This window comes from Marmota marmota, unplaced genomic scaffold, assembly GCF_001458135.2.
Source record: "Marmota marmota marmota unplaced genomic scaffold, marMar, whole genome shotgun sequence".
Taxonomy (NCBI): domain Eukaryota; kingdom Metazoa; phylum Chordata; class Mammalia; order Rodentia; family Sciuridae; genus Marmota; species Marmota marmota.
Window position 1 is genome coordinate 20,566,223 of NW_025999990.1, and position 128,577 is coordinate 20,694,799.

General features: G+C 37.2%; 1 protein-coding gene and 1 long non-coding RNA gene across 10 annotated transcripts; one reads left to right on the forward strand and one right to left on the reverse strand.

Moving 5' to 3' along the window:
* Window positions 1-8,982: 8,982 nt before the first annotated feature.
* On the reverse strand, window positions 8,983-39,400 carry LOC125617727. The gene is made up of 3 exons (XR_007348823.1): window positions 39,390-39,400; window positions 24,467-24,472; window positions 8,983-9,202 (listed from the first exon to the last, which is right to left on the reverse strand). It is a non-coding gene; the product is annotated as an uncharacterized LOC125617727 (long non-coding RNA).
* Window positions 9,303-92,809, forward strand: Pias2 (protein inhibitor of activated STAT 2). Of its 9 annotated transcripts, none has more exons than XM_048806267.1 (15): window positions 9,303-9,319; window positions 13,513-13,620; window positions 23,529-24,003; window positions 33,238-33,322; window positions 41,554-41,604; window positions 41,737-41,827; window positions 48,964-49,098; window positions 50,722-50,827; window positions 53,378-53,451; window positions 59,782-59,942; window positions 66,122-66,255; window positions 67,528-67,699; window positions 76,311-76,450; window positions 81,303-81,340; window positions 84,083-90,690. In XM_048806267.1, the coding sequence occupies exons 3-15, from the start codon at window positions 23,532-23,534 to the stop codon at window positions 84,263-84,265; spliced, it is 1,842 nt and encodes a 613-aa protein (XP_048662224.1). In that variant the 5' UTR covers window positions 9,303-9,319; window positions 13,513-13,620; window positions 23,529-23,531; the 3' UTR covers window positions 84,266-90,690. The 9 variants fall into 9 exon arrangements, 7 of the variants coding, with proteins under 7 accessions (XP_048662224.1, XP_048662226.1, XP_048662227.1 ...); XR_007348821.1 differs by lacking the exon at window positions 9,303-9,319 and adding an exon at window positions 78,360-78,532 and having other exon boundaries at window positions 13,190-13,620; window positions 88,914-90,690; XR_007348822.1 differs by lacking the exon at window positions 9,303-9,319 and adding an exon at window positions 91,611-92,809 and having other exon boundaries at window positions 13,191-13,620; window positions 88,914-88,995.
* Window positions 92,810-128,577: the final 35,768 nt, after the last annotated feature.

Below are 128,577 nucleotides of genomic sequence, written 5' to 3' on the forward strand. Positions count from 1 at the left end.
TTTTTTTTTTTTTTTTTTGGTCTCCGGAATTGAATCCAGGGGTGCTTAACCACTGAGCCATGTCCCCACCCCTTTTTACTTTAAGACAGGGTCTCACTAAGTTGCTGAACTTGTGATCTTCCTCCCTCAGTCTCTGAAGCCACTGGGATTACAGGTGTTTGCCACCAGGCCTAGCTTGTATTTGACTTTTATAGATGTTTTTGGTCAAAACTTAATATGAAGCAGAGAATTAACTTAATCTGTTTATGGCAGAAAGGGCAGTCAGTGCTTAGATCGTAGTAAATCCGGGAACTATCAAGTGGCGGAAACCAAAGACAATTTTTTTTTTTTCTTTTTGTGCCTCCCTTACTATCTTTTTCTCATTTGCTCTGTGGATTAACTTCAGATTCTTTTCCTGTACATCAGCTGTATTTGATCGAAGATGGTCCCTTTTTCAGTTCACATCAGGGTGAGCTAGTTAGGGACAAAGGGCAAATGCACTCCTGGGCCATGGCTCACAGCCTGACAGCCCTCTAACCTGAAGTCTCTCTAACTGCCTATACCAAATGTGCTTCATTTATCAATCCTGAAACAGTGCCAGGCATATCAATAATCAGGTCCTGACTTAACTCATAGGTTGCCCGCACAGGTCGAAGCACACCTAAAGCCCATGAACATATCTAAACTCCACCATTGCAAGCTAGCTCCTTTCTCTTGTTTCAGAGAGCCAATCTGTCACTTTCTCTTGTGAGCTATCACTTCTTTTCAAAGTGGTGGCCCCAGTGAGGGCTGTGCTTGTATATTTAAACTTCTGTGACTGAATTTTGTTTCTGTTATGAGTCAGAGTTCCCCAAGTTCAGCATCAAGGCAAACAACAGATTTGGGAGAGTTTTCAGAGAGAGGGAAGATTACTGGCTGAGAAGAGGCAGAAAATATTATCTACTCCTCTTTGTGATAGCTTCTCAGGCTAAACTGATGTAACTGTACTTAAAGATTAACTGTATCCCATCTTTCCCCACTGTAAACAGTGATGATGATGGCTTATATCCATTATGATATAATGCTTGGCTTTGGTTTAGGTACTTCATGTATACATTCTATTCTCACAATTCTATAAAGAAATTAGGCACAGAGAGATTAAATAATCTTACAAGCTCACAGGTTGGCCTGGAAATACTGGGATTTTTAACCTCAGTCATTTAGCTTTAGTGTCCTTTGCCCTTTAAAGCCCCTGTTATATTGTTTGTTTAGGTTCCTTTAGGTCTAGCTGGAAATCCTAGCCATCTTCTTGAAATATATGGATTAAATTAAATGATAATCACACACTTCTTATAGGACAGAAGGAAAGCTGACTAAAATACTTAGGAAGAGAAGGGGAAGAAGTATCTAGGACTCTCAAAATGATGGTCTCAGGTTCAGAATATTGTCTGATGGTCAGAGTGTAGATAGGTAATTTATAGAACCCGAAGAATTATGAGCAATAATTGTTTAGCTATCTTGTTGGCAGGAAATGGTCAGCTGATCTGGATGCCACATATCTGGATGCTGCTGATATTGCTGCTGGGAGTATTTTTGTTACCCTTCAGTGTCACTCCCTACAAATCAGTAAAGGACTGGAATAATTGGAACTCGTGCTGAATCTGTAGTGGAGGTTGGGAATTTGGGGAAAGTTTATTCAGTGTGTTTTAGTAGCTTTACTTTTTAGGCTTGGGAGGTTTATTTGATGAGACATTCCCTGTTTTTGAGATTGCTGTGTGAGCCAGTATTAGAGATATTGTCTGGTAACAGTAGAATATGGCAACCCTACACTGCCATTAAAGCTCAGTGTTCAGTAGAGTACCAGTCCACCTCTCTTCCTATTCTTCTGGGAGAGAGAATCTGAACTGCAGAGTTTGGATGATGATCCACTTCTGTTCTAATCTATAGCTAGGGGGTTAATAGTCATAGCATACAAACCTGACTTAGGAAATGATCCCGATGGGTTGAGGGAAAGAAGGAGGCAGTTCTCTGAGAAAAAAAGTTCTGGCATGTGAAATCAAAGATGATTATAATACTGTGTCATGTGTTAGAGATTTTCAAGGTGCCAGAGGAGCTGGATTGCAGTGGGATACTCTTGCTATGCTGGAGACTGAGGCAGGAAGATTTCAGTTCGAGGCTAACTTGGGCAATTTAGTGAGACCCTGTCTGAAAATTTTAAAAAGGGCTGTGAGTGTAACTCAGTGGTAGAACACATTCCAGCAAGTGTAAAGCACTGGATCCAATCCCCAGTACTGCAAAAAAAGAAAAAGAAAGAAAGAAAAAAAAAAAGTGCCAGAGAAAAAAATTCTTCAGTTCGCCAGCTACTTGTTTATAGCTCTTATGTTGTTAGGTCTTGAAGTGCAGGTTAGCTAGTTTGTGAATGGATGAGTTTGTGAATTATCTAGTTCTGCATTAATGTGGCACAAGATTTAATAGTCTGCATTTTGTCATTGCTGCCTTGCTTCCTCCCCTCAAAATAGTATAGAGGAGCCAAGCCCTGAAGTGGTGAAGAGGCAGAACAGTTGGGTTTTTGGAACCATATACCTCTTCAGCCAGAGCAACTTTTTTCTTTCTTTCTTTTTTTTTTTTTAGTTGTAGTTGGGCACAAATCTTTGTTTGTTTGTTTTTATGTGGTGCTGAGGATCGAACCAGGGCCTCACATGTGCTAGGCGAGTGCTCTACTGCTGAGCCATAACCCCAACCCCCAGAGAGAGCAACTTTTTTTCTTTACTTGTTTTTCTCCTCCTGTTGGCATAATTTCAATACTGTGGGTTACTGGTAGCAGTCATTCTTACAAAGGTCCTTGTATTTAACCTGGTCAATTCACTCTCCTTGCCTCTTTCTACTCAACATTGGGGAGGGGGATCTATTAGTGACTTTTTTTTTTCCCCTGAAAGGATCTGCTTATTATTTATCTTGTTCCTTTCACTGATTGAGAGCTTATTCTGTATGTGTGCTTTGGAAAATGAGTATAAAGATACATGCCAGAGTCTGAGTGTGTATTTGGGTTGATGAAAGAGCAAATGATTATGACTTTCTACATAGCTGTGGGCAAACCAGTTTACCAAAGGAGGTAAGTTTGCTGTTGTTCCATAATTTCAATATCAGAGTTGGGTCTTTTTGGTATTGGGGATTGAACCCAGGAGCAACTTTTATCACTGAGCAACATCCCCAGTTGTTTTTATTTTTTATTTTGAGACAGGGTCTCTGGTATTATACGTGTACCATGCCTACCTTGGTACTATATTTTATGAAATCGGACAATTGAGTAAAAATAATGAGTGAAATCAATTTGTATCATAATCCAAACTCTTCTGTATTAATGTTCATTTTGAATCCACTAGTAACATAGCTTTTTCCTAGACTTTCTGAAAAAATGTTTCAATACATATTTTTACAAATAAGATCTTTATGACTTTGCAGAAAGTAATATAAACCTACCATAAACATTCGGAGCACTCCATTTGGCTTTATATAGATCAGATTACTGATCTTGATTACATCAGATACCTTTTTTGTTATCAGCATCAAGAATTGATGATTATTAGAGCTGGCAATATAGATCAGTTGATAGAGTGCTTGCCTCACATGCACAAGGCCCTGAGTTCAATCCCTAGTACCACCACCAAAAAAAAAAAAAAGAATTGATGATTATCAATTGTGTGAACATGGACAAATCAAATGACTCTAATCTGGAAAAAAGATTTTATTTTTAATTCTTTTCCTCATCTGTGTATCTGTGTCTGTGCAGATAGTATGGAAAGAAATTCCTTTCCCATTAACTGTACTTCCTCTGTAACTGCTTTTAATTTTTTTTTTCCCTGATAAATTTCAAAAGTTAAAAAGTAGTATCTTTTCATATTCTGATTTTTTTAAAAATTCTAAGCACTTTTGAATAAGAAATTTAGGTCATTTTCCACCTGTCCTACCACTTTGATTTTTATTAGTTATATTTTTGTTTTTAATCTTTTTACTAGTTATTTCTAACTTTTTATAATAGTTTAATTATCTGTTTTTTAACCTATGAATTTGATAGCTCTTCAGTTTTCAGTCTTTCTGGGAAAGATATAACACCCATCCATTTCCTATCATTTCTTCTCCCTGTGTGCATCTTCCTACTCTGCTTTCTTGTGTCTACAGGAAGATTCTAGAACTTGGGTACTAATAATTGTCTTTTAAGTATGTATGTTGACATAAGTATTAGTCCCTATAGAACCAAGTACTGTGGATTCATAAAGGAATTTTACATCTATGCTATAAAGCTTGTGCTCTCAACAAGCTTGAGTGAGAGAGCTCACTGAAATTAAGTTTAAATTTAAAAAATTATTATTATAATGTGATATCATCTTGCAATCACTCCACCTTTCTTTGTAGACTTTCTGGCCTTTATTTTTAATTGGGAAGCTTGCTTTCCAAACCTCTTATGAGCCGTCATCCTGGGATTACTTTATATTGTACTCCTGGATAAAGAGTGTTCTCTTTTGGATCTTATGTCTTTTTATTACACATCTTCTTTATTTTACCAAAATGTAGTCTTGAGTAGTCGTTTCAGGAAGATAGGCTAAGTGATAAATTTCCTGAGTTCTTGAATGTTTGAAAATGGCTTGCCTTGGTTCCTCATTTAAGTCTTAGATACAGGATTAGTCATTGGGATACATTCTGAGAAACGCATCCATAGGTGGTTTCATCTTTGTGTAAACATTGTAGAATGTGCTTTAACAGTTTACTATATATCTAGGCTATATTGTGTTTATACATACATATGGAATACCTGGTTAATTTTAGGTCCTCGATGAACAGAACATGTGGTTAAATCAAGCACAGTAGAAAGTGCAGTCAAGAGAGGGAGAAGCAAGAGATGTGTATGGAGGGCTGCTGCTGGCATAATACAGTATATTGTTTGTGGTACTTTTTTTTTTTTAAATAAGTAGAAGTGTATCTAAAGTAGTGATTAAGAAGTATTTGTATAAAAGATGATGGGTTTATTATTTTTGACAAAAACACACATTTGGATCTTTACACTGTACTAGGTGGATTAAAACATCAGATGAAAAAGGTAAAAAAGACCCTGCAACTTTTATAAAATAATGGAAATATCTTCAGGTATTCTGAAAAATTTCAAGATTCAGAAGCACTTTAAAGCCTGATAAACTCAACTACAGTAAGATTTAGAACTTCTCATCATGATGAATAGTTAAGTACATAAACAGTAGTATGTAGTGCATACAATTGTATGTGCTATATACTTTTATACAGCTGATGGCCTGGTAGTGCAGTAGGTTTGTTTATACCAGCATCAACACAAACATGAATAATACATTGTACTGATTTGTTATGATGTTTTGAAGTCACCAGACAATGGGGGATTTTTCGTCCCCTTTGTAATCTTATGGGACCATTGTTGTATATGCAGTTCATTGTTGATTGTAGTGTTCTTATGTGGAGCATGACTGTATAATTGTATAATAACAGTTTCTCTCTCTTCAGACACTGAAAAACTTTGCTTCAGGAATTTAAAACACTCAGTGTTGTTAATGAGAGATCTTTTGCAGATCTGATGGTTATTCCTTTGTGGTGACCTCATTTACAATCTTTATGATGACTTCCTTTTTTTGGTGTTAATGCAGTGTCTAGTGGTGGGCCTGTTTTCACTCCTCCAGGAATGTTTTTCAGTTCTAAGAATCTTCAGTACTAGAGAATTACCTTATAATTTGATAATATTTCCCCTCTTTTTTTGTGTTTTTGGGAGATGTGTGCATGCGAGTGTGTTCTGAGGATTGAACCCAGGGCCGTGACACATGCTAAACTGGCACTCTACCACTGAGCTACACTCTCAGTCCTTCTGTGAGACTCCTGATAGGTGAATATTGGATAACTCAATATTGGAATGTTGATATTTTGTTTATATCCTGGGAGATTTCCTTGACTTTGAAGTTTTCTATGGAGTTTATTTCGATAATTATATTTTTTCTTTATAAGAGCTCTACCTTTTTTTTTGGCGTGTGTGTGTGTATGTGTGTGTGTGTGTGTGTGTTTTGTTTTAAGAAATGGCAACTCGTTTTGGATTTATGGGGAAAATACTTTGAATTTGTCTGAGGATGCTAATTTCTTCAAAAAGTTCTTAATTTTAATTGTAATAGTGGTTTATGTATTTAAGTATGACACTTTAATAATCAAATAGTTGGGAGGTGCCAAAGATTATAACAAGTAAGATGTAAGTAAAAGTACATATGTGTACTCATCACCCCTTAACAGTTATTACAGAAGTTATAGTAGGGTGCCCTTCTCTGATCACATCCACCATAACCATGCCTGCCTTCACTAATTTGAGGGTAGCCACTATGCTGAATTTCAGATCCATCATTCTTGTCTGGCTTTATGTTTTTTTGATACCAGGGATTCAACACAAAGGTGCTTAACCACTGAGCCACATCACCAGCCCTATTGCTGGACAGCAGGGGTCTAATATACAACTGAATACACAGCCTATTTCAATCCAGCATCATCCAGTCACAGCAATTATACACAGCTTAACTTAATTATCATCATCTTAACCATTCCTTCTGGCAAAAATGCCAGGCAGCATCCAGACTGTGGCTCTCAACATTTCCCCCATTCTGTTTAATTAAATAACAAGCATGTGGCTTAGGGACCCTGCCTGTCTTAGGTTGTCCAATACTACATATGGTCCTTACCCGTCATCGAATGAGCTGACCTCAAGGCGTCAGCCTCCTGTCTTAGGTTGGTACCATTGCAATTGGATCTTAACCATCATTGACTACTGGCCCAGCATACAGCCATACTTGTGGATAGGCCTTTGCACCAGTCGGGGGGTGGGTGAGGTTCTTTGCCTCACCTCTGTTGGCCCCCAAATTTTAGCTGAATGACCATCACAAGCAGAAGGGAGGAGGATACCACCGATGACACCATCAGCAAAAATACCCCGGCACTACCACAAGTTGCTGCACCAACAGATAGTTCACAATTATACAAGTGATACATAGTCCAGGCAAGTTCTGCAAGCAGTTCAAAGCAGAGGAATCCATCAATATGTCCATTTCCTCCCAAAGCAAATTGACTTCTTGATTGAGCGTCACTTGTTGAGTTACATTATTCATTGATGCATCAGTTTATACAGTTTGTTGTGATAGCTATCACAGAAGCTGTAGTTTGGTTTTATCTTTGTGTTCACCGGCACTGGGATGAAGATAGGAATTCTGGCAATGATGGCCAAAAAAAAGAAAAATTATGTAGCATACCAGCAGGCACTAAGAAAACAATTTTCTGAACAATTTACATTATCCTGAACAGAATTATTAAATATAATGAAAAGGAAAGGTGAAAGTAAACAAACAGATCTGTTAACCTCCTTTTTTGTTCACATTTTAAAACAATCCTCAACAGCTGTTACCCAATTTAAATTAGACCATTTAAATCACGTGAATAATAAAAAAAAATTGGATCCATTTTTTCATGAGCGCTCCTCATATATGATATATGGACATACGCACATACAGACATACAACACAAAACACAAGTGTGCACACATAATACAATACATACAACACATAACATAATAGTAAAGGCCTTGTAGCTTTTCACAGGTGAAATCTCCATTGCAATGTTTAAAAACTCCATAGTCAAAAAATAGAACTGATCAGAAAAACATTAACCTAGGTCTGTATGAGCTCAAAAAATAAAATAGAACTTTATGATGTGGGAAAGGGCAATAATAAAATAGATATTGAAAAAAGCATCCTGGTTTCATTAGCCTCCAGGTGTGGGAGAACCACTGTCGCAGATGTAAGGATAGCCAAATTGGAGTTCTGGATATCAGCTGTTATGGATTTGAGCCAAATCATCATCTTTTTGGTCTGTAGAAATCGCTTTAGTTAGTCTCTCTGGAATCCAAATCGGCTGCTGTTCTCCCTGTGGAAACACACAAACAGACCTCCGACTCCAGACAATCACTGGGTCAGGACCTTTCCATTGTCCAGTTAGAATATCCTTCCAAAGTACCTTGGGCTTATGTACATTTTTTGGACACATGTGCCTTTCCGCAGCACTAAGCACTGATGAATCCAAATTTAAAAAGTTTAGAGTAAAAAGGGTATATTTTAAGTTTATCTTCTCAATTCCCTCTTTTTGCTTTAATAAGTACATTTTAATAGTTTGATGAGTTCTTTCACCTATGCCTTGTCCCTGTGGATTGCATAGGATTCCTGTTATATGAGTAATGCTAAATGATGAACAAAATTGCTTAAAAGAGGTAGAAGTATAGCCAGGGCCATTATCTGTTTTTAACTGTTTTGGAACGTCCACAGTGGCAAAATTTTGTAAGCAATGAGCTGTAAAATCTTTATTTTTTTCTCTGGCATGAAGGGAGCCCATCAAAAATCCGGAAGAAGTATCAACTGTAACATGCAAATATTTTAATTTTCCAAATTCTGGCAAGTGTGTGACGTCCATCTGCCAAATACGGTTAGGTATCAGTCCTCTAGGATTGACTCCAAGACTAACTTGTGGTAAAAAGGTCACACAGTTTTGACATTGTTTTATTATTTGTCTAGCTTGTTCCTTAGTTATTTTAAAACGCTTTTTAAAAGTATTTGCATTGACATGGAAGGATTTATGAAAACTTGTAGCTTCTTCTAGCGTAGAAAAAATATGTATGTCATGTGTAGTTTTATCTGCTAAATCATTGCCCAAACTAAGGGCTCCAGGCAATCCTGTATGTGCCCTGATATGTCCTATAAAGAATGGATCTTGTCTGTCCCAGATTAGACTGACTTCAAACTTCTCTCTTCTACCTTTTTCTATTTTGAATGTCTGTATCCAATAGTTGTCTTAGCTTCTTGCATTTTCTATCTGAAAGACCTTTACTTGACATTTTCAACCATTTTCTATCTTGTTTCTATCTTCTCGTTTTCTTCTAAGGTTTGTACATTCACCCTTAGTTGCTTTTTTCCTCCTAGTTTTCTTTTGCTTCCTATTTTGTGGGTTTAAAATTCTTGTCTTCCTACATCTTCTCTATCTTTCTACATCTTCTCTATCTTTTCTTCACCTTCCTATACTTCTGTCTTCAAAGTTTCCCACTTCAAATTTCTAATCTTCTTTCTCCAAATTGCTTTTATCCTATTATCTTCCCATTTTCATGGGTTTTTTTTTTTTTTTTTTTTAAGTAATGCTTTTAAGATTAACTAGGCTTCGGATGATGCAATCTTTCCTCCACTGTGGCTGTGAAGGCATCTTAACCACCTTCAATTTAACCCGTTGAGTTCTCGTGGAGTTCCCGGAGAGTTCCAGCGGGGCCCGGTGGAGGGTGAGTCCTTGACTCCCTTGTAACACTTTATGCCTTCAAACAAATGCTTTTTTTAATATTATGCTCAGTTAAATTCTCACAGGGACAGTTGTTCTGAAATAGTCTAGTGAGTCACTGAGAAGAGACAGAAGCAGGAAAAGTCCTGTGGGTCTTATAGTTTTATTTACATCTATTATAGCTTTTTGTAAAGTTCTATAATTTTCAATTAAGCTGTTGCAAATATTTTTTTTAGATTTTATTTCTAGATACTTTAGAGTAAATCATAAATATTGTCTTTTTATAATTATATTTTCTACACTACTGGTGTTTAGAAGTACAACTGGACTTTGTATAACATCCTTGCTGCATTTCTAGTTGTGGTAAATTATCTATAGATTTTCTTTGGATTTTTCTATAGAGATAGTCCTATTTGTGAATAACGACATCTTTGTTTTTTCTGATTCTTGTGCTTTTTTTTTTTTTTTTTTTTTAATTCTTTTTCTTCTTGTCTTAATGTGCTGGCTAGGATCTTCAGTACAGTGTTGAATAGAAGCTGTGATGCAGGCATCCTGATCTTGGTCTTGATTTTAAAGGGAATACTTTAAAAGTTTCACAGTTAAGTATGATGCTTACTAAAGGTTTATTGTAGAGAATCTTTGTAGGCTGAAGATTTTGCTCCCTTGGTTTGCTAACTTTTTTTTCAATCACAAGCTTTTTCTTCATCTTTTGAGACTATTTTCTTCTATACTCTATTAATAGAGTGAAGTACATTGATTATTTATTTATTTATTTATTTATTGTGGTCATAGGGATTGAACCTAGGGCCTTGTGAGTGCAAGGCAAGCACTCTACCAACTGAGCTATATCCCCAGCCCAACATTGGTTAATTTTTTAACTTACTTAGACAAACCTTCTGTTTCAAATATAAATTAAATGCTGATCTGTTTCTTTTTTCATTATTGAATTAAATTTGAAGATGCTTAATTTAGGATTAGGATTTTTATTTCAAATAATAAGTAACACTTGCCTAGAATTTTTAAAACATATTTTCTCTTCTGGAAATGTTTATATGACATTAGAATGATGTATTTCTGAAATGTCTGATAGAACTTTCTTATAAAATTGTTAGTAATGCTGGGCTTTGGTGCAAGTGCCTGTAATCCATGACTTGGGAGGCTAAGGCAGGAGGATTACAAGTTCAAGGCCCGTCTCAGCAATTTAATGAGGCCTTAAGCAATTTAGTAAGACCCTGTCTCAAAATAAAATGGGTTGGGGATTAGCTCAGTGATAAAGCAACCCTGGGCCACAGTACCATGCCCCCTCCACCCCCCAATTGTTACTAGGCCTCCTGTGTGCCGTGTAAGCACTCTACCGCTGAGCTATTTTCCTAGCCTCTAGTGGTTTCTTTGAAAGATGCTTCTTAACTACTGATATAGTCGTTTTGATTATATTGTTTATATTTTCAATTTTCAAACCTGTTTTGGTAGGTTATAAGAATTTGTTCATTTCATACACATTCTTTTTTTTTAATGTTTATTTATTTATTTCTAAGTGGTGCTGAGGGTTGAACACAGTGCCTCACACATGGTAGGCAAGCACTCTGTTACTGAGCCACAACCCTAGCCCCTTCATATACATTCTTGAATTTATGGTATTAAGTTGTTAATCTCTAATTTTGTAGTACTGTGTAAGTAATATCCTCTTGATCTTTTTTTTTTAACGCCTTCTTATTTTAAGCTAAAACTTTGCAAATTTTGAAGACTTTGGAGAATAATTTGCTTTGATTATACTCTTTAGTGTATCCTTTTCCCATTTCATTGGTTTCTCTTTATTTTTTTATGATTCTTATTTTCTAATAAGTTGAATGCCTTTTATTAGCTTCAACATTTTAGTATAGACTGACTTTTTTTCTTTTTTTTTTTATGGTGCTGAGGATTGAACCCATGGCCTTGTGTGTGGAAGGGAAGCACTCTACCAACTGAGCTATATCCCCTTAGTATAGACTTTTAAGACCAAAGATGTTTTAATATTGCTTTTTCTGCATCACCCAAGTTTTGATGTGTAGTACTTTCCCTTGCACTTTTCTATTTTTTCCCTATGAATTCTTTTTTTTTTTTTAAAGAGAGAGTGAAAGAGGGAGAGAGAGAGAATTTTTTAATATTTATTTTTTAGTTATCGGCAGACACAGCATCTTTGTTTTGTATGTGGTGCTGAGGATCGAACCCGGGCCGCACGCATGCCAGGCGAGTGCGCTACCGCTTGAGCCACATCCCCAGCCCCCATGAATTCTTATTTAAAAAATTTAATTTCCAAGCATAGGGAGTTCCTCTAGTGAATTGTTATTGATTTATGCACACAGCATTGTGGCCAGGCAGCATGGTCTGTATGATACCATTTCTTTGAAATCTGTTGAGACGATGTGGTTAATTTTTACAATTTTTTTTTGTTTGTTTTTTTGATACCTGTATTGAACTCAGACACTCAACCACTGAGTTACATCCCCAGCCCATTTTTGTATTTTATTTAAAGACAGGGTCTCTCTGAGTTGCTTTTAGTGCCTTGCTAAGTTGCTGAGGCTGGCTTTGAACTCAGGCATGATCTTCCTGCCTCAGCCTCCTTAGTTGCTGGGATTATTGGCATGCTCCTCTGCGCCTGGCTAATTTATATAATTTTTGTCAGTATTTTAATTATGTTGCTAAAACCTTATGTCATTGTTTTTTAGAGTTATGTTCATTTTCTATTGTTTTACTCAGTTTTGTCTTATAGTTCTAGCAACAGATAAAAATGTTTTGTTATTAGAACATGAAAGTTTAAATCTATTCTATTTTCCTGCTGAATTGAAACATTTTTGTTGTTGTTGTTACTCGAGATTGGACCCAGGGTGCTTAACTGCTGAGCCACATCCCCAGCTCTTTTTAGTATTTTATTTGGAGATAGGGTCTGAGTTTCTTAGGGCCTTACTGAGTTGATGAGGCTGGCTTCGAATTCAGGATCCTACTGCCTCAGCCTCCCAAGCTGCTGGAATTATGAGTGTATGTGTCCCTATGCCCAGCCTGAAACTTTTACTCTGTATACTAAATATGTACCTAGGAATGGCTTTGATTTAAATACTGGTGTTATTAATTAATATATCTAGATTATATGTCTTTTGGGCAGTTAATTTTGTCTGATTTTGAAAATTCTCTCTCTGTACATTTGTGTTCTTTTATTTTGATCATATGTCTTGTGAATATCATGCTATTGAATTAAAAAAATTAACTGTCCAGATACTCTTGGTCTTTGTAACTTTAAATTACTTTATGAAGATAATTGTCAGTTCACTTACAGTTTCAAGAAATAGTAGAGGCATCCCATGTACTCTTTATCCAGTGTCCCTGGTTGGTGACATCTTGTAAAACTGCAGTACAGTGTTAAAAATCAGGATATTGGCACTGACAGGATGAAGATACTATTTTTTATCTGCTTAAGAATCCCTCATAGGGGCTGGGGATGTGGCTCAAGCAGTAGCGTGCTCGCCTGGCATGCGTGCGGCCCGGGTTCGATCCTCAGCACCACATACAAACAAAGATGTTGTGTCCGCTGAAAACTGAAAAATAAATATTTAAAAAAAAAAAAAAAAGAATCCCTCATAGTATATTTTAGCCACCCTCAACCCCTACTTTCTGGGAAACATGAATCAATCTGTTCACTTCGGTGATTTTTGTCTTTTCAAGAATGTTACATAGGCTGGGTATGGTGGCCCATGCCCCAGTGACTTGAGAGGCTGAGGCAGGAGGATCACGAGTTCAAAGCCAGCCTCAGCTGGCTAGGGATGTGGCTTACTGGTTAAGCGCCCTTGAGTTCAATACCTGGACCAAAACAAACAAAAAGAATGTTACATAAATTGAATCATATAGTATGTAGCCTTTTTGATTTCACTCTTTTCATTCAGCAGAATTCTCTGGAAATTCTTCTGGGCTGTTATGTGTAAAAGGTTGTCCCTTTTTATTGCTGAGTTGTATTCAGTGGTATGAATTTACTACTATCCATTTGTTGTTGAAAGACATCTGAGTTTATAGTTTTTTGCTTAGTTATCAATAAAAGTTTTGTTCATAGGGTATTCTAATTTTTTCTTAAACTTTAATTTCTTTGGGATAAATGCCTCCGAGTGCAATTACTGCATCTTCTGATTGTTTTATGTGTAGATTTTAAAGAAGTTGCTAAATGTTTTCCAGAGTTGCTGTACCATTTTCATCCCTACCAGCAATATATGGAGTGATCCAGTTTCTCTACATCCTTGCCAGCATTTGGTGTTATCACTGTTTTTCATTTTAGCCATTCTGGTAGGTATCTAAGTGATAACTTAGTGAGGTTTTAATTTGCATTTCCCTAAAGGCTAATGATGTTAAACATTTTTTATTGTGCATATTTGCCATTTGTATATCCCCATTGATGAAATGTCTCTGCATGTCTTTTGTCCTTTTATAATATTTTTAATTTTTTTTTCTGTTGTATTCTGAGAATATCAATATATTCTAGATACTAGTCTTTGTCAAGTATGTAGTTTGCAAATGTCTTCTGAGCCTCTTGACTGCCTTTTCATTCTTTTAAAGGGGTCTTTTGCAGAGTACAAGTTTTAATTTTGATACAGTCCAATATATCTTTTTTCCCTGTTATTAATCATAGTGTCAAGTCGAAGAACTCTTAGAATAGACCTACATCTTAAAGATTTCCCATTAAAATTTTTTTTGTAGTTTTATTTTTACTTTTGTCTGCAATCCACTTAGAGTTAATTTTTGTAGAAGTTAGGAGACTTAGATGGTAGTTTGTTTTAAATCTATAGATGTTGTTTTTAGTATCATTTGTTGAAAGCCATCTTTATACATTTGATACCTTTGTCAAAATTATTTAGGCATATCTGAGTAGTTCTATTTCTGGACTTTCTGTTTTGTTCCACTGAGCTATGTGTCTGTCTTTTCCTTAATATTACACAGCCTGATTACTGTAGTTAAGTTACAAAATAATACATGGGCTGGTCTCCCCACTGGGTCTTGGGGTTTAAGCCCAGCGCCTTGTGCCCCCTATCACTGAGCCACATCACTAGCACTTTTTTTTTTTTTTTTTTTTAATATTAGTTGTTGATGGACCTTGATTTGTATGTGGTGCTGAGAATTGAACCTAGTGCCTCACACATGCTAAGCAAGTGCTCTACCACCAAACCGTAACCTTTGCCCCTCACCAGTACTTTTTAAAATTTTGAGACAGGGTCTTGTCAAGTCTTTGGGGGCCTCACTAAGTTGCTGAGGTTGGTCTCAAACTTGTGGTCCTTCTGCCTCAGTCTCCTAAGTCACTGGGATTGCCAGTGTTCACCACCATACCTAATTCTTACTGGGGTTTGGATAGGTACTATGTTAAACCTGTGTATCAATTTGGGGAGGACTGATATCTTAACTGTGTTAACTAATCATGAAATTATGTTTTTGCTTTCCCACAGCCTCTTGATATTGTCTTGAAATTTTTCTTAAATAAATTTTTTGGGGGGTTTAGGGGGAGGTACCGGGGAATGAACTGAGGGCCACTTAACCAGTCCAAGATGAAGAATCCATGTTTTTGGTTCTTAGATTTCTTTCACCAGTGTTTTGTAGTTTTTAGCATACAAGTTCGATACATATTTGTTAGATTTTTACATTATGTATTTTATTTTCTTTGGAGTGATTGTAAATGGGGTTATGTTTTTAACTTGTTTTTTACTCATGTTCACTGTTTATAAAGATGTAATGATATGGTTGGTGTTTGTTTTGTGTTCTGTCACCTTGCTGAACTCACTTATTAGTTCTAGGAGTCATTTTGTAGATTTGATGGGATTTTCTACATAGGCAGTCATGCCATCTGTAAATAGTTTTACTTTTTTCCTTTCCAACTTGTTGGACCTTTTATTTCCTTTTCTTATTTTACTAGAAGTTTTAGCACTATATTGAATAAGTGCCTCATTCCCAACATTAATTATGGAGGGAAAGCAGTTAATTTCACCATTAACTGGTAGGAGAGCTAGGTTTGGGGTTTTTTGTATTGTTTTGTTTTTTGGGTTAATACTGTTGATGAAGTTGAGGAAGTTCCCTTCTACTTCTATTTTTCTGAGAGTTTTTGATAATGAGTAGTTGCTGAATTTGTCAACTGCTTTTTTTTTTTGCATTGATTGATTTGATCATAGAACTTCTCTTTTTTAGCTGTTAATATCATGTACTTTGTTGATTTCAAACAGTGAGCCAGTCTTTTCATCCCTGGCATAAACCCTTCTTGGTCACATGAATAATTCTTTTTAAACATTGCTGAATTTTATTTACTAATATTTTGTTAAGGGTTTAAGCATCTGTATTTATGAGGGATATTGATGAATAGTTTTATTTTTTTTGTACTGTTTTCTTGCTTTGGTCTTAGGGTAATACTAGATCCACAAAATGAATTTGGAAGTGTTCTTTAGCTCTTTTTTTGTATTATTTATAGATATTATGTAGAACTAGGGTTCATTTTTTCTTTGATAGAATTCGTACAATCACTTGGGGGTGGGAATTTCTCATAGGGGTTTTAAAATTGTGAATTAAATTTCCTTAATTACAAGTTAGAAGTGTATTTAAAAGATCTGTTTTAAAAACTGAGTGTTTTGGTAGTTTGTGTTTTTCAGGGAATTGGTTCATTTTATCTGTATTGTCCATTTAAATGGGTTTAGAGTTGTTCTTCATATTCCTGTATTATCTTTTTTTTAAATTTATTTTTTAGTTGTAGTTGGACACAATACCTTTATTTTACTTATTTATTTTTATGTGGTGCTGAGGATTGAGCCCAGCACCTCACATGTGCTAGGTGAGCGCTCTACCGCTAAGCCACGACCCCAGCCCCCTGTATTATCTTTTTTTTTTTTTTTTTAATGTTTTTTTTTTATTGTTTAGTTTTCGGCAGACACAACATCTTTGTTTGTATGTGGTGCTGAGGATCGAACCCGGGCCGCACGCATGCCAGGCGAGCACGCTACCGCTTGAGCCACATCCCCAGCCCCTGTATTATCTTTTTGATGTTTGCTTTTCTGTAGATATTCCTAATCTTGTTCTTTTATTAGACAGTCTATTTCTTTTGATTTGTTGGGGTTATTAACTTATATGCATTTACTTTTACTCATTCATTTTATTTTGTGCTGTCTTACTTTGTGTTTTGTCTTTGTTTTCACATGTATTGTTGTTTTTCTTTTCTTTCCTCATTGCCTTGCTTTTCCTGCTTTACTAGTGGTGAAATTATGTTTTTGCTTTCCCACAGCTTCTTGATGTTGTCTTGAAATTTCTCTTAATTTTTTTTTTTTTGTAGGGGGAGATACCGGGAAATGAACTCAGGGGGCACTTAGCCACATTCCCAGCCCTTTTTATATTTTATTTAGAATATGGGTCTTGCTAAGTGCTTAGGGCTCTTAAGTTGCTGAGGCTGGCTCTGAACTTGTGATCCTCCCAGCCTCTGAGATTACAGGCATGTACCACCACACCTCACTTCTCTTAAAATTTTGATGTATGTCAGTCTAAAATTTTCTTTTCTCACCTATAGAAACTGTTTACCACTCTACCAGTTTACATTGTTTCCTAGAATTTTCGTTCTAAACGCTCTCCCAGGTTTGTCATTTTCTTTGCTCTTCATGAACCTTTCCCCTTCTGTACCTGCCCTAATCTTCACTTCCCAGGGCCTTAGACATGCTTGGTAGATGCTTTCCTGCTGAGCTATATTTGCTTCCCCATCATTCTGTTATCTTAGTATGCATTTTTCTTGCTTATTCTGGTTCAGCAATGGTGGGCTTTTTGTTTTACCTGCTGTGTGTTAGGTGTACTTTTCTCCTGGGAACTTTTGCATCAGCTCCGTCCTGTGCTTTGGAATGTTTTTCCTCAGGTATTCCATGGGCATTTTGTTAACTCTCTATTTATTCAATTACCTTTTCACTGTGATCTTTTTCCTGTTAAATTGCAAATTCTTTCTCTTTTGCTTCCCCTGCTTTATTCATTCATCACCACTTGCTCTATTTTATAAATATGTATATATAAATAATTTTATATATATATAATTATTCTAAGTTTGGCCTGTTATGCTCTCCAACATTCATTGAAATTTTACTGATTTTGTTTTTGTACTGGGGATGAACCCAGAGGTGTTTTGCCATTGAGCTACATCTGCAGTCCATTTTATATTCTATTTTGAGATAGGGTGTCGATAAATTGTTTAGGGCCTGCTAAATTGCTGAGACTGGACTCGAATTTGCAATCCTCCTGCCTTAGCCTCCCAAGTCTCTGGGATTATAGGCATACACCACCATGCCTGGCAATAAAATTGATTTTAAAATAATGTGAAACTTCAGACAGTATTTAACAGAAGAATTTTGTTGGTTTAATGCTAATGATTCTAATTTTCAGTGGATTCTTTGTATTTCCAATGTAAAGAGTCCTATTGTTTGTAAATCTGAGTTTATAAACTTTTTATTGATTTGTTGTATTATTTTAGGATTTTTGGAATAATGTTGAGTGACAAAACAATGTACATTTTAAAGGCCTTGACTTTATGACAGTGTTTCTTTGGCAGGGAGGGATTGAACCAGGGGCACTTAACCACCGAGCCACATCCCCCAGCCCTTTTTAATTTTTTATTTTGAAGCAGTACCTTGCTAAATTGCTGAGACTGGCCTTGAACTCATAATCCTCCTGCCTGAGCCTAGAGTCTCTGGGATTATAGGCATTTGCCACCATGCCCAGCTAAATGTATCTTTTTTTTTTTCTTTTTTGTACCTGGGATTGAACCCTGGGACGCTTAACCACTGAGCCACTTCCCCAGTCCTTTTTGTATTTTATTTAGAGACAGGGTCTCACCAAGTTTCTTGGAGCCTTGCTAAATTGCTGAGGCTGGCTTTGAACTCGCGATCCTCCTGCCTCAGCCTCCCAAGCTGCAGGCATTACAGGCATGTGCCATCACACCCATCTTAATGTTTCATTTTTAATTGGATATTTGCTATTGATTGATACCATTTATCATGTTAACAGTTTCCTACTATAGCTGTTCGAGAGGTTTATTAGGAATGAATAAAATTTTATAAAATACCCTTCTAATATTTATCTAAATAATTCTGTGACTCTTTCTTGAATCAGTGCATCTTTTTGTTTGTTTCCCTAACATTGTCTAAGGATGATCAGTGAGCTTTTAAAAGTACTGTTATGAGCAAAGTTTATTATATATTTAATGTTTGAATCCAATGTAGTTATTGTTTTTTGTTGTTGTACTTGTTTGTTTTTGATGCATTTTTCAAATCTTGGGCTAGTGGGATCTCATTCTAGATGTTTTCTTTGTTCTGATGAGATCCCGGTAGTCTTGGATAAATTTCTTTTTTTCTGGTGTGATAAAATGGTTTAGGTTGATCTTGTATGCATTTCCTACCCCACATCTCTAATCCAGCATTTCCCCTAAGGAGCCTGGGTTCCTTTAATGGGAAATGCTACTTAAACCACAATCTTCCCACACCACTCACCACCTTTAAACAAACTGTCAATTTTTAAATTTAAGTCTAGACTACTTTGAGATTTATAGAAAAGCCTGGAATGTAGTACAGAGAGAGTCACTATATGACAGGTACCTAGTTTCCCCTGTTTAAGCAAACTTTTAATTATGGTTACATTCTTACATTTCCAGAGAGAATTCCTCATGTACTCAACACTGAACTTCAATAGTGATCAATTCCTCTTTTTTTCAATAGTGATCAATTCCTCTTTTTTTCATGTAGGTGTTTACCTACTTACTTTCTACAAATTAGTCAAAAGAAAATCTGATATTTTGTACTACTTGACTTTAAGGATAGGAATTTTACCCTGTCCAGCTTGCTCTTGCTAGGCAAGTTCTCTGCCACTGACCTAAACCCGCTGCTCTGGGTAGAGATCATCTAAACCAAGTACTTTACTCAATTTATGTTAAATTGTTCATATATTCCTCAGATATACTGTATTGGTATACTTCAGAAAACATTGTTAATGTGTTAATATTGGTTTATAAATTATACCATATTCATAAATGAAGGTGTTTATTGTTTTAATATTGTAATAGAATAAGCAGTAGTTGTGATTTATCACCTTCCCTCCCCCATATTATAGCAGTGAGTTAGTTAACTTTCCCTTGCTGTGATAAAATACGTGGGATAATCAGTTTATAAGGAGAAAATATTTATTTTGGTTCACAGTTTCTGAGGTTTCAGTCCATATTCACTTGGCCCCAATACTTTGGGCCCTTGGTTAGGCGGAACATTGTAGGGGGAGGGCACATTGTGGAACAGAGTTGTTTTATATATGGCAGACTGGGAGCTAAGAGAGGAAGGGGCCAGGGTTCCTTTATCCCCTTTGGGGGCCTGCTCCCAGTGACCTAATTTCTTTCTACTAAGTACCACCTCTTAAAGGTTTCATCACCTCTCACATGCTAGTGACCAGCCTCAATACATGGCCTGTGGGCGACATTTAAGATCCAAACCTAATAAGTGGACACTTTATGGTCTATTTTGGGAAATGAGAAAGAATAGTGCATTAGGTCCATTGTTTCATCAGGCTTTGCCTGAAATTTTGGTTGGATGAGGTAAACACCACTGCTGAAATTTTAATATCATCAGTTTGCATATTTTTGAAATTTGGTGTTCAATATTTTTCTCTTTGTCTTCTAACAAGTATTTTGTATTTTGACTCTTAGACTTTAATTCTGTTGGGCAGTTTAGGAAACAATTTCATAATTTTCTTGGAAACTGATAGAATTCATTCACTAAACTGCCTTGTTTGGTAGATGTGTTTGAATGTGTATCGCGGGGGCAGATACTACTACATCTTTTTGACTTGGATGGAGTAATTTATAGTTTTTATAGTTCTAGGAAATTGCTTTTGGCTATGGCTTTAAGTTGTTAGGACATAGTTGCATAAAGTTCTCTTAAAGAAATTTTCGTAGTATTTGTGATCTTTATGAGCCTTTTCTTATTTTGAAGTCTGCATTTGTTAGCTTTCCCTTTTGGGGGCCTGATTTTTTTTTTTTTAATAGACTGCATTTTGTTTTCTCGTTCATATTTTTTGCTTTATTTAATTCTTTACTTTTGTGGTTTGTTTTGTTGTTGGTTATTTGTTTTCTTGACTGTTATTTTTTTCTCTTTTTGGTACCTGGGATTGAACCCGGGGTGCTTAACCACTGAACCACATCCCCAGCCCTTTTAAAATACGTTATTTAGAGAAAGGCTCTCATTGAGTTGCTTAGGGCCTTGCTAAGTTGCTGAGACTGGCTTTGAACTTGTAATCCTCCTGCCTCCACCTCCGGGGCTGCCAGGTGTACACATGTTAAATCTTTATTGTATAGTAAAAGAAGCATTTAGGAGATGTTCTCCAAGGTTTATAGATTTTTGAAAAGTAGTATGTTCTTTATTGTTTCTTTTAATAACTGAATTTTGGTTTTGATTTTGTTACACTGGAAGCTACTGTAATCATTGTAACGTAGAGACTGATTTAAGGACCCTCAAGTAAAAGGGAACTTGATTATACGGAAAATATGATTTTATCAGTAATAAAAACCAAGAATTGGACCTCCTACACTCTCTGAAATGGCTAGTGATTAAAAATTGCCATATCATTTGATGACTTTTGCGTGGTCACTCATTTGACATGTTGACTATGTTAGTTTTGTCTTTATTTTTTCTTATATATAAAAATGTACTATTTTAACATAGCTAAAATATGTAATAATAATATGATTTTTTCAGTTTCCCTTGGTAGCCTCTCCGGCATCCATATTATACATCACTGCAGATGGGATATTTGCAAAATAGTTGTATTGATTTTACCACTGTTTCTAACTTATTTCAAACTGTTTTTTTTGTTTTCTATCTCATGTTTAAAGTTGAAGAGTAGTGTCAGGGAAATATTTTTATTCATTGATGACATGTAATTATTCTATTTTCCTGCTTAATGTGGGTTATTTTGTGTGTGAATATGCCTTCATGAATGTAATGTTTCAATTACATAATGTTCCAGTTGTAAGCATTTTTATAATTTTGTGTTTATCAAATATGGTAAAGAAACAGGGTTGATTATTATAAGTTTTAGTCTTAATTTACATTAGTTTTTTATTTAGAATTCAGATAATGTATCGTGTGTGTACACTGAGCTTCTTGCATGCTAAGCAGGCACAATGCCATTTTTTAAAAAAAAATTTTTTAAATATTTTTTAGTTTTTCGGCGGACACAACATCTTTGTTTGTATGTGGTGTTGAAGATCGAACCCGGGCCACATGCATAACAGGCGATCGCGCTACCGCTTGAGCCACATCCCAGCCCCAAGCACAATGCCATTGAACTACACCCCAGCCCTGTGTCTCATGCCATATTCCTCTGTAGAGTACATAGAAGTTGTTACTGAAGTATTGGAAATCATACTTTGAGAACATTTGAGAGATGGCAGAGTGGAGTAGAAAAAATTCACTTTAAAAAAAAAAATAGACTAAAGTTAATAGACATCAGAGATTAGTAGAGAATAGTAGCTGAAATCAGTTCTTGGTAGTACTTATAGCAGGTTAATTTCACCCCTCTATGGTTTTTAATGATCCTTCCTACTAAGCATACCCGTTCACTGGAGGAAGAATTTGAAGCTTGGTTCAGAGATTATGTAAGTGCTAAATAAAGGAGAGGAGGTTTTTATTGTTGCTTTAGTTAATTTGGTTGCAGTAGGGATTGAACCCAGGATCTTGCACGACAGGCAAGTATTCTACCACTCAGCTACATCCCCAGACCTTTTTATTTTTGAGACATGGTCTTGTTAAATAGCTAAATGGCCTTGACAAACTTGAGTTCCTTCTGCTTTAGCCTCCCAAGTAGCGAGGATTACAGGTATATGCTGTTGTAATTAAATGGAAATTGAAGACCAGAGAAATGAAATGTCTTTCCCAAGGTCCTGAGTCTTGGTGCCAGGGGTTGACCTACAGCTACTGACTTGCTGGACTGAAGTTTTCTATAGCGGTTCATTGACTCTCAAAACCATTATTTTTTATTGTGTTTTTGGCATTACTTTATCTTTGCAACATTTTGTAAATGCAGAGACTTTTCATCTGCTGTTCAGAATCATGTGACATTATAAATCTTTTCCTTTGTGTACGTAATCTCCAATTATTTGAGGGGATAAGACCCCAAGTTGTCCAGAAAACGAATACCAGGCTGCTTAGGTTTGAGCCTCACTGATTAGGATGCGTGGAGAAACCTCAAGTCACAGTAAGAAAAGGGTCTTCTGTGAGTAGGTTTCTGAAAGAATTTTGGTCAGCTCCAGGTCTTCCTCTCTCTCACTAGATGGTGGATGTGTGATTTTGGTAAATCTGACCCATGTGGTTTACCTTTAAATTCAGAATCAACTCAAAAATCACAATAGCAGAATTCATGAGGCAGCAGGTGGTTAAAAGTATTCATTAGATTTTGTTGAATAAATAGAAGGTGAGATGTAAAACAGGAACTGCCTTTATTTTATACCCCAAAATAAGTCAGTAGAGTGAGGTGGAGGGTAATCTTGTCCTTTAGTTGACTCTCCATTTTCAAAAGTATTTTTCTCATTTCAATATCCAGCTAGGATTTTTAATAATTTTGAAAGTTTGATTGCTAAATAAAATGGAAATGATTTTTAGCTTTAATATTTTAAAATATCAGTTTCTTATTATATTGTCTGTTCCCTAATATTTGAGTTGGGGTAAAATAAAAATTCATTGGGTTTTGGATCACAATTATATGACTTGATTTTATAAATTTACTAAGTAGCACCAGAAGTTACACATGTAACCACATCTAATTTTTTGCTAGGTTAATTAGTGATAACTTTGTAACAACACAAATATTAGGCTTACTTTTGTAAAAGAACATTTCCATTGGTTATAGAATTCATAATAAAGCAAATATGGATTTAATTAGTGCATAATCAAATAACGAAGAGGTTAATAGACACTAGTAGATTAGATTACCAGAATTAAGAGTTTAACAAGGTATAATTCAATGATGTAATTTGAGTCATTTTTATGGGAGATGGTTTTATGAATATTAGTGATTCTAAGTTGGTATGTGAAAAATGCTGATTACTAGCATGTGTCAATTGATAGAGGAAAAAATCAGATTTTATAGTATATTTTAGGTGGGGTTTTTATGTTTGGAGATGACTATTGGCTTATCTTTTTTCTCTTTCTTTTTAGAATATGGTTTCTAGTTTTAGGGTTTCTGAACTACAAGTGTTACTAGGCTTTGCTGGACGGAATAAAAGTGGACGCAAACATGACCTCCTAATGAGGGCGCTGCATTTATTGAAGAGTGGCTGCAGCCCTGCGGTTCAGATTAAAATCCGAGAATTGTATAGACGTCGATATCCTCGGACTCTTGAAGGACTTTCTGATTTATCCACAATCAAATCATCGGTTTTTAATTTGGATGGTAGCTCATCACCTGTAGAACCTGACTTGGCTGTGGCTGGAATCCACTCATTGCCTTCCACTTCAGTTACACCTCACTCACCGTCCTCTCCTGTTGGTTCTGTGCTGCTTCAAGATACTAAGCCCACATTTGAGATGCAGCAACCATCTCCTCCGATTCCTCCTGTCCATCCTGATGTGCAGTTAAAAAACCTGCCCTTTTATGATGTCCTTGATGTTCTCATCAAGCCCACAAGTTTAGGTAAGTGTCTTTCTGGACAAGAAAGTAAACAAAACAAGAGGCCTTCAACTATTAATTGGTGATTTGTTGTTAGTATTACAAAATTGAGACACTAATGTCAAATGTTTAAATGTATGGGTAAAAAAAATATGGTAACATCGTATGATTAAAAAAATATATGGTAACTATAACTGAAATCTGACATAACTATTATTTTAGTGTTCTTGTTTCTCAATTTTTTTAATTGTGATAAACTACATATAAAATCTACAGTCTTGACCATTTGTAAATGTACAGTTTAGTTGTATTAAGTACATTAGTAATCTTGTGCAGCTATCACCAGCAACCATATTCAGTACACTTCAGCTTGTAAAACATAAAACTGTACTCATTAAATAATAACTCACCATTCCTCTTTCCCCAGCTCTTGGCAGCCACCATTCTGCTTTTTTCTGTTTTGTGGGGGGTGGGGTGGGGATTGAACCAGAGCCTTATGCTTGCTAACTACATGCTTTACCAATAAGCTATACCCTGAACCCCAGCCATTCTACTTTATCTCTGATTTTGACTAGTCACTTTATATAAATGGACTCCTGCAATATTTGTCTTCCTGTAACTAGCTTATTTCAGTTAATGTGTCCTCTGGGGTCTTCCATGTTGTAGTGTATGTCAGAATTTTCTTCCTTTTTAAGGCTAATACTATAACTTTTATTTTGTATTTTTTTGATACAGAGAATTAAACCCAGGGGCACTTAACCACTGAGCCACATTCCTAGTCCCCAGTCCTTTTTTTGGTGGGTGGTGGGTACCAGGGATTGAACACGGGGGCACTCAACCACCGAGCCAAATCCCCAGCCCTATTTTATTTAGAGATGGCATCTCACTGAGTTGCGTCGCTTTTGCCATTGCTGAGGCTGGCTTTGAACTCGCGATCCTCCTGTCTCAGTTTCCCAAGCCCCTTTAAACTACTGTGCCTGGCTCCTATTTATTTTTTATTTTGAGACAGGTCTAAGTGGCCTAGGACTTCACTAAATTGCTGAGAGGTTGATCTCAAACTTGGTATCCTCCTGCTTCAGCCTCTAGATTATAGGGATTATAGGTGTACACTACCGCACCTGGCTATAGTACTATAACTTTTTAAATGCCCCACTTCATTACCTGCCACTCATTCTTACTGCTTTGAAACGACTACTTTAGTTGATGTTGTAATGTTCACTTCCATTACCACATTTTGCTTATCCACTAATGGATACTTCAGTTGCTTGTAATTTTGAACTATTGTGAATAATGCTTCTATGAATGTGAATTTATAAAAATAAAAATCTCTTTGAGACATTCCTTTAAATTGTCTGGTTATATACGCAAAAATAGAATTGCTGTATCACATGATAATTCTTTAATTTTTTGAGGAAATTGCCACACCATTTTACATAGCAGCTGCACCATTTTATATTCTACCACCAATGCACAGGGGTTTAGTCTACATCCTTGTTAACATTTCCTTTTCCTTTTTTTTTTTTTTTTTAAATAGTTGCCATCCTAAGCTGGCATCTTACATTTATTTGCATTTTTGTAATGATTATGATGTCAAGCTTCTTCATATGCTTATCTACCATTTGTAGTTTTTTGGAGAAATATCTTTTCAGGTCCTTTGCTCATTTTGAACTAGGTTGTTGTTTGTTTTTGAGTTTTAGGAGTTCTGTTTATATTCTGGATATATACAGATATCAGACATATGATTTGCAAATATTTTAACACATTCTGTGGATTACTGTTTTTTGTCTTTGATGCAAAATTTAAAACATTTTCATGATGTTCAATTCATCTACTTTTTATTTTGTTGCTTATGCCTTTGATGTCAGATCCAAGAAATCATTGCCAAATCTCATGTCTTGAAGATTTTGCCTTATGTTTTTCTCTGAAGTTTTATACCTTTAGGTTTTAATGGGCTGATTCATTTTGAGTTAATTTTTATATGTAACATTAGGTAAGGTCCACTTACTTTCTTTTGTGTGTGTATATTCAGTTTTCCCTCTCAATGAACTTGGCAGACTTGTCAAAATTTTTGACATAATGCAAAAAGCTTTATTTTTATTTATTTATTTTTTAGTTGTACCAGGTGTTAAACCCAGAGAGGCTTCATCACTGAGCTACATCCCCAACCCTTTTTATGTTTTTGTTTTTTTTTTTTTTAATTTTGAAATGTGCTCTCACTAAATTGCTCAGTCTGGCTTTGAACTTGTAATCTTTCTCACTCAGCCTCCCAAGTTGCTGGGATTACAGGAGTGTGCATCCAGGCTTGGCATCAGATGTTTTATTTCTGGGTTTTGTATTCCGTTGGTCCAGGTGTCTGTCTTCATGTCAATACTAAACTGTTTGTATTACTATAGCTTTACAGTAAGTTTTGAAATCATGAAGTGCTCTTTCAAGATTGCTTTGAGTATTCAGGGTTCCTTGATATGCTGAAAGCATTTTAGAACAGGTTTTTCTTTTTATGGAAAAATCTCACTGGGATTTTGAGATAGATTGCATTTGAATTGTGTTGGGTGGTATTGGAATCTTTATGATATTGTGTTCCAGTCCATGATTGTGGAGTGTGTTTTCATTTGTGTATATTACTTTTAGTTTCAGCATGGTTTGTGCTTTTTGTCATGTAAGTCTTTCACCTCTGTAGTATTATGAAGTATTTTTTCTAATGCAAATATAAATGGATTTTTTTCATAACTTTCCTTTCATATTGCTCATTGTTAGAATATAGCAGTGTAACTGATTTGTGTGTCGACTTTGTATATTGCTACTTTTCTGTATTTATTCTTGTAGCTTTTTAAAAATGTGTGTGGGTTTACTAAATAAAAGATAATATCAGTGAACAGAGATCATTTTGCTTCTTTCCAAATTGTATGCCTTTCATTTCTTTTTCTTGCCTAATTTCTCTGGCTAGAATTTCCTCATACATTCTTCTTATAGCTTAGGAGTCATTGTTCTGTGTAAATGAGAACAGATGTAGATCTCATGTCTGTGATTTTATGTTTTGATATGTTTACAAAAAACCAAGTTTCTGTTTAGTTTTAAACTGCTTTCCTAAAAAAAAAAATACCTTTTTCATAATTTTTCCCAAAGTAACACACGGAGTTTGACAGTCTAATGTCAATAACTGCTCAGAAAATTTGAGGAATTTTATCATAGTTCTGAAAGTTGCTACACATGACTAACAATTTTTCCAGCTTATTGACTTCTATGTTTCCAGAGCATAATTTTAGTGTATAATGAAATTATTTATGTAGTCATTGGACTTATTGATGACATAAACTGGGAAAAAGCATTTTATGATTAATTTGGAAGATTGTTTTCTATCCTGGGATAACTTTTTAGTTTTAAATCATTTGAAAACTTAAATATGTCAGTGTGCTTTTTCCCCTTTTAGTAGTAGTATACAGGGTTTCTTGGTAGTGGTTACAATAGAAGGTATTTCAGAAACATATATGATTGTCTGGAAAGAAGACTGGGGGATAAAAGATGCAGCAGTGTCTTTTCTCTGATAGCTGTAATGGTGTTCTAAGAGGTGAACTCTGGAAAGACCTCATGCTTTTCTTTCTTTATTTTTTGGCATTGTTCAGAAATAGAAATAGGAATTTAAAATAATTTCTTATATTTATTATAGAATTTCTCTTTAATTAACCTCACTAAGGTTAAAGGAAAGTAGTAGACTGTATAAATTTAATAAAACATGCATTTTGGGCATATAGATAACTTTTTTGTTTGGCTTATGTAAAACAATTGCTGGGGATATTTTGTGTTGAAGAGTGGCTAAGAATACTCTACATTTTGCTTATAGTTAAACTTAGGATGCAAGAAATGCACACACACAACCTCCTGCCCCCCCAAAACCAAAACCTGTATGTTTTTTTATAATTCCTACCCAGCATTATTTTCTTACCTTATCTTCCCTAAAGAGACATTGAAGGGATTCTCTTAATTATAGTATATCATTATGTCAGATTGATAAAAAAATGAGCAATTTTCTCTTAAGTTGGGTTTGGTGGTGCACACCTATGATCCCGGGTGCGTGGGAGGATCACCTGAACATGAGTTCCAGACCAGCCTGGGCAACATGGTGAGACCCTGTCTCAAGGGTTTAAAAAAATTATTATTTAGACTTTGAGGTAGACAGTTAAAATGTCAGTAAAATACCATGTGGTTTGTGTCATGGTTTGAATATGGGCAGCAAACACCACCCCCCCACCCCCTGTCCTTGGTAGTGTTCCTGTGCTGAAGGATTGTTCCTCAAGATGGTATTATGGACCTTTGGGAGCTGGGTCCTTAGGTCATAGTGGGTCATGCCCCAGAAAGGGGAGTCCAAGACTCATGCCATCCTCTTCCTGTTTTCTTTTCTGGCCATGAGGTGAGTACTTTACTCTCACTTCCAGTCTGCCCCACAACCCCCAGGCCCAAAACAACAGAGCCTATGATTTGTGGACTAAAGCCTTCAAAACTGTGAGCCAGGATAAATCTTTTTTCTTTGTAAGTTAATTATCAGGTATTTCATTATAATAACATGAAACGGATTCATAATTTGCCAAAGAAAAATTGAAAAATTTTCTAATGTTTCTAATGATAACATTTGATTGAATATTTTTAGTGGTGTTATAATTTCTGCAGCAGTTAACGTAAATTCAGAAGTTTTCTTAATTTTTAATAGTTTGGTTTTGTAGTTTTGAAAATACTTACGAAAATATTTAAACATTGGTATGAAATAACTTGTTGACATTTGGGAATGAGAATCAAGTCAAGAAAGATTCTCAGGTGCACGTTTCAAATCACATACTCCTTCTTTTGCAGTGCTGGTTGTTGATCCCAGGGCCTCCTGCAGAAAGTTTGTATTCTTGACATTCTCAGGCTGTACAGACTTGATTTATACACAGAGAATTAGTTCATTACTAGGATTTTGTTGTTTTGTGGTACCAGGAGTTGAGCGCAGGGCTCATGCATGCTACACAGGTGCTCTACATTGAGCCATATCCTCGACCCTTTTTATTTTTTATTGTTTTTTTGAGATGGGGTAAGCTAAGCTTCCCAGACGGGCCTCAAACTTACAATCCTCCTGCTTTAGGCTCTCAAGTTGCTGGAATTACAGACGTGCACTACTGTGCCATCTTTGTTTTTGTTATTGTTTTTGTATATCATTTAAGGTGCTGTGCTTATCAGGGGCCAACTTAGCCAACTTAGCAAGACCCTTTCATAAAAAAAATAAAATGGCAACAACAACAAAATACGAGTATATTCTCTTTAAGAATATACATTATTATATAGTTTTGCAGTTTGGAGTGATATATGTTCAAAATAGTAAAATTAAATAACCTGGCATTTAAAATGATGAATTGTGGTATCTAGAAAACATGGGTGTCTAGTATATTAAAGTTTTTTGTAGCCAGTTTTGCTATTAAGAAATGTTTAAGGGGCTGGGATTGTGGCTCATTGGCAGAGCGCTCGCTTAGCACATGCAAGGCGCTGGGTTCGATCCTCAGCACTACATAAAAATAAATAAATAAAATGAAGGTATTGTGTCCAACTACAACTAAAAAATGTATTTAAAAAAGAGAAATGTTTAATTTTCTAATCAAAAAGCAAACTAACAAAAATCTTCTGTTTTTCTCCCTTAAGTAGCTATTTCTCATTTGCTCTCAGAGGCAGTCTTTTTCTCTTCAATTTTAATTTTTAAAGATAATTTAATATGAATCCTTTTTAAAAGTTTAGGTATATATTATCTAGACAAAAGAACAGATTTAAAACCTGTTAAATTGGAAGAAAATGTTTAAGGGCTGCATGACGGGAAATATTGTTGTGGCTATATTAGGAAAATAAAAAAATCTATATTATGATAGGTTATTGAAAAAGGAAAGGACTTGAATAAGCTATATTTAATTCACATCCTTGAGTTATGATGGTTTTTCCCTCTGTGGGTTTTTTTTGTTTTGTTTTGGTTTGGGTACTGGGGATTGAACCCAGTGGTGCTTAACCACTGAGCTTCATCTCCAGCCCTTTTTTGTATTTTATTTATAAACAGGGTCTCTCTGGGTTGCTTAGGGCCTCTGTAAATTGCTGAGGCTGGCTTTGAACTTGCAATCCTCCTGAGCTTCAGCCTCAGAAGCTGCTGGGATCCCTCTGTTTTTAATTAAAAGCATTCAAGAAGTTCATTGGATTAAACAAAGAGGAATGAAGGGAAGGGACGGGGAATGAGAATAGGAAAGACAGTAGAATGAACTGGACATAATTTTCCTATGTTCGTATAGAAATATACAATCAGTATAACACGCCACATCACGTACAACCACAAGAATGGGAAGTTATACTCCATGTATGTACAATATGTTAAAATAACTGTACTGTTATAACTGTACTGTCATGTATATCTAAAAAGAACAAATTAAAAATGTGAGAAAAAAAATAAAACCATTCATGGGATCTTGCAGAATTGATTTTCCTGATCTCAAAGTTTAGAAAATAGAAAATAAATAGAATTGTATATCATGCATGCTCTACTTTATGTTCTGCTTTTCTTTCTCATGATCTGTATTACAATTACAATTCAGTTCATAGATTTACCTTATGGTAAGTTTAGCATGCTTTTGGCTGCTATTGTCATGAAATCTAAAAATTGTCAGCATCAATACAAATCAGGTTTTATTCACATGCACTATTTTTTGTTGTTGTAAATTCCTGGAGTCCAGTTATGATAGATGTATAGTGAAGAAATAGATCCATTTTTTTCATAGACCATGAGGTAATAATCTGGATTGAAAATTTGGTAGCAAAGAAATGATAGATAAAAAATAAGATAAAAATGATAGATAAAATGCATATTTTATTGAAAGGCACAATAAAGATAATGTCTGTTCTGATATAAACTACTCACATTAAGTTGAAGGTTAACAAGTTGTATGTGTCATATGCTGACTGAAAACATTATGATTTCAAATGTTAAGTTTCTTGATTTGTGGGAATTTTTCTGGGTAGGTTAACTGTAGCCATCCAGATGGGGCCTCAACTACCGGCATATATCATGGGGAATTCACTGAGGATGTTGTGCCCAGCTTTGCAGGTGTAGATACGTACTTATTTATTTATTTATTTATTTATTTATTTTTGCTATTGTTATATCTTTATGTCTATAATGCCATTACTTTTGCTTTAAATAGTTACAATATCTTTTTTAATTTTTAGAGGGGTTGAACTCCAGAGCACTCAACCGCTGAGCCACATCCCCAGTCCTATTTTGTGTTTTATTTAGAGACAGGGTCTCACTGAGTTGCCTAGTGCCTCCTTAGTCTCCTTTCTCAGCCTACCAAGCCGTTGGGATTACAGGGGTGCGCCACCGTGCCCAGCTAACAACAAATTCTTATAGCTTTTGTTTACCTTAAAAGTTATTTCACTCTGTTTTGGAAAGATGCTGAATTTTTGTTGTTTCCTTTTACCACTTTGTTTTAATTTTGGGGGAAACTGGGTATTAAACCCAGAGGGATCATCGAGCTACATTCCCAGCTCTTTTTATTTTTACTTTAAGATAAGGTCTTGCTAAATTACTTAGGGCCTCGCTCAGTTGCTCAGACTGGCCTTGAACTTGGGGATCCTCCGGCTTCAGCCTCCTGAGCTGTTGGGATTACAGACGTGTGCCACCACGCCAGGCTCTTTTCACCACTTTAGAGATGTCTTGTGTCTTGCATTCCTTCTGATGAGAAATAGCTGTTATTTGTAGAATGTTCTTGTTCTTTGCCTGTTTTTAAGATTTTATGGCCATTGATTTTTAGTAGTTTGATTTTTGTGATGTGACTAGGTAGTTTTGTTTGTATTATTTTGCTTGGGGTTTGATTTGAAATCAAGTCATTTTCCTCCTTCAAAATTATGAATTATTCTTTAATTCTCCAAGTGTTTTGTTTGTTGTTCAGTCTTCCATTTTTGCTTTCTAAATAATGCTTTATTTGTATGTAGATCTTTTGAGGTTTCTGGCTGGAGAGACTGGGTGCTCAGGCCATTAACTAAGATAGGAAATGCAGTGTATGCTCACTTGTAGTCTCAAAATAAGTTATTGAATTTCACAACTAAAAGAGGTCATTGGTCATCTTAGCCAAGAGTAAGAGTGAAAAGTTGGGATTCATAAAAGAAAGAAAGGATGAAGTAAGAATTTAAGAAATGAAGAGACTTAAAAGATTGTGCTTGTGTCTTTGTGTTTTATGCCCCATAATTGTGAGGTAGCCTAAAATTGTTTCATTTTTAGGCCTTCAACATAAATAGCATCCGTTTTTCCCCACTTTTTTTAAGAGTAATCTGAGAAAATACCAATCACTTTATGATGATATCTAGGGAGCATAATTGCTATAGCATATTGCTTATGCTTTGTCTCAGTTTATATTTTTCTTAGGTTAATATGACTTATAGTTAAGCCCTCTGACGTTGAATATTCAATTGGCATCTTACTTAGTCTCATGTTCTAGGAAAATTTTGGTCAGATATACACAAGGGGCTGTTTGCCCATTTTTAGGTTGTACTGTAATCAATACTTGTTGGGAAGCAGAAGACTTAAAATTTCTGTAATAGCTTTTTAAATTTGTTTTGTTTTAACGGGTACTAGAATATCAATGGATAATTCATCACTATTAATCTGTTACACAAATATGTCATGAATCCAACTAGTATGTATAATTATAATGTACCAGTAAAACATTAAAAAAATCTGTTGCAGAACTTTGTGAAGTCATAAATACACTTCAGCTTTTCATATTAGAATTAAGAAGAATGAATTCAGTAGGTAATTTGTAAGCAAATAATTAATACATAATTATTACATAACTTTGAAGTTGTGAGATTTAAATTTTTCAGAGATACTAAATATAAAGCACTAAATACAAAGCACAACAAAGAAATACAAAATACACTTAGATAGAGTTCCCCCAGGGGACAGTTTACTTCCTGAGATTTTTATTAGATGGTACTATTGGAAGGATGAAATGTAATCTTAAAGGATTTTGTTATTTTTAATAGTATATTACAATTTGTGTTTTAGAATAAAGATTAAGTGCTTAAAATAATTAAAACCAAGTTGAAGTGACTTCACTCAAAATTCTGAGATCAGTACAGTTTAGTAATTTCTTGGTCACTAAATTCTTGATTACTTATAATTTTCATTTCAAAATTTTGCAGGTTATTACAGGTGCTGACATCCTTTGATTTGTTATTGAAATATTCTTTCTTTTTCCCCAGTTCAAAGCAGTATTCAGCGATTTCAAGAGAAGTTTTTTATTTTTGCTCTGACACCTCAACAAGTTAGAGAGATATGCATATCAAGGTAAGAGGAATGCTTGAAGTATGTTTCTTCTTGAATGTTGTATATTGGTCTTTTAGGGCTGCCATAACAAAGGGCTGCACAGAGAGGTTGGCTTAAATAGCAGAAAATTGTTTCTCAAAATTCTGGAGGCTTCTGTTCAAGAGCAAGGTGTTGACAGGTTTGGTTTCTTCTAAGGCCTTTCATTTTAGCTTACCCATTTTGCTGTATCTCCTTACATGACCTTTTCTTTGTACCAGGTATATGCCTGGAGTCTTTTCCTTTTAACACCATCCCTGTTGGTTTAGGGACCCACCCTTAAGACTTCATTTAACCTTAATTGCCTCTTTTAAAAAATCTTGTCTTCAAATGCTCACATTGGTAGGGCTTCAGCATGACAATTTTGTGGGTATACTGTCCAGTTCATAACTGTTGGACTATTTCTCTTTTAAGCAAGGGGAGTATACTTTGAAAATTAGTCAAATATTTAATAAATACTCTATATTAGAAACAATTTTAGCTTTTGAATTGAAACCTCACTATCTTTTAAATTGTTTAAGTCACATTTGGCAAAACATGTTTTTCCTGTTTTGTCAGTGCTGGGAATCAGACACGGTGCCTTTTACATATAGGCAAGCATCTCACCACTGAACTACACCCCTAACTGCGCAGCAGTTTTTTAAATGAAAAATATTTTCCAAATATTAAACATAAAAATTTGTGATAAAAGCCCAAAGGTAGGATGACAATCAACTTCATAATATCAAACTGAAGCATTTTTTAAAGTAAAGTGAGCATAATTAATATTTATTTTTCAATAAGAACAAAAACCTTAAAGTTTAGAGCAAAGTAAGCTAAAAAAATACTGACCAAAAAATTACTTGAAATCTAAAAGCAATTAGAAAAGTACTGTTAACCCTTGCCTATTTTGGAAAATAGAATCTTAAAAGTACACATTTGTAAAGAGTAAATGAACTAAGAGATGTAAAAGGAAAGAGAAGGTAATTTGTAGGGTAAACTTTTCAAATTAAACATAATCATCTTGAAAACTGGAAGCCATGTGTAGCCATTCTTATTTGTAGCCATTGCTGAAGCAGAAGCGGCCAAAATGAAGTTCAACCCTTTGTTCAAAGGTGTCTTAATGCCTCTTCCCATGTTCATCGGATGATTATGTTCTTCCCTCCTTTCTGAGAGCTGAGGCAGAAGCACAAGCACAACTTTTGATCTATGTGCAATCAAAGGGATAATGAAGTTCAGGTTGTGTGAGGACACTGTAAAGGCTAGCAGATTGGCAAAGTAGTTAGGATTTATAGGAACAAACTTGTCATGTGCATTGAATGTGGCGATGGGAAAAGGCTAATGGCACAAGAGCTGTCCATGTGGGCATTCACCCCAGCATGGTCATTATCACCAGACTAAAACTGGACAAAGACCGCAAAAAGATCCTGAAATGGAAGGTCAAATCTTGCTAAATAGGAAAGGAAAAGGGCAAATATAAGGAAAAAACAGTTGAGAAGATACAGGAGAGAAGTCTAAAGTTATCTTTTACAATTTTCAAGCTGCTAAAATGAAAAAATATATATATAATTTTTTGGTGTTAATAATAACTTCTTTATATAAGGTGCTATAGTTTACTAACTTTGGGGGGAAAGTCTATATTTAACATAATTTTATAAGTTTTTTATAGCCGAATGTTGCCATCTTTAATCTGTAAGCTGCATATTAAGTCTCCCTAGGTGGTGGATTCAGATTTATGGACCTTAAACTCTTAAATATGGAGTATCTTGAAAATGGACTGTTGTTATGTAGAAGACTCTGGGACACAACTTTAGATTCTTTGACTAATTATATCATTTTTATTAAAATTATGTGTCTCAACAAAATTCTCAATGATTTTATAATCTGTCCCTGGAAAGTTTGAGGTCCCAAAGAGTAGTGCACACATAGAAAGGGTAACTTGTAGGGATCATAGGGGACATTTAATAAATCAACTAACAATAGACAAAAATCATTTTATATTATTAGTTCTTAATTTTGTTTTCTTTTGATAAGCTCTTACTTAGGAGCAGTGTTTGTTAAGTGTTCATTAGGTGTAAGATGTTTATATGACATGATCCTTTTCTACCAAGTTTAGTGCAAATTGTAAGAGGAAATCAGCTCATTTTCATAAAGTGTTTGATGCAAGGTGTCATATGAAAAGAACCTGTTTAGTAATGACAGATGAGCTGATTTATAGGAGGGAGAAGATAACTGTTACCTGTGGTAACAGTCTGGGAAAACTTGACTGAGATGTTGGTTGGCTTTGAATAAAGGAGATTAGAGTAAGAGATTTAGAGGTTCATACTTCAAGGTAAATTTTTTAAGCAAATGAGGTGAGGAACACTTGCAAACTGTGCTATTCTAAACGTGTGGGAGAATTTGCTTTAAGTACATAAATATGTAAGTAAACATATCACTTAAAACTCTAGCTGCTTCTGGAGAAAGGAACTAGATAGCTGGGAGCAGAATTATGGGGACTCTTTATATCTTTCTTGTATACATTTGGTGTTTGGATTATGTGAATATGTTAACTAATAAGAAATGAATGACTAATTTTGTTTTTTTTTAATACTTATTTTTTAGTTGTAGTTGGACACAATACCTTTATTTTATTTATTTATTCTTATGTGGTGGCTGAGGATCGAACCCAGGGCCTTGCGCGTGCTAGGTGAGCGCCCTACTGCCGAGTCACAACCTCAACCCATGAATGACTAATTTTAATTGTGTTCTGTAGATAGATGGTGGTGATAGTTGCCCGATGTGAATGTACTTACTGCCACAGACCTGCACTTTTTTTTTTTTTTTAATTTTTTAGTTGTTGTTGGACACAACACTTTTTATTTATTTATTTATATGTGATGCTGAGGTTTGAACCCAGGGCCTTGCTTGTGCTAGGCGAACACTCTGCCGCTGAGCCACAACCCCAGCCCACCAGACCTGCACTCTTAAGAATGATTATAATGGAAAAGTTATTTTTTTATTGTATATTTAACCCTAATATAAAATTTATTTTAAAAGTAGTGGCTGTTTAGAATCCCCCCTCAAAAAATAAAGACCACATGCATCACATGTAAATTACAAAGCCTAACCTTTTCAGAGCTACATAGTAAATTGGTAAAAATCCCCTTAGTGCTGCCTATAGTTTCAGGATTCTGAAGGCTGAGGCAGGAGGATTGCAAGTTCAAGGCCAGCCTCAGTAACTTAGTGAAACTGTCTCAAAATAGAAAAAATAAAGGCTTTGGGATGTAGCTCAGTGTTAAATTGCCCCCTGGGATAAATCTCCAGTTTCCAACCCCCACTGCAAAAAAAAATCCATATAATAAATGGAAGTGAAAGTTTGCTGCCTATTACCAAGCTTTAATAATTATCAATGTTTTGGCTGTCTATATCTGACTCCCTCCTTCCTTTTTTTCCTGAAGCATTTAAAGCAGATCACAGGCATTATATAATTTAATCCAAAAATATTTCAAGATTTAGCTCTAATTTTGAACATAATCACTGAAATTAATAATTCCTTAATACGGATAATACCCAGTCCATATTCATATTTGCTCAATTGTTTTAGTTTTCAAACAAGGTTCATATATTACTTTTGACTTTAATGTTGATAATATTAACTGTAGACTGCAGATTTTGCTAATTTTTCAACTAATGAACTCTGTTTCTAGATCTCATTTTAAATTACATTTAATTGTGATATCATCTTAATTTTTTTTTTTTTTAGAGAGAGAGAATTTTTTTAATGTTTATTTTTTTTTAGTTTTCGGCGGACACAACATCTTTGTTTGTATGTGGTGCTGAGGATCGAACCCAGGCCGCACGCATGCCAGGCGAGCGCGCTACCACTTGAGCCACATACCCAGCCCTTAATTTCTTTTTTTACTTAGTAAGTTTCTTAGTTTTTCCTTGCCCTTTTGACTTCTGATACTTTTGGAGAGTATTGGTCAGGCATTTTGTTGACTGCCCTCAGTTTCAGTATGTCTTTTATCTTGTTACTGCTGAAATTTTTGCATTTTTGATAATATCTCAAGTTATATTCCCTTCTTGGTGTATCATACCAGGGACTACATAATATTGATCTGTTTTATTTTTGGTGATACTAACTTTGGTTGTTTGGTTAAGGTACTGTGTACCAGATTTTTGCACTGTAGTTATTGAGTTTCTTATTAATAACTACCTTGGGGGAGATATTTTGAGAGTAGGCATATACTGTTGCTCCTCAGACTTTTGCTCTAGTTCATTAGTCATTTGTGAATCTTATCTTCAGCAAAATAGTCGTGTTTCAGTGATGATTTTCTATTGTCCTTATTCTTTTCTACATTGGAGCTTTTCTTTTGAGGAAAGAACTGTCCCTTCTCCCTTATTTATGTATGTAGGAATTCATATCAGTGTGGTTTCATAGGTGTTCCATGGATTTAACTCAGTGCCATAGGGATTTATATTGTGGTTCAATTGTTCTACCTTTGGCTGTTGGTAATTCTTTCAAATTGGTTTTAATGCCCTTTTAATGTTTCTCTCCCTCCTAGATCCACTTTTAAGCACCTTTATACTTTCTGACATCCAAGATACTCCAGGCTTATCTTCTGGTTTTGTGTTCCCCCTGGAATTGGGAATTGATCACTTCTCCACAGCCATGGTTCCCCTCATAGTTATAATTATAATTATCACAGTTTCTGCTTTTCAAACAACAACAACAAAAAAGTTTCATTTGCATGCTTGCTTCTTGTGGTAACATTTAACCATGCCTATCCCCATGGTTTTCAAACTTGCTGCATATTAGAGTCAACTGGGGAGCTTTAAGAAAATCCAATCCATGCCAGATACCCAGGATTCATCCCATATCAGTTAAATTAGAATCTCCTAGGATAGACAGTGGTTTTTGTGGTGCTGGAGATCAAACCCATACACATGCATACATACCGTATATGTGCTTTATTATTGAATTATACCTATATCCGAAAAACAGGGATCCTTAAAGCTCTCTAGGCGTTTCCTGTGAGCAAATTTGAAAACCACTGCTGTGTGTCTGACTCTTCCCGTTTGCCTGTAGAGATAATAAGGTCTAGTATAAAGATGTGAATATATTCAGGTTCAGCTAGCTTGCTTCCTTCCTTCCTTCCCTTCCTCCTCCTTGCCTGCCTCCTTCCTTGTCTCCCTCACTTCTTGCCTCCCTCCCTTTTTTCCCTCTTCCCCTCCTCCCTTTGTATTATATCATGTAAAGATCCATCAGTGAGTGGCCTCAGCTCTCTTCTTGACTTTAGGACTTCCATTTGGTACTACCACATTTCTAATCATTCTTCCTTAGGTCTTCCCATTGACTTTTCCTGCTCATTCTCAGAAATCAATTTGTGATTCTCTTCTTGATACTCTGTGTCAGTTTCTTTGTATGTGCTTTTGTTATTTTTATATTGGAAGTTGAAGATCACCGCTATCTCTCTCCAGTGTCCTTTCTCATTGAGCCTACTTTAATGACCCACAAGCACATCAAACACAGCACATCTAAAATTAAACTTGCCTACTTTTCAGACTTGCTTGTCTTTTGTTCCTTTATGCAGCACATATTTATTGACTTTCTGCTGTAGTCCAGATTGTACTCCATATATCAGTGACACAAACTTGAAAAATAAATTGGCTTCAAGGACATTTTTGTTTGATGTATTTCCTGCTGTAGTCCCCATTCATTGATAGCATTGGGATCTGTCAGGACACAAGGCCTCTTGGTATTATCACACTGTTCATAGACCATCTCCCATTACTTTGATAACACTGTATTGATTCTTCTCCATCACTTTCCAGAGTTATAACTTAACCATGGAACTCTACTTTTGAAGAAGCTAGTAGAATTTTTAGAGTAATACCAACTAGAAAGTGAATCTTGGCCCAATGCACTGGTCCATGCCTGTAATCCCTGATTTGGGAGCCTTATTCAGGAGGATCACAAGTTCAAAGCCAGCCTCAGCAATTTAGCACGGCCCTAGTGAGAGTCAGTCTCTCTCTCTCTCTCTCTCTCTCTCTCTCTCTCACACACACACACACACACACACACACACACACACGTCTGAGGGTAAAGCTCGGTGGTAAAGTATCATTGGGTTCAGTCTCCAGTAACAACAACAACAAAAAAAAGTGAATTTTGGCTTAACCACCTAGGTCTATATGCTGCTGGACTAGTGACTAAACCTCATTCATTCTTATGTATCCAATATGTAAAACTGGAGTAATCACCACCTCAATGGGTCTCTTGAAGAGGGGTGCTATAACTTGCTCTACTTCTCCTTATCCCAATGAGTAGCATCACCAACTATCCCATTGCACTATTCCAAAACCTGAGCACCCACCCAAAAATGCCTCTTCTCTCATTTACTTCCTGTGTTTAGTCAGGCTTTGAGGTCTACTGAATACTTTATGCTGAAGTATCTCTCAGCAGTATTTGTGTTTAAATAGCTTTCAAGTTCTCTTCTTTTACCTATACAATTGAAATGGTCTCCTAACTTTGGTTCCTAGCTGATCATGTGATCTTTCTAAAGCCTGTTCTGTTTTTTTCTCTTTGGTACTCAAAAACCTGGTAGTGCTGCTTCATCAAGTCCACACTTCATTGCCTGGCAGCTCTTTACATTTTGCTCTGCCCAACTTTTTTTTTTTTTTTTTTAAATCATCTTATCTCCCATTAGTTTTCTCTAGCAACTTATATTCTGAATAGGCTTTCTACTTTTCTAGGCTCATCTCCTGTCATTTCTCCTTTTTTCAGATTATGTTCCCCAACCTAACAAGATACTTAAGGCATTTCTAATTGATCCTCACTTTTCTATTGAGAATCACAACACAAGTGGGGTCACTAAATAGAAATAGGCAGAACCACTGTTGTACAAACCCTATTTGATTGGTCTTCTGATAACTGCCTTGAACTTTCAAGACAAAAATTAAGTTTCCACATTGCTATAGCACTTATCACACTTCTGTTTTGTTATGTGTGTGTATATATATATATATATATATATATATATATATATATGTATGTTACCTACTGTCATGAGTCTTTTAAGAGGTCAGTATTGTCTAGGATATGGGAATGTTTTGAAGAGACACTTGAGAACAGTGGAGCCTTTTAGTGGCAAGGAAGACAGTGGGAGGAGAGGAAACACTGGTACTCAGCTGCTCACACTTATTGAGCACAGCTCTTGTGTTAACATGTTTAATCATCACAAGTAGTTTTCTGTCTTTAACAAATACAGAAACCAAAACACAGAAAGGTTAAGTAATTGCCCAAGGTCCTTTAGCTCAGGACCATAAAGCTCATGCTGGTCATTGCTGTGCTTTACTGCCTTCCATCAAGGTAGAGAGTTGGAAACAATGAACAGACTATCTCAGTTAGAATAAAGTGAGGGTAAAATGTACTACTTTAGGTACTACTGTTAATGATCTTTTCTCTGACAAAGTGCAAGATTTAGGATAATGACTAAGGATACCTTGTTAACTACAAGGTGTATCCCCAGGTGATCTTGTTAAAATGCAGATTCAAATTCCATACATCTGGGATGGGGACAGAGAGTCTACATTTCTAACAAGCTCCTAAAGATACTAGTGCTACTTTGCTGTGGACTCCATTTTGAATGGCAAGGTTTAGAGAGTTCGGTGCCAGAGGTGTTTTATATAGAACTCTGTTTCTCATCTAGAAAGTGCAAGAGGTTATGTGTATTAATTTGAATACTAATTATGAAGTTGCTATTGTATAGAGAAGTTGATACTGCAAGCATTAGTTCTATATTAGAATAACTTGGGTAGCTGTAAAATGTAATGAGAGACAATACTCAAATCGTAAGAATATCTAGTGAATGGACTTTTATGTTAAACAAGCAAGATCTTCAAGTGATTAGAGTCTTAGAGTGGAGAACTGTTAAGTACAGATTAATTTGTTAATTTTTTTCAGAACCTAGCATATTTCTTTTCATGTTAACAAATTTGTTGTCTATTGAAGTAAATACTGTATTGTCAGAGTTCCTATGAATTGAAAATACCTTAAAATTGCTGAAAAGACATGACTAAAAGTCAAAGAGCGTTATCATCAGAGTGTTTTAATTAAGGTTTATACGGTTGGCAGGCTAGATTTCAAGTTTTAACAAGTAAGAATCAAAATGAATAATACTCCCCCCCCGTGATAGTGTTCCTGTGGAATCTTATTCTATATTCTTAACCTGTTCTATTTCTCTTTCCAACAGGGATTTTTTGCCAGGTGGTAGGAGAGATTATACAGTCCAAGTTCAGCTGAGGTGAGTTTGAAATTTTCTAACTATAAGTTTACACTTGTTACCTTTGTGTATGTGACCCTGAATTTTAAAACATATAAACATGTTTGGATTCATTATTTAAGAGAGGTTTCTTCTTTGTTTTTTTAAATGCAGACTTTGCCTGGCAGAGACAAGTTGTCCTCAAGAAGACAACTATCCCAATAGTCTATGTATAAAAGTAAATGGGAAGCTGTTTCCTTTGCCTGTAAGTTGCTTTTTATTCATAAGATTTTCATGTAAATTTAATGTAAACACTGACAAGGTCTAGAAACAGTGATAGCCACGTACCAATTAATAGTTAGTTCTAGCATCTAGATTAAATATTGCTTTGTCTTTGAGGGATCCATAGCTCCTTAGAGAAATAAATGACTCTTGGAGAGATGGAAAAAAAATGAGCCTGGAACTTGTTATTTTAGAATTTTAGGAAGCTCTGAAAGACTCTTGGGATCATATTAAACAACAGGACTTGGGCACTTAAATATATAGGACAGCGTGTTACGGTGGCTATATGGATTAGCTGAGACTAGCCAGTGGACGCGTGGTGGGATGCAGGGTCTTTTTGAGAGCGGCTAGCCCAAGAGGTATAGAGTTCCAAGCCTGGAACTTGATGTACACACCAGAGGGTTAGGGGAATGCAATGATATTTGACAACCTGTTGTTTAACAGGGAAGCAGCATATGGACTTAGCTGGAATATATACATTGTAAATGTATGCATCCTATTCCTGACCTAATAGATAGTTTTGGAATCTTCAAATCCTTAATCAAGTCTTAAAAATAATATTTAAATTGGTGAACTGTTTTGTATTTTGCACTGAGGCCTGAAGTATATTATTAATTTTGTCAGTTGTACAGAAGGCCAACAAAAGCATTAAAAAAAAAAAAAAAAAGTATGATCTCTTTGTTAAGTCCTACCAAGTGTTTGCTCTAACTGAAGTATTCTGAGAACAGACCCCCTCCCCCGCCCCATTTTGCTGAGGTGCCATTTCAACAGATCAGACACCATTGCAGCTCTTAAGGAATGAATGGGAAGCTGTTTAGCATTCCTGCTGAGCATGAGACTTGGCTCTGGAGTAAGTATATGAATAATACCTATGAGCAGCTAAGCCCTTGAAATTGAGCTCCCAACTTAAGATAGTCCATGGCTCAGGTTGACCCCAGTAGCTAAAGGAATCTGACTTTTCTTGTTAGGAATGTGTCTCATTCATAGACAGTGGATTTAGAAAACTTGAGAAATACTTGTTCCAGGAGTTTTACAGAGCTTGAAGACCACTGCATCACAAACTCTTTGTGAAGATGCCTGTGAGACTGAAATCAGTTGGGATAGTCCTATGGGGGTAAAAAGGGGGGAAACAGGATGAATAGATATGCTCAGGAACAATTGCTTACATGGTCTCGTATATGTTCAAAGCCAGGTTGGACGTGCCAGTGATGCTGTGTCTGAAATATGTGATGTTTTGTTTAAATTCTTTGGCATTGCTTTAGAAAATATGGAGGCTGCATATGTGTATACACACAAGCCCACAAAATTTCCAGATGGACTAGTCAGTAACATATATGAGGATGATAATCCTCATGGCTGAGATCTTCACCACTGTAGCTCTGAATTTGTCACTCTTACAGTCCTTTTGAGAGAGAGAAAATTGGGCAGCTGATTATTTCCTCTTTACATTGTTAGTTATTGCTGACTTCTGCCCCAAAGCACCAATTAACCCTTGAGTGCTTATCCTAGGTTATTTGTGAATACATTGACTACTATTTAAAGCACCCTTTGTCTGATGAATTTGGTACTTATCCTGGGAGTTAGGGGTACTTGTGAAGAAGAAGAAGAAATAAAGCAATGGGAGAAAGGCAGAGACATTTTTAAAATTTAAAGGGAGTGGGGAAGCCCTGCTTGACCCAGCTAGGGCCATGCCAAAGAAAATCCTGTTCCAGCCTTTTTCCTGAAAAGGCTTTTTGCCACAGACCCATGAACTCCCATGGAACAACTGACATAAATTCACATGCAATTGATGGAAAACGTCTTAAAATTACTTCTTAATCCACACATGCTATTCATTAAGGTAATGAAATTCATTAAGAACACGAAACAGGATTGTGAGGTTTATGAGAATTATGTGAATATGCTGCAGCCTCAAAAGAAGAAAGCTACAGGGAATGTATAGGAGTGACATTGAACTTTTGAGTCTCAGGGACCCTGTTCTAATTGTAAGAACCATGAGCAAGCCATAAAGAAGCTTAACATGTATGTAGTCCTTGCCCCTGACCCTGGTTTGTTAAATAACAGATCCCAGAGGGATAAGTTTGACATGGTCATGGAATTTCCCACAAGAGCGCCAAACATATTTGTCGTATGCTGAATCACCTTATTATAATGTCTAGTTATTATAAACCCATGGCATTTGGCCACTATATTACATATACACAGTAAATGGAATGGGAAATGTAATTTGGATAATACGAAGGAGAAGATTCTCTTGAATCTTCAGGGAAGAAGTATGCAGCTCATAGTGAGGCTTGCATGGTAATGGCCTGCATCTTGCAAAGATAAAAAGTTGCCTTAGACACTGCCCCCATCTTTGACTCCAAGGACTGCCGGTGTGCAGACTGAGAGCTAGATCAGAAGTCTATGTTTTTTGTTTTGTTTTGTTTTGTTGCAAGGTGGGGGCGGGCAGAAAAAGGCTTAGGGAGTTATTTTGAGTAGTTGACTTATTATTAGTTTTAAAGAGATTATAAGAAATTTCTATGAAACCTGTGGAACTGGAAGCTTGAATGGGAAAAGACTGACAGGGAGGAGTATTTCTTAGAGAGATTCCAAAGAATGGAGAAGATACGTGCTTTAACTCAGTTGGCAAAAATCTCCAGTTCCTCTTAGTGCAGTACTGACCTCCTTTTCCTAATAAATTCTGAGTTTATGGATTTCCCTCTTTCTGTTTTTTTTTTTTTTTTTTTTTTGTTGTTTTGTATCTGGGATTGAACCCAGGAACACTTAACTACTACTGAGTGACATCCCCAGCCCATTTTTATATTTTATTTAGAGACAGGGTCTCACTGAATTGCTTAGTGCCTTGCTAAGTTGCTGAGGCTGGCTTTGAATTCCCAATCCTCCTGCCTCAGCCTCCTGAGCTAGTGCGATTACAGGTGTGCACCACCATGCCCAGTTCTTTTCTTTGTTTTTGTGTATGAAATTTTCAGTAATAAAAAATGTCTTTGAGGGTCGTGGCTCAGTGGCAGAATGCTTGCCTAGCATGTGTGAGGCACTGGCTTCGATCCTTAGCACCACATACCAATAAAAAAATGAAAAAAATTTTTTAAATTAAAAAAAAAAATGTCTTTGAGGCAGCTGGGAAACTGGAATAGAAACAAGATATTAGATGATTTTTTGGAAACTTGTGAATTTTGTAAGGTTGCAATACTGTGTTTTTTTAAAGGTCTTCTTAGACACACTGATTAATAATATGAAAATTAACTGGTATGTCTAGAATTTGTGTTTACTCAAGGACAAAAATTATTGTGCATGTACATGGTGGGTGTGTTTTAGGGCAAGCTGGAATGAGGCTGGAGACAAAAGTAACAAGATTGAAAAATGTTAGTAATTATTGGAGCTGGTTAGTGGGTACCTATTGTTCTCTCTGCTTTTGTGTATGTTTGAAAATTTCCAAAATATAAACTAAATAAGCAAATAGATGTTGATAGTATTAAAATAATAGTGGTGATTAGAATTTAGGAGGTGATGATAAAGGAACAGCATTGTGGAGTTTGTCACAATTGTATGTAGGGCAGGATGTTGTCACAGCATGTAACATGAAAAGTTCTTTTAGTTTCTTTTCCTAAAGTGTGAGGCTGAGATCCACATAGTCTTCTACCAATGTTCTCTAACAGCCTTTATTGAGAAAACTTGTGGATTTGCTCTTCAGATCACCTGTGAAATGAACTTGATTTTATTTTTGCTTTAAACATGGAAAGTTGTTAAAAATTCGAGAAGGCTGAACATTAATATTTTACAAAGTTTCAACTATAATGGGGTCTTGTATGCTTGGATAGGTAGGAGGTTGCTATGGGCTAGAAGGGGAATACAGATTGATGACCCATAATTACTATTGAAATCAAACTTCTCAAATAGGTAGAGAATAGACTGAATATACTTTAGGCAATTAAGACTAGTTCCATACATAATTTTGAATTTGCTTAGCACTCGTTCTTAAATTCACTGTTGTTTGACCCACTGTTACTGTTCCATTCCGTGCTGTCAAGATGTGACTCAAAATTCCATTTTACAGACTTCACGTATAGCTAGGTCATGAGTTATTCTTATCATTTTGGCAGACCCTATGCCATTGTTTTTATTTGGCTGAAATACCAGTAGACAGAATTATCTTCTAGGCCCAAAATAGGCAAGACAAAAGTTTGCATTTATAATTGCCTAAATACTGATATTGATATTCCTTGTGTTTGTCTATTGTTAGAATTTTTACAAGAGGACTTTTTAAAATTTATTTTTTAAAATTCTGATTATTAGTTACACTTGACAGTAGATGTATTTTGACATATTGTAAGAGGACTTTTTTTTTTTTTTTTTTTTTTTGGTACTGGGGATTGAACTCAGGGGCACTCAACCACTGAGCCACATCCCCAGCCCTATTTTGTATTCTTTAGAGACAGGGTCTCACTGAGTTGCTTAGCGCCTCCCCGATGCTAAGACTGGCTTTAAACTCTCCATCCTCCTGTCTCAGTCTCCTGAGCCTATGGGATTACAGGCATGCACCGCTGTGCCTGGCTTGTAAGAGGACTTTTTAATAAGCTTTTTTCTGTTGTATTTCACATGAGCAAATTTAGATGTGTGCACCCCTCCTATACACGCACACTCACACTTAAGTTTTTTTCTTTGCCTTTTTACTCTGTTCCTCAGTTTTTGTTTTTGTTTAAGTACTGGGGATTGAACTTTGGGGCTCTTACCCACAGAGCAGCATCTCCAGCCCTTTTCATTGTTTAATTTTGAGGTAGGATCTTGGGAAGTTACTGAATCTGGCCTTGAACTTATAATCCTCCTACCTTAGCCTCTTGAGTCACTGTGATCACAGTTGTGAGCCACACTGTGCCCAACTACTCAATCAGTTTTAATGATTTTCAGAATTTTGTTGCAAGTTGTAGAGTAAGACTTAGCATGTAGATTCCTTCCCACTTAATAATTACTGTTCTTCCTCTTATGAGACAATGAGGAAGGATGTTCCTAAGTTGTAGTAGACAACTTGGATGTGTTCCTTAGTTCTGCTCTATAATACCACCAGTATAGAATTCCTTGTAAGGTATTTAATTCAATGTTGCTGAAATAACAAATGTTTTGTGGTTGCTGATGTGGCAGCTGTGACGTTTTTGTCGCTGCCTTTACTTTTACAACTTTGATAGTATTTCTCTAGTGTGATTGATTAGCTGCATGCCCTTAGCTTTTCAATCAACAGGTACTTTAAGGACATTTTATGAAGGAGAGTGAATTCTGGCTGTTGTCTGAAAACCTTTCATCACCATTCTCATAAGATTCATATTGTATTAGCATTGACTCATATAGTTAATGATATGATTGACTTGGAAGGAAATCTGAGGTGTTAGCAACATGAAAAACAGTATTAAGAATATCATTTGGAAAAACATACATTGATGACTTTGAAAATTGAGCAGGGGGGCTGGGCTTGTGGCTAAGTGGTAGAGCACTCGAGTAACATGGATGAGGCACTGGGTTCAATCCTCAGCATCACATACAAAATAAATAGCCGGATGTAGTGGCGTATGCCTATAATCCCAGAAGCTCAAGAGGCTGAGGCAGGAGGCTCGCAAGTTCAAAGCCAGCCTCAGCAACGGGGAGGTGCTAAGCAACTCAGTGAGACCCTGTCTCTAAACAAATACAAATTAAAATCCCTGGGGATGTGGCTCAGTGGTTGAGTACCCCTGAGTTCAATCCCCAGTACCATAAAAAGAAAGGTATCATGTCCATCTGCAACTAAAAAATATTAAAAAGAAATATGAATCAGAAGATTCATCTGTATCCTAAAATAATATTAGTCAATTAATTTTGCTTATATTTTCTTCTATGTGTACAAAAATAAGTGATACACTTAGTGTTTTTTCCTTCTCAATAGTAGATAATTAAATTACATGAAAGATATCAGACCATTAGTGAAATATAATGCCTGCTTTTCAATACACAGATGTTACTGAAGCTAAGAAATTTTGATTTTCTTTAATATGTATTTGAAAGTATATAACCTGAAAATTATAACCTTTGAATTCTTTTGGTAATTAAAAATTGAGTATGCTGTTAATCAAAAGTGATTATGTGGGGCTAGGGTTATGGATCAGTAGTAGAGCACTTCCCTAGCAAATGTGAGGCAGTGAGTTCGATCCTCAGCACCACATAGAAATAAATAAATAAACAAATAAAGGTTAAAAAAAGTGATTATGTTACCAGGCATGGTGGTGCATACCTGTATATCTAGCTACTCAGGAGGCTGAGGCAGGAGGATCACAAGTTTGAGGCCAGCCTCCAAAACTTAGACCCTATTTCAAAATTAAAAAGTTTTTTTCCAAATGATATTCTTATATGTGAACAAGAGCTATAGAGATAAAGCAGTCTCTTAATACTGTTTTTCATGTTGCTAACACCTCAGGGGATATAACTTAGTGATAGAGCACCCCTAGGTTCAGCTTCTATTGCCATTAAAACACAACAAAAATGAGTATGTTTACTATTTAAAAGAAAATCTAATGCCAACTGAAATAGTGATGAATTTTTTTCATTGGCTTGATGTTTTGTTTTTTTTTCTTCTTCCTTTTTTCTTCCGTTTTTGATTTTGTGGTGCTGGGGATTTAACCCAGGGCCTTATGTTTGCCATACTACTGATTTACATGTCCAGCCCTTTTTATTTTTGAGATGGGGTAAAGTCGCTCGCACAGGGCAACAACTTGATGATCTTCCTGCCTCAGCCTCTCAAGTAGCTGGGATCACAGGTGTGCACTTGACCTGATTTAAGTTTCCAAAGTTTGTTCTCCCTGTTTTCCACCCCAGCATGTTAAAATATTTTGAATGGGGTCTCCTAAGTGACTCATTTTGAAGAGATGGGATTTCATCTGTAAAATTTGGTTTCTTGTAAAGGGGAAGAAGATTCATAGCCAAAATGGCAAGATGTTAGCCTCTTTAATGTTAATGAGGAAACATTGATTTTTATTATTTCTTGTATTTTTCTAGATCATGTGATTGTAACTGAAATTAGACAGTATCCTGCATCTATTTTGGGTAAAATGTTTAATGTCTTACAGAGAATTTAAGATAAATTTCTTATGGTTACAGGGGTATGCACCACCACCGAAAAATGGGATTGAGCAGAAGCGCCCTGGGCGCCCCTTGAATATTACATCTTTAGTTAGGTTGTCTTCAGCTGTGCCAAACCAGATTTCTATTTCTTGGGCATCTGAAATTGGAAAGGTAAATATTCTCTTGTCCACTGGAAGTTGGTGTTTTTTGTTTTTTCTTAGGCTAAACTGGCTCCACCCCTTTTCAATTCAAGGGTTGTAAGTATAGTTATTTTGAAGGTTAATACCTTTAACTCTGAGGTTTCTTAAGTATCATGTCTGTTTTCTGGGTAAGAAATGTATATGTTTATATTCCTTAAGGTAATGATTTAAACACTGTGTGTGAGAGTGTGTGTGTGTGTGTGTAGTGTATCTTAAAAACCTGGAAGTTTTGGATGATTAGTATCTATGAAGAGGAGCAAAGGACAGAATGTTATCAGTCTTTGGAGGAAATAGTTGAATGTACTCATGTGATCAGAAATAATCTGTTCCTGCCTTTACATAAACAGCTAATAGTTCAGATAACACAACCATCTCTTACAAAGATGTTCACTTAAAATTATTTTCTCTATACCTTCAGGTTGATGAACCTGGCTTTTTGCTGATTTTGTCTCAAAATGAATTATATCAATAAGATACTGACTAATACAACAGGGAATATACATTTTAGATGCACTTGTTAACAAATAATGGAAAAAGATTTAATATCTGAGTATCAACTTTAGTTCCTGTTTCATGGAAATAAAGTGTAATATTTTGTTGTGGATGAAAAAGTCGAGGCATATGTTTATAGCAGGAATTTTATTTCACCACTAGAGTAGTTGCAAAACTGGAAATAACTTTAGGATTTTTGAATAAATTATTATTGACATTGAAGACTATAGATTTGCCATATAATGGGATTGATATTCCTTCTTTGTAGTTAAAATGATACAAGGACCTAAAATTTGCATAGTTTATTGAGTATGAGATATTTAAAAGAACACTAAATGTATTTAAAATATTTGGTTTGGCAACTATCAAAAGTATTTTTTTTTATTGTGGAATGAATGAATATATGTGTATGTGTTAAAATATTAAAGTAGAATTTTTTAATATTTGGTAAAATTATATGTCATCTTTCAAAGCTGTATAGATAATCGAGAAAGTTGCTTTGTGCCAGATTTATACTATTATTTTCTGGCCTCACCTTTTGAATTTCATTATTTTTTCATGTGTCTTTTGTAAATGACTGCTTTTCTCAGAAGAAAGCCAATACTAACTTTATCTGAAGGCTGTGCTCAAGGCCATTTGACCAGTGATTTCTCTTGTTAGAAATAAAACTTTGGAACTCTGGGTGTGAAGTGTTAATTCATACCACTATTCGATCTTTGCTTCTGCATTTTTAAATGAAAATATGAGAGCCTCATTATATAAGTAGATGAAAACAAAAGGATTCTAATTGTAAGTAATTATGGGAAGGTACATTTGCATAGTGGTCTCTGTAAACAGTTTTTAACCACTAAATTGAAGCTATTTACCATACTATACCAACCCATGGATATTATAAAATGATAAGAGAAATATATTTAGAATGAGTAAGCCATTATTTTCCCTCAAGTAGCCTTGTTGATTTTGCCCTCTTCCCAGTAACTGACTTTTTTTAGAAGTTATTTTGAATGTTATTTTTAGAAACTAGAGTTTCTTAGATAAGCATTTTATGTAAATAAAGAGAATATCATCTCTAGTCCGTAATACAGATTATCTTTCTTTGTAGAATTACTCCATGTCTGTGTATCTTGTACGACAGCTTACATCAGCCATGTTACTACAGAGATTAAAAATGAAAGGTATTAGAAACCCTGATCATTCCAGAGCACTAAGTAAGTAATGCTTGTGAAAGACCAAGCATATGAGATACTGTAATGTGATTAAAAACAATAAACTCACATATGCATCTATATTTATAATATTTGTGTATTTATTAGCTTATATATGGTAAATTGTATATATTACCTCATGGAAGAAATCAAACATGTTACCTCAGATATAATAATTTTCAGTTGTCAGATGAGATAGTTTTTTCCATATTTATTATTGGAACATAATAGTTGTACATAATAATGGGATTTGTTGTTACATATTCATACATGCACACAATATAACAATTTGGCCAGTATCACTCCCTATCACTTCCCTCTTCCCACCCATTCTCCCACACCCTAGTCCTTTTCCTCTACTCATCTCCCTCAGATTTTTATGAGAATCCCTGCCACCTTTTCGTTTTTTCTCTAACTTCCACATAGGAGAAAACATAATGACCCTTGACCTTCTGATTTTGACTTGTTTTGCATAGTACAATGGTCTCAAGTTCTATCCTTTTTCCTGTAAATGACATATTTCATTTTTCTTTGTGGCTGAATAAAACTTTGTTATGTGTATATACCACATTTTCTTTATGTGTCCATTCATAGATGGCCACCTAGGCTGGTTCCATAGTTTGACTGTTGTGACTTGTGCAGCTATAAACATGGGTAATCATGTATCACTATCGTGTGATGACTTTAATTCTTCAGGATAAACGCTGAGAAATGGTATAGCTGGGTCCTATGGTGGTTCCATTCTTAGCCTTTTGAGGAACTGGTGCTTTATAGTGGTTGTACCAATTTACAGTCCCACCAACAGTGTAAAGTCTTTCTTTTTCTCCACATCTTTCCAGCATTTATTATTATTTGTATTCTTGATGACTGCCATTCTGACTGGTGTAAGATTAAACCTCTGTAGTTTTTATTTGCATTTCCCTAATTACTAATGATGTTGAACATTTTTTCATACATTTGTTGGCCATTTGTATTTCTTTTGAGAAGTATCTACTCATTAGCCCATTTATTAATTGGGTTATTTGATTTTGAGGTTATTCTTTATATTTTCTAGCTGTTAATGCTCTCTCAGAAGAGTGGCAAGATTTTCTCTCATTCTGTAGGTTCTCTCTTCCTAATTGTTTCCTTTGCTATGCAGAAGATTTTTCATTGGGGTGTTTTATGTGCTAGGGGTTATTGAACTCGGGGGCACTCAACCACTGAACAACATCCCCAGACCTACTTTGTATTTTATTTAGAGACAGGGTCTCTCTGAGTTGCTTAGCACCTCAGCTTTTGCTGAGGCTGGCTTTGAACTTAAAAATCCTCCTCCCTCAGCCTTCTAAGCTGCAGGGATTATAGGAATGCACCGCCGTGTGTGGCTGTGCAGAAGTTTTTTAATTTAATGCCATCCCGTTTGTTAACTCTTAGCATTATTTCCTGAGCTTTACAGATCCTATTGAGAAAGTCATTGCTTATTCCTAAAAGCTGGCATGTTGACCCTACATTTTCTTCTAGAAGCTGCATAATTTCTGGTTTCTTAGGTCTTTGTTTCCTTTTGAGTTGACTTTTGTGTAGGGTGAGAGATAAGGGTCTGCATATGGATAACTAGTTTTCTGAGCATCATTTGTTTCTCCCAACCCCCACTGTATATTTTTGGCACTTTTGTCAAGGATCGGTTGACTGTAAATGGGTGTGTTTGTCTCTGTCTTTTATTCTGTACAATTGGGAGTCTGTGTCTGTTTTTATGCCAGTCCCATGCAGTTTTTGTTATTATAGCTCTGTAGAATAATTTGAAATAGGTATTGGGATGATTCCAGCATTGCTTTTTTGGCTTAGAGTTGCTTTGTTATTCTGGGTTTTATTCCAAATTTTAGAACTGTTTTTTCTAGTACTGTGAAGCATGTTATTGGTAGTTTGATGGGGATTGCATTGAATCTCTACACTGCTTTTGGTAGTAGGGCCAACTATTAACTCTGCCTATCAATGAACATGGGAGGTCTTTTCATCTTCTGAGGTCTATTTCAGTTTCTTTCTTCAGTGTTCTTTAGTTTTCATTGTAGAGGTTTTTCAACAAGAAGATATAAGACTGTTTATGTCTTTATAAATTTAGTAATTGTTAGAAATAATCAGCGTAGCTTAATACAAATTTGTTAGAAAGAAATTTTTAAAATTTGTTAGAAAAGCATTGACGCTCAGGGTACTGCTGCATTTGAGGTTCCTCTGCTAGTTGTTGTTTTGTTCTTAAGTCTTAAAAAACAACTTTCTATTTTGTAACTCTTCTTTACCATCAGTGTTAGTTTTAAAAAGAAATCTTAAAACCTCACTTAAACATTTGATCTAAAGTTTGCATGTTTGTAATTCTTTAACCTAATACCAGAAGTCTGGCTATATATTTAATACATTGATATTTAACATTTTGTGTTTCTTGACCTATTTGAAGTGTTTGGGAAATTATTAAAATAAAATATTTTTATATTTCAGCTCATTTTCACTATTATTTAGAAACTTTTCATTGTATTTCACTCTTCTTTTTCTTTTTCTTTCTTTCTTTTTTTTTTTTTTTTTTTTTAGTTAAAGAAAAACTTACTGCAGATCCAGATAGTGAAATTGCTACAACTAGTCTTCGGGTATCCTTAATGTGCCCTGTAAGTAAACTGGCAAATCATTCTAGGTAATTTTACTTTGTAGAAATGATTGATTTCCTTATAAAATAATTGTGGGAATGAATGATGTAATTTGACAGAAGTCTGAACTTCTGTTTTTTACCATTTGGAAATCTACATGATTAAGCATTATAATTCTTTGTAGTCTTCAGGTAGTGATAGAGGAAGAAATTTAAAGGCCATTGGATCAAAGAAGAAAGATAACATTAGACTCGGAATAATCTGTCATGGTTAATACTGTAGACAATCCATAGCTGCTAAAAAAACTTATAGTAGGGCTGGGACTCAGTGGCAGAGCATTTACATGTGAGGTATTACGCTTGATCCTTAGCACCGCCTAACAAAATAAGCAAAATAAAATAAAGGGATGGTATCTATCTAAAACTACAACAAACAACAAAAAACCATGTCGTAAAAGGTGGCTCCTTTTGTGAGAATACACGTGGTATTGAAAAAATACTAATAAAATAACAAGGGCCTAATAAATGCTAATTGATGATCTTGGATTATTAAGTTAGGATATCTTTGTAAGGTACTTTGAATTACATAATTTTGTGTATCCTCATGTAGAAATTTAGGTGAGAAATCACTCAACGATCCCGAGATCCTCCCATGAGTTTCCAACTGAACTAATTCAGCATGAAAGTGCTGAGGACTTGCCATGAGTTGTTGGAAAGTTAATACTAGTTTGAGAGATAAAACCAACTCCCGTGATAAAACATCAGATTGTATTTATCAGATATGAGGAGATGGGAAAGGACAGGGATGGTGGATGAAGGTTTCTCTATAAAGTTAGTGGAAGAAAAACCTTTCAATAAGATTTTAGGATAAAATTTATAGAATAAGGAATCTATAATGTAGTTTTGGGGACATTTGATGACTCCCCGCCATTGTGAGAAAAGTGTTTTGTTTTTTTTACTGGACATTAAGTTGTGTCAGAAGTGAGATCCTACTTGGTGCTTCTTATTTAACTGTTTTAGCAAGCCTATATTGAATAGTTTTCCTGACTTTGTGTGTGTGTGTGGTGGTGGGGAAATTGAACCCAAGGCCTCACACATGCTAAGCAAGCACTCTGCCACTGAGCTACATCCCCAACTCAGTTTCAGTGATTTTGTAGATGAGAAAACCAAGACAGATACAGGCTGGTCAACCCAAATCACACATTTAGTAGTAGAACAAAAATAAAAATTTTGAATGTTATTCTAGTTTTTTTTCCAATAACTGCTGCCAAATTGGGCTAAAATATACATGTCCTAATTATAAATGTACCTTCTGTTAACCTGGAAAATGATATTTGCAGTTATCTTCTTTCCTGAAATTTTATTATCATCATTAATTTAAAATAATTTCCTTTTATTGAAAAATGTAGAATTTAGTGAAATGGGGATTGATGAGAAATTGGTACCCTCTGTGGCTATCAAACTCAGAAGTTGTGTACTCCCAGCAAAGGAGGATGATACCTGAGGTAGTGGCAGAGGTTCTAGTGGACAGTGGCTTGGACCCTAACTTCCTCTTTTTATAAGCTTGACACAAGCTTCTGACATGGGTTTGAGAATCTCCACATTACCTTTTTGTTCCTTCTAATATTAAAATTAAAATTGATACCAGATTAAAACAAATGAAATTACTGTTTTTTGTTTAAAAATAGTTGCATTTTGACAGTTTTTTAAATGGTTTTTAATGACCCCACTATATTTAGCAGGCATTAATTGCAGACTCTCTAGGAGTTCAGTCATGGTATGGAGAGGAAACTCATATATAACCTATATGTTTTAGTGTATCAAGCTATTTTACCAGAAAGTAAGTACTGCTATACAGTTTCCCTAAGGAGTTCTAGTTCTACAGTGTTACAATGCTGTTTTCTCTAATAAGTCTTATTTTCTTAGAACCTTAACCCTCCTTTAAACAGACTGCCCATTCTACATAAAAACAACCAAAACACAATGGCAAACATACTGAAGGATTCTCAGACTTTTATTAATAGCAGAAGTAGTATATAAGAGTTGTTAGTATTCTTTTTATATAAAAATAGGGAGCAGTTCATTTTAAATATGTCAACTTTAATAAAGTTGACAATTTTAAGAAAATTAACTTTTCAATTATTTGAAGAAGTCAAATCATATAGCTGTTTGTTTATTTTTGTGGTGCTGGAGATTGAACACAAGCCTTCACTCATGGTAAGCATGTACTCTGACCTACACCCATGGCCCCATCCTGTGTTCATTAAATGTTTCCTTTTGGGCTGGGGATGTGGCTCAAATGGTAGCATGCTCGCCTGGCATGCGTGCGGCCCGGGTTCAATCCTCAGCACCACATACAAACAAAGATGTTGTGCCCGCCAAAAACTAAAAAATAAATATTAAAAATTCTTTCTCTCTCTAAAAAAAAAATAAAAAAAAAAATAAATAAATGTTTCCTTTTCTCTGTTTATAAGTGACAACAGGTCTATTTCTGAGCTACATTTCCTCAGAATTTATCTTTCTTGATGTTCTCAAGAGCTTTATAAGAGTAGATCGTACTCTTTAGACCATAGTGATATTAAAATAGATTGGGTAGTTAAACTGTAATATATGGTATAAATCAAAATCTAATGCAGATGTCTTGATAAGATTTAATGGGTAGTTAACTGACAGATGTTAGCAGATTAAAGTAGTTTTAGAAGAAGGAGCAGTTCTAGCATCAGTTAGAGAAAGCAGAATGGAGTCCCTGCCAGAATGGAGTCCCAGCCAGCAAACTATGGAAATAACATGGGATTTGGTACAGTAATGGGAAATAAAGAAGGAAAAAAAAGGTCTTAGTTACTCAGAAGGATAAAGAGTGAACCCTGGGTTTATTTGGGAAAACAGGAGAAAATGATAGCTCAGAGTGATGGAAGAAATGTTTGTTTTATTTCATAAGAAGCTTGTGAAATTATTTAGAGTAGATGTGAGTCTGGGAAATGGGAACAAGTCTCAAGACCTCTGTCCTAGGGACCTGCAGGAGGTAGTTTCACAGTATTATTGAAGAGGGATCTGATTGAGCATGTATAATTTTATTTGTGGAAATAATATGTGACGTTTATATGGGAGTTTTACCTTGTGATATCAGCTAGTGATTTTCAGTGTGTCCTGCAGAGTAGGTGTGCTGGGTCGCTGGGGGAAAAGAAAGATGGATTTGATTTTTTACCTCTTGAGATTTTTAAATTATAGAATTATTTAATTGGGACAGGAAGAGTAAAGAAATGAAAAAATTTAAATGGTCAAGGTCTACTATTTGATGTAATATTACTGATGGAATGTGATTTTTTTTCTAGATTTAGCTCTTGTGTTCATAATCATATGCATGTTAGAAAAAAAAATGTTTTATATATACTGTGCGGCTTGTCTTTTTTTTTTTTTTTTTTGGTGGTGGTGTTACTGGGGATTGAACCCAGGGCCTTGTACATGGAGGATAAGTACTCTACCGATTGAGCTATTTTAAAATTAATAGTATATCCTAAATACGTTAGTATGTATAGATCATTATAGGCATTTTGTTGAATGGTGTAGTGTAACTTATTCAACCTGTTCTAGTGACTATTTGCTTATTTTGATTCCTAAATATTTTATTTAAGAATTGATTGAAAATTCCTAAATAAAATATTTATGCTAATACTATTTAAATAATAAGTGATAACAAAAGGATGTCTACTAGGAATGCAGATATAGTTTGGGTTTAGAAAAATCTGTTAAAACTATTCATCTTATAATTGAAAGGAATTTTTTTTTATAAGCCCATGATCATCTCATAGAATGTCAGATAGTTAGTATCTATTCCTAATACATCAAAAGCTTAGCAAAATAGGAAAAATTGATGGTTAAACCCCCAAACATGTGTAATGTTATAAAGCTAGGGACATCTCAAGGCAGTGAGGAGCATTAGGATTTGTGTTGTAATATCAGCTGTGTCTCAGCAGGTAAGTTATTTTAGCTTCTTGAGCATCTGCATCTTCGACACAAATTAAAAATAGAGATGCCAACTTCTCTGGGTCATAGGATTATGAGGATTATAGGAGGTTTCTATAAAAACTCTTAGCATATTGTAAGATTCTAGGTAACTTAAGGAATAATCTGTTTTAAAAGAAGAAAAAATATGGAAGTATGTAGAGTAAGAGGAGAAGTTTCCTCAGGTTTTATTCTGTTTTCTTTTCTCAATGATGAGTTATAGTGTACTGCATGCTTGCTTAAACATTTAACTTCTAGGATTCCTTTTAGAATTCTAGTTAGATGAATAGCTAGAGGCAGTATAGCACAGTAACAAGGATGGCTTGTAATAAGCCCAGATCTTAGCTCTGCCTTATTTCTAACTTCATGTAATATTAAATTGATTCCTTGTGCCTTTGTTTTTTCTCATTATTAAAATGGGGAATGTTTTATATTTAAAGATGTAAAAGGTATGATTGTTTAAATGTAAAAGTGTGGATGCAGTGGCGCACACTTGTAAACAACTACACAGAAGCAGGAGAATTGCACGTTCAAGGCCAACCTAAGCAACTTAGATCCTCTCAAAATAAAACTGAAGGGAAGAAAGAAGCATTGGGGATGTAGCTCTGTGGTAGAGTTCCCTAGCATGTGTGAAGCCCTGGATTCAATCCCCAGTACATAAATAAATGATAGTAAATAAAAGTGTTATTGGAATTAGTGAAAAGTAACTTGCACATAGGCAAGTTCTGTAAGCATTAGTTATTGCCATGTTGATTTAGCTAATTGTTTCATTTTTAAATTACAAAATTTATGAACACTTAGACAATTATAGATGAAGTAGAAAGGAGGGAATATTCTAAAAATTCTACCACCCAAGCAGTATTAAGAATGTTCTGATTTTGTTTCTGAATTTTTTCAAACTTTGTAGTGCGTATAAAGAAAAAAAATATCTCTTTGCCACTTTCCAATTATTCATTCTACTGCCTGATAAGCAAATACTGAGCACTTACTATGAGGTAGTATTGTGCTTGGACAGTGAAATTACAATGGGCAACAGATGTAGACCCTGGCCTTGTGGGAGCTCTATAGTGGGAGAAACACTTTGAACCAAATTACCAGAGCTGACTAAAAATGGAGATACTTTTGGTAAAGAAAATATATGGGGAGATTAAGAGTTACATAGAAAAATATAATCTGATCTCATCTGAGTATTATGTATATGTTGGTGCAGTAAAGCTAAACCAATTGCAATAGCAGTTGAACAAAATGTAATTATAGAAAAGTACATTGAAAATCGACGAGATTATATAATAGTTAAACTTTCATAAAAAGTATGCTTAGCTTATATCAAACATACAAGGCTGATCTGTCTCATGTAAATAAATCCTACAAATATATGATCAACATTAATGATCAAATGAAAAATGAGGAAAGGTTTTATATGAATAAATAGTTATTAGAAACACAAGTGACTCTTAGAAGTAGAAGAGGAGGCTCTACAACGTCTTATAATTAACAGAAATGCAGTTCACAACTCTTTTGGAATATTTCTTATTTCATAAAAATCAAAGAATTACAAAACACTGTATTGGCAAGGTTACATGGAACCAACAACATTTATTGTGTGCATAAGTGAGTAGGTATCTCTGGAAGGTGGTTTGTCATTGGGACTGAGATCATACATGTTATCCCCCCCCCCCCCTTTTTTTTGGTTGTGCAGAGGATTGAACCCTGGGCCTTTGTGCATGTGAGGCAAGCACTCTATCAACTGAGCTGTATCCCCAGTCCTTTCCTTTCCCTTTGACCTCAAAATTTAATTCCTAGGTACTTAGCTTTTCTCACTACAAAGATTGGAAACAATTTAAGTGTCCATCACTAGTGTACTTATTAAATAAATTATGCCTTTGTGTAATGGTAGTTTTATATATACTGACTTGTGTATAATAGTCACCAAATTATGTGACAGGGTAAGTTGCAGAAGTGGGTGTAAAATATGCCACCATTTGTGGAAAAATACTTTCCTTAAATATCCACTTATTTTATGCATAGGACATCTATGAAAAAACATGTAAGAAATGGATACAGTGGTTTCTTTAAATAGGAAAACTGAGAACCAGTTGAAGTATTTTTTTCATTGTATCTTTTTCTACCAGTGCATTTATACGTAGCTTATTTTGAAAAAGTGAAATGGTTTTTCAAAAACCACAAAGCAGTTTGTGAAGTAAAAAAAAAAATAGTGATTTAATAGTAATAAATTTAGGTTTGTATTTTATTTTCATTTTGATGCTTCTTGAGACTTTTTTCTCTGTTCCCTTTGAGGTTTTGTCCTCTTTTTTGAACTACTTTCCATGTTGTATCCCCTGTCCTATAGTTAGGAAAAATGAGGCTGACAATCCCATGCCGTGCAGTGACTTGTACACATCTACAGTGCTTTGATGCTGCCCTTTATCTACAAATGAATGAGAAGAAGCCCACCTGGATTTGTCCTGTGTGTGATAAAAAAGCTGCCTATGAAAGTCTAATACTAGATGGGTAAGTATATGCCCTCCCATTTTAGAGGGTACTGGCGATTGAATTCAGGGGCACTCAGCCACTGAGCCATATCTCCAGCCCTATTTTGTATTTTTATTTAGAGTCAGAGTCTCACCAAGTTGCTTAGGACCTCACAATCTTGCTTCAGCCTCCCAAGCTGCTGGGATTATAGGTGTAAGCCATTGTGGCCTGGCTGGTACTCCCTTTTTTGGTGCTTAGGGATCCAACCTATGGCCTCTTGAATGCTATGCACAAGCTCTACCACTGATCTATATCCCCCAGCTCACTGTATCTCTTTTAATAGCTATTGGCTTTGGCTTCCTTTAGTATGGCCTTATAAATTCTACTCTAGCATAAAATTCAGATGTTTGTGCATTTTCTATTTTACATTTAATTACACATAGCTTCTTTTTAAGCAGGTTATTGGTGCTTTATGTTTTTTTGATTAATTTATTTGTTCTAGTTTGTTATACATGGCAGCAAAATGCATTTCAATTCATAGTACATATATACAGCACAATTTTTCATGTCTCTGGTTGTACACAAAGTAGACTCACACCATTTGTGTCTTCATACATGTTCTTAGGGTAATGATGTCCCTCTCATTCCACCATCTTTCCTAACCCCTAAGCCCCCTCTTTATGTTTTCCTTTTACAGGTTGAGTATCCACTAACTGAAATGCTTGAGACCAAAGCGTTTTACAGTTTAGAGTATTTCAGACTTTGGAATACTTGGATAGATTTTTCCAGTTGAGCACTCCTAATCTGAATATCCCAAATCAAAAATGCTCCAAAAACTGAAAGTTTTTGATTGTCCTTTTAGTCCTCAGAATAGTTTCAGAGTTTTGATCAGGGATGCCAAACCTGTAATATAATTTGTATTGGGGAAAGTAGGTATACAGTTTCCTTTTGTCTTTGCCTCCCAAGATCTTTTTATAAAAGCCTGTAGGTAAGAGGGAAATCTGCTTAGTGAAATCATTTTGTTTACCTAAAATCTCTTATAATAGCAATTAGGGTCTTTGAAATAAACCATAGAGTGGCAGGATAGATAGTCACAGAGGTGGTAGATTCATATTGGAATTCACACTCAGGTTATTCTGATTCTGGAGCCCAAATTCTAAACATTATTTCTTATATTGCATGTCAGAATATGGAAAATTATAGGAAATAATTTGAATAAGTGAGGTATTCTTTTTTTTTTTTTTGAATGACCTTTTAAAAAATTAATACATCATCTATGTACCACTATAAGATTTAGAAAATACAATTAATGAAGTTATTAAAATAACCAGTAATCTCATCCTGTGGTGTTGACTTTGTAATTTACATTGAAATAGTTAAATCCTACTTTACTTACATGATTTTCACTCAGTATATAGTGAAAACTTTTCAGAATGTTTTACTTTGGAGAATAATGGGGCACTTGTGAGAGAAAGTGATTTTCACCCTTCCCTCTAAACTTCCTTTTTGCTGGATATTATTGTGGTAATTTCAGCTTATTTTGAAAGAATTTAAAATAATAGCAAAGAAGTGGAAACAGTAGTGCAACCTCCAGTATCAGATTTGACCCAGATGCATCAGTTGTTAACCTTCTGCCGCAATTGTTTCTTCACATTCCATTCATATATATGTATGTATATACATTTTTGGTGTGTTGCATGAATGGGTACACACAGAAAGAATTATTACTATTTGTAGACTTGTTTTGAACCATCTGAGAGTTTTATGTTCCTGTCTTTTTGCACTTTAATATTTTAGGATATTATTTGTTTCTACTTTTCTGTTTTAAATTGCCTTGTGATATAATCATTTTGGAAGGTGACATTTTGTGTATGTTTATGGAGTTCTTAAGATTTCCAAAACAGAAATCTTGATTCAAAAAGTGAATGGCTTTAAGACAGCATTATTATGATGCCTCTCATAGTAAGCTGTTTACACTAGTAGTAAAATCATTTTAGTCTCTTGCCAGCAGGTATATCACCTACTTCTTAGTCCCTCTTATCAGTCTTACATATTAAATCTTATTTTTAAAATGCCTACCAATTTCCTGATTGAAAATCATGTCTCATTGTTTTGATTTCTACATCTTGTATTATTAGAATTATTAGATACCTATTTATTCCATATGTTGATCATTATAATATCTTTTGTGAATAACCTGCTAGGGTTTCCTTTCTTTTCTAGGACTGTTCATCTTTTTTTCTTACTGATTTGTAAGTGGTCATCATATAGTAAGAGTATTTCATTGTTTATATGTGCCAAATGTGTTTTCCTAGTCTGTTTACCTTTTAATTGTACTTATTATAATTATTTTTCATTTAGAAGTTTCACATTTTTGTTTCATCAAGGATGTTCCTTTTGAATTTCTGTCCTTAATGCATTTAAGAAGTCCTAGAGATTTTAAATAATCATTCACTTGTTTTTCATCAGATACATTTATGATTGATTTTCAATCATGCAGTTCTTCATTTTGTTGTGTATTCCTTCAAGAATTTATTAAGCATATTTGCCAAATACCTATTATCTGTAGATGTTGCATATTAAATGCTATGGAGACAAAGAACTGTACTGCGTCAGGAATATTGGAATGGGGAAGATGATATTTTTTTTTTCTTTATTTAGGTACTAGGGATTGAACTCAGGGACACTCAACTAGTGAGTCACATCCCCGGTCCTATTATTGTATTTTTATTTAAAAACAGGGTCTCACTGAATTGCTTAGTGCCTTACCATTGCTGAGGCTGGCTTTGAACTTGCAATACTCTTGCCTCAGCCTCCTGAGCCACTAGGATTACAGGCTTGTGCCACCGTGCCCAGCCGGGGAGAAACTTTTATGGTAGAGTGCAGTTTATGGTAGAGAGTAGGTGATGCTATTAGGGTTAAGTATCCTACCATCCTGCCACTCATTGTTAATAGTTTCGACATTTATTGAACAGCAGTTAGCTCTTCTTTGTACTTTTGTGGTAGTTACTACCAGCATCATCACTCCATTCTTATAGTTCAGTATGATTAAGGCAAATAAATGGCTCATGAAGGAGGCATTCTTTTCTCCCCCATTTATATCAGCTGTATTGAGGTATAAGAACTACATATATATAACATATACAGTTTGCTAAATTTTGACCTATATGTATGTAAACTCTTCACTCCAATTAAGATAATGAATATATCCATCACACTATATATCTTTGTGATCTTTCCCTTTTATTCAGTCCTCAGGCAGACATGATATGCTTTCTGTTTCTGTACAGTAGTTTCCTTTGTTCAGCTTCTTTTACTCAGCATACTTATTTGAAATTCATCCACTTTTCGTGTGTACCAACAGTTGATATTTGGGAAGGGTGGGTACCAGGAATTGAACCCAGAGGCACTTAACCACTGATCCACATCCCCAGTCCCTTTTTATATCTTATTTACAGGGAAGGTTTTGCTCTTTTGCTTAGGGCCTCACCAAGTTGCTAAGACTGGCCTAGAACTCAATCCTCTTACCTCAGCCTTTGGGATTACAAGCATGCACTACCACGCCCGACAACAGTTCACCTTTAGTACATAGTTCACTGAATTGCATTTCATTTGTAGTATAGGGATATCATAGTTTAACTTTTCACATGTTTTGGAATTGTTTCTGGTTTTGAATTATGGCAAATACAGCATCAGTGGATATTCATTCATTGTGTAGATGAATATTTTCATTTATCTTGGATAAATGCTTAGGAATGAAATACCTGGTTGCATTCTAGGCATATGTCTAAGAAACCGCTGAACTGTTTTCTAAAATGGTTGTCATATTTTATATTCTGATTAGCAGTATGTGAGAATTGTCGTTGATTTCACATTCTCACCAACATTGGTATGACTAATCTTTGATTTTTGCTATAGCCTGTAGCCATATATAGTGGTATCCCATTGTGAATTTAATTTGCATTTTCTATTGCTAGTTGTGTTGAGATCTATTTGTGTATGAATTCTCCATCTGACACTTTCCTTGAAGTGACTGTTTTAATTTTGCCTATTTTTTTAATTGATTGTTTTCATATTACTAAGTTTTGATGATTCTTTATAAATTCTGGATGCAAATCTGTTCGCAACTATTTTCTACCATTTTTTTCATCTTTTTAACCTGTTTTTTCAGTATCTATCAAATAGCAGAAGTTCTTAACTTCTAGGAAGGCCAATTTAACAAATTTTTCTTTTACGGATTGTACTTTTGATATCACATTTCCCTCTAACTGAAGGCCACAAAAATTTTGTCTAACGCTTTCTCAAGAATTTTTAAACTTATTTTTATATTTAGATCTATCTACATGAATTTAAGAAAAAGATCGAGGTTTATTATTACTACTTTTTGGTATATAGCCATATGATTGTTCTCCCATCATAGGTTTGTTTTTTTTTTTTTTTTTTAATTTAATTGTCTTCCCCAAAAATCAGTTGATCATATGTGTGTGAATCTATCTTGGACTCTGTTCTGTTGATTTATTTTTTTATATTTGCATTAGTACTACACTCTCTGGAAATTAGGTAGTATGAATTTTCCAACTTTTTTTTTTCCTGGAAAAAACATGGGATATTGATTTGTATTGTCCTGATCAACAATATTGAGGTTTCTGATACATGAACGTGATAGATTTATTTTTCAGTAATGTAGTTTTCAGTCTATCTTCTACATCTTTTATCAGATTTATCCCTAAATATTTTATATTGTTGACACAGGCTTCTGATTTTTTTAATTCTATTTATTCCTAATATTAGAAACATAATTGATTTCTTTATATTGCTTTCATATCTTGAACTCAATATTTCCAAGCACTTTATTGAAGTTTACATTGGATTTTCTTTCTTTCTTTATATTTATTCTTAAGTTTTAGGTGGATATACAATATCTTTATTTTGCATTTATGTGGTGCTGAGGATGGAACCCTGGGCCTCGTGCATGCTAGGCAAGCACTCTACCACTGAGCCACAAACCCAGCCCCTACATTGGATTTTCTACAAGACAGTTGTGCTTCTTACTTTTGTGTCTAGAATCTTCTTTGTGATAAGATTTTTAACTACAAATCTAAAATCTTTAATAGGCAGAGCTTCTGAGGTTACTATTTCTTGTTGAGTGAATTTAAATAAATCTGATAGAAGTTTGTGAGTTTTACTGATCTGTTCAGAAAATCAGCCTTTGGTTTCATTGATTGTTTTTTCTATTTTATTTATTTCATCTCTGTTTTTTATTTCCCTTTTGAAATATTTATTTTTGCTTAACTATAATTTTCAGTTTATCAAATAAAGTTTTTGGACTGAAACCATTTCTAAAAAGGGGGGTATAAGTGCTATTTTCTGTTTATTACTGCTGTAGCTATAATTCACAAATTTAATTGTATTTTCATTCTGTTCATAATACTTTACAATTTTTATTTTTATTTTTCATATCTTACAGAGCATTTAGTTTATAAATATTGAGAATTTTTCAGATATTTTTCTAATTCTGACTTCAATTTTATTTCCATTTTAGTCACAGAAAATAATGTATGCGTTGAATTATTTGAAATTTATTAAGACTTTATTGCCTTTCTTCCTCTTCTCACCTGTTTTCCTTTTTTCTTGATATTAAAGCTTATAAATTATTTTATTGTATAATAGCCTTTGTCTACTCATGTTTGTTTTATAAGCTGTATTTGAGGTTGTTCTTTAAGGCCACTTATAGCTAGGAGACTCTAGATGTCTATTTCTGTTTTAGTCACTGATATTTTAAATCATTGATATTTTAGATCATTAGGCAATACTCATTGCCTATTACACACCTAAAACTTGGCTCATGATTAGCTCAGTGGTAGAACATTTGCCTAGCAAGGATGAGGTTCTAGGTTGAATCCCCAGTAACATAAAAAAATAAATGAATTAATAAACAAATACTTAAAAAATAAGTAAATAATCAATCCTTGGAGGAAAAGGGCATAATAGTTGCTATGAAGTGTTAAGTATTGAAATATTAAAAAAAAAAGTCAGAAAACATTACTTTTTCTTGTTGAGTGAATTTAAATAAATCTGATAGAAGTTTGTGAGTTTTACTGATAAGATTTTTAACTATAAATCCAAAATCTTTAATAGGCAGAGCTTCTATTGTACACTATATACTTAATATTTGAACAGAGCCATTGACATGTATGTACTTCTTAATTGGTTTTCAGGCTTTTTATGGAAATTCTCAATGACTGTTCTGATGTGGATGAAATAAAATTCCAAGAAGATGGTTCTTGGTGTCCAATGAGACCGAAGAAAGAAGCTATGAAAGTTTCCAGCCAGCCATGTACAAAAATAGAAAGTATGTGCACAATGCCATCAGAGAGCAAAGCCAGGAGATTTATACAACATTATCTTTTTAATGAACCTTGACTGCTAGACCTAATTTTGGATTTCAGTTCACTAAGTTTTATCTTTTAATTTTTTTTAGTTGTACATGGACACAATACCTTTATTTTGTTAATTTATTTATATGCAGTGCTGAGGATCGAACCCAGTGCCTCATACATACCAGGCAAGCGTTCTACTACTGAGCTACAACCCAGCCCTAAGTTTTATCTTTTGATCATCTATCACATGTAATTTCTTATGAAATATGCAGAAGGTTTAATACCATCTTTTCATTGTGTAGTTTTCATATGCAAAATAAATAAGTCACTAATAATTTTAATAAATTATAAAATGTTACCTATAGAATGAAAAGTTAGAAAATGACATACAGTTTTTTAGAATTCTTTTGAGAGTTTCTGTAGGTAAAACCTCAGGTGGAATTCAGGGATTGCATCAGAGTTCAAAGAGAAGAAAAACTAAAGGAGTTCTACTAATATTAGTTATTTCCCTGTAGTTGGAAGAGTGCAATGGCCAAGGTTTCCCTTATCTTTGAGAAGAATGGGAGTGATTTAATTGATAGTTACTGCTGCTTTTTCCTTTATAAACTAACATTCATTTTTTACTAAACAGAGTTTAAAAATAATACTTTCATATTAAAATATGAGTTGATATATAATGTATTAGACTATCCTAATGGGCCAAAAGAACCTTGATGATTAATAGAGGATTCATAAGAAAATTTTAAATGTCTAAATCACTCGGACAAGTTTGGGATTTTTTTCTGTTTATCAAGTTGACGATTTTTATCAAGTTTTTGGCTCATGATGAGTCTATAAATTGTTTAGTATGAACGTGATTGTTTGAATGGAAATACCCGATTCTGACTTAACTGGGCCACGAATCTGTGAATATGCAACTGGTGAAACATATACTTTGAACAGTTTCCTAACCTCTGAGTCTCTCTGTACTATGACTGCTTACCTGGGAATACCACATGAGCAGTAGCAGGAGTCCAGTTACCTCTTTGACCTCTGTCAAAGAGTAATGCTCATGTTGCCTCTCCAGGTTAGCAGCTATTTCACAGATATCTGGAGTTAGGGAACTGAACTCCGTCAGTTGGATAGAGTATGTAGCTTCCCTGGCTGTGTGTTATCATCCTTTACTATATAGTTAAGACTGTCACGGATAGAGTTTGTGTTTTACCATTGATGTTTTTATTTTCCTTCTCTTTTTCTGCATCCAGCTTCAAGTGTACTCAGTAAGCCTTGTTCAGTGACTGTAGCCAGTGAGGCAAGCAAGAAGAAAGTGGATGTTATTGACCTAACAATAGAAAGCTCTTCTGATGAAGATGAAGAACCTCCTGCCAAAAGGAAATGCATCTTTATGTCAGAAACACAAAGCAGCCCAACCAAAGGGTTTGTTAATTTATAGTTCACTATTGTTCATTACCCTTGCCACTAATTGTTCTTAGGATAGATTTGTAAATATCTCTTTGGGAAGTTGCATAACCGTAGAAGGCAATTTTAATTTGCTTTTGTTTAGTTGAATTATTTTCAAGAAAATATATTGTTTATAGGAAAGCAAATTTTGTTGAAGAAAATATTCACATATCTGAGAAGTGAGACTGAGGTATTTATTTCATATATGATACCCTTTGTTATTTTATTGAAATTTTTTTACTACAAATTTTTTTCTCTAATTTTTTTTAATTGGTGCATTATAGTTATATGTAATGATGGCTTTTATTGTTACATATTCGTACATGCACACTTGGTATAACAATATAATTTATACAGTATCACTCCCCAGCACTTCCTCCTCCTTTCCCTCCCTCCTACCCAGTGGTCCCTTTTTTCCCCTTTCTTCTACTCATCTCTCTTTGATTTTCATAAGTTCACTGCTCCCCACTCCATGCTCATCTTTTTCTTTTTCCTCTTGACCTCCCACATATGATAAAATGTACAACCCATGACCTTCCCACTTTGGCTTTTTTCACTTAACATAATGGTTGTGAGTTCCATCCATTTTTCTACAAATGACTTATTTCATTTTTCTTTATGAAATAAGAAATAAAACTCCATTATGTGTATATACCACATTTGTTTTGTTTTGTTTTGTTTTTAATCTGGCCATTTGTTGATGGGCACCTAGACTGATACCATAGTTTGGCTGTTGTGACTTGTGCAGCTATAAACATGGGTAAGCATGTATTACCATAGTATGATGACTTTAATTCTCTAGGATAAGGGCTGAGGAGTGGTGTAGCTGGGTCCTGTGATGGTTCCATTTTTTGCCTTTTGAGGAACCTCCATATTGGTACTCCATAGCTATTGTACCAATATACAGCCCCAGCAACAGTTTAAAAGTGTTCCCTTTTGTCCATATCCTCTCCAGTATTCATTATTGTTTGTATTCTTGATGACCTGTCATTCTGACTGGTGTGAAATGAAGTCTCTACTGTAGTTTTGATTTGCATTTTCCTAATTGCTAATGATATTGAACATTTCCTCCTATATTTGTTGGCCATTTGTGTTTCTTTTTTTTTTTTTTGAGAAGTGTCGGTTTAGTTCATTTGCCTATTTATTAATTGGGTTATTTGATTTTTTTGTGTGTATAAATTTTTTTGAGTTTTTATATATTCTAGATAATAATGCTCTGTCAGAAGAATAGCAAGATTGTCTGCCTTTCTGTTGGTTCTGTCTTCACATTCCTAATTATTTCTTTAACTGTGCATAAGTTTTTTAACTTGATGCCATTCCACTTGTTAACTTATGACATTACTTCCTGAGCTTTAGGGGTTCTATTGAGAAAGTCATTTCTTAAATCTTTTTTGTGAGGAACCTTTTTTTCATGTCTCAGGCCATTGTGAGGAAGCCTGGTGTAATAGAGTGTGGAATTGGAAATCTTCTAAGAACAAATATCAATTCTGGCACTTGCTTCTTTGCTCTGTGGTTTTGGTTGAAATCCTTAAGTTGAGCCACCTTTTTCTGTTCTGTAAAATGGGATGAAATAATGCCTACTTTATGGGATTGATATCAGGTTACAATGAGATAATGAAAGAACTTAACTTTTGTTGTCAGGCACATAATAGTTACTCAATGAGAATTGATTCCCTTACCTTTTCTCCCACTCCAGGGTAAAATGAGAGCAAATAGTGCATTTTTTATGCACTTTCTGTGACTCATCTGGCAGAAACCATTCCAATTTGAAGGAAAAATGGTTCTGAGTGTTTAATGATAGATGCTTCTCAGAGATTTTGGAAGGTGTAATGGATTCTCTTCACCATTCCATCACACATTTTTTTCAAACTTGGAAGTGCTAATCTCATCATTGCTGGCTTCTCAGTCTGTTTATTTTTTTCTGATGGTTTTTTTACATGCCATAAAGTCCACTCATCCTAAGTATAGAATAGCACAATTAATTCCTTTTTATTAAATTCATACAGTTCTATAACCATCATCACAAGTCAGTTGCAGAATATTTCTAACACCCAAAAAACATCATATTCCTTTGCAGGTTATTCCTATACACACTCCAGAATTAGGTAACCATTTTTATCTCCTAATTTACCTGTTTTAGACTTTTTTTTTTATAAATGGAATTACACTCAGTACACTTTAACAGCATTCTTTTTTGTAACTTTTTAAAAACTTACATTCGGACTACTTTTTAAAGTTACTTTTAAGAACTAAACTTTTGTTCTTCCTTGTAAAATACTTATATTTTCAGATATGATTTATATATCTAAGGGCTTGTATTTTTAGAATGCTTTTTTTTAGTGGAATAGAAAAAGATGAAAGTAATTGATCTGGATTTCTTCTGCCATGCTGATCACTTATTGCTCCTTTGAGGGATTTTGTTTGGCAGTTCTATAATTTGAATGACAAAAAGTGAAAATATACTTTTGAAGTGTTTACTGAGGTGTAGAATCAGAAAAATGAATGCTTAGGTATGGTATTTCTACATATTATTTTCTCATGATATCATTTAGAATATGCTGGAAAGATGAGTTGCAGAAGCTGTTTAAGTTGGAGTTATTCCTTGAATGAATTCATAAATGCATATTTTTAAAGATATGCATTGATGCTGGCTCATGAGTTAATGTGGTTGTAGAGAGTTGCTGGTGGCATGCCACAAGGGTCTAATCCTTTGAGTATTCTGTACCACATTTTATCAGTACTCGATAGGGACATGACACTGGAGGAATGACATATACATTGGGTAACAAAATCTGAAGTGACCACAAAATGCAAAGGAATAAAGGTAGTTTATACCTGTGGTCAGCTACTATAGAGATAAATATTAAGACCCCTCATCTAAGTTGAAAAGAAGGTCATAACTAACTCTGGTTAGTGTAAGGTGAAAGTATATGATTAAATCAACATATGGCAGTTTAGTTTTAAGAATTTTGTATGAATTTCAGCTACCCAGCTCCTTCCATGAAATTAGCATAACCCTCAATACCCAAATTAGGTTATCATCACCATATAGAAGAATAGGTTCACATGGAAAGATAAGTGAAAATTCTGAACTTAATTTTAGGAAGTCTTATAATTATGCATTAAAATGACATCCATTATGACCAAGTAGAGCTTATTCTAGGAGTGCTTTAATATTAGGAAATAATAAAGTGAATTTTGTCATTAGGACAGCTATATAGTCTTAAGATGTCTGAAAGGTATTTAGTAAATGCTATTTTTTTTTTTAATGTCAGAATTCACTTAATGGTTTAAAGAACTTACTGCTTAAGCTGATTTGTTCTTTGTTCTTAGATGGCACTAATAAAAACAGTGTCCAGAATATGTACTATAGCAGTTTTGTTCCATTTTAGGTTATGCAGCTCTATTTAAGACAATTTTAGAGATGATCATCAAGAAGTGTATTAAGAAATGAAGGCAGCCAGGCAGGATGAATAGGAAGGTGTGGGTGATGGAACCTGGAACACAATAGATGAAGGTATTAAGCCAGGAGAAGAGTCTATGTTACAGCCACCTCCTAGTTCTTAAAAGGGAACTATTCACTAACTTCATTTTTACTCTTTGTTATAACATTCAGTGGATTTAGGTCAAATGAGAGATGCATGGAAAAACTTTGTATTGGAACTTTCTGAACACAAATAGTTGATGTTTTGTGCTATCACATTTTTCTTTGTTAAGACAGAGTGCACACCATCTATCAAAATATCCGAGTGTAGGCTTAATACTATGATTATATCCTCTCTGTAATCCTTTCCTACTCTTGGGCTTTGGGGGTTTTGTTTCTCATCATTCTTTTCATATCTTTCCTTATGTCTCAATTGAGAATTTCGGTGGTTTTCCTCAGCTGTGAAAGTTTATCCTTGAATGAATGAACCTCATAACCAATGACAGTAAGCAAATGAAAGAATAGATGAGAGATGCAGAAAACTTAATTTTGACTTATAGTCCAGAAATTATATGAACTGTTTTTTAAAAAGCATATTGTTTTAGTAAAATTAATTCTTATAAACAATTTTATAGAGCACTGAGAAGAAAGTAAAAGGTCTGTCATGTAGAAAGAACTTCTGTTATCATTTTGTTGACATCCTAGCCCTTTTCTTTGCTTACCTCATGGAGATTGATTGATTGATTTTTATCAGGGATTGAACCCAGGGACATTTAGTCACCAAGCTCATCCACAGGCTGTTTTGTTTTGTTTTTGAGACAGGACCAAATTGCTTAGGGCCTTGCTAAGTTGCTGAGGCTGGCTTTGAACTTGCAATCCTCCTGCTTCAGCCTCCCGAGCTGCTGGGATTACAGGCATGCTCCACCACAGGGTTTTAAATGTAGTTTTATAATTCTTGTTGGAAGAAACTGGTACCATATAAAACATTTAGAAAACTTAAGTTCTTCTATATTGAGATATTTTGCATTTGATGCTTCTGTCCCTCCAAAATTGAATAGTTGGCTTGGTTTTAATAAGGAGACAGGAAATAATAGGAATAAAATGTGTATGTAATAATAGGAATAAAATGTGTATTAAGAAGTATTAAGAATTGGTAGCAAATTTAAATCTTTATTCCTTTATGATCATAAAGTGGGAGTGCATGGTGAGCTTCAGGTATATGAATAAAAATCAACTCAGCCAGGCATGGTGGTGCATATCTGTAATTCCAGCCCTTGGGAGGATAGGCAGGAGTATCCCAAGTTTGATGCCAAGCCTTGCAACTTAGTGAGACCCTGTCTGAAAATAAGTAAAAAGGGCTGGGATGTTGCTCAGAGGTAAGCACCCCTGGGTTCAACCCTGTACCACCACCACCCCCCCACAAAAAAAAGGAAAAAAAAAAAAACCCCAGAAAACTCATTTTCAGATATCTGTGTCTGAGACAGGTATGAATTCCATGTATATAATACATGATCCGGAATGCTAGGATTTACTATCTAACAGCAGCCTAGCAGTTTACTTTTGTGTTGTGGTATAGTGGATAAAGTTTAAAAAATTTAAAATGAATATGTACACTTGCATAATACATACTGTGCCTAATGTGTCATTGCCTACCCAAGAAGTGTCCATAGCAAATTTTTTTAAAACTTATTTATTCTGATTTGTTACACACAATGGCAGAATGCAATTCATTTCATTTTACATATATAGAGCACAATTACTTAGGGTAATGATGTCTAACTCAAAATTCACCATCATTCCTACCCCCTTGTTCCCTCCCTTCCCCTCCCTACCCTTTGCCCTATTCTGAGTTCCTCCATTCTTCCCATGCCCCACCCCCATTGCCATTATAAGTCAGCATCCTCATATCAAAGAAATCATTCTGCCTTTGGTTTTGGGGTATTGGCTTACTTCACTTGGCATTATATTCTCCAGTTCCATCCATTTACCTGCAAATGCCATGTTTTATTCTCTCTTAATGCTGAGTAATGTTCCATTGTGTATATATTCTAAAGTTTCCCTCTTCATTCATCTACTGAAGGGCATCTGGGTTGGTTCCACAATTTAGCTATTATGAATTGTGCTGCTTTAAAAACATTGATATGGCTGTGTCCCTGTAGTATGCTGTTTTAATTCCTTTGGGTATAAACTGAGGAGTGGGATAGCTGGGTCAATTGGTGATTCCATTCCAAGTTTTCCAAAGAATCCCCATACTGGACCATAGCAAATTTTAAAGACTATTTAAAAATCTGTTACTTCATGGTATCACATTTGTATACCCATAATTTCATAAAAACAGCCATTTACATATCTATGGAACCTGTTATTTATATCTATAAATACATGTATTTTTCACATAGGTTTTAGAATCATTTTATGTTTCTGATTATAGTCATGGTGAAGATTTGATGAAAGCAAGATGTACTACCAGTCTCTAATTTGATACCCTAATGTCTATTTACACCCATTTTATATAAAGTTGAATTTGTGTTAATGCTTACAAAGTTCAGGTAATAGGAATTAATCAACACTAAAATGTTTTAACTTTTCATATGGTTTTAGAAGTTGATTTAATAGTTTTTACTTCCATTAGATTTTGCATTTTCATGTTTGACAGTCAATATTTTGTTATGGCAGAAGCATGAATAGTTATTTAATTATTTAAGGTTTCTTGTTATGTAAATGGGATATGTGCAATAATTAGTGTTCCTGTGATGATAGAGCACAGGGATGCTTACTTGTCTGCTCTTTAGATATAAAATCAGTGGTTGGGGAAGGAAAGAGTTGGGTTGCTGATTTCTGTAATATAGGATCAAGACAAAAGAAAATCTCCAGTGACATCTCAAAGGAAGAAAAGGGTAAGTGGTAGGAAGGAAGGCATTATCTTTTTCTTATCAACCTAAAATTCTTTTTTTTTTTTTTTGTGCTACTGGGGATTTAACCCGGAACCTTGCATATTCTAAGCTGGAGCTTTACCATAGAACTGTAGTAGCCCTTGAAATTCTCCTTTTAGTTTCCTTCAGGGGCAGAGAAAAGATAATAGGTTCAATGTTCCTTTAAGAGGAATTTTTAAACTAAATGAAACGTTTTTATATTTGTGGGAAGTATTTTGGGTTTTTGTTTTGTTTTGTTTTGTTTTGTTTTTGTCATTGAAAGTTTTCCCTCTTATATTTTGAGAAAAAGTAGGATCGAGATATTAATACTGAGAGGCAACCATAATAATCAGAACTTTTTTTTTTTTTATAGATTCCTCCCCAGCACTAAGGCATATCTGGTCTCTTCCTCTTTCTTAACCTTCTCTGTTCTTCCTTCTGATTTGCACTCCTGGTGGTGGAGTGGGTAGGCTCGTGTATGAAAACACTTTTGGTTATTTTCTCTTCTCGTATTTATTACCAAGTTTTTCATTTATTCCTCTAGATTCTTTTATAATATCATTCATATCCTGTTTGTGGCTCTAGTTCTTCAGGTTCTGTTGGAGACTAAGGAACGTCTTGATTCTTTCCTAAGGCAGATTATCTTTGGAATGACTTCCCTCTAACTCTGGAAAATGTGTTTTGAAGTTCCAGGCTTATGTTTTCATGTCAAGCATATTATATTCCATATGCCCCTTGAATCGATCAATTTATAATCTAAAGTTTCTGAACTACGACTTTTGTTGATTTTTCTGAGAATAATGTAGTTGCCAACACAACTATATATATGTACTCTGAAAATGACTTTGTTTTCCACATTTTCAGTTTGTGTTTTCAATGAGTAATATGGAATAACAGCTAGACAAGGTCCTTATGGTATAACACAAACCAGTCTTAGAAGGACTCTAAGTAGCTTCTGATTATTTAAGTGGGTAAACTATTTCCTAACATGATTTATTTACCACAGTATGAAGAATATCATGCAAATAGGTGTTTCTCATTACCAGCACTTAATAATCTTAATAATCTGAATGATAACAGAAAATATTTTAATCTAGAGAATGGACATCTAGAGGTCCCAAGTTCTCATCCCTGCCAGCTTTATCACCATGGTCCTACTTTTAGTTTCTAAGAAGATTGCGCTTTATTCATCTTTATAATGGTTTCTTTCAGCCTCACTCATGAAGTTAACCAGCAATGCTTTGGGATGCTCACCTTAAATGTTTTGCACCGTTCTTGTATCTCATTATTTGTTGGCGAGATGGCCAACAGGGTCAGTAATGTTGCTTAGCTTCTCATAAACATTCAAAATGTTTTTCTTAGGCAGTTCTAGTTGTTTACCTTGGGTTAAGAGAAAGAGAAAATGCAGGTTAAATAGAAAAGTACAGTCATCTTTCTTCAAGTCTGAACTTTTTCAAAAATATGTTTAATTTTTAATTATATTGTTTCTTGAAATTACAAAGCTTTAGTTATATAGTGTATATTTATAATACTAAATTATAAAATATTTTTATGTGTTTTAGTTGTATTTTTAGTAGCATGAACAGCTACTTTAAAAGTCAAAAATTCTTATAGAAAAATAGGTAACATCATGATAGTCGGCTTTTTTATTTCTGAATATCGTATCCTGAATCCTGAATACTGCTCCTCTTATCCTGATACTGGATTTTGCCCTACTGCTATCTTGTTGATCAGCTTTGCTCGGAGCATTCCCAGATAATATTTGAATAAATTAATACAAGTTAGAATTGAAGAAATTCTGGTTGAGCTACTGTGAGTTGCTTTGCTCATAAAAGTGTCCTGATTAAAGTCAAATCTTATGAGTTCTCTGTTTTATTTTTAAATTTTTTTAGAGATGAATTACTAATAGCCACATGCATGTTACATTTACATTAATAAAAGCATATGTCAAACACATTTCTTTTTGTGGAATGAAAGTGTTATATATCTTACCCCAGCAGTGCATCATGTTTTTAATGCCAGCTTGCTCTTACATCATAGCTGCTGTTAAGAGCCAGGATACATTCATGCTAAAATGAAGACTGTTATGAAAGAGGAGAGTAAGAGTGTGGAGTACTGTGTAGTGAGTAGTTGCCATGTAATTGTGCTAAGACTTAGTGAACGTACATCTGAGAATGCCCAGTGGTTCAGCTCTTCTCTCCTGTGAACTAACAGCCAGATTGTTTGTAATTTCCCATGCTATTTAAAACAGGGTTCTCATGTATCAGCCATCTTCTGTAAGGGTGCCCAGTGTGACTTCGGTTGATCCTGCTGCTATTCCGCCTTCATTAACAGACTACTCAGTACCATTCCACCACACGCCAATATCAAGCATGTCATCAGACTTGCCAGGTATGTGGAGAGTTTTTGTTGTTTTTCTTTTATTTTTTTAATCAAATTTTATCATTTTTTAAAAATCTTAATCAGTGGAGCAAATAAATTTCAAAATTTTAAATAAAAGTGGTAAAGAAATTTGAAGTCCTCATGTAAAAGTAATATCTATTTTGCATCATATTCAGTTGTTGTCATTGTAACTACTAAGAAATCTATAGATTTCTGATGGTAGGGAATATAGGATAATAGAAGGAAAATTTTATAGACTGTATTCTCCCTTATAGAGAATTTGTGCTTAGACTTCTTGGTTTATTTATCATAGAAGCTTCACAGTTTAGGGAGAGTATTTTCTCATACTCTTCTTGGTAGTCTGTTCTTTCTCAGTAGCCTATCAGAACTCCCCAATATACTGATGTTTTGGGGGGCCAGTTTTGCCTGCTAGCTGTACCCGGTGGATTTCCTCCCAAAAGAATAGAATCTATCATGTGTTTCTCTAGATCTTAATATTTGGAGATTACCATAGTATTAGAATATGCAATCAAGGGCATATTATAAAATTTAAAGGCTTCTCCCTTTACTCTTCTTCCTTCTCTCCATAGCCATTGTTTTTGCTTAAATTTTTGTCAGTTAAAAGCAAGATAGAATCAGTGCCTCTTCCATTCATGGCTTCACTTTTCTCTGAAGGCCCTATATACTTCCTTCTTCTGTTATCAATTTTCTTTTATGGAATTGTAAAATTGATTTTGATGTGGTTTATTTTTCTTTTTGCCCTTTGTTTTAGGCACAATGCTTATTTTGTTGGGCAAAATTTGTGCTATTGAAACAGTTGATAGCTGTGTTATCTAGCCCAATATAATTTTGCCACTTGAAATTAGATTATTTGAATAAAATTTAGTGGTAAAGAATAAATTAAAATAGTACCCATCAAAAGGAGCTTTAAAGAAAAAAACTACTTTTTGCTTCTAAAATATGTTTACCGGATATTTAATTTGTACCAGGTATATATTTGTACCAGTTAAAAAGTATTTGTTGTATATAAAGGCTGATGCTGAGATATGGTGAGGGTTTATGGACCATGACAAAGATGGAAACTCAAATATTTCTAATTCCTAATGGTCTATGTTGCTTTACCTTGGCTGTGTTGAAGAGTCTTCCATGTATTGTCTTACTATATGTTATAAATAAGCATCCCTGAAGAATTTGTTTCCTTAAGATCTTGAATTAAAAACTAATCTTGAAAAAATAGTGAACTTTTCAGTTTATTGAAGTGGCTCAGGTTATTTAGCAATAGCATAGACACAATTTACAAATAAATCACTTTTCCTGGTAGTTTTCAAATGATGTGGGTCTGGATGAATTTTTTAAGTTGGGAGAATTTACATTATTTCAGAATGTGATCTTATAAAGTGATATTTTACATCTTTAAAAAAGTGTGTGGTTTTGAGAAAAATGTAGTGTAAAATTAGTCTAATCTGTGTATTTGGGAAAATGCATTCCAAGCTGGTATTGAGGATACAACACTAATATATGGGACTGATGTTTAACCAATAAAAACCAATATCTGGTTGCTAAAAGTTTGAGAAACTTTCTTAGCAGTTGATAAACTAACTAGAATAGTTCAATTATCCTTTATAAGAATGACTGGTTTATTGTCGAATGTGAGTTATGAAGCAGTTATTACGTCCAAATAGTTTAAATTTTGTTTTTATTGTTAACTTGCTCTTTATAACTAGTAGTCACTTTTGTTTTATTCTTGTGTATGATTTTTATGTCATTAGTCATAATGTAGAATTTGGGTATTGATAAATTTAATAATTTTATAATAAAATATTAAATAGAACACCAAGAATGAAAGGATAAGAAAGTTTTAATACATTTCTTAACATTCCTTTTAAACATCATAAATATGAATCTTCTGAATCTGCAGGAATACAAAGAAGAAATGATATTAATAATGAACTGCAGCTTGGAACATCTTCTGATACTGTGCAACAGTGAATACAAAATTAAACATAATTTGTATTTATGGAATGGAAAACAGCTTGATTATTACAAGAAAAAAAAATGACTGCCTTATTATTGCTAGTGCCATATTGTCAGGTGCGAGTGGTGCTCAACAGTTGTATCATTAAAATTTGAAAGTGCTAAACCTTTACATTTTTAATCTTGTAGCAATCATGTTTTGTGAAAGTTTATGGCGCAAGTTAAGGAAAAGTGTGTTGTCATCAATGAGGGAAAAAAACTAATGAGTCAGTTTCACTTAGTGAAGCATTTAAAGTTCAAAAATGAGAATTTTATCAGTGTTAATAAAGCAGAAACATTTAGAATGTACCATCAGAATTTTTCATAATACTTTTTAGTTAAAATAATAGATCATTTTCAACCATGAAATACTTAGAAGGGCAAAAAATATCAGTATTATATGTTACAATTGACATGATAAAATAAGGAATAACATTTTGCTAAACTTATAGAACAAGGTAGTAAAATTTTCATCACTATTGATAAAACTATTAGTTCATGAGTTTTAATCTACTTAAAATGTAAAAATACAAGACTCTTGGTATGTGGTGGATTGAACCCAGGGCCTTGTGCATGCTAGGCGTGTGCTAAGTGCTCTACCTCAGACCTACATTCCCCAGTCTTTTTTCTTTTTGGAGATTATGTCATTGTGTTGCCCAAGCTGCCCTCGAACTTGGGAGCTTTCTGCCTCAACCTCCTAAGTTGCTGGGATTACAGGTGTGTGCAGCTATACCTGGAAAAAATGCAAGATTTTGATGGATGTTTAGCTTCTTATTAGAAGGAGTAACATAAAACATCACATTTTATCACATTTCACTGTTAAGTGCTTAAGACAGAGTTTCATTAAGAAATATTTACTTTAAAACCCTATTGGATTTTGTATTAACAGCACCTATGTAATGCTTAGAAGACAATCTAGGGTTTCAACACAATTTTTTTTTTAAAGTCTAGATATTTTAATATGGCATTGTATAAGTCACCATATTTCAGTTATCTTTGGATGGAGTATCAAAAGATACAGATCAAGTAAATCTTTTTAACTCTTTTCTAATTGACTTGATATTTATTGGCACACAAAAAATCCCCGAAGAGACAAGCTGGATATTGAAATAATGAAAATAGGTAGAATCTTTGGATCTCCGTGGGCATCCTTTAGTGGCAATAGAGCTGCAGAAGCAGAATATTATATCAAGCCTGTGAATTTATGTAAGTTGAAATTATGAAATGGAAGAAGTTGAACATTTAGAAAATGAACATTTCTGAGTGATTTGGTTTCAGTACACAGTATTCCATCAGAGATGTCAATACTTTCTTTAGCTTTATTTTTTAAAAAGTTAAAATGGATTGAGTAATAAACATTAAGTGATAGAACATGTAAACTAAAAAACTATTAAAACGTAGAAACTGTTAAAAAATTAGGAAAATGTTATACCATTTGAAGCAAAACAAAAAATTAATAAAATGAGGCCAATTATATTCCAATAAACTTTTTGTGACAGCAATAGAAATTTTTCTATATAAAGCTCTGAGAAGGTATGTAACTTTAGGCTAAATTTGAATTACTGTTCAGAAGCAGGATTTACTGAACAATATCATTAATGTGAAGAGAAACTCTCTGCTTAGAAATATGTCATTTACTGATTTCAGTTTAATGGAGGAAGTCATTGGAAAGATTCATTGTAATTTCCTTTGTCCATCATAGTCTCAAACTGCTGTATTATATAGCTGGTAACCAGTGTATGAAATGAAAAACTATAGCAACATTTTAAAAATGCTTTAGGAATTGTTTCATTTTAGATAACTGGTGCTATAGTTTATATCACTTGATATGCTTACAACAGATTTTGAGATTATAAGGGAGTAAATACACTTTAAAATTTTTGAGTCAAAATTATTCATAGGGGATATTAAAAATTTTAAAAACAATCCTCACTGATAGTCTCTGTTTTGAGTAATAGTGTATATAACATCATACTTTGACACTGTAGTTGCATTTGGGGTGACATTGAATGCCTGCATATAAAAAGCCATGTTATTGATAGACTCTGACCTGTCTTAATGGCTAGGCCTACTATGATTCCTTTTTTATTTTGAAATAATTGAAAAGAATTCAGTTACCCAAGGAGGTTTGGGGAACTGACTTCAAAGTTCATTGCTTGGTTTTTCAGATCTGAAGTTTTATTATTCTGTTACTTTAACCCTCTTAAATGATATTCCTGGGCAACCTTTTCTACATTCCTATTTCTAAAACATAAGTGGAGAATCCCAGGTCATTGGTTTAGAGCTTAGTAAACTTGTATTAACTTTTGCTTGTTAGTGAGCAACAGTTACCAACTGCTTGCTTTGTGCGGAGTGTGGGACTGTGTACTACTCTTCATTGGCAGCAAGGGTCAGAGAGGTATCAATGAAAGAGACATCTGTTTAAGAAGTAATATTTTAGATGAACCTCAATGTGTATTTCTGAAAAATAAATGTGAATTATCTTTAAGAACCTAAGTATGTTTTTCTTTTTAATCTGAAGATCATTATCTCATCATTTTGATTGCCTCTCATTCTGTTAAATGACAAAGTAAAAATGTATGATTAGTCCTACTTCTCTGAAAATTTTTGGACTGCTTCCTTTGAGATGCTGGGAGGTGGTTTTTCCAGTTACTTTGTCAGGTTTTTATATGCATCAAATATCACTGATGTGTCACTGATAAGTGATATGGTACAGAACTTCCTATGGCAAAGTGGTAAGCATTTAACCCAGTAGTTTTGTGATTTATGATAAATACAAAATCATTTTGGAAAATAATTCTAGTCCCCAAAATATGAGTCAACTATTAACAAAACATTTTTGTTTTAGGTTTGGATTTTCTTTCCCTTATTCCAGTTGATCCCCAGGTATGTATCCTGAATTTAAGCAACTAATTTGTATTTGATTGTTATGCCATACTAACTAAAAATGACCAGTTGCATAAAATCAGGACAGTCAACTATCAGTTATTTACATTGAAGGGAAGAAAGTACTGTATAAATATTTCACAGTTTTATTTGGAGAAATAAAGTTACTATTTTTCAATTTATAATTTTTTGTCTTTAATACCTAAGCTTTTAATCATACTTTATTGAGATTAATCAGTATTTGATTAGATTGAGTGGAAGCAGTGCCAGGTGGCTGGGGATTAAGGTTTTAAAGGTAAAATTTTATCAATAAAAACTTAATCTTGCTTGGCGAGGTGACACACACCTGTAATCCCAGCGGCTTGGGAGGCTGAGGCAGGAGGATCACAAGTTCAAAGTCAGCCTCAGCAACTTAGACCCTGTCCTTAAATAAGAAAACAGGCTAGGATGTGGCTAAATGGTAAAAGTGCCCCAGGGTTCAGTCTCCAGTTCCCCAAAACAGAAACTTACTATATACATAAATAACAGCTAAAGCTTGTTAAATAGACTTGACTTGCCAACTTAATTCTCCATTGTTTGAAGGAAAACCATCAGACATTAGGAATACCTCAGTGAAAAGGTGTGATGTGCCTATTTTCTCTCAAAGATAAGCATTTCTGTTAGCTCCCAGTTCCAGCCCTTCAGACTCTTCAGTGAGCATGGATTCCATTCACATGCTTAGAGCTCTAGCAGAGGAAAATTAGGGAAAGAAAACAGCCAGAAAGAGACTTTGAGAGCAGGTATAATGAGTAGTGGGGCAAAGGATGAACCATAGACCCCTACTTCATGGGTTGCTCAGCATCAACTATCTACAGGTCTGTTATGAGCCTCCTGTAATTTATTAATCTGAACACAAACAGCACTGGGAACTTGGACCTCAAATAATGAACAGACTGAGGAATTTCTTGTCACCTTTAGTTGATTTAGTAGATTCTATAGCAAGGATATCTATTTTTCTAGGATATGGATTTTTCAGACTTAAAGGTTACCAATTTTTGTGAAGTCCTTTAGAAAAAATTATATTAGAGCCTGAGATTATTATTTCATAGCTCTGTTTGCCTCGGTGAGTGTCAGGCTGATTACATAAGTTGGTAGATGAATGAGATTGTGCCTTCCATTTACTATAGAATCCTTAGGTTTTCCTGCTTTAGTTCCATATTGCCCCTTAATATCTATTGTCTTTAGGTAGATATATAGATAAGGGTTAGAAGTAAAATGGTTATAACTGGAGTATAACAATTCAAGGCGAGGAAGTACATGGAGGATGGGACTATAGCATCCACTCATTGTATAAATGAAGAGGGGTGTGTTTTTACTGTCAGGTAGTAAAAACCAACCTGAAAAGTAGTAAGAATAAAATCATAAGTTTCTGGAATTTTCCCCCCAGATTTTTCCCTGACTTTTTAGAAACAACTTTTTAGAGAAGTTAGAAATTGATTTGATTTTAGAGAAGAATTTGTAGTATCCAATGATTCAACTATCTTCAGAGCTACTTAGAAGCTTTTTAAAATTACTTTCTCCCCCTTATAACATCCCTTGAATCTCTTTGTGTGTGGCATTCATTTTATTAATATATCAAGAATTTTCCATCCAAAACATTAAATAACTTTCTCTGTTGAAAGACAGCCTAAACTTGGTGCTGTTATTCCCATTTTATTTATGGGCTTTGAAGATCATGGAGTCTAAACAATTTCAGTTTTAAATGACCATTTCATAAGTTAGTGGTTCTAAGAATGAATTGAATGATATATAGAATATATAATACCAATCAGATATCCTTACTGACCTTTCAGTCTGTATCCAGACCCACTTAGGACAGTGAGTTGCTAATTATTTTGTTAAAGTCAGTATGGTTGTTTCTCTTATAACGTATTCTACTATGATCATTTAAATGTTTATCCCTTGTTTCTCTCCATTTCTCTTGGTCAGTATTATAGACTCTCACACTTTAGATTTGTCTTTGGGGGTAATTAGCAGCCTGTATGGTAAGGTGACTTGAAATGTGAACACTGGTGAGGAATGTCAAGCAAGCATTTTAAGATTAGATTAGATCTTCATTAAGATGCATTCCAAAGTTTTGTGATTATATGATTTCCTGCCTGAGCATTCCTTGTAGTCTCCATTTTAGAATGAATGTTGGCATTTTTATTACACAAGTAGTGTTCTATGTGTATGTACAGAGGAGTCCAGCCCCATCATTCTGCTGCTCACTCTTAATATTCACTCTTACTCATAAAGGGTCTGTTTGATACTGAATTTTAGAAAATGGTTGAGCTTTTCATTAGCATTTTTGCTTGAAAAATAAGTGCTTATCAGCCTTTTATATTGTGGTTTAAACTTTGTCTAAATATACTTAGTGACCAATTAAGAATGAATCATAATTGTGGGGCCAATATTTAATACTAAGTGATTTCAGTTATTGTTGACATTACTTGTTCTTTTACCTCTGTATGCGGTCAACAAACAAGTTTCACATGTTCTTGATTTGAGAGAATCAAGAATATGATGCATTCACTGAAGAATGTAAACTAGCTAGCTAAATTCAGGCCATCTTCCACCCAAAGATGTGAAGTTTAAAGGTATCTTTAAATTCAAGGGCGATTTAAATATGTGACTATCACTTGTGCATATCTAACAGTTTCTAGTCTATTTATTTAAAACCAATGTAGCCTCTTCCTCATCGGCATCATTGTTTGTTTCAAGCAGTACTGTCCTCCTATGTTTTTGGATAGTCTCACCTCACCCTTAACAGCAAGCAGTACGTCCGTCACCACCACCAGCCCCCATGAAAGCAGTACTCATGTTAGTTCATCCAGCAGCAGAAGTGAGACAGGGGTCATAACCAGCAGTGGAAGTAACATTCCTGACATCATCTCATTGGACTAAAGGCGGACTCATTTGATTCTGGGAATCATTCATCAAAACTGCTTTTTCTTGGATCTCTGGTCCATGGATGCTATTTTTTTGGCAATTTGATATTTATTGAAACGTCAAATGGATTCTTTTGCTTTCTGAGAGATGAACCCAGATGACTGAAGCAAGAACCAAATGACACACAAGGACTTTTCGTATTCATGTTGAGCATCAGATACATTTCAGCCATAACAGTGTCTTCTTGAGCAGTGGATTTCAATTTCATACATTACTGGATGGATTCTACAAGGCAGTTTAAAGGTGGTTTTTTTTGGGGGGGGGGTATAATAAACAGCAATAAAAATTATGTAAATATTTAAACTTTTCTAATTAAAAAAGATGTAATCACTGATTCTAAAATGACAGCAACTTCTGTTTAATCCAATGTGAAAGAAAAAATATATGGAAAGAAGTCATGTTTGCTAAATGAGTCTTTTCCATGGAGATTTATTTTTTTGTTGCAGTAATGAAATTTTGATAAGTGGCCAAAGCTTGAGTTTCACTATTCTTTCACTCTTCATGATTCCATCAAAGAAAAATGGCCTTTGTGGTATTCTTTTTTCCCTGGTTGTCATTTACATTTTGATTCTGTTTGCTCATGAATGCAGAGGAAGTTCTAGGATTTGGCTGCTCTTTATTAGTGATTATGTCTAAGAACACTATGCAGATTCTGCCCTGACATGATGTATTATTTTTGGTAACTGTACATTCTCATTCTAGAGTTTTCTATAAATTTAAGGCTTGCCTTCTTAAAAAATTCTATGCAGCCTTTGAATGAAATATTTTTGAGGTAAGGTGTGGCTAGAAAGTTTGTTCGAATTTTCTTTCCAGTGTCTAGAAATGTTGATAGGAGTGGAAGGACAGATTTAGGGAAGGTGGAAAGAACAAAATTTAGTCTCTCCCTAAGAATTTAATTTGCTCATTGATTTTATAGGAAAATATACAAATCACTGTTGAAACTGTTCACATTTTAGGGGCAGTGACATAAAAATTGTTTTAGGTCTTCAGTCATATTTTTTGCCAGTGTAATTTCTGTCTCATGGAATGATTTTCAAAAGGAAAAGACAATAGCGAAGAAAGGGGACATTATTAATTTCTTTTTCCTTTTTTTCAGTCTTTCTTTAAACCACAAAAGATGAAACAAAATGAGAAATGTTTGAACTGAACAGTGAGGAAGGGTTTGGGAGAGGGGCATGAAGCCCACTTCATGTCTCATTCCATGGTATCCAAAAACACTCCACCCCTCTAGCTTTACTGGGTCCACTTTGAAAACCACTCTCCTATCATTTGTTTGATTTTAAACCACTCATAAACTGGGTTTTCCTTGTAGAGAAACATTTTTATCCAAATTTTATACTTTATTTCATTTGGCTTCTTAAATTATCTAGAAGCTAGCATTTTCTTATGTTGAGCTTTCTCTCCTAGGCTGTGTTCACTTTTCATAGCTAGTCTGACGAGTCTCCTTCTCAAGCAGAGGTGCCCAGAGGAGGGCTGTCCACTTGCAGTTTAACGAGGACACCTTGCTTCAGAATTGGTGCAACTCCAGGGAGCTCCCTGCTTGGGTTTTGATGCTCTCTCAAGTTTTCATGGCATTTGTTGCCTCTTTTCGTGTTCTGTAATGTGTGATTTTCCACATTATACCTTCTTTGGCTCCGTCATCCACTTATTTAATGTAGTATCCCTTTGTGTGGGCTGCATGTTAAAGACATGGAAAAGCAAAGTCAGCCCTGACTCTTGGAGCACTAGTTGCACCATAGTTGCCAGTTTCATCTTTTAACTGTTAGGTTTCAATCCAGATTACAGTCTTATTTTTGGTCCAGATACAGAGAACTACTTATTGGTAGGATTTCGTGTTGCTGCTGTAAGTACAGATGCAATTTCTGTTAACTCTGTAATCAGAAAAAGTAACTTGATTTGTGTGGTATAATTTGTTAACAAAGAAATAATGCATATTTGTTATCATTTTGTGACCCTTTAGATTCTCGGAAACTCCTTTTCTCCCAGTTGAATCAGCAAAGTTTTATAAAGTAATGAAAATATTAATACTTGGTTCTTGTAACTGATAACCTCTCCTTTTGTAGTTGTGATGTTTCCTTGTTACTGTTTTATGTGAACAGTTTTAGTGTTCATTTTTGGTGCTTTACACTGAACTTATGTATAAATTTTTATTTTACCTCAGGCAACTAACACTTTTGAAAATATACTTTCAAGTTTTTAATGTTGGGCTTACCTTTTGTAGATGTCTTTGAAGATACTTTTTGGTGTGCTTTTGGCACTATGACAACAACATGGTTTCTAAGCTTGATTTAATATGTTCACTTTAATTATTTTTACAAAGATCCTGATAGCAGTGTATTTTGCTAACCCAGATTCTGCTTAACAAAGTATAATGGAATAAAAAGCTGTTACTTAGAAGTCAGCCAGTCAATCATTATTTGGAGTATCTTGTTTAAGGAAAGGAGCTGTAATTACTACTTTTATAGTCTTTTAACCAACTTGTATTTTTACCTTTCTTCACTTAGAAATAGGGAAGGCTTCTCTTGCTTTGGTACGTCCTGCAGAATATCTGGTGTTGACTGTAGCTGCTCGCCTAGAGCCACTTACACTCACCCACTTTTCACCCCTAGGGGATCCATTTTAGGATCTTATTCCATTTCTGCCCTGAAGTTATAAATACTTGGCATCTGTTCTACAATAAATGTAAAGGCCAAATGAAATAGTTGTGATGAATTCAGGTTATGTGGCATCTATCTGATAACATGTTCCAGGATAAAAATACAATATGTAGGTAAGAGATAGCAGATAGCAAGTGTAATTCAGTTGATCCATAACTCCTGGTTTAAAACAAGGTTCTTTAGGATAGTATTAAGAAATCTGAAGAAAAGTAAGATGTTGAATTTTAATTAAAGTTGAACAGAAACTATTTTGATCTTGATATACCTTCAAGCCAATCCTAGACACTCACCATCTAATAACCTCCTTTCTTCTTTTGCCAGTAAAGTTACATTTGTGCTTTTAACTGTTAAGGTTTTTACAGAGCATTGGTTTAGTTGTCAGGTATTCTTTTCTCCCCAGCCTTCATTGGCTAAAAAGTAATTGTTTCCAATTATTTCTAGTTCTTTGGAATATCATAATGAATTTTTTTCCTAGTTGTTTTCACCTTAGAAAATGTAAAGTAGTACCCCATTATAACTTAAGGGTGACATTGGACTTAGTGGCACTGGGTTCATGTGATGTGAGAGCTTGGTAGTGTCATTTTGATGGGTGATTGATGGTTCCACCTAATTCCCATCTGTTCTGCTACAGTTCTACATGCATACAATGAAACTTATAGAAAAGAATTTAAGAATTCTGCTTTTTAAGAGTCTCATGCCTCCTATCAAATAAATGACTGGTTTGTATGACTCCCACTCCCCCTCCCCCCTTTTTTTTGTTAGAAACCACACTGCAATTTCTAGAAAAAACAAAGTTTTATTAAAATATTTGCCCATTCTTCTTTAATGATTGTCTGGTTCACTGATTTTTTTATTCTTGTTTATGTCAGTGGTATATGCTCATTGTAGAAATGTAGACGGTACAGAAAAGAACAACAAAAATTGCCCCTAAGTCCATCACTAGAGAGAAGAGATTCACATTAAATATTTTTGCATATTTCTTGCCAGACTCTTTGCTGCTTATGCATTTTTATATATAATTTGTACCTTGTTTTTTCCCTCAATCTATAGGCATTCTTCCTTGTCATTAAAAACTCTGTCAACCATTATTAAGTCCATGATATTCCGTTGTGTGGCTCTATCACAATTCATATAACCTTTCCCCATAGGACATTTTAGATTTGTGCATAAATTATTTCTTAGGATAAATTCCTAGAGGTGTGATTTCTGGGTCAAGGATATGAACATTTTTGTGGTTCTTGATTCATGCCACCTTTCCAGACAGTTGTTGTCATTTATACTCCACCAGGAGGTGTGAGAAGGGCTGCATAGTGTATTTTCCAAGAACACATTTATCTTTATGCAGCCATCTGCACTCAGATCCTCAGCTCTTCTGAGCCTGGTGAACTGGGCTAAGGATAATTGGAAGATACTTTCCCAGGATTTCTCAGTTTTAAATATACAGTTGTCCCAATTATCTGGGGAGACTGCTTCCAGAGCTGCCCCACCCAGTACTAACAAGCACAGATGTTACCTCTTATATAAGAGGACATTGTACTAATATAATCTGTGTACATCCACCCATACACTTTAAATCATCTCTGGATTATTTATAATACCTAATGTAATATAAAAGCTGTATAAATAGCTGTGCTTTCTTTTTAAATAATAATAAGAAAAAGCCTGTATGTGCTCAGTACAGATGCAGTCCTGCTTCCCCCAAATGTTTAGTTGAATCCACTGATGCAGGTCCTATCGGTATGGAAGGTTAACTGAATTTATCTGACAAGTTCTAGAAACATCTCCATATGTATATCCAACTGAATTTTCACATAGTTTTACTTGCACTGTGCAGTAGCAAAAATATTGGTCAGACTACACTTTGGGTTTTTTTTTTTTTTTTTTTTTAATAAACAATTTGTGCCTAGGGCCAGCCCTTAGTAGCAGCTTTCTTTTTCCTCTTGTAGGCTCCATTGTGGCCTTTCTGATCTCCCTAAAGCCAGTAGGATCTGCTGAGACAAAGGCAGTCCAACCCAAACTGGAAAAGTGGTAAGGCTAAAACAAAACAGGGCCAAGCTCTGCCCGTTTCACTTTGCATTCTTTTATGTTGCCAATCAGATCTTATTCTTGGTGTTCAAGGGTGGCTATGGAGAAAGAAAACAGATTGCTATGTTCATATTAGAGGTGTAAGTAGCATTTTCTCAACTGGCATAGTACGTTCATTATTTCCCAAACTGCTTTTCATTTCCGAATGGTTTATAAAGCTTCCTTTATTCTGTGTTCTAGAAGCTTAACTATCCTAAATTAAGGAGCATGTTGTTTCAAAATGGAATATGTCTCTTATTTTAGCCTTCATCAAACTATTCAACAGATGTTTAATGTTTTTCTTATGTCTGGGATAAAGTAATTATAAAAGATCTAATTGAAGCCTTCAAAGGGCTTATCTAGTTTTTAAAAAACAAGAATTCTTACCTAGTATTAGGTTTTGTGTGCTAACTTTACTACAGTGTGTCTCATTCCTTATAATAGCTTTTCACTTTACAAATGGACTAACAGATTTAGTAAGTTCACCAACATCTTAGTGAGTAGTGGGCTTGGGATTCTGGCCCAAACCTACCTCAGAAGCCCTTTGACTAAGCTGAAGTGACATTAATTAGCTATGGTTTTTAGGAAACTCATGGAAATCTAGACGAAACTGGTTTTCAGATCCTGGCCAAAGTAGTTAGGAACAAGTGGACTCAAGTTCCAGAATTCACTGCATAGCTGCAGGAATAAGTGCCAGTCCGAGACTGGAGATAACGGGGCTGTTATGCTTTTATCCTGTTACAGGTTGAAGGATAATATGCTGTTTACCAGCCGGGAGGCAGTTGTGGTTAGTCCTTTAGAGGAGACAATGATGAGTTTCTTAGATCACCTGTGGAGCTCATCCCTGGGTTTTGTACAGACTTTCCAAAGTTCAGCCCTTCCTTGTCCTGCATCTCACCTTTGCTCTCCTCTGGGCTGTGCATGCTCTAATCCCTTGCGGTTGCCTGTTGGCTCCTTCCTCCCTGCTTAGCTCTGTCTCAGCCTTTCCTTTCCTTCTCTTCACTGCCTTGCCATGACAGATTTGCTCTCATTTCCCTGTGGCTCTCACTAGTGTGGGCTACACCTGCATTTAGTGTTTGCTGCCCTTTGTCCTTGTGGAAATGCCTTTGTCAGTAGTCTCTGCCTGTGAAGACTCTTGTGCAACAGAAGGCATTGGAATTTGCCTGATAGATAACAGTAATGAGAATTTGTTGGAATTATTTCCAGTTTACAAATGTGGAAACAGATTCTAAGAGGGTAAAGGATTTGTCTAAGGCCAACTGCTAAGTGGGGAGTCAGGTTTCAGACCCAGTTTTAACCACATTCCCAGGCCCTTCCTAATGATTTTATTTTATTTTATTGTTGGTTGTTTTAGTGATGGGGATTGAACCTGGTGCATTGCACATGCTAAGCTTGTAATCTACCACTGGGCCATACCCCCAGCTTTCAATTATTTTATTTTAAAAGTAGGTGTTTCTTAGATATTTTCTATCATATCACCCTGTTTATATACTGTGTGGGATTTATCACACCTGTGATTTTATGTATTGGTTCACCATGTATTGTCTCTATTAGATTGTAAGCTCCATGAGGGCAGAGATGATATTTCATTGCACCCCAGATTCTAATGTGGTAAATGGTGCGTAGTAGATACTCAATAAATATTTGTGAATGAAGAAATGATGGATACCCATTTGCATTTGACTTATGCTCCCTGTGGAAATTTGATATCTGTTGAAAATAGAATACCCAAGCAGCAGATATTTACCAAGACAGGAAAGCTTGAGAGAAGGTGCATATTTGGGGTAGGTAGTAGAGGTGCTGAAGAGTCAAAGGAAGCAGCACCTTCACTTTCTAGGCTGTTGCAGCTTACAGGGGCAAAGAGCAGTTAGTAAGTGCAGGGTACACAGTGCAGATCATGTACAAGTAGATGTTTTAGTAAACCTGAGAGTCTTAAGTGACCTCTTGTGGACCCAACCTACTATGTATATAAGGCTGGGGAAATTCTGCATGTAGTCTAGATTATGTATTGAGAACCACCTCATCTGCATCAGGTACACCATGCTCAGTTACAGAGTATAATTGTTGAAGCCAGAAGCATGCTTATAATCCTAGTGACTCCAAAGGCTGAGGCAGGAGGATTGCAAATTGAAGACTTGCCTCAGCATCTTAGGAAGACCCTATCTTGAGTAAAAAAAGGAGTAGGGATGTCATTCAGTGGTCAAGCACCTCTGTTTAATCCCCAGTGCCCACCCCCCGCCAAAAAAAATGTATTTATCTCAATCTCTTGATGCTAATAACCTGACCCAAATATTGGATTTGATGCATTGTAACTGAAACAAGAATTGGTTAACCTGATGTCACTGGAATCCATTCCCACATGCTATTGTATGAACTACAAGCAAGTACTATAACGCCATAAAAAGAACCCCCNTTTTATGGCCAAATAATGATATGGTATGGATATGTCATGCTTTGTTCATCCATTCAGCAGTGCACAAATATTTGGGTGGTTCCCGTCTTTTGGCTGTTTTGAATGATGCTCTGTGGTCATTCATGTGCGTGTGTTTGTGTGGACATGATTTTTTGGTTTCTTTTAGGTATATACCTAGGATGGGAACTGCTGGGTCATATGCTAACTCCATATTTAACATTTTGAGGAACTTCCAGACTTTTCCAAGGTTGCTGTACCATCAATGTGTCGAGGTTCCAATTTCTTCAAATCCTCATCAATATTTGTTACTGTTATTTACTATAACCATTTTAATAGGTTGGAAATGTGAACTTATAAAGGTTTTGATTTGCATATCTGATGATTAATAGATCCTAACCATCTTTTTTATGTGCTTATTCGTCATTTGCATATTTTCTTTGGAGAAATAACTGTTATTTATATCCTTTCCTTATGTTTTAATTGAGGTTATTTGTCTTTTTATTATGGAGTTGTAAATATTTTTATATTTGAAGGTACAAGTCCTTTTGAAGATATATGATTGGCAAATATTTTCTCTGGATTATCTTTTCACTTTCTTGATATATCCCTTAAAGCACAAACATTTTAAATTTTGATGCAGCCTCATTTCTTTCCTGTGTTGCTTATGATTTTGTTTTTACCTAAGAATCCATTGTCAAGTCTAAGATCATGAAGATTTACCTATATTTCTTCTTCCAAGAATATTAATAGTTTTAATTCACATTTAGGACTTGGATCCAAATTCTTTAAATGGCATAATGGTTCACTTTCATTCTTTTCTATGTGGCTATCCAGTTGTCTCAGTATTAATTGTTGAAAAGTCTGTTCTTTCCCTATCAAATGGCCTTGGCTGTACCCCGGTTAAAAATCAGTTGTCTGTAAACACATAACTTTCCATTCTGTTCTATTGATTTGTGCATTTATCCTATGCCAGCACCACACTGCCTTGATTACCATTGCTTTGTAATATGTTTTGAAATTGGAAGGTGTAAATCAAGTTTATTCCTTTTCAAGGTTGTTTTGGCTAATCAGAGATCCTGATAATTTCACATGAGTTTTAGAATCATCTTATAAATATCTAGGAGGAAGCTGGTAGGTATTCTGATGAAGATTGCTTTGCATGTGTAGATCAGTTTGGGAACTACTTTCACTTTGGCAATATAGTTCTTCTTATGAACATAGGATGTTTTCCCAGTTATTTACATCTTTAATTTCTTTTAATGACATTTTGTAGTTTTTACCGTGTAAGTTTATGCTTCTTTTGTTGAAATATATTTATACATATTTTATTATTTTTGATGCTGTTGTAAATGGAATTGTATCTTTCATTTTGGATTTGTAAAAATACAATTGATTTTTTTAAAAAAAAGAGTAGTAGACTTTATTTTTTTAGAGTACTTTTAACTTCATGGCAACATTAAACAGAACACAGAGAGCTTTCACATATTCCCATTTAACCCTGCCATCCTCTCCCACCGACAGTATACTGTATCAATATAGCATATTTGTTATAATTGATGAGTCAACATTGACACATTATCTACTAAAGTCTATAGTTTAACATTGGGGTTCACTCTTGGTGGTGTACATTCTGTGGATTTCACAGACTTATATACCCATTACCGTATTACAACAAAGATGAGTCACTGCCCCAAGACTCCTGTGTTCTACTTTTTCATCCTTCCCCTTCCTGAACCCCTGGAAACCTCTGTTTTGGTTATCTTCATAGTTCTGCCTTTTCCAGAATGTCAGGGTATTGATTCATACAGTATGTAGCATTTTCAGATTGGCTTCTTCCAATTAGTAGTATGCATTTAAGTTTCCTCTATCATATGGTAATAGTGCTAAACCATCTTCCAAAGTGGATATATCATTTTGCATTTCTACCACCGGTGAAGAGAGCTCTCTCTATTCTACATCCTCTCCACTATTTTATGGTGTTCATGTTTTGGGTTTTGGCTGTCCTGAATCATGTGGTATTATTGTTGTTTTGATTCACAATTCTGTGATGACATGATGTTGAACATCTTTTCATATGTTTATTTTCCAATTGTATATCTTCTCCGTGGTGTCTATTCATATCTTTTTGCTGTTTTCAGTTTGTTTTCTTACTGAGTTTTGGTAGTTCTTTGTAATGTTTGTTCACAGTCCTTTATCAGGTATGTGTTTAGCAAATACTTTTTTCCTGGTCTGTGGCTCATCTTATATTCATGATGGTCTCCTTTGCAGAGCAGAAGTTTTTAATTTTTTTAAATTATTATTATTTTTATCAGAAGTTTTTAATTTTAATGATGTCCAATTCATCAGTTATTTCTTTCATGGGTTGTATCCTCAGTGGCCTAAACATTCATTGCTATACTGAAAGTCCTTTGAATTTTCACCTGTCTTTTAGGAGTTTTATAGCATTTTTACATTTTGATATATAATCCACTTCTAGTTAACTTTTATGAAAGTTGTAAGATCTATACCTAGATTCTTTTTTTCTTTCTTTTGGCATGTGCCTGTCCACTTGTAACAGTACTGTTTGTTGAAAGGTCTATTTTCTGCTATATTGCCTTTGTTCCATAGTCAAAGATTAGTTGATTGCATTTATATTGGTCTATTTCTGGACCCACTATTCTATTTGATTGACCTCTTGGTCTGTTCTTTTACCAATACCATTCTCTTTTGATTACTGTCATTTTATAGTAAATGTTGAATTTAGACTTTTTTTTTCTTCATTTTTGTATTGACTATTCTGCGTCTCTGCCTTTACACAAAGTTAGTTTGTTGATAGCCATAAAATAACTTCCTGAATTTTGGTTAGAGTTGTGTTGATTTTACAGATTAAGTTGGCAAAAAAAGATGCTCCATGAACATGGAGCATCTCTTCGTTCATGTTCTTCTTCTTTTATTGTTTTCTTTTCTTTTCTTTTTTGAAGACAAAGAGAGAGAATTTTAATATTTATTTTTTAGTTTTCGGCGGACACAACATCTTTGTTTGTATGTGGTGCTGAGGATCGAACCTGGTCCGCACGCATGCCAGGTGAGCATGCTACCGCTTGAGCCACTTCCCCAGCCCTCTTTGATTGTTTTCATTGGAGTCTTGTGATTTTCCTTATATAGGTCTTGTCGCACACTTTGTTACACTTATGCCTAAGTATTATTTTTTTCACCTGTTTATTTCAGATCCCAGTTGTTCATGCTGATAAATAAAACCCATTATTTTCTTATCAACCATATCCTGCAGCCTTGCTGTAATCACTTATTAGTTCCAGGAGGTTTTTGTCCATTCTTTGAGATTTTCTACATAATCATATCATTTGCAAGCAAAGACAGTTTTTGTTTTTTTTTCTCTTTCCGATATGTATACCTTTTCTTAACTGCATTAGCTAGGGCTTCCAGTATGATGTTTAAATGTTTCATTCCTCTCGCTCATTGCTTGCATGGTTTCTGAAGAGAAGTACAATATTATTCTTATATTTACTGCTCTATACGTATTTTGTTCCTCTAAATTCTTTTAAGATTTTTCTCTTTTGCCTTGGACTTTCTGTAGTTTGAATATGCTATGCCTAATGAAGTTTCGTTGTTAGTGGCATTTATTGCATTCTGAGAGCTTCTTGGATCTGTGGTTTGGTGTCTGTCATTAATTTTGAGTGACTGTCATTATTTAAAATATTTTTCTGCCTTCTCCCTGTTTTTCCATTATTTGTATGTTAACCTTTTATAACTGTTCTCAGATGATATCCTGGCTTTTTCCTTTTTGCATTTAAGTTTTGATAGTTTTTACTATTTATATTTAAACCCATGGTTCTTGCCTCAGCTGTGACCACTCCACAGATGAACCCATCAATCTTCATTTCTGTTATTTTTTCCTTAGGGTTTCTTTCTCTGTCTTCATTACCCATGTATTGTTGCACGTTGTTCACTTTTACACCAAGTGAAAATCGACTAAATGCTCCAATCATACGACAGAGATTATCAGATATCAAAGAACATGCTGTGTACAAAAGACATCTAAAACAAGAAAGTGCAGAAACGTTGAAATTAAAAACATAGCAAAAGGCACAGGGAAGCAGTTAAGGTATTGGAAGTTTATAACCTCAGTGGTGTTAGAAAACTAGGCAGAAAATAAAAGACAAGCATCCATATTAAGTTATAAGAGTATCAGCTGGGCTCAGTGACACATGCCTGCAACTTGGGAAGCTGAGGCAGGAGGATCGCAGGTTCAAAGCCAACCTCAGCAACTAAGGCCCTAAGCAACTTAGACCCCATCTCAAAAAAAAAAAAAAAAAAATTATATACACACAAATATATAAAATTATAAAAAGGACTGGAGCTATAGCTTGGTGGTAAAGCAACTCAAAATTTGTTTTTTAAAGGAAAAAAATAAGAAAAGAAATTAAGAAAAAAACAATAAAGAAGTTGGTGTTTGAAAATGGCTCTGAAAAGACTAGTACATGGGCTGGGGATGTGGCTCAAGCGGTAGCGCGCTCGCCTGGCATGCGTGCGGCCCGGGTTCGGTCCTCAGCACCACATACAAACCAAGATGTTGTGTCCGCCGATAATTAAAAAAAATATATATTAAAAAAAAAAAAGACTAGTACAGTTGAACTGATTAAAAAGGAACAAATATTAAAATCAGTATGAGATAGACATCTTCCAAAGATATGTATAGTTTTATCCTAATAAACTTGAAGTTGTAGTTGCAGTGAAAATAGGTATAAATAGCCCTAAATTTACTCAAGAAGGGATTGAAAACCTAAATTTAAATAGTCAAATTGAGTAGCTATTTCTTCCTAAAGAAACCTCCAGGCTCAGTTGAATTCAGTGAGCTTACTAAAAATTCAAAAAAAAAAAGCAAAAAAAACCCCTCAATTTTACATACACCATTCCTGAATACAGGGGGAAGAAAACACCCCCCCCCCAGCTCATTTTAAGATGCTCTTGTAATCTTCATTCCAAACTCAACAAGGATAGCATGCAGTCACAGAAGTAAGAATTTTAGATGAAAAGTTGGTAAATTGGAATGTTTAAAAAGGAAAAAATCATTAGTTAGTTGGATTTATCCATGGAATTCAGTGAAAGTTTTAATAATAGAAAAAGAGTGAATTCACATTCCATTGTCATTACCTCAATAGATGATAAAATTTAAAACTCACCATCTGTTTAACTAGAAATGGACTTTATTGGGTCTCTGGCCCAATAAAGATATAAATTGTCTACATAAGAGTGTCCATCCACAGATGATCCCAGAGAGTGAAAAGACACCGAGGAGATACTTCATGCAACTCAAAGGACTACATAAGAAAATATAAATCTTTCCTGTAAGTTAAGAAACGGACCATCCAAGTGTGGTGACACATGTCTATAATACCAGTTACTGGGGCGGCTAAGGCAAGAAGATCGCAAGTTCAAGGCCAACCTTGTCAACTTAATAAGACAATCTCAAAAAGGACTGGGAATGTAACTCTGTGTGGCATATTACCCCTGGGTTCAATCCCCAGAACAACAACAAAAGAACCAAAATATTAAATGGGTGAAAGACTGAATGGTAACTCACAAAAGGTATCTAAAAATCCCATAAAGGAAAGGTATTTATTCTCGGTGTTCAGGGCAATACAGAATAAAGGAATAATTGGATGCCATTACTTGCCTTTTTGTATAGATTATAAAATACACAGAATTTACCACCTTAACCATTTTGAAGGACACAGTCCATTCAAAGTGCTGAGAATGTGGAGCAAAGGGGACTTTGACTATAGGAGAATTAATTAGCAGCCAGTCTTACTCAGGGAAGCGTATGTACATGACACATCCCTAAAACAACACTAGGGAGAGGTTATCAAAAAATCAACAGTAGCTGTGGGGCGGGAAAGGATGCCCACAGGCCCAGGGAGCTTGTAAGATGGGAAGAAGGGATACTGCGGGTACACAAATGTTTGCCTTATTTAAAATGGATGTGTTTATACACATTTCTGTACATACAAACTTTTCAAAAGAAAACTTTTATGTTCTGAATACGCCCCCCTCCCCAACAATACCACCCTGTCCTCATTTCTTCAAATTCTCCTCCCACTCCAGTCACCCCAGCTTCCTTGCTGTTCCTTGGATGCTCTGAGCATGACCCCACTTCTGGGGCATTCACCGTTGCTATTTTTTCCTGTTGGGGTGCTTTTGCCTCCAGATTCCTACTTGATTTGCTTCCTCCTTTTAAAGCTTTAATTAAAAGTCACTGAATTAGTTAAGCATAGTGGCCCATACCTGTAATCTTAGCAATTCTGGAGGCTGATACAGGAGGATTGCAAGTTCAAGGTCAGCCTCAGCAGCAACTTAGACCCTGTCTCAAAAAGGGCTGGGGATGTAGCTCAGTGGTAAAACACCCGGTATTCAATCCTCAGTACCAAACAATGCCCCCTCCCTCCCCCCCAAAAAAGCCTCATTGAATTAGTATTAGATTCAGCTACAAATATCAAGATTTTCCAAGATACCAGTGACTTAAATAACACAGACATGTATTTCTCCAGACCTTTGCTACCCAGGACTGGTATACGATCTCTGCACCATGGTTTCATGGGACCCAAGTTCCTTTTGGCTGCAGCTCTGCTATTCCCAGGGCATGTCCCTTTGTCCTGGTGTTGTTCTGAATGACTTCAATAGCTGCAAGTGAAGCTGGGGAATGTAGTCTTTATTCTGAATTGTGTATACCCTGCTAACATTCTGTTTGTAAGATGGGAAGAAGGGATACTGTGGGATAAGCATCCATCTTGCCCATGGCTATCTTCTCAGAGAGCCCTTCCCTGGCTAGGACCCTGTCTGAAAGGGCCTCCCCCACATACCCCTCTCACATAGCTTCATTTTTCTTCATTGTCTGTGTCACTCTCAGAGAGTGCCTGGTTGTTTACTGTCTTGAGGTGCCGTCCTGCCTCACACAGAAGGCCAGCCCCCACGAGAGGGACTTCACTGTGCTTCCTCCCGAATCCCTAGTACTTGAAATGGCACCCGGCACATAGCTGGCACTCAAGTGTCATCTACTGTGTAAGGGCTTGTACCCATTCCTCACACCCTTCTGCTTGCTAACTCCTGCCGTTCAGATTCCAGTCTGGCTGTATTTTCTGCAGCCCTCAGAGTATTCTAATGCCTATTTGAGAGTCATTGTGCAAACTTGAGTTTGATCAGAATCTCTTAGGTGGCTGACTTAGTATACCTGGGAGGGCCTTCTCACAAGTTTCTCAGGGCCCACTGCTCTAGTAGTGACCACTGCTGTAGGGGCTTGAAGGAAATGTCCAAGAGATTCTAATTTAATTAGTCTGATGTGTGGCCTGGGCTTGGTGTTCTTTTAAAATCTCTCCAAGTTGCCAGGTGTGGTGGCGCATGCCTGTAATCCCAGCAGCTCAGGGGGCTGAGGCAGGAGGATCTCAAGTTCAAAGCCAGCGTCAGCCAAAACCAGGCATTAAGCAACTCAGTGAGGCCCTGTCTCTAAATAAAATACAAAATAGGGCTGGGGATGTGGCTCAGTGGTCAAGTCCCCTTGAGTTTAATCCCAGGTACCCCCCCAAAAAAAAATCTCTCCAAGTGTTTCTAATATGTAGTCAGGGGTAAGAGCACCTACCAGGAACACTGTCTCATCTATCCGTCGCCGTCCCCCAGGGTCTCTCCTAACACCCTGTGCTTCTCTCCCCTGTAGCAAATATCCTGCTGCCCAGGACAGACAGCTGTCTACACACCTAGTCGGAACCTCTCATAAGCACCTCGCTGCCTCCACTCACATGTCAATCTAGTTGTTGAATGATTTATATGTTAGGTGCTTCCAGTTATTGCAGTAGGGTTAAACAGGATCAGTTTACGTTGTTACCAGCTAGAGACAGATATTCTCCTTTGCCGCTGACAGTGGTGCTCTGCGGGGAGGGACAAGGTTTCTGAAAGAAGAATCAGAATAGAAGCTGAATCAGATGTTCCCTTCACTTGGATTGAGATTAAGTTGCCCTGAGCAAGAGAGTGGCAGGAGAGAATGGCCATGGTCAAGGTGTGGATTTGGTAGCCACACTGCCTGGATTAAAATTCTGCCACCTGTAATCTTGGCAAAGTTACTTAATTATGCTATGATCCAGTTTCCTCTTGTGTAAAATGAGGTTAATAAGATTACTTTCCTTTGAGGTTTGTCTTCTTCTTTTTCTTTTTTTATTTAGGATTAAAATACATGTAACGCTATCAGAACAGTAACCAGCATTTATTAAGTGCTATTATTCCCCTCCCTTTCAATTTATGGAAATGGTCAGAAGTTAACTGATGGTTAAGTCTCATGGCTCACATTTGCTAAGCCACCAATTAAACCCAAATACGATTTTCCCCCTTACACAAGGACTGTGAATGCCACAGACCCAAAAAATTAAGTATCGAAACATCACAAGCTGATAAGATGATTCAACCAAGGGTGTCAAGGTGTTTGCTGGTATGAGTTCACAGATTTCGCTCAGTTTGACTCAAATCAATCTGATTTTAAACTGCTCATTAGTATACTTTCTAATTGGATATATTTTGCATTTAATAAACTTATTATATTTTACTAATTTTGTAACTAGTACCAGGTCACATTTTAATTGATCTTAATAATTTGACAATACCCCCACCTGTTTCTTTTTCTTGAATTTCTACCCTTCAGACCTTAGAGGTGAAAGTGCTATAAGCTCTGAAAGAGTTTAAGATGTTAGAGCACGTTGCTGCCGGGGACATGGCTCAGTGGTAGAGAGCTCACCTAATACACGAGGCCCTGGGTTTGATCCCAGTACCACACACACACACACACACACACACACACACACACACACACACACAAAAAAAAATTGCTTGTAATAGGGTGCTGAATACTAGAGATATTAGGAAAAAACCTTTGCCTCTGAGTTCAATCCGTCATATCCCCCTCCAAAAAAAGAAAGGAAGAAATCTTTTAGCTAACTTTTTCTTTCCCCAAAGCTATTTCCCATTATCCCATGAGGAACATAGGGCAGAGATCCTTCCCCCTTCTAAAGAGAAAACAAGCCACATACTGTTCACCAAGTCAGACAATTGCAAACTAACTTTCCATCCAAGATGTCTCCCATCAGGCCTTGCCATGTCCAGGAGGAGCAGTAACCAAACCATGTAAGGCTTGGGAGGTGGCCTTGCTGTATTGCTGAGGCTGGCTTTGACTTTATGATCCTCCTGCCTCAGCCTCCTGAGCTGCTGGGATTAGAGGCACACACCACCACACTTAGCATCTTTCTCATATTTAATACACATTTACTTTCACACATAATCCTGTATTCTTGATATTGGATTTCTTAAAGAGAGACCCCCAAATTACATAATTTCCAAGTTCCACCCTGTCTTGCACATGTTTTCACGTCTTGAGCCGTCACACATGGTAACACACCTCTACCTGGAATGAGTCTGCAGAGCTGACTCCACAGGCAGTTGGTGGGCTCCCAGGACAGTGGGAGATCCCTCTATCATTCACCCATTTCATCCATACCCATTTAAGTAACCTGTGGTTTCCATCGCAGACTGCATACCAGTCATCCAAGGAGCTTTTGAAATTAATATGTGGCTGGGCCACACTTCAGGCTAATGAATCTACTTCTGCAGGAGGAGGTCGCAGGCCTGGGCACTTTTAAAAAGCTCCCCTAGGGATTCCAAGGCCCAGTCAGGGCTAAGAACCATATGCTTGCTTTTGATAACTAATCTGGAATGAACAGGTAGAGGAATGAATCTGTAGGACAGGAGGAAGTCTCAGCTTGGTTACTGCTACCCCAAAAGGGTCACTGATTCCAGAGGCTCCCTTCTATGGGAGAGAATCCCAGCCACAGTGGAAAGCCTTTTGAGTTAAAAATAGGGGTAGCAAGAGAAATATACATTGACGCTCCCTTCCCTTTTCCTATCCTCCCCACTCCTCTATCATCCTCTCCCACCCTGGTCTGGCTCCATGCATGGAGTGGGTGCCAGGCCCAGGAATTCTTACTAAGTTAGAAAGGTACCTGGCACTCCCAGTTGACCCAGGCCTACCTTTATTCCCTTTGAGGGACTATTGCTGGAGCTCCTGTACAGTCAGAGAGAGGGATGGTTGTCCCCACCCAGACCAAGACAGTCTTCCAAGCCAGGAGAGAGGGCAGTAGATTTTAAACAGCTACCCAGAACCCCACTCCTACCCCGAGTGACCACTGAAGCTGTTGACCAATACCTGGGACCTGCCCCGGTTCCTCCTGGGTGTGGTGGTTGGGGAAGGATACTCTCCCCAAGCCAGACTGAATATTCTGCTTGCTTTGGCTTTGGGTCTAGGGTAAAGGTACAGGCAGGAAGATATTTATTTAAAGATATTTACCAGGAAATAAACACAGAAGGCTGAGTCTATGAACAGATTCCTGCTGGCTACATGTGCCACAAAGCAGTTAACCTCCACTGAATGTCTAATGCCAGCTAGTATTTATTGACTGCGGGCCAAGCACTGGTTGGTTCATTTAATCCTGACAATGGCCCTGTGAAGTAGGTGCTGTCATCTCCATTACACAGTAGAGAAATTAAAGAAGATAGCCGAAATAACTTTCCCATGGTCACATAGGAGCAGCTGAGGAAAATGAGATTCAAATTCAGGGTGCCTCTCAGCTTCTGCCCAAACTGGTGACTAGATCTTTCCACTGACATTTTCTCATCCTGTAAGGCAAGCGGTTAGCCACTTTGTAACAAAAAAACTGAATACACTTGCCCCAACATCTCAGCTAGTGAATGGTGGACTCATCAGTTCTGTCTTCTGATAAGCAAATTCTTCCTTTTGTGTGTGCCAGGGATTAAACCCAATGGGTGCTTAACCACCGAGCCACATCCCCAGCCCTTTTTTGTATTGTATTGGGAGACAGAGTGTCATTGAATTGCTTAGGGTCTCACTAAGTTGCTGAGGCTGGCTTTGAACTCGTGATCCTCCTACCTCAGCCTCCCAAACTGCTGGGATTATGGGCGTGTGTCACTGCACCCAGCTAAGCAAATTCTTCCTAATCTTCCATGTTGCCTTCATCTACCTCCCTCCCTTCCTGAGGGAATCCGGATGACAGAGCTGTGCATCTGTAGTGTAAGATAATTGCATTATACTGAGATAATTGCCAAAACGGTTCTGTGTCAAGTGTTATGGGCAGCGGGGAACACAGAGCTGCTCTGCCTTGGAGGAGAGAGGGCAGAGTCCTGGCAGAGAATCAAGGGAAGAAAAGAACTGCCTGTGGGGTCAGCTCTGCAGACTCATTCCAGGTGGAGGTGTGTTACCATGTGTGAAGGCTCAAGACATGAGAACATGTGCAAGACAGGGAGGAACTTGGAAATTGTGTAATTTCGGGGCTTCTCTTTAAGAAATCCAATATCAAGAATACAAGATTAGGTATGATAGTAAATGTATTAAATATGAGAAAGATGCTAGGTGTGGTGGTGTGTGCCTGTAATCCCAGCAGCTCAGGAGGCTGAGGCGGGAGGATCATAAGGTCAAAACTGGGAGGAGGCGGGGAGGCCGAGGAACTGTGTTTTATAGTGGGTGCTTCAACAAGCTTTTTAAGTTACACATATGAAGCCAGATGTCAACATCAAAAATCCCCAGTGTACGTGTTCCAACCTGAGAGAAGTGATTCAGTAATGCTCAAANAGGGGGAAGGAGGGGGAGGAGGAGGAGGAGAGAAAATAAAGGGCTGGAGATGTGGCACCCCTAAGGAAAGAGAGAAAGAAGAAACGAAGGAAGGAAGGGAGGGAGGGAAAAGAAAAGAAAGAAGGATAGATCATGGCAATTCACAAACTTTAAAGCTATTTCAGGGGTCTCCAAGACCACCCTCAGGCTCAGAAATGCTGTTATGCTTGTGATTATGTTTGAGTACAACAAAAGCAAAGATCAGCGAGGGGGAAGGGTGAGTGGGGCTCCCCAGGCTCCCAGCAGATTGCATGGACAACATGAATCCTCCCAGCTCTGATGTGTGGCAATGTGTGGAGTGTAGCCCATCTGGGAAGCTCACCTGAGCCTCGGTGTCCAGGATTTCACACAGTTGAGGACCAGTTATCAAGGTAAGTGGCATCTCAGTGACTGACCTTGGCCACTAGTCTCAGTCCTGCCAGGGATCAAACTGATACAGGGACTCAGGCCTGCAAAAACATGCTAGGAGATTCTAAGGCTCAGAAGCCATCTCCCAGGAGTTGACAAGGGCCACTTCTCCCTTTGAAATGTGCTGGGCTTGAACAGCCTGAGCCTGTTCAGTTAACCCTTCAAAGCACCCTGACAAATACTCCACAAGGCACAGAGAAAAATTTGTCAATGGACTGCTTGGCATACCTCCATTCAACATTTCCCTACATAACTGCATATGACCTGATTGCTTTTTTATTGTTGATTGTGTTTTCTACAGAAAGAACCGAAAGATAAGTCAGTGTTCTAGAAAAGTGAATGGATTTGTTTATTGCTAGTAGTAGAGATGCAAGAATTATGCAACTTCATTAACATGTAATTTGTAGTATTGCTAAGATTTGTCGCTAAAAATAGGAATTCTGATAAATTCTGTTTTTTCACAATTCCCATTCTTTTTTTAAAAAAAGATACTGGTGCATTTAAAATTGAATATACTTCGTTGTCCACAAATGTCTGTGTTTGTATACATATGCCCATGAGAACACATGCCTGGAGTCCTCCTAGGATTTCTGCAGGGGCCCAGGAACTTAAATATATTCAACTTCTGGTAATGGCTCCTGAATCAAGACTTACTGGCTTAATCTTTTGTGCCATTACTGGTCTGAGTTTTCGTGGGAGCCCCTAAGCATACATTATCCCATCAGAGAGAAAGAAAACATAAAGCTACACAAATTTGGCACTTACACACAATCTTAAAATGGACTTCCAGGCTCTGGGAGAATTTAGAAGGTCTGTAAGCCTTTTCCATTAACCCGAGACTAACTCTTCAGATTTAGCTATTACCCTTTAAGAGTCACTTAGAATCAGATGGTGTTCTGGTTTAGAAATGAGGTATCTCCCCAAAGCTGAGATAATGAAATATCATTCAGGAGTGAAATGATTAGATTATTAAATTTGTGACCTGATCAATGGATTAGTTCACAAATATGGATTAAGTGGATGGTAATTGTAGTCAGGTAAAGCATGATTGGAGGAGGTGGGTCACTGGAGTGTGATTTGGGGGGGTTATATTTTGTCCCTGGTGAGCGGAGCTCTCTCTCTCCCTCTGCTTCCTGGTTGCCATGTTCTGAGCTGCTTTCTTACTACACCCGTCTGCCATGATGTTCTGCCTCACTTTGGGCAGAGAGATATGGAGCTGGCTGACATGGACTGAGCCTCTGAAACCGTGAGCCAAAATAAACTTTTCCTCCTCTACGTTGTTCTTATAAGGTCTTTTGGTCACAACGACGAAAAAGCCAACTAAAACAGAAGGTACACTGGCAGATAACTGAAGAAAGAACAAATCAGGAACCTTACTATTAGTAGACTGAATTTTGTGAAATTCAAATATAAATTCCTACTTCTCCACATGTGATACTTTTTTACAGAAATTATTTACTAAGCAAAATAGAGATTTTTATAAAGTATGTAATTGAACAAATGGTTTACTTCTATTTTTATAATGGGTAGTGAAACAAATTATGGGTACTTAAGACAACTATTATGTTAAGGCTAACTAAAAAAAAAGTGACCTTATGAAGAAAAATAAGTGTAAAGTTCTTATAATTTTAAATAAATCATGTTTAGTATTTAAAAAGCTATATACAATGTGTAGAAAAATATGATCTGTCACAAAGTTGGCTACAAAAAATAATTATAACAGATGATTTACAAGGCAATGTGAACAGCTAAATGGCATTTTTAACATAAAGAGACAGGAATGAAGTGGATGGCTGTTCAAAAACAGCACTTCCTGACTTTGCTGGGGGGAGGAGGAGACTGTGGAGGAACCCTCAGGCTCAGGCTGCACTGCAGGGATACTTCCTGCCATTGCTTCTGCTTTAATATGCAGCTGAGTCTTGACCTGGGGGAAGGTGGAAAGGGCCTTTGGCCTCTGGACAGAGCATCTGCCTTTCTGCCCAGGAACAGCTGGCTACAGGGAAAGGGATGCAGAGCCTGAGGCCTGAGACCCAGGCTAGGGGCGTGTCCCGGAGCTTTGTGGGGAACAGAGGCCAAAAGAAGCAGGAACTCTGACTGCTCTCCAGCCGCCCCAAATTACCTGAATACAAGTACATCTTATTCCATCTCAGGGAAAACCGAAACCATAGGTAGAAGGAGAGAAAGTAAAGACCCCATTCAGATCCTCCGTCTTCCAAGATTTTGGGAGATTTCTCATTTGTCTCCCTGTAAACAATCATTTCATAATTTAGAACAACAGTTTTGTCTTCTTTCTTTAATTTTTTTTTTAAGTGAACCTTTGACTGGAAGTTATGCCCAGAGACAAGAGGTTACATTTTCAGATTCTTTCACAGTTTTTTGTCGATTTAGACTTATTACTTTTCCCCCCCGAATAAAATTTGATAATTTGCATTTTCCAGAAAAGCCATTTATTTTGTCAAAAAAAAAAAAAAAGATTAGAACTGTTCAAAGAAAAACTTCAAATTAAATTTAAGAGTGAGCACAAAACAATTCTCCAGCTGGGAGGCCTCAGATGCAGTGGTGGATTTGGAGAGTGTGGGTGTTCATCAGCCTCTGTTTATTTAACTCAAGTTCCTGTGTGTATTTGGATCTGTTTGCATGGTTCTTTTCTATTCCATTAGTAGCCTACCCACTTAAGTATCAGTACCATGCTAGTTATTTTGGATTTATGTGTTTTAATATTTGGTCCAGCTGTTTCCCTCTAACTGAAATCCCTTTTCAGAGTTGGAAACAAAGGTTTAATCAAAGAAAATCACAGCAAATTTACTCTGATTTAGATTTAGTCATTCTTGTCAGTGGCCTGTCAATTCTTTCCCTCCTTGTCCCCATTTCCTGTTCTCGTTTCTTCAACTCTGATGATGCTTTTTCTTTCAAACAAAATCATACAACAGAAACAAATAGGAGGAGTGGCTTAGGAGAAAAGGTCCTAGAGCCTGTCTCACAAAGAGTTGTCATAGAGACCTGCAATTTGAAAGAAAGGTCTGAAAATTATTGACTTGGGTACTTTCTATTTTGCTGCACGATAATTTGCTAGAAATGTCAAGCAGTTCTTCATAACTGCAATTAATACTATTTTCATACTGACTACTCATTACATCTTTCTTCTTACTGTGTAAACACTCCAGTCTATTGACTTTTAGTAGTATTCTCCTATCTGATGTCTTCTGTTTCTCCTCTCTCTCTCTCTCTCTTTCACTCTCTCTCTCTCACACACACACACACACACACACACACACACTAGAATGGCCCAAATCCAGAACTTGAATGCTGGAGTGGATGTGGAGAGGATGCTGGAGAGGATGGGGAGCAATGGGAACTCTCATTCGCTGCTGGTGGAAATGCAAAATGGCACCTTCGCCTCGGAAGACAGTTGGGCAATTTCTTTCAAAACTGAACATACTCTTACCATATGATCCAGCAATCATGCTCCTTGCTGTTTACCCGCTCATGAACTGAAAACTATCCCACTAAAACCTGTGTATGGATATTCAGAGCAGCTTTCTTCATAATTGTCCAAACTTGAAAGCCACTAAGATGCTCTTCAGTAGATGAGAGGATGAACAGTGGTACATCCGGACAATGGAATATTATTGAACATTAAAAAGAAATGAGCCATCAAGCCATGGAAAGACATGGAGAAAGCTTAAGTGCTTATTACTAAGTGAAAGAATCCACTCTGAAGAGGCTGTATATTATGTGATTCCAACTGTATGACATTCTGGAAAAGCCGAAACTATGGAGAGTAAAAAGGTCAGTGATGCCAGGGGGTAGTGGGGAGGAAGGAATGAATAGACAATGCACAGGATTTTTAGGAAAATGAAGCTATTCTGTACGATACTATAATGGTGGACACAGCCCATTACAGTTGTCCGAGCCCCTACAATGTATAATATGAAGAAGAGAACCCTAATGTAAACTCGATACTTTGGGTGATATGATATGTCAAAGTAAATGTAACCTATGTACCACTCTGGAGCAGGGCACTGACAGGAATGGAATTTGCCTGTGTTGGGCTTAGAAGTTATATGGGAACTCTGTACTTTTTCCTCAATTTTACTGTGAACCTAAAACTGCTCTAAAAAACAAAGAAAGGTGGGGCATGGGGGCAGGAAAGATGGTGGAGTGAGGTGGACACCATTACACTAGGTACATGTATGACTGCACATATGGTGTGATGCTATATCATGTACAACCAGAGAAATGAAAAATTGTGCTGCATTTGTGTACCATGATTCAAAATGCATTCTGATGTTTTATATCCCTAATTTAGAATAAATAAATAAATAAATAAATAAATAAATTTTTAAAAAACAAAGAAAGAAAAAGCAAGGTACCCAAGCAAACAATTTAAACTTTATCACCTTGAAAACTGCACTAAAATGTCAGCTCTCGATAGTCATGTGAGTGTAAGGAATTATTAGTTAAGCAAAATGGATTTTAAACTAAATGTTACCTAAAACTGGGAAACTTGTAGAAGAAAACAGATGAGAACATCTTTAGGCTCTTGTATCCTGCAAAGACTTCTTAGATCAGCACTTTTTCATTTTAAAAAAGACACATTGATCAGGCATGGTGGCGCACACCTGTAATCCCAGTGGCTCTAGAGGCTGAGGCAGGAGGATTGAAAGTTCAAAGCCAACCTCAGCAACTTAGCAAGGTGCGAAGCAAATCAGTGAGACCCTGTCTCTAAATACAATATTAAAAAAAGCTGAGAATATGGCTCAGTAATTAAATGCCCCTGGGTTTAATACCTGGTGCCAAAAAAAGAGATTAAATTATTTTTTTATTTGTTCTAATCAGTTATACATGACAGCAGAATGCTCTTCAATTTATTGTACACAAATGGAACACAATTTTTCACTTCTCTGTGAAAAAAAAGTAGGGTCACACCATTCGTACAATCATACATGTACCTAGGATTATGATCTGTCACATTCCATTATTTTTCCAACCCCCATATCCCCTCCCCTCTCTTCCCTCCCCTTTGTCCAATTCAAAGTTCCTCCACTCATCCCATGCCCCTCCCCATTATGAATTAACATCCGTTTATCAGGGAAAACATTCAGCCTTTGGTTTTTTGGGATTGGCTTACTTTGCTTAGCAAACACATTAAATTTTAAAACAAAGTTCTTTTTAAAATAAACTTGTTGAAAAAAAATGAAAGGATGAGTTACAGATTGGAAGAAATTATTTGCAAAATATATATCTGTATTCAAGAAAAAATATATATATACTCTACAATGTATATATGCACATGAACTATATATATATATATATATATATATATATGTATTTATATATATTAAAAGGATGGATTTTGCGGTATGTTAATTACATACCAATAAGCCTGACCCTCTTAAATGAAAAGTTCATATTAACAGAATAAAGGACAAAAATCATGTAATCATTTAAATAGAGTCAGAAAATGCATTTGAAAAACTCATTCGAAAACCATATCATCACCTATTTCTGATAGTCTCAGCAAACTGGAACTAGATGGGAATTTCCTCAACTTGATAAAGCATACCTGCAAAAAGCCTACAGATAATATAATCAATGGTGAGATAGTGAACATTTTCCTCTAAAATGTTAATAACAAGGCACTAATAGCCACTATTTTTGAATAACCTCATTTCCACTCACTGTTCTGCAAGCCCACAAGTATAAGAAAAAGAAATAAATTTGTAGAGTTACAAAGGAGAAACTGCCTTTATATTATAGATAATGGATCATTTATGTAGAACACCTAAAGAATTCTATAAAGAAACTATTAAAACTAATAAGTGAATCATACCATGGAATTCAAGGTAAATGGTAAAAAACTATTTCTATATGCTAGTGACAATTGAAAAAATGAAGTTTAAAAGTTGCCATTTTTAGACAGCAACTTCTCATACCTTAGTGGCTGGATTTTTGTTTCTAAAATCATTCTCCAGTAAAACCAGGGTTCCACCAGGCACTGTGGTACACACCTGTAATCCCAATGGCTCAGGAGGCTGTGTCAGGAGGATAGCAAGTTCAAAGCCAGCAAGAAGTGAGGCGCCAAGCAACTCAGTGAGACCCTGTCTCTAAATAAAATACAAAATAAGGCTGGGGATGTGACTCAGTGGCTAAGTGCCCTGAGTTCAATCCCCGGTACCAACAAAACAAAACAAAAAAACCAGGGTTCCTTGGATATATGGGAGAGTCGAGGACTTGGTGGGGTGGGTGGCAGGAAATACAGGAGCCTGGAACATCTACAACTCTATAAGAGTTAGACAATGAGTGCTAAAATCAGAGAACAAGTAGATTGGATGTGTCAAAGGGACACAGGAGCCATGTGTGATGGCACATGCCTGAAATCCCAGTGACTTGGGAGGCTAAGGCAGGATTGCAAGTTCAAGGCCAACCTCAACAATTTAGGGAGACACTATCTCAAAATAAAAAATAATAAGAGCTGGTAAAGGACATGGATCTAGAATCAATCCGTCTATCTATCTATCTACCTACCTACCTACCTACCTATCATCTATCCACCTACACACGCAACTACAAATCAACAATAAAAGACAGTGTTATCAGGAAGGGGACAAAGGACTTAAATAGGTTCTTCACAAAGGAAGATATAAAATGACTGATAAGCATATTCGAAATACATCCATTTCTTTTCTTCTTTCTCTCACACCTTGTTTAGCCAACAAATCAGAAAAGTGAGGAAAGCTGATTGAATCATGCAGTGTATCAGGGCTCTCCCGAGAAACGGAACCAATAGGTTGTGTGAGTGTATGCACCTGCTTGTGTGTGTGTATACCAAAAATCTGCAGGGTAGATGTCTAAAGTCTGAAGACAGTCTGGAGACAGGGTTTCCTCTTCCTTGGGGGATGTCAATCTTTTTTCTCTGCAGGTCTTCAACTGAATAGATGATGTCCACCCGCATTAGGAAAGGTAATCTGCTTTATTCAAACTCTACTGATACAAATATTCATCTCATCTAAATCAGTACCTTTACTGAAAGATCTAGAAAAGCATTTGGCCAAACATGGAAGTGCCCTGGCCCAGCCAAGTTGACACATAAAATTAACAATTGCACTCAGCAAGCATGAACAGATCCTGACTTCTCAGGTGTGTCCGTTGGTGGTAGGGCAGCGAAGCAGGGGAGGGTCCTGTCGCAGGTGCCTCACAGTCAGGCAGCTATGGCAGCTTGTGTGCAAGGAAGAGGCAATGAGCTTGCCCTGCAGCTGGCAATGAGGGAGGGCAATGAGGGGAGGGGACAACAGAACAGCCTTCAAAGTTCACTGCCGTGTCCAGAGCTCCTAGAACAGTGCTTGGCACAAAGAATGGGCTTAGTAAATAACCTTGAATGAAGTCAGAAGCTATAGAAAGGGAGGTGGAGCAAGATGGTGATAATTCTTTCATGCCTGCTAAGAAGGGGGATGCAGTGGAAAGAGACCGAGGGATTTCAACAGTTCAGGAGATGAGCATTGAGGAGCGGTCTGGGGACAGAGGGGAGAACAGACTTCAGGGATGACCCCCGCCCGAGGCTGGAGGATCAGACCAGAGATTCCTGGATGAGGCATTACATAAATATTGCCACGCCTAAGTGCTGAGGAGTGGAGAGGACAGAGATTTAAGAGGCAGCAATGAATGTGGGAGAGGCTTAGGCATGGTTGCGGCTCTGGAAGGGCCCTGGCACACCTTAATTTTATAGATGAGGAGTCTGCAGCCCAGAGAGGGAAAGCAACTTGCCCATGGTCACATAGCCCATTAATAGCACATACTGAACAATATCCAGGTGCTTTCTCCATGCCAGATGGCCCGTGTTCTTCTCTCTCGCTCTCCTAGCCAAGCTTGTCCTCAGGAGTGTCCAGTGTCCAGTGTCACCCAAGCAGAGTCCCCGGGCCTCCTCAGTCAGCAGCACCTCAGGCTGCTGGTGGCAGGTTTGAGAGTTGAGGGAGGGCTCCTTTGGGCTCAGTCCTGTTCCCGGGGCAGCTGCCTGCTACCCATGGCTGTGAGGCTGACCTACCAAGAGGTGTTGTTATTTTAAGTAATTCACATTGGAGGGAGGAAGTGACTGAAGAAAATGTGAAAATAAGTAGCTCTTGCAAGACGTGTGTGTGTGAGTGTGTATGTGTGTGTGAGTGTGTGTGTGTGTGTGTGTGTGTGTGAGAGAGAGAGAGAGACAGAGAGAGAGAGAGAGAGAGAGAGAGAGAAGCGAAACAGGGAGCACAAAGACAGACAAAAAGACCGATCTGTTACTTTCACGCCTTTCTATAGCACCCTCCAGGCCTGACTTTTCACACTAGGCAGGAACCCCTTAGCCCCTCTGCCCGTTCCCGACCCAAGCCCTCCTTAGCCCAGGTGGGAGTGGAGGAGGCTGGGGTGCCAGGCCCTGAGAACCCTGGGGGCTGGAAGAGCAGGCCCCAGCCTCCCTCCCAGAGGCCTCCAGGCACAGTAGGAAGCAGAGGCTGTGTGGGGGAGGGCCAGGAGGGCTTGGAAGCCAGCTCTTCTCTTGATTCCCCTCCATTTATTGAAGAATGGGGTGGCCTGCTTCAATTGGTCCCCAAACCCAGGGGCCTCTGCCCCAGGCACTGCACAGCAGTCAGGAATGCAAAGGGGAGGCTCCCTCTTCACTCAGGAAGTACCCACATTCTCATCTCACAAAGCCATTTCCCCCTTTGTGAGATGGACAGTGCACCTGCCTGTCTGTGTGCCTGCAGGACTAAGCACAGGGACTGGATCTGACAGGGGAGGGGGGAGGGGCGGCCTAATGGAGCCACTCGGCACTGAGCTTCCTCCAGGGGGTACCGTTGTCTGTCCCGGGGCCCATTTGCTGCTGTGGAGAGGATTAGAAGGCTGAGCAAGTGGGGGGCACTGTCCCTGAAATCACCCAAGGCAACCTGCTGGGGGCCTCTGGTTTCCCTCCAGGTGCCTTCCTGGAGGTGAAGTACTGAAGGCTGTGGTTTTNTTTTCCTTTTATTTGGATCAGTAAACAAGCAGGGGCTAGGTGTGGCTCTGTGGCTAAGTTCTGGCTGGTGAGATATATAAGGGAGGCAGGCATTGAGTTGGAAGACTCCATGAGGCTCTCCATTTGCTCTTTTCTCCTCTTCCTGCCTCTGTTGTGCTGTCTGGAATGTAGACCTCATGGCTGGAGCCCAAGCAGCCATTTTGTACTATAAGACAGTGTGCTAAGTTAAAGGGATGAACAGCAAGGGAGGAGAAGCATGGATCGCTGATACATGTGTGGCCACCACCTTGTCTCTGGGCTACTTCTGCATTCCTTTTATTTGAGAGGGAGATAAATTCTCATGATTTTAAGAATTGTTATTTGGGGTTTTCTGTTATATGTCTGAGCGTAATTCCAACAGGACCAGACCAAGCATGAAGGAACTGTGGATAATTATGAGAATTCAGTAAAGACTGCCAGGAGATCTTCACAAAGGAGGGAAGGATGAGAAGCCTGGAAGGCAGAATGGGGACTTTAGCCCTGGAGGTGGGGGGGGGGGCAATACAGCAGAGTAGGCCAGAGAGAGTAGAAGGTCTTTAAAAGCAGAAAACAGGAAGTTGTCATTAGAGAGTGGGATTCCTGAGTTAAAGATTCCAGATTGGCTGGAAGAGATGAGGTCATGGTAAGCACTATCCCTCCCTAACACCTCCACCCACCCGGCTCCCTTTGAGGTAACTGACATGCCTAATCTCACCCCTAGCCCAACTCTTTCATTGTTCTCATTCCCAAATAAAGGATCTAAGGTTCAAGCCAAGAAGCTTACCTGAGGGGCAAAACTGGTAACCGGCCAGGTTGGCATTAGAAACCCTCCCTCAGTGTGACTCCAGAGCCCATGCCTACTTCTCTGTCTGGCAACCCCTGGGGACTGCTGGGGGACTGGGTGCCACTAGCAAGTTCAGGAGATGGAGGCCTGTGAGACTGGCCACCAGCTGCATCCTCTGGGTGGACATTCAGGGTCAGATCCCATCTCCACCTCCTATCAGGAAAGACCTCATATGAATGAATTCCAGCTATTCTAAATCAATGCCTGGCCAGGTGGAGGACAGGTAGGTGTCTCCAGCACAGACGTGACTATGTGGGCCTGGCCAGGAGGGCATGGCTCGGCTGGGTGAAGGTCAGTGAAAGGATGATTTGTCTACTCTGGATCCCGCAGACTCTGTCTGCCCTGGGACCCTGCGGGCCTGGAGCACTGCCAAGGAGTACAGGGAGCGGCCCCTGCAGGGACGTCAAATCTGGCCTGAAGCGGAGGTAGCATGAATTCTGGGTCAGATCCCGTCTCCACCTCTCCCCAGCTCTGTCCCCTTAGACAAGTGCCGAGATCTTCTGTGCCCCAGTTTCCCTGTGTATTTGGGCACCATAATAATCCTTCCTCGGGGGTTGGGGACATCGCTCAGTGGTAGAGTGATTGCTTTACACATGCAAAGTCCTGAGTTCAGTTCCCAGCATTGCCAAAAAAAAAAAAAAAATCTATGGGCTGGGGTCGTGGCTCAAGCAGTAGCGCACTTGCCTGGCATGCGTGCGGCCCGGGTTCGATCCTCAGCAACACATACAAACAAAGATGTTGTGTCTGCCGAAAACTAGAAAATAAATATTAAAATCCTCTCTCTCTCTCCCCCTCTCTCTCATCTCTCTCTCTCTCTCTCTTTAAAAAAAATAAATAAATGAGAGGTGGGAGGGAAAGGGAGAGAGAAGGGAAATTGCATGGAAATGGAAGGAGACCCTCAGAGTTATACAAAAGTACATACAAGAGGAAGTGAGGGGAAAGGGAAAAATAATACAAGGGGGACAAATGAATGTCAGTAGAGGGGGCAGAGAGAGAAGAGGGGAGGGGAGGGGGGATAGTAGAGGATAGGAAAGGCAGCAGAACACAACAGACACTAGTATGGCAATATGTAAATCAATGGATGTGTAACTGATGTGATTCTGCAATCTGTATATGGGGTAAAAATGGGAGCTCATAACCCACTTGAATCAAAGTGTGAAATATGATATATCAAGAACTATGTAATGTTTTGAACAGCCAACAATAAAAAATTAAAAAATAAAAAATAAAAAAAAAATAAATAAAAATTTTAAAAAATAAATAAATAAATAAATAATAATCCTACCTCACCTGATCATGAAGACTGAATGGAGGGAAGTGCCTGGAACAGTCCTCACAGGCCGACAGCCCTCAGCAGGGTCTTCACGGAGAAGATAGGGAGCTATGATGGGGGACCCCAGGATTGCGGCAGCCAATGTCAGAGCCCCTCAGGAGGTGCTGACCTCCCCCCCCATTCTCTATACTTCGCTCTGGACACAGCCCTAGGCTTGCTTTCCTAGGGTTATTTGATTGTCATCTATTTCTCCTATCAGGAAAGACCCCATGTGCATGAATACCAGCTATTCTAAATCAGTGCCTGGACATCTTGGGAAGAGGCTGGGAGTTTTCCTCTGAACCCCAAACTACACATGCCCCTAGGTCACCCGGGGCCTATACTAGGTCATTGTCCAGTAATGTTGTTAGATGACAGCATACACTGTTCAGGCTTGTGAACGTGGCAGGAATGGGGCCTGGCTTTGGTTTAGTGCCCTCCCTCTCCTGCCAGGGGCCCTGTTAGCCAGCCCCAAGCCCTGCTGCCTGCCCTGGCTGCTCCATATTCCCCAAGGTCAGGTCAGCTATTTATTCATTGGTGCCTGTGGCTATTATTAGGCACCAGTGGGATCCAATCCTTGTTTGTATTAGCAAGTGTCATAAGATTGGCATTTGTGTGTCTGTTTAGGAAACATCCTGGGGAGCCTGAGAGAAGTATTCCTGAGGACAGGGAACCTATTAAAGAGCCAGGCACCCTGGCCCAAACCAGCCTCTAGAGGATCACAGATTGTGGGCAAATCTGAATTCCCTTCCAGGTCTCCGCCCTTCTGGGCCTAGGGGGCTATAACTCCAGGTCACACACTGGCCAACCTCAGACTTTTAGACAGCGTTTGCTCTGATGTGATCCACTGTTTGACACTGGGCAAGTCATTTCATCCCCATGGGCATCACAGTGGCAATCCATAAATGCAAATAGCGGGTGCTTCCGTGCAGGGCTTGGAAAAGGAAGCCCACTGGGAGGCGCATATGTGAAGCTGCAGTGGCAGCCCCTGAGTCACATGTGTGGAGCACCAATCATGCTCCAGGTCCCATGGGAAGCACACAATATGTGGCCCTCAGACACTGCTCCGGGCAGGTTGAGCGGGTTGATGTCCTGCCTGGATTCACAAAGCTAGTGAGCAACCAAGCTAAGAGCTTGATCATGGAGACTCTGGCTCCAAAGTGCATCTTCTTTCCACTGTACCAGTCACTGTGGCCTCAGAAAGGCACGCCCTACCTGGGGACCTGGGCAGGGACGGCGGTGGGTGGGGGCAGTGAGCTACAGGGAAGGCCTTGCTAAGACAGGGCTGGGAAGAAAAGTAGAGGAGAGGAAAGGATTCAAGATAGGCACCCGAGATGGGCAAGACAGTGGATTCTGGAGTCTGGCTGTTGGCTGTTTCTTTCCCTTTGTGATGATTCATGAAGAGCTAGCTGTTCACTGTGATTTATGCACATTTCTGAACATATGTTATAGTTTTTAAAAAGGTTAAAAGAAAGAGGAACTTTGTAGCATATAGTTATTAAGTCCTATGTATTTTTTTTAAAGTTCATATTCACGTAGCTCTTAATTGCTTTTTTCAAAGAGCATTAAAAGTTATGTTTAAAAATCTGAAGATATCCAGCTGAAATTGCCAAGAGTCTGGGTCAGTATACAGATTTCAGAACTAAAATTCTGTGAATTGCCGATCCTTCCTCATGGCTGCCCAGCTCCTAATGTGGAGCCCACCACTGGTCATAGGTCCTCATCCCACTTACCTGACAATTAGAGCACTTTTAGCACAACAGGAACTCAGGACCATTGGGCCAAGTGGTTTCAAGTTTTGCTCCAGCAAAGCATTGCAGTTGCGATGGCACCTAGGGGCTGCCAGTTTGGCAAAACGGTGAGGGGAGGAGAGAGGACACAGGGGACCCTTTTGCTTTGGAGCCAGGATTTTGCCATTGGAAAAAGTTCTGAAAACTATTGCTCTCTTATGTTATAGGCTAGATAGGATGGTCAAACTTTGTTTCGGACAGTGGCAGAGCCAGACTTCAAGTTCAGGTCTCTGACTCTGGATCCTGTGCCCTCTCCACTGTGTCATACTTTTTTGGGTTCATTTCTGTTTGGTTTGGATCTGGAATATTCTCCAAAAAACTCATTGTTAGGTAGTGCAGGCATGTTCAGAAGTGAAAAAATTAAATTATGAGCTGTAACCTCCTTGAGGGATTAATCCATTTGATGGAGTGATAATTTGAATGGACTACTGGTAAGTGGGGCATGGCTACAGGAGATGAGTCCCTGGGCCTGTGCCTTCGGGGACTATATTTCATTCCTGGCTTCTCGCCCTCCCTCTCTCTCCTTCCCTCCCCCACCACTTTCTCTCCCTCTGTCTCCTTCTTAGTTGCCATTAGCTGAGCAGCTTTCCTCCAACACATCTGTCTGCCTTGATGTTCTACCTCAACTCAGGTCCAGAGCAATGGAGTCGGCTGACCAGGAGCCCCAAATAAACTTCTCCTCCTCTAAATTGTTCTTGTCAATTTGGTCACAGAGACAAAACATTAAAACAGCTTCAGACCTGAATCAGGAAATGAGACAGTGAGACTCAAGGCAGGAAAGTTTGGTGGGCAGAGAGGCACCTTGGTCTGGGCTTCAGTGGGGACACTGGAGAGTCAGGCCAGCTCAGTCTTGGCAATGGGAGTGGTCAAGTGTTGGTGGGAGAAGAAAGACCACTGAGGACACCTGACCAACTTGACACATTTGTTGAGTTTCAACATTTGTGAAATTTCTTCTCCTAAGGCCATAGGAAAGATTGTGGTTTGTCTTGGGACTGTATGGTTTCCAGGCTTTACAAGGTGCTGATATGTTCACATTTGATCCTCTCAAACTCCCACTTTGAGGTGGAGATGTTGTATTTCCAGTTTACATGTGAGAAAGCCAGCGGGTAAGAGGGCGGGTGTCTTCTCTCACAAAGCTGTGACAGGGACATCGTCTTCTCCTGACTCCCCCTCTGAGCTAATCCCTCGTCCTCCAGCATCTCTCAAGCTATGGGATACTGCCAGTGACTGCCTTCAGCCTTGTCACAATCCTTGCAGACAAACATCAAGGTATTCACAAAACAAACAGAATTAGCTTCCACTCTTGTAAACTGGTTGACCAGTTGCCTGGCTTCTTAATTTTACAATGAGCCTCGTGGTTAGAGACACAGGTTCCAGCACATCTGTGTGTGTGTGGGGGGGGGCAGGGGATGTGTTTGGGGATAGTCAGGAGAAAGGCCACAGGTGGTACTGCACATGGTTCTGAAACATGACCTTTAGGTTAGTGGGGTGAAACCATATACACTGGGCTCAGCATGTCACATGGTGTAGAACAGGAATCAGCAACATGTCCTGTGGCCAACTCTGGCCATGCCCACTCATTTCTGCCTTACTTTGCTTCCATACTACCACAGCAGGGTGGGGTAGTTTCAGCTCAAACCATAAGGCCCACAAAGCCTAGGACATTTACCATCTAGCCTTTTCAAGAAGTTCGCTCTTAGTGTTCTCTGCATCCTACTTGGCCTACAAGTAATGATGGTCTGAGCAAACCCACAGCATTGCAAGGCTAGACTGTCATACCAGTGACTAAATTTGTGGAGAGTGATCTCGTTTCAGGATTCTTAGGCAGAATACACCAATCTTGTCATTGTTCATATACAATTATTGACATAATTGGATGGCAAGAAATTGTCTAAATGATGAATGTTATTTCTACTATTTCTATTATAAAATCAGAACTATATTCCAGGGGGAATGATTATCCAGGAGGTTGCACTGGAAATGTGTGACCAGAGGAAGGGCTGCTGTGTGTTTCTGAGCTCTGAGAGCAGTGCTCATGGGGGTCTCCTTGATTACATTCACAGATGATACTTGAGGTTAAATTTCTCTCCACCAAGAATGTTAGGGCTTAAATGAAAACTAGCAAAGCCTTTCCCACGAGCAGAGATTATCAAAGGGAGGGGGAAGAGCATGGTATGGAACCAGGAGCTTGTGGGGGACAAGGGCCCAGTAAGTGGCAACAATGGTGTACCAAAGGCCAACTCTGCCAACTGCACAATTTTCCAGTGGCCCAGCTCCAACCGCTATTAATCTCCTTCTATGAACCTCAAATAAAGTGAATGATGAGGCACTTAATATGGTGACAGCTTTATAAAGCAGTGATCACATTTCTCTACCCCAGTCCTGCTTCCCTGGAAGGAGGAAGAAAATTAATTTTTAAATTGGTACAATAATGAGAGCTCCGTAGTGGGGCTGCCTGCCAGTGGGGTGTGAATGGGAGGGTGGGTGATGGGGAGGGATCTGAGGCCTTCAGGGGACAGAAAGAGAAGTGGGGCCATCCATGCCTCTACAACATTGCCCCCTCAGACACTGCTCTGCTAGCCTACAAACTGATGAGCTAAAATGCAAAGCTCATCGTATCATCCCTCTACTTGCAGTGGTTCCGTGCTTAAAATCCAGCTCCCTAGTCTCTGCCTCCTGTGCGCCTAGGGAGGATCATCTCTCCAGCTCCGTTGAGCCAACAGAGCTGCACCTCCCACTGCCAGGTTTGTTCACATCACTCCCTCTGCCCAGAAAGTGTTGACCCACTGTCTTCACCTGGCTGTCCATCTTTACCCATTACAATGAAGGCCAAACACACCCTCCTCTGGAAACCTTCCTTGCCAGTCCACCTCTGCCTGCTATTCCTCCCTGTCACTCACAGCCAGGATGAGCACATATTTAGCTACTACAGGGATTGTCCACGTGTCTTCCTCACTGGATTTTTGGCTCAGACTATGAATTCCTAATCCCCATTCCCTTAGCATGTCACACAATGGTTAGCGCATGATGGTCATTCCAGCCGTGACTACTGAATGCATGGAGCTTTTAGAACTTAGGACAGTCATTAAATGACACATCCTCTGTGGTGGACACAGTGATAGAATTGGGACCATCCCAGGGTGCTTTAGAAGCTATGATCACTGTGGAACACCCAGCCCATTTTTCTCCTTAGCTCTGAAGAAACATGAAACATTTTAAGCAGCGATCTTTATTTATTTTTTAAATATATTTTTTATTTGCCCTAATTAGTTATACATGACAGTAGAGTGCATTTTGATACATCATACATAAATGAAGTATAACTTTAAGCAGCAATATTTATTAGGGTGTTCTTTTGAAAGCCTCAGAATTATACAGACCACCAATAAAACATGTGGAGGGGGCCTGCATTGTCTTAAAAATGAAAAACATCCTCTCAGTTGAGTTCTTCAGAACCTGGTCCCTGAGTCCCTGTTTTCTCCTCCAGGGCCCTGTCTTTTTTTTTTTTTTAATATTTTTTTAAAATTTGTTATATATGACAGCAGAATGCATTACAATTTATGTTACACATATAGAGCACAATTTTTCATAACTCTGGTTGTACACAAAGTAGAGTCACATCATTTGTGTCTTCATACATGTACTTAGGGTAATGATGTCCATCTCATTCCACCGTCTTTCCTACCCCCATGGCCCCTCCCTCCCCCCTCCTCCTTTGCCCTATCTAGAGTTCATCTAATCCTCCCATACCCCCACCCCCAACCACATCATGAATTAGCATCCTTAAATCAGAGAAAACTTTTGGGTTTGGCTAACTTCACTTAGCATTATATTCTCTAGCTCCATCCATTTACCTGCAAATGCCATGATTTTATTCTCTTTTATTGCTGAGTAATATTTCATTGTGTATATATACCACATTTTCTTATTCATTCATCTACTGAAGGGCATCTAGGTTGGTTACACAGTTTAGCTATTGTGAATTGTGCTGCTATAAACATTGATGGGCTGTGTCCCTGCAGTATGCTATTTTTAAGTCCTTTGGGTAGATACCGAGGAGTGGGATAGCTGGGTCAAATGGTGGTTCCATTCCCAAATTTCCAAGGATCTCCATACTGCTTTTCATATCGGCTGCACCAATTTGCAGTCCCACTAGCAATGTATGAGTGTGCCTTTTCCCCCACATCCTCACAGGACCCAATCTTTAAGGTTGGCAAGGGACAGTCAGGGTCCATTTTGGCCACCTTGTCATCTATATGTGGTCTGAGTGACTGTATTACAAACACTGATGCCATGCCCGGCTGTGGGAGTATGATATACTTGACAGAATCTTTTTACACTCTGATGCATTGATTGACTTATAGATTAATGACAACAGTATTTCTACCCTTTGGAACCAACTGGATCAACTGGAACGAACACAGAAGAGGAATCACTGGAAGTGGTGCTAGGACTTCTCAGGTTTGGAATGTGAGGACCAAAAAGTTCAGGATTATAAATGAATTATTATAAGTTATGTAGAACACAACTTGCACCGAACAAGGGATTTAAATTATCGTTCTATTATATAATAAGTTTTTAAAAACAAGATTGATGCAGTAAAGTCTAGCGTTAACTATTCAATGGCAGAGCCTGGCTTTCTGGATAAGAGATTATTACCAGAGCATCTCTGCTTACCAGGCAGCAAGATATTCTCACCACCAACCAAGTGACCCAAAGCCAGGAGCCAGCCTCTTGAAGGCTCGACTTCTGAACATAAATGTAAAGAGTCACAAGAAGAGGGTGTACTTAGCACAAACTCCTTGAACACGTGCCTGGAATGTTACTTACATAATCTGGCAGTTGAGCAGTACAAAATAAAAACCGGCTTTGTTAAACCCGAAGAGACCTCTAAGTTCTTTTTTTTTTTTTTTTTAAGTCTTTCTATTTTATTTTGGAGACAATGCTCACCAAGTTATCAGCAATTTAGCAGATTGTGCCAGTGTTGACATTTGTTCTTGGCTTAATTGCGCGTGAGTGTGTGATTTCAACAATGAAGCTGCTGTCCCTGTTCTGGGTAATTACAATATAAAACTGGTGATCACTGAATCTGGAATAACCATCAGTTATTCATGCATTTACTCTTTTGTTTGCAGGCCTTCTGAGTTTTTGCTGTGATTCTCCACTCAGATATAAATTTGGCTTAAAGTGGAACCTACTCCAGATTGATAGCAAAAGTGGAAACTTCAGACTTCCATGTTGCAAGACTAAAGATCCCTGCAATTTTGTGCAGGTGTTAAAGATACCTCTTTACCTTGATATGAAGAAGTCAGGCTTAAAACTCCATTAAGATAGAAAAACGGCATCAGCAAAGACACACTGGACCATTGCTGATCATTTCCAGAGTATCCAGTGATTGAAACACATCTTCTCTGGAATATTGTTGCAAAGTTCCAAATGTGCTGAAGGGGACAGCATTGGCAGTATAGTGTTGGGCATGGCTGCTTTCCAAAAGGGCCTAATGCCAACTCAGTCTTATTCCCTGCTAATTTGTTCAGGTGACCTAGCAAATGAGGAGAGTAAGGACCTTTGGAGCTGTTAACTGTCCCTGAACTATTTTGGCTTATGGTGCAGTGGGCTCTTTGTTATTAAGTTAGCTAGTTAATGTTGACATCACCCAGAATGGAGACCAATTTCTTATTAGGCCATGGCAAATCTGAATAGAATACGTATTAAAAAATAATTTCTTGCCAGGTGCAGTGGTGCACGCCTGTAATCCCAGTGGCTGGGGAGGCTGAGGCAGGAGGATTGCAAGTTCAAAGCCAGCTTCAGCAACAACAAGGCACTAAGCAACCCTGTCTCTAAATAAAATACAAAATAGGGCTGGGTATGTGGCTCAGTGGCTGAGTGGCCCTGAGCTCAGTCCCCAGCACCAAATATAAATAAATAAATAAATAAATAAATAAATAAATAAATAAATAAAATTGTCCTTTGGAAAACCATTAGGCAGTAGTCAGTAAAGCTTAAAATAAGTATGCTCTCTGACCCATCAATTTCACTTCCTGATACAGATGCCCAGCAGATAGACATGCACTGGAAGGTTCCTGGTGGCAGCTATCCAGGTATCCATCATCAGTAGAAGGATAAGTAGTTTGTGCTACAGGGCATGTTATACAGCAATACAATCAAGCAAATTCTCACTTCATACAAGGTATTAGTTGTCTATTTATTTATTTATTTATTTTGGTACTGGGATTGAACCCAGGGACACTTAACCACTGAATCATATCCCCAGTACTTTTTTTAAAATTTTGAGACAGGGTCTCTCTAAGTTGCTTTAGGGCCTCTCAGTGTCGAGGCTGGCTTGGAACTCATGATGCTCCTGCCTCTGCTTCCCAAGCTGTTGGGATTACAGGTGTGCGCCACCGTGCCTGGCTAAGATACTGGTTTTCTATTGCTGTGAAACAATGATCATGAATTTAGGGTCCTGAATAGCACATGTTTCTGAGGTCCCAGGTGTGGGGTTCTCCAATCTGGGTGCAGTGCAGCTAGGGTCTATGATGAGGAGTCTCAAAGGCTCGAATCAAGTAATGGGAGGCTGGAGCTCAGGAGGAATGAGCTCAGAGCTCATTCAGGTTGTTGGTAGAACTGCTGGTAGAATTCAGGTTGTTGGTAGGACTGGGATCCTCCATTTCCTTGCTGGCTGTCAATCAGGAGCCAATCAAAGCTCCACAAGGCCATCTGTATCCTTTGCCAAGCAAACTCCTCCATCTTCAAAATCAAGACTTGTGGACTCCCTACTCCCTCTGTCAATCCCTCTCATGCTTCACTTCTCTTCCATCCATAGGAGCCTAGTTCCTATCAAGGGTTCATGTGATCCAGTCCTTGAGGACTATCTCCTAATCTGAATGCCAACAGATTTAGGCCAAATTACATCTGCAAACTCCCTGCACAGCAGGACCTAGATTGACATTCAATTGAATGACTGGGTGAAGATGTATATATAAGAGGGAGTGAGAAGATGGGGGTCATCTTAGAAGTTTTCCAACCACACATAATGAACAATGAGCCAAAGAAGTCATACACAAAAGAATAAGTAATATGACCTTGCACCTTGGTCCATGCCTGCAATCCTAGCGACTCTGGAAGCTGAGGCAGGAGAATTGAAAGTAGCCAATGAGGATACTTGTCATTTCTTGGTCACCAAAGTTTAATGTGAATATGCCCTAAGGGAGTGATTCCTCTAGGTGCCTTGTGATCATCTTGCAGTTTTGTTGCTTTTTCATCAGCCAATTGGCAAGCTGCAGGCAATGACAGGGGTGGGGACATTGCTCATGAGTTGTTTGTTCTTCATTCCAAGATATGATGGGCATTTCTCTTTTGAGACCTAGTGTTCTCTCTGTATTCTTAAACCTCTTCCCCACTCCCAGAGACTTAGATCCTTGTTCTTAAGGGGTTCCAGAAGGGGAATGACCCATCTTCCATAGTGGATTCAAGCTAGAATGGGGCATTGTCCCTAGCTATTCTGGGATCTAAAGTCTCTGCCTGGGGCTGGGGATGTGGCTCAAGTGGTAGCGCGCTCGCCTGGCATGTGTGCCGCCCAGGTTCGATCCTCAGCACCACATACAAAAAAAGATGTTGTGTCCGCCGAAAAACTAAAAAATAAATAAAATTCTCTCTCTCTCTCTTTAAAATAAATAAATAAATAAAGTCTCTGCCTGCCTGATCTAATGGTGACACAAAGAGATCACTCTCCATTGTTAGGACAGATTGGAATTCTTTAACATTGCCATCATTTTAACATGGAATTGTTGCAATCTGGAAGATATAAATTTTACCAGGAGATTAAGAAGGCAAGGATCAAGCAATAGGAGTAGAGTTATAGCAACCAAAGATCCAAACAGTGGTAACAGACAAGTGAGTTTAGGCAGGTAAGCTTAAAGTTTCCCATACATCCCTAGTGTTATCTGGGTGAACAGCTTTAAAGCCAATAGCTTTTTGCAAAACTTGATCAGCACTAGTATTTATTTTTCCAGACACAGTGACATAAAATCAGCAGTAGGTGTTTGCCAGAGTACAAACTCCACCTTCCCAAGCCAATAAATCACCTAGAACCAGCCTATTTTCAATCACCAATTGGGCTAGTAAGTCTAAATATTTTAGCTAGTCATTTAAACTCTTGTCAAGTTTCTATAGCAATGTCCCCTGTGGTTGCGGAAATGTTTTGAGTGGTCACTGCATTGCAAATTATTCCTTCTACCCATCCAATAAGTTATCCAATTAAGGTTATTACCCTAGCTATAATTAGACCTTGAATTAACTCTCTTTCTCCTGACCTGTGTAATGTAGAGGAGTTGGTGCCTCAGGGGTCACTAGTGAAAATTTGCATCTTATCTGCTGGAGTGACAATTTATCTCATGTCCCATGTTCTGGTCATCTCTTGCAATCTGTGCAGTGCAAAATTCATGTGACCCTAGATAGCTCTGTATTTGTGTTATGAAGAACATGCCGCTAGGTAAGCACAGATGTCTGTGTTCAAGCACAGATGTCTGCGTCTCATCTTCAGGAGATAGTGAAGGGTTCCTTTGCTTAACAGAGATAGGATGATATTTTCAGGAAGGCAATTTAGGCCTTTAATGATCATTGGTGAATGCAGACTGTTAGAGATGGGGGTTTAAAGCCCTTGGGGGTCTGCAGGATTGATAGGATACTATCATTTGGGGGTTTTTTGTTTGTTTATTTGTTTTTAGGAAAATAAAGACTGGCTAGGCATTTTGTCCTTCCTGATATCTTGGTGTCGCAAACCTAAGAATCTATTTGAGTTAAAACATCCTCAAGCATCCTCTGAGCCTCTCACTTGATGTCCTGTTGTCAATGGTTCCAGGAAGATGGGTGAATGTCCTGTTGTTAAATGAAGAGTTGCATCCAGAGAGGCATTCTGGAAGGAACAAGAAGGTTTGAGTGATAATTAGTTCTCCAAATCTGCAAGTCAAAGGTCCTATAAACCTTTTGACTTTAGGGGTGCCATCAACACCATTTACAACACAGGTTTGATAAGAAAGGGGTTTGGAAGGCTTGAGGAAGGCAGAAAATGAAACTGTATCCAATCAGAAATTGATATTTTTATCTGCCATATCAAGAGTCACCTGAGCCAGGTGCGGGGTGTCCCAGTGGCTCTGGAGGTGGAAGCAGGAGGATCTTGAGTTCAAAGTCAGCCTCAGCAAAAGCTAGGTGCTAAAGCAACTCAGTGAAACCCGGTCTCTAAATAAAAAATACAAAATAGGGCTGGGGATGTGGCTCAGTGGTCAAGTGCCACTGAGTTGAATCCCTAGTACACCTCCCCCACAAAAAGTCACCTTAGGGGGCTGGGGATGTGGCTCAAGTGGTAGCGCGCTCGCTTGGCATGCATGCGGCCCGGGTTTGATCCTCAGCACCACATACAAAGATGTTGTGTCCGCCGAAAACTAAAAAATAAATATTAAAAAATTCTCTCTCTCTTAAAAAAAAAAAGTCACCTTAGGATCTTCACAAGGGATCTCCAATTTGTTAATGGGGGCTATGTGAGACCTCGGGCACGTCCCATCCTTGAAAGCAGTCATCATGGGAACCAGATGTCCCAGCCTCCCTTTGGAGGTAGGGCCATTCTCTCCTCCAGTGGTTTCTCCCTTTGCATAGGGGACAAAGCTCAGGAAAAGTGGCCTCTGCTTGGGCAGTCCTTTCTCCATTCCCCGTATTCTCTGCAACTGAGACAGTTTTCCCCTTTTGGATTATATCTGCCTCTCTGGTGATCCTGAGGTACCAGGGTGTTACCTGTAGCAACAACAATTAATTAAACTTGTTCTCTACCCTGTTGCCATTCTCTCTGGATCTTCATAGTCTCTTCTATGAATCAAGATGATTAGAGAACATTCGAGGACCCGTTTGATTTTAGAGCTTTCTGCAGATATCTGAGGCTGAATGGCTAATAAAATAAGACTCCAGCAAAATTTGTCCTTCCACAGAGCTAGATCAAAATTAGTAAACTTTCTGAGGAACTCAAATAGCCATTCAAAGAACAGAGCAGGGCTCTCATCTCTCTCTTGTTATTTCTTTGACTTTTTCATAATTCTCTGGTCTACTGAGGGCTGACAATGCTTTTGTTTCTTGATCTGTGTGCTGGTCACCTAGGTTTACATGTACTTGTTTTTTTTTTTTTTTTTTTGGTAAATGTATTATACTGCAACTTAAACATTCTGAGGATAATTTGCATTTATTATTTTTAAACAGATTTGTTTTTCTAAAGAAGCATGCATCCAAAGACAAGTCTCAGAATGGGTACCTGATGGCAGTGGAGGATACGCAGGACCAGAAAAGAAATGAGGTTTCAAAAATTGTCCTGAATAAGTAAGACAGAACTTTACTAACTCTACACCTGAGCACCAACCAGGTGAAAATTAGTACTCTGCCAACTTGGATTCTGTGTGCAGGTGACATGTGTGTGGTCCAGTGACAGGGTTCAAAAAATTGAAGAAAACAAGAATGGACAATTAAGGTTGTGTTGGGATCAGGGACAACTGAACAGATACTCCCATAATTAAGTATGTCCCCGCCTGCATGTGTGGGAGAAAAGGTACCATCTGAGAGCCCAGGGACTTCTCCCAAGGTAAGTTGCTTTGGTCAGCTAGTGCTTTGGTCCATTCAGCTGTAAAATGAGTTAGCCAGAGGTTGGGAGATGAAAATTCATTAATATATGTGAGAAGAGGCAGGAATTACTCTAATGATGGGCCCTCCACATGTCTGGGTTGTTCCTTTAATTGACTAAAAAGCCTACCTGTGACCTCCTGGATAAATACCTGAACTCTTCCTAGACAGCACAGGGTCCACTTCCACCTTGTAAATTTACACAAATTCCAAATTACTGGTGGAACCCTATAAGAGTTCATGAGGATTTACCGTGTATTCCTGGGTCTTTCCAGCTCAAAAAGAAAACTACTAAATGTCACGACCAGGGGTGTGGGAGTCTGAGTACTTCCCACCAAAGTTCTTTTTCTCTCTGAGATTTGGGTTTTATTCAAGTTCCAAGTAGAATTCCCGGCCTGACTCCAGAATCTCCCGGTGTCTGTGGGTCCACCAAAGGGGCTCCCTAGAATCATCCTGACTGGGATTGGTGGTGAACGCGGCCGGCACGTGACCAGGGACTGCGGTGTTCAGATAGCAGCGCGGTCGCCTGGCGTGCTGGGTCAGGAGCATGGCTGGGGGTACACTTTTCGAGGTAAGGATTTCTGCAGAGGTAGGAAGTTCACATTTTATTTCTGTGATTATTTCCCCCCCTGCTTATACTTTGAAGCATTCCGTGCTTCCGGACATAGTGGCTTACAAAGCTTTTGGGGACCGTGGCCTCCGAAGGCGTCCGGTCGCCTGACCTTAGGTTTACCCGTGGTTAAGGATAAGACAGTGTCTTGGTGACAACAGGGTCTTTGACGAACCCTAGGAACTGAAGTTGGGGAGGAGGAAGAGGCCTGCAGCAGAAGCGGGCTGCCCCTGAATTTCTGCCCTGTCGGACGCCGGGGGCGCGGGCGGGCAGCCCCACAGGCCATTAGCATGCAGGAGTCGCGCGCGCCGTCCTTGAAGGGCTGCCCGGCTGACCTTGCTCCGCTTTCTCCCGAGCAGTCTCCAGGAGCGTGCGAGGACGCGTTCACGGCGGTGACTCAGTGCCCTGCGCGCCGCATGCAAATGATCCTCTCCAGCAAGCCCAGCTCCGCAGCCTCGGCTTCCCCATTCTGCCCTCTTTTTAATTCTACGATTCCAACTCGGCGTTTTCCGCTCCATCCCCTCCCCCTCTTCACGGCCCGCCTGTCATTAGTCTGACTCCAGGAGTGTTTTATTTTCCATTCCCATCCCCAGAACTGAAGGCCAACCTTTGCGCTTCCTCGCTTAGGGCCGAGGGATCAGACGTGGCCATCCTAGTTGAGCCCCAAGCTCTGGGCGACCGCGATCTGAGCCCAGCCAGAGGGGGCGGTAAACCGCGCGCTGGAGCGCACGGGCGGACTGTGCCCAGCCGGATCCCCATTGGCCATCACCTCAGCGGGAGGGGCCGCCCCCGGCTT

Bases quoted from the DNA above. Each gene is read 5' to 3' on its own strand.
- Pias2 (XM_048806267.1), top strand. From the start codon at position 23,532: ATGGTTTCTAGTTTTAGGGTTTCTGAACTACAAGTGTTACTAGGCTTT. The intron at 49,099-50,721 runs GTAAATATTCTC...CTTTCTTTGTAG, and splicing joins GGGCATCTGAAATTGGAAAG to AATTACTCCATGTCTGTGTA. The intron at 53,452-59,781 runs GTAAGTAAACTG...CCTGTCCTATAG, and splicing joins GGGTATCCTTAATGTGCCCT to TTAGGAAAAATGAGGCTGAC.